General features: G+C 42.4%; 2 protein-coding genes across 2 annotated transcripts; one reads left to right on the forward strand and one right to left on the reverse strand.

The window, feature by feature from the left end:
- The first annotated feature begins 8,436 nt into the window (after window positions 1–8,436).
- tmprss15 (transmembrane serine protease 15) lies at window positions 8,437–64,116 on the forward strand. Its single transcript, XM_069892425.1, has 30 exons — window positions 8,437–8,584; window positions 10,319–10,458; window positions 10,722–10,772; window positions 11,556–11,618; window positions 13,198–13,265; window positions 14,091–14,177; window positions 14,456–14,607; window positions 14,793–14,894; window positions 15,339–15,458; window positions 17,332–17,495; window positions 17,627–17,648; window positions 18,441–18,549; window positions 22,012–22,121; window positions 23,399–23,539; window positions 25,133–25,282; window positions 27,839–27,944; window positions 29,332–29,488; window positions 31,834–31,978; window positions 34,364–34,453; window positions 36,950–37,075; window positions 41,188–41,328; window positions 45,226–45,336; window positions 46,469–46,601; window positions 49,240–49,335; window positions 51,407–51,456; window positions 54,990–55,164; window positions 56,353–56,534; window positions 58,750–58,845; window positions 61,165–61,304; window positions 63,668–64,116. Exons 1-30 carry the CDS (start codon window positions 8,437–8,439, stop codon window positions 63,821–63,823), a joined length of 3,531 nt encoding a protein of 1,176 aa, XP_069748526.1. The 3' UTR covers window positions 63,824–64,116.
- On the reverse strand, window positions 63,034–92,232 carry chodl (chondrolectin). Its single transcript, XM_069889033.1, has 7 exons — window positions 91,716–92,232; window positions 86,434–86,752; window positions 82,402–82,559; window positions 80,775–80,822; window positions 76,219–76,311; window positions 75,113–75,224; window positions 63,034–71,410 (listed from the first exon to the last, which is right to left on the reverse strand). The coding sequence occupies exons 1-7, from the start codon at window positions 91,807–91,809 to the stop codon at window positions 71,326–71,328; spliced, it is 909 nt and encodes a 302-aa protein (XP_069745134.1). The 5' UTR covers window positions 91,810–92,232; the 3' UTR covers window positions 63,034–71,325.
- Between the last annotated feature and the right edge of the window lie 51,947 nt (window positions 92,233–144,179).

A 144,179-nucleotide genomic window follows, 5' to 3' on the forward strand; every position in this document is an offset into this window, starting at 1 on the left:
TTCTTAAGAACCTTATTTGCTCCATGTTGCCTATACCTGCTCTACATCTCTCTCTTCTTCTGAGCCAGATCCACAATATCCCTCGAAAACCAAGGTTCCTTATGCCTGCTAACCTTGCCTTTAATCCTGATTGGAACATATAAACTACTCTCAAAATTTCCTCCACTTGCACATCTTTGCTCAAAAACAACATCCCAATCCATGCATTCCAGATCTCTTCTCATTTCCTCAAAATTAGCCTTTCTCCAATTTAGAATCTCAAACCAAGGCCCAGACCTATCCTTCTCCATTATTAACTTGAAACTAAAGGCATTATGATCACTGGACACAAAATGTTCCCCTATATGTACTCCTGTCATCTGTCCTGTCCCCTTGAATAAGGTAGCCCTTTCTTACTTCAACTCTGACTATTTCTCACCTCTTACCTTTTCTCACCTTAGCCTGTTGAAACAAAGGTCTTACCGTTCTGACTCAGCCCGCTCTTTTCCTTACAAATCAATCATTAATCACAAGATGGCAGGAGAGACTCCAGTGAGGATTCCTGGCATGTTATTCAAGAGTGAACATTGGATTTTCATCCATCTTCTCCTCATCCTGATGCTAATTCCAGATGTTATCCAGCTGAGGGTCCTTCCCCAGAATTCCTCACTAAATAAAGCAGGAGTTGGCCATCTGGGCTGCCTCAGAGTACATCTTCCTAAAGCCAATACGCTAATGTCATCGTAAAAAAAGGATATCTGCAACTTTACTTCCTTGAAAGTTTGTGGAGAAATATTTTTGGAAACCTTGGCAAACTTCTACAGATATGTTGCAGAAGGTGTGCTACATCATGGCTTGGTGTGACGACATCAATTCCCCTGAGGGCAAAACATTGCAAAAGGTAGCGGACACAGCCCAGAACATTACAAATAAAACTTTCTCTGCCATTAAGAACATCTACATGGAATACTGCAGTTGGAGAGCAGCAGCAGTCATCAAGGATCCACAACAAACAACATGCTCTAGTCTCGCTGCCGCCATCAGGAAAGAGGTATTTATTTTATTAACTGTATTGTATTAGGCCAGCAGGGATGAGAAGTACAAAGAATGAGTGAACAATGTAACTCGTTCTCTGTACCTCACTCACTCACTTCATACAGCATTTAGGTACATCTTGTATAATTGTGTAGTTTCACAAGTTATTTGTACAGGTTTCTTACAACTAATTGTTCCTGTTTTTCATTGACATCTGTCCTTGTTATTCCTCGAGTCATCCAACTTAATCAACATTAGAAAATCTTGCTCAACTTTGATCATTCTATATTTGTCTATTTGAGCCATATCTTGTTTCAGATATATCAAACCACCTTGTACTTATGAAACGTTGCTCAAGTCTATTGTTTAATTGTGAATTTTTATCGGCAAGGTTAGCAAATCTTTATAAGTCTACAAATAGAGCAGAGGCACCTTCTCTTAATGTTTGACCTTCTTGTTTGGCATTCTTTTACATTCCTTCACACTTTTACATAGGTGCCACAGACTCGCACCACCAGGTTCACCCGTCCACCATCAGTCTCCTCAACTGAAAACTCAATCAGGGATTCATTAAGGACTTTGCACATTATTTATTACTGAATATTTACTTTTTCTGTATTTGCACAGTCAGTTTGTTTACATTTCTTTCTTTGTTTATATTTCTCTTTTTTTATTCATATTTTTTTTGAGTATAGTTTGCACTACAGATAAGTAGAAATTCTGCCCGGCCCGCAGGAGAAAGTATTTCAGGGTTGTATGTGATGTCATGTCTCTGACAATAAATCTGACCTTGAACTTAAGCTTGATCCTCCATTCAATAAGATCATGACTGATCTGGCCCTGGATTTAGCTCTATCTACCTGCCTGTTCACTATAACCCTAAATTCACCTGTTCTTTAAGTCAACCTATTCATGTTTTAAATACAATTAATTCGGCAACTTTTACTGCTTCACTAGGCAGAGAATTCCACAGATTCACTACTCTCTGGGAGAACCATCTTAGTCTTAAATCTCCTCCCCTGAATCTTGGATTGGCAGATCATAATGGGCTGAAAGGCCTGTACTGTCCAGCAATGTTTGGTGTTCTATGAATCTTAAGTCTGTGCCCCCTCATTCTAGTCTCAGCTGCGAATGGAAACAACCTCTCTGCTTCTTTCATATAGATTCTAATTTTTAAATTAAAAATTTTAAATTTAAGTTTACATTTTTATATTTAAAAAATTAATTTTAGACATACAGCACGGTAATGGGCCCTTTGGGCCCACGAGCATATGCCGCTCAATTACACCCAATTGATCTACAGCCCCCAGTATATTTTGGAGGATGGGAGGAAACCGGAGCCCCCAGTGAAACTCACACAGACACGGGGAGAACATACAAGCTCCTTACAGACAGTGCAGGATTCGAGCCACAGTCCCGATCGCTGGCGCTGTAACAGCGTTGCGCTTACCACTGTGCTGTGTCAACCCTTTTACATTGTTTTATGTCTCTATAACATCCCCACTCAACCTTCTGAACTCCAATGAGTATATAGTAAGTGAAAGAGGAGAGTCTGCAGTCACTGTGATTGAAGTATAAACACAATGCTGGAGAATCTCAGCAGGTCAAACAGTGTACTTTATGTAACAAAGGTACATAACAAATGTTTCAGACTTGAGCCTTTTGTCAAGGTGTGCCCTTCATCAACCCTTCTTCAACCTTGATTCTATAGGGGATGTGAGATACAAACCAAAGGACATGGTTAGGGGTGAAAGGGGAAAAGTTTAGAGGGAACATGAGGGGGAGAGTGATGGGAGTGTGGAACAAGCTGCCAGCTAAACTGGTGAATGTGGGCTCAAGTTTAACAATTTTAGGCATTTGGACAGGTAGATGAATGGGAGAGGTATAAAGGGCTAGGATTGGGTGTAGATCAGTGGGACTAGGAGAAAAAAATTGTTTGGCACAGACTAGAAGGCCAAAGGGGCCTGTTTCTGTGCTGTAATATTCTATGGTTGTACATAAAGTACACTGTGTGACCTGCTGAGTTTTTTCAGCATTGTGTTCCATTGAATATAGTCTCAGGCTATTCAGTTGCTCATCAGATAATCCCTTCATTTCAGAATCAATCTGGTGAACATCCTATGCACCACCTCCAAAGCCAGTATATCCTTTCTGAAGTAAGTGATTACAATACACAACAGTGCTGGAGGAACTCAGCAGGTCATCCATAGAAAGTAAAGGGTAACCAATGTTTCAGATTTGGGGCCTTTGTCAAGGTATGAGCTATGAGAAACCTCATTCAAGACCTCAGGTAAGTGTGATCTTTCTGAAGCAAGATAAAAGTCCGAAAGCAGGGTTTTGATCAGAATTGTTGACTGTCCATGGTCTGATTTGCTGACTTGCTCCAGGAATTTTATTTCAGGCTCTAGAGTCCAGCATCTACTGCCCCTTATGTCTCCAAAGTGAGAGCTTAAAATCCAATAATGCCTTTCAATTATTCCGGGTCAGGTGGAGAGGATATGCGTTGAACTTTAGTTCTGGTGCCGAACTTCAAGCCACAGTTCAGAATCAATCAGCTTTATTGCCATGAACATGAATCATGAAATTTGTAATTTTATGGCAGCAGTATGTTGTAAAACAAGGTGCAAAATGATTATAAATTACAATTCCATACATACAAGATTTGAAAATTACACACCAGTTGTGTGACAGCATATTGGGAGGCAGAACTCTCTGCTATGGTCAACACATTTAAAGCAGAACATTCCAATCATGAACATTTAGACAATGACAGATGGAGAACCTTGAATTGAGAGCTATGGAAAGTCTCAAATCTCAAGACAAGTTTATTGTCATATAATTGCACAAGTACCACCCGATGAAACAGCGTTTTCCAGTCCTCGGTGCAAAACACACAGATGCACAACCAGACATAACACACATGCAGACAACAGTACATATGCAGGACAAATGTTCAGATGTATAAATAAATATTGTTTTGTGATTTTGAGGGTCTCGAATGGTTAATGTGAGCAGTTCCTTTGATTGTTCAGCATTCTCACTACCCATGGGAAGAAGATATTCCTTGGCCTGATGGTGCTGGCTGTCATATTCCTGTATCTCTTCCCTGACAGGAGAAGCTGAAAGATGCTGTGTGTGTGGTGGAAGGGGTCCTCAATGATTTTGTGCATCGTTTTCGGACAATGATCCCAGTAGATCACGTTGGTAGGGGGGGGGGGGGGAGGTGGTGGGGGGGAGAGTTCATCTGCAGGCAAGCACCTTTGTTGAACTTTCCTTCCCCCACCCCAAATCCCTTTGCTTCTTGATTGACAACGGGACAGCAGGGCAACAACATAAAGGAGAAAATACAATTACATAATGCAATATATTACCACAGTGAATTAGGGCTGCACCACAAAACCTGACGCCTGTGTGTACCAAGAGGCAGACTATGCAACACTTTTTTAATTGGCCATTGCTCAATGACGAACAGACACAAGTTTGGCATCTTGCATGGTCCAACCATTGAACTTTGCATCTTGCCTTGGACGAAGAGAAAGGCTTTGACAAATCAGCACAAGTGGGTTAGTTCTGGCCGCCCCATTACAGAAAGAATATTGAGCTTCTGGAAAGTGTCCAGCAGAGATTTGCCAGGATCTGAGAGGATATTAGCATAGCCTCACGCCATTACAGCGCCAGCAACCCAGATTCAAATCCTCTGCTGTCTGTAATGAGTTGTTATATTCTCCCCGTGATCTCCATGGGTTTCCTCTAAGCCCTCTAGTTTCTTCCTATGTTCCAAAGGCATATAGGGTCAGTAGATTAACTGATCACATGGGTGTAATTGGGCAGAACAGGCTTGTGTGCCAGGCAGGCCTGTTACCATGGCGAATCCCCAAATTAATTATTTTTAAGAAGGTGAGGCTGGGCAAACTTGTCTTTGTATTGGAGGATGAGGGAAGACCTGAGAGAAGTATATAACATTCTGAAAATCATAAATAGGGTGGACAGTCCAAATCTTTTTATTTTCCCCCAGGGTAAAAATGCCACATACTAGTCAACATGTCAGAGGGAGAAAGTTTAAAGTATATCTAAGGGGTAAGTTATTTTCACTCAGAGAATGGTAAGTGCCTGGAACAACCTGACATGAGTAATGTTGGAAGCAGATACAATATGTATAAGAAGTTTTAGCAGAGACCCATGATGTGCAGGGAATGGAGGGATATGGATCACGTGAATGCAGAAGAGATGTAGTTTAATTTGGGAATCATGTTCAGTGTGGGCTGAAGGCCCTGTTCCTGTGCTGTCCTGTCTCATGGTCTAAGTAATTTGTGGATAAAGAGGATTGCTGGAGACAGGTGATTGCAGAGCTGTTCAACGTGCCTTAGCGGATGGTGTTCATTCATCCACTTCAGACGACTGCAGACTCGAATCCAATTTAAATGAGAACAAAATTCAGTATGACATACTGAGACAGCAGTGAGGGAGCTCACTTTGGGGAGGATGCTGAAGTCTGATTACTTATCCTTCCAGTGAATTTGAGGATTTCACTGCAACGGTGTTCGTCCTGGTTTCCAGTGCCTGCCATAGGGTCTTGGAAACATGCAGGAGGGCAAAGATCAGTGCTACCTGATGAACCGTGAGTTTTGTGTCTGACGATGAAGCAACATGAAGGAGGCTCGTCAGCGGCTCTATTTCCTGTGGAGTTTGAGGAGATTGGTATTTCATCACAGACTGTCGAAAATTTCTACAGGTGTACCATGGAGAGTCTTCTGACTGGTTGCGTCACTGTCTGGTATTGAGGTGTCAAATCACCAGCAAGTTGGTAATTCGGCCAGTGACATCATGGGCACCAGTCTTCGTTCCATCGAGGACATCTACAAGAGGCAGTGTCTTAAGAAAGCAGCCTCTATACTCAAGGACCTTCACCAACCAGGCCATGCCCTCTTCACACTGCTACCATCAGAAAAAAGCTACAGGAGCCTAAAGACGAGTACCCAGCGGCACGAGGACAGCTTGTTCCCCTCCACCATCACATTTCTCAATGGTAAATGAACCACAGACACTAGTTCACCTTCTCCTATTTTCTTGCACTATTTATTTATTTTTTTAAAATTAATTTATAGCAACATTTGTACTGTAATGCTTCTGTAAAACAGCAAATTTTGTGACACACGTTCATGATAATCAATTCTGCTTCTGATTCTGAGGTCTTGATCTTCAAAACATTGCATTTTCACAATCAATAGACAATAGACAATAGGAGCTGGAGTAGGCCCTTCGGCCCGTCGAGCCAGCACTGCCATTTTACAGATCATGGCTGATCACTACCATCAGTACCCCTTTCCAGCCTTATCCCCATAACCCTTAACTCCTTTGCCCACTAGAGTCTTATCTAACTCTCTTTTGAACATAATCAGCGAATCTGCCTCTACCACCCTCTGTGGCAGAGTATTCCACAGATTCACACTTCTCTGGGTAAAAAAATGTTTTCTCATCTCCGTCCTAAAGGGCCTACCCTGTATTCTTAAACTATGCCCTCTAGTCCTCGTCTCCCCCATCATTGGGAACAAGTAATCCGACTTCACCCTGTCTATCCCCCTGATGATTTTGTATACCTCAATCATGTCCCCCCTCATCCTTCTAAACTTAATCGGATACAAGTCCAGTTTTTCTAGCCTTTCAGCATATGTCAACCCTGCCATCCCTGGAACTAACCTTGTAAATCTGCGCTGCACACCCTCTATAGGCGAAATGTTGGTGCATTGAAGCTGCTTGGCAAATTTCATTATTGATCATGTTGAGCGATGTGGTGTCAAGGAAGAAGTGGTGAAGGCTTGTTCCAATAGGGTCCTCCATTGACAAAATGCTTGGCGTATGGGGCCTTGTCATCATGGATGCCTTTGTCAATGGAAACCTCACTAGGGTATTGAGAAAGGAGCTGCATTAATGCTGGGAGTGAAACACGAAACTCTGCAGACGCTCTTGATGTAGTCAAAGCACAGAGATGTTGGAGGAACTCAACCAGTCTCGCAGCATCCATAGGAGGTAAAGATATTATTACTGACGTTTTGGGCCTGAACCCTTCCTGAAGGTCTGAGTAAAAGTAAAACACAGAAATAGCGGAGGAGCTCAGCTGATCTCACCAAAACACAGAGATGCTGTACCCCTTGAACTTCAGTCTTTACCCCTTCCCCCCCCCACCCCCCAGCCATTAACAAAGATGCCTGTCTCTTTTTTTTTTACTTATATCTTGAGGAATGCCTTGAGATGTTGAATTTAAGAGCAGGGAGGTTATGCTGCAACTGTACAAGGTACTGGTGGGGCCGCATCTAGAGTGCTACATACAGTTCTGGCTTCCTCACTTGAGGAAGGATGCACTGGCTTTGGAGGTGGTGCAGAGGAGGTTCACCAGAGATGAGGGAGTTAGCCTATGAGGAAAAATTGAGTCGTCTGGGAATGTACTCATTGGAATTTAGATGAATGAGAGTGGATCTTATAGAAATGTATAACATTATGAAAAGCATAGATTAGATAGAGGTTAATAAGTTATTTCCATTGGTGGGGGAGACTAGGACTAGGGGACGTAGCCTCAAGATTCGGGATAGTAAGTTTAGGATTGAGATAAGGAGGAACTGATTTTACCAGAGGGTGGTGAGTCCATGGAATTCACTGCCCATTGAAGCAGAGGAGGCTTCCTCAGTAAATATATTTAAGACAAGGTTGGATAGGTTTTTACATGGTAGGGGAATTAAGGGATATGGGGAAAAGGCAGGTAGGTGGAGATGAGTCTATCATCAGATCAACCATGATCTCATTGAATGGTGGAGCAGGATGGCCAACTTCTGCTTCTATTTCCAATGTTGTTATGTTCTTATGAAAGACTTATGCCCAAAACGTAATATATCTTTATTCCAATGGACGCCACGAGACTGGCTGAGTTCCTCCAGCATTTCTGTGTTTTTGATTGCAGTAATGCCAGCAAACACTTGACCATTCTCCAGTGTCACAATGAGTAGCTGATCATTAATGTTTACAATTTTCTCTCTGTGCACAGTTCAACAGATAAGCACCTCATGAGGAATGCTGTGATTCTTTCGTTCTTCTTAAATTTTATTTACAGCACAGCTGAAGCCGAATCCGGCCATTAAAACCCGCATCGCCCAATTACACCCAATTATCCTACGACCCTGTTCATTTTGGAGGGCGGGAGGAAACTGGAGCACCAGGGAAATCCCATGCAGGACACAGGAATAAGGTACAGGCTCCGTACAGACAGTGCCGAAGTCTGACCAATTGCAAATGAACTTGGTTAAAAGAGCTTTGATCAGTATGGGCATGGCAGGTCACACACCCAATAAAAGTAACCACTTTCGATCTCTAGTAGCTATATTTAGGAAGCCTCTGCCTTTTCAGTGCTGAAGTGCCTGCAACCCTCACAAGATGTGCAGCAACTTGAAGGGCTCCAGAGGCAGGAGGGAGTTCAGTACCCTCGAGCTCCTGCTCATTTGCGTCTTCCTCCTTCAGTTGGCAGTGTGTGTTGGTCTAATTGTCATTGTCTGGCTCGCCATCCATCAGCCCCAAGGCCAAGGTGAGTCCTCTGTTAATCTGTGGGGTTTGGACAATGCGGAGACAAGATTTAATGCCGTGGCTCGCGTGATCTGGGTGTGCACCAATGCTCCATTGCCTCAGTCTTCTTGTCATGTTTCTTGACTGAGAGGAAGGGACCATCAGGTAGCACTAAGTACCAATCCACACCAGCCTGACCTCCTTGGTCAGAGAAAGTGGCCCTCGTTCCTCACTCTATTCCTATCTCTCGGCCCACAATGCAAAATAGGCTGCGGACTTGAAGGCGTCCGCATAGACAGGAATGTAACTAATGTTATGAATATTCAATGCTGTGATATTTGCAATGCCTGCAATGTGAGCATGCAACTTGTTGAAAGATTCATCCCACTCTCTTCTCTCTCTTCCCATCAGGAAGATTTTGCACCATTCAGATTTAAGGACATTCTTCCTTTTATCAGACTCTTGAATGAGCTTCACACTTACATTGGCTTTGCTTTTCTCAAGTTGAGTTCTCTGTGCATCTTTGTAATATGATTGGGTTGACAAAGCTGGATTGCTTGCAAAACAAACTTTCTCACTATACCAAGGTGACAATCAACTTGAAATTAAATACATTTGAGAAGTGTCTCAGCACCTTTGATAATATATATGTGTAAATAATATCTCAGCATTTACACATATATATTATCAACGTGCTAAGGCAACTATCAGCCAACCTGAATATGGTTGGGGACTTCAGGAGGACCAGAGATGACCATACTCCACAGCACATTAATGGCTCGGTAGTGGAGAGAGTAGAAGGAATCAAGTTCCTCGGAGTCCACTTAAGAAGTGACTTATCCTGGATACACAACAGGAAAGCACAAGCACAAGAATGACTGTATTTCCTGAGAAGACCAGCTACCATCCTATCAGCTTTCTATGGGAGCTCTAACAAGAGCTTTTTGGCCAGCCATCACTTTTTGGAACAGTTGCTGTAGAACATCAGATCGGTCAATCCACAGGACCATAAAAGAGGCAGGGAGAATAGCTGGCATATCACTCCCTTCCTCCCTTGCCCCCCACCCCTCCCCATCGGAGTGAAATACCAGGATCATTGTTTAAAGAGGGAGGACCCCTGAGGCCTTATTTCCAGCTACTTCTATCGGGAAAGAGATGCAGGGGTATCAAAGTCAGAACCACCAGGCTGAGAAATAGCTTCTTCCCACAGGCAGTGAGAATGCTGAATGGCTGTTGGAACAAGCCCTCAAACCCTCTGAGGCTCTACAATTTATATAACAATATTTATTTATTTTATTTATGAATATATGTATCGTTTGACTGTATGTGTGTGATATTAGTATGTATGTTTGCACATTTTTGCACTGAGGACAGAACGCCATTTTGTCAGTTTGTACTTGTACAATCATATGATAATAAGCTTGACCTTGATTGCATGTGAGGCTGTATTGTAGTTACCTGGAATATTAGCATATCAGGCTTGTCTCCAGTCTAACAAATCCTCGGACCACCAATGGTCTGTGGGTCACAGGTTGAGAAATACTGATCTATGATTTATTTTTTTTTGTTTATATTCACAACACCGTTTCCAGTTCACCCCATGGAAAATTGGATATCTTGAAGAATTAGTCAGAATTGTTCACTGGTTGGACAATCACAATGTACAGACCCTGCTTGCCTCCCCTACCTGAGGGAATGCAAGGACATGCCATTCCACTGATGAAGCTCTGTTTCAACTGTTTCTTTTATTTTGCAGACAGCCACAACACAACCAGCCAGCCCTCCCAAATCTTAAGAGGTTCCTTTAAGATAACTCAAGGAGCCTTGTATACACCTCAGCTACAAAACAAATCATCGCTCCAGTTCAAGGCTCTTGCCTTTGATGTCAGAAATTTGGTAAGTGCGATTCGGCTTTCATTTTTATTATGAAGTTTTGTGGAGGCAGAGGAGAAAATACAATATTTCTTTGATTACATGGGGACCCAGTGCTGCAGCAAATACAGTGATGAGTGTGAGGTGATGAAGTTTGCAAGGTTAAACAAGGGCTGAGTACATGGTTAATGGTTGGATACTTAACAGAGGCCAAAGTTCACCCAAATCCATATCAAGGATGCTGCCAAGTTAAGAAGGCTCATGGTATGCTGGCCCTTATTCGTCAGGTGATTGAGCTCAAGAGTCATGAGGTGATGTTGCAGCTGTTTAAATATCTGGTGAGACCACACTTGGAATATTGTGTTCAGTTCTGGTCGCCTCATTACCGGAAGGACGTGGAAGCCGTGGAGAGGGTGCAGAGGAGATTGACCAGGATGTTGCCAGGAGTGGAAAATATATCTTATGAGGCAAAGTTAGCCCCAATGTTTGGAGTAAAGAAGGATGAGAGGCAACTTTATGAAGATTGTGATTTGAGAGGCATAGATAAGGCAGACAGCCAGCATGTTTTTTTTCCCAGGGCATGAGTGGCAAGCACCAGAGGACATCTGTACAAAGTGAAAGGAGGAAGGTTTAGGGGAGACATCAAGGGTTTTTTTTATAAAGAGATTTGTGTGTGCCTGGAATGCCTTGCCACAGGTGCTGATGGAGGCTGAAACAATAGGTGCATTAAGGGACACTTAGACACACACATGGATGACAGAAAAATAGAGGGTTATTCAAATTGAACTCCATCTGCCACTTTTCCTCCCAACTCTGCCTCCTTTCTATATCATTTTGTAACCTATGACAACTGTCAGCGTCATCTACATCTCCTCTAACCTTCATATTAACCATAATGGAGTCTTACATTGCTCTCTAAATCTACCAATAAGATATCCAATGTTTGATGGATAAGGTTTAGTTTTTTGGGGATAGGTATTTATAGATTGGCACAGCATCATGGACCAAAGGGCATTTACTGTGGTCCAATGTTTTACGTAAATCTATGATGTTGGAAGAGGGAAGTGATTGCATTTATAACTGATCTGTGCAGGGTAATGCACCTTGTGGCTCTCCCCCAGTGTTCCAAAAGGAGTGCTGCAATGAGGAATGACATCATCGAGGAGGCACTCACAGGAAATCAGGTTTGTAGGGATGACTGGTATCAATCACGTTTAATGGTTGTAGCGATTGGACCTGGAATTGATTGCAAACATAACTAATACTGGAAGAACATGCCATAAGTTGAACTTCAGGGCAAAAATCCATGCAGGTATCTGAGGAATTACTCAAATCAGCAAGAACAGTAATCTTTGGACCTTTAGTTCTCAGAGTTCTCCTCTGATGTAATACCTTGTTTCTGGGCCTATATACACACTAATTGATAAAGATTAATCAATTTTATTCGTCATCAACTCCATTGTGGTTGTCTCACATAATCTCGGGAAGGTAGAGGTAATTTGGGTGAACTTTGGTTTGATCCATCAAACATTGGATATCTCAATGGGAGATTTAGAGAGCAATGTAAGACTCCATTATGGTTAATATGGAGGAGATGTAGATGTGCTGAAGGTTGTCATAGGTTACAAAATGATATAGAAAGGATGCAGAGTTGGGAGGGAAAAGTGGCAGATGGAGTTCAATTTGGATAAGTGTGAGGTGATGAATTTTAGAAAGACAAACCAAAAGGTTGTGTACAGGGTTAATGGTCAGTTACTTAAGAGTGTGGATGAACAGAGGGACCTTGTGGTCCAAATCCATACATCTATCAAGGTCGCTGCACAGGTTGATAGGATGGTTAAAAAGACCTATGGGATGTTGGGCTTCAGTAATAGGGGGATCAAGAGGTCATGTTGCAATTCTACAAATCTCTGGTGAGACTGCCTTTGGAGTATTGTGTTCAGTTTTGGTCACCTTATTATAGGAAGGATGTGGAAACAATGAAGAGGGTACAGAGGAGATTTACCAGGATGTTGCCTGGATTGGAAAATAAATCTTATAAGTCAAAGTTAGCAGAGCTGAGACTTTTCCCTTTGGAGTGTAGCAGGATGAGAGGAGACTTAACAGAGGTCTACAAGGTCATGAGTCCCATAGATAGGGTGGACGGCCAGCACTTTTTACTCCAGGGCAGGAATGCAAACACCAGGGAACATTTGTGAACAAAGTGAAGGGAGAGAAGTTTAGGGGTGAGATCAGGGGTAAGTTTTTTTTTACAGAGAGTTGTAGGTGCCTGGAATGCCTTGCCAGGGATGATGGTAGAGGATGAAACCTTAGGGGAATTTAAGAAACTCTTAGACAGGCATGTGGGTAGAAGAAAAGTAGAGCGTTTCAAGGTAGGGAGGGTTTAGTGCATTTTTAAAGAAATATATGGGTCAGCACAATAGTGAGGGGTGAAGGGCCTGTACTGTGTTGTAATGTTCTGTTCTATTATGTCTAGATAGGCATGTGGTTTTTGTAGGTCTGTTAATTAGAATGATAGAATGCTACAGCATAGAAACAGGCCAATCCATTCTCTGCCGATCGATTATTCTGTCTTATTGCCTTGGCGTGCACCTGGACGAAAGCCCTCCATTCGCCTCCCATCCATATACCTATCCAAATCTTTTCTTAGATGTCAAAAACGGAGACAAATGTACAACGCTGATCAGTGCCTTGGCAACATATGCCATGCAGGAACTGAATGCCAGAAAAATGGGTTGACAAGGTGAATGTTTATTTTTGCAGATACACAAAATATATATGCAGGAACAATACCAAGATCTTTATGAAGAGTGTGAAGTGCTGGAGTTCCGGTAAGTTTTTCGCTGAGAATTCAGATCCAAATATACCTTCCAAAAACCAAGGCAAGCTCGAGAAACAACACGCCACCTGCTTCTTATCCCCTCATCACAACCTCCCCCCCTCGACATTGACCTCCGCCACTGGATATCAGCGGCACTGCTCCCATTCTTAGAGACATTGGCTGTTGATGGAAACTGGGCCACAATTCTTCTTCCTCTCTGCTTTATGTCATGATAGATCTACCTGGCATCACCCCGTCTTTTCTCATTTAATTTTCCTTCCTATCACTCTTCCAGAACTTTGTGTTTATATTCACACTAATCACCTGTATTTTTTTAATTTGCTTGAAACCACGTGCAATCCAAACTTTGTAGAACCTCAATGCTGGAGAAACTCTGTTGGTCAAACAATGCACTTTATGCATTGATCTCACCCCTAAACTTCTCTCCCTTCACTTTGTTGACAAATGTTCCCTGGTGTTTCCCTGACCTCTTCTGCATTGCACTTTAAAACTCATGGCTTTAGAAGTCTTCAACCACAATACCTGCAATAGGGAAGTGACCAGGTCTTTTACTAAGCTTTCAATCCCTCCTTTCTCTTTGGAGCCAGGAATGGCTGGTCCAGTCATTTGTGACTGAGAGAATGCCCAATTGACCTACAATCCCCGGTGCATTTTGAACGGAGAGAGGAATCAAGAGCCCCCCGGGGAAAACCCACGCAGACATGGGGAGCACATACAAACTTCTTACAGACAGTGCTGGATTTCAAACCCCAGTCATTGGCGCTATAACAGCATTCCACGAACCACTAGGCTAACTGTGCCACCCTGGGTTCAGTCAAGAGTCTGATAATGACAGGAATGAAGCTGTCTTGAATCTGTTGGTGTGTGGTCTCACACTCATGAATTCTCTTCCTGATAAGAGGTGGGTGGAAGGAGTAAGGCTGGGGTGGGATGAGTCATTTAATATGTTAAGTAGTTAGGTTCATGAAGGAAGGCTCGGGCCTGAAACATTGACTGCTTTTTACTTCCTGTGGATGCTGTGTGGCCTGCTGTGTTTCTCTGGCACTTTTGTGTACTGCTCATTTAACATGTTGGCCTGCTTTTCTGAGGCAGTGGGAAGTACAGATGGAGTTGGTATTTTTGGCCTACAGCTCTCCAGCGAACCCTTGTAAATGGACAGATGCCTGGGCTGTTTTTCAGGAATGGCAGCGTTGTTGCATATTTCGAGCTCCTTTTCTCCACTGGTGTGTCAAGTGCCACTGTAAGGACTAAGATGGTGATGGCCATAGAAGGAAACGAGGGGTCATTTTTGGGAAACTTTAGAATTGACCCGAACAGTATTCAGGTCACAGGTAAGGAGGTGGGTTGAAGAATAAAGCACGGCGAGTGCCGGGTTGGAGAGCGGTTCAGATGTTCCTCATCCTCACCTTCCCGATGTGCGTTCCACAAACTCACGGGAGCAGACAACACTTCAGCTATCGGTCAGTCCCAGAGACGAGGGTTACTGTTTTGTCTAAGTGTCTCTGTGTTCTTCCAGGGTTGCGGGAAGGACGATGGGCAAGAAATGCACACTTTCCCAGTCGGCGAGCTTTTGCCGAAATTCACCCATCAAAAACTCCAATATCCATTTGTGCTGACAGTGAGTGTGGCAACAAACTGTCAAGGAGAGCCAAGGATTAGGAGGAGATGCACATTCCCAGGGTCCAGGCAAACCTTGAATGAACCTAGATATCGAACTGGGTGGCTCAGCTAGCATAGCGGTTAGCGCCATGCTATTACAGTGCCAGCAAAAGGGGTTCAAATCCAGCATTGTCTGTAAGGAGTTATGTTCTCCTCATCTCTGCTTGGATTTCCCGGGTGCTCTGGTTTCCTCGTAGCCTTCAAAATGTATGGGAGTTGTAGGTTAATCGGATGTAATTGGGCGGCACAGGCTCATTGATGTCTAAATTTTAAAAAAATTATATTTAAAACTTGCCAATGACCAAGAGAGGAATGAGAGCAAGGGTTGGGGAAAGGAGAGGAAAGGCTTATTTTCAAACTGAAACTGAGCTCTTCTTCCTGATCTATTTCCTTTGTGTTGAAGATCAATGTTTCCCTGGAAGTCAGATGTGCGGAGATGGGAAAACCTGCGTGGATCGGGCTCTGTTCTGCAATGGAGAAGCAGATTGCCCTGATACCCTGGATGAAAGCGAGCAATATTGTGGTACATTTCTCAGCTCTTTTCTGTGTGTGGGTGGGTTAATATTCTATTTTATGGTCCCTTCACTGCAATGATGAACACACGGGACATCAGTATAAAGTTCAAGTTTATTTATAATCCATTTGTACCAGTAAAACCTGACAAAACAGCGTTCTCTGGTCCACAGTGCAGAACACACAGACAGGCAACCATTACACAGAACCTATAGTTGTAGAGTAAAATGCATATTATTAATAAATAGTAGAGTCACAGGGCATTGTTTTAGCAGTTCAACAGTTGTTCGGCTGTCTCATTGCCCATGGGAAGAAGGTGTTCCTCAGCCTGGTGGTTCTGGCTCTATGATATTCCTGTAACTCTTTCCCAATGGGAGCAGCTGGAAGATGCTGTGTACAGGATGGAAGGGGTCCTCTCTGATTTTGTGAGCCCTCTTTAATCAATGGGGAGAGGGAGACCCCAGTGATTCTCTCTACCGCTTTTAAGAACCTATGGATTGACCTCCGATCTCCAATTTGGCCTAATCAGTCACCTTAGTGCCCATAGATCTGCTACAGAAATAAAGCATGATGCTGAGTGAAGCAGTAGAGAAAGGGCTCAAGGGCGAATGGGCTTTAGTTGTATTTAATGTACCGTTCAGAGATGTACACACAAGCAGAGAGGATAAAGCAGTTGGGAAAGACGGAACAAGAGTGACATTGTCATCAAGCGAAAAAGCGTGTAAACGGGCATCTCAGCAACAATCATCATGTTAACCCAAGTGCCTATCTCTGTAAGTCCTACTTGTTTACTTTTGGCCCATATCCCTCTAAACCTTTCCCATTCGGCCTAAAGGTTATTTAATTATTGTAATTGTACCTGCCACTACTGCTTCCTCTGGCAGCTTGTTCCACAAATCCACCACCATCTGGATGAATAAATTGTCCTCAGATCCCTTTAAAATTTCCGCCCTCTCTCTTTATTTTCTAATTCTATATTACATGCTGTGGTGATATGTAATTACACCACTAGGTCACCAGGGGTCATCCCGGTGACCTTGTCAATAAAGCAGTCCAGAGCTGCAGTCTAGCCTTCCAGGTTCATCTTGCAGAGAGACAAGACCTCTTAGTGTACATATTAGTTTATTAAAGCTGTCTTATACTCACACTGCTGTTGTTATTGTCAGTACACATACCCAGGGAAAAAAACTCTGAACCACAAAAAAATCTGCACACCACATGCTCATTCCCTCCACCATCACTCCTAAACATTCTCTGACCCCTCACGACGCTTCCTGCTAACCCCCCCATCTATTCCTTTGAGCTCTCTCTTTCTTCCCACCCCCCCCCCAGCCCTGAGACGCTCTCATCGCCTCCGTGCCCTTCCCCCCACTCTCCTCTGACCTCCTGTGCTTGCCACCTCCACCTCTGGCCTTCCCAGCCCTCAACCCCTCATCAGCTTCCCCAACCCCCTACTTCCTTCCAATCCCCCCCCCCCACCCCACTAGTCTCAGTGATAATACAGAAAGACAGCATAAAACAGTACCCACCACCTAGATAACCAGCGAGCATGGAAATCACGGGAATGCACAACCACAGCTCCCCACCCTTTCACGGCACACTCCTTACAATAGTCTCTCCAGCATCATCCATGACCCACCACCTGGAGCCGAGTTAGGGCTCATTCCTCATGAAAAGAGGAAGAGCTGCTCCACATGTCAGACTTTAGACAGCAACCGGCACATCCATGCCCAAAATAAGTACAGGGATTAGAGATGGGGTGGGGGGGGGGCAGCAATAAGATGATGTGTTCTATTAAAGAAGCAAATAGCAAAGTATGGCTCACCTGTGGGCTGGCTAAGCTTTGATTGGCAGGTGAGGTGACTTCTGACTTGCCTGGTCAGAATACCCTCCAGGAGCAAGCACATGGATTATCCTTTGTTTGGACCTGTTGGATGATCCTCCAGTTAAACACGTAATTAGTCACCTCAGTGCCCATAGACCCACTGAAGAAATAAGAGTTCCTCAATCCCCAGAGGATGATGAAGAGCAATTGCCAATGGATCAGGTGGGTGAAGAGGGAGCAAAGATGTGACTCTTTCAACATCACCCCATTAATCCAGAATCAGATCCGAAGTGACCCCTGGCATTTTCTTTAGCAGTCTTGCTGATACCTTCCCTCTACTGGGCCTCCTAAAGGGTGTCGCTGGTTATCTAGGTGGTGGGTATTGTTTTATGCTGTCTTTCTGTATTATCACTGAGACTGGGGGGGTGGGGGGGGGGTTTGGAAGGAAGTACGGGGTTGGGAAAGCCGATGAGGGGTTGAGGGCTGGGAAGGCCAGAGGTGGAGGTGGCAGGCCCAGGAGGTCAGAGGAGAGTGGGGGGGAAGGGCACGGAGGCGAAGAGGAATGGAGTTACAGGGAATGGTTAAACAGTTTAGGACTTTGCTTCCTGGATTGAAGAATGAGGGGACAATGAGAGGAGCTATGTAAAATTATGTAGGGTATAGACAGATTAATGCAAGCAGGCCATTTTTACTGAGGTTGGATGAGTCAAGAAAATTTAAGGGGAATGTTAGGGGGCACTTCACGCAGAGAGAGGTGGGAGTGTGGGAATGAGCTGCCAGCTGAAGTGGTGAATGCGTGTTCAATTTTGACATTTAAGAAGAATTTAGACAGGTGCATGGGAGGGGTAAGGAGGGATGTGGTCCAAGTGCAGATCAACGGGACTAGCTAGAATAATAGCTCAGCACAGACTAGATGGGCCAAAGGTCCTGTTTCTGTGCTGTAGTGTTCTCTGGTTCCGTGGATCTAAATATTAGATGAAGGACATTCCTAATTTGTGTGTCCCATGAAAACACAGTCTAGCATTCCCCTTCCTGGAAGCTGGCACTCCACTCTCTAATTACAAAGCTCACTGTGATCCTCCAGCTCTGACTGTCCCAACCCGTGAACACTTTTGTCAAAGGCTTGCTGGTGGGAGGTCACTGAATGTTGCTGTCTTGTTCCCATAGCCACACGCTGTGACGGGAAGTTTCTGTTGACAGGCCCCTCTGGTTCATTCCATTCGCTTAATTTTCCCAAGCCATACGATCAGAACACTCACTGCACGTGGATCATTCGGTAAGTTTATCTGACGGTTAGTAAATACAAGTTGCAAAGATGCAGTCCAGTGTACAACTTCTATAAGACTGTAAGACATAGAAGCAGAAATAAGCGATTCAGCTCTTCAAGTCTGCCATGGCCTGATCCATTTTCTCACCCAACCCCACTGCCTAACCATCTCCATATAACCTATGATGTCCTGGCTCATCAATCTCTGCATTGAACGCACCCAATGACTTGACCTGTGCAGCCGCTTGTGGCAACAAATTCCATAGATACACGGCTAAAGCAATTCCTCCACATCTTTGTTGTCAGCAGATGCCCTTCAATCCTGAAGTTGTACTCTCTTGTCCTCGACTCTTCCATCATAGGAAACAACCTTTTTATATCTTCTCTGTGTAACCCTTTCAACATTTGAAATGTTTCAATGAGATTCCCCTCATTCTCCTAAATTCCAATGAGTATAGTGCAAGAGCTCTCAAACATTCTTCATATGATAACCCTTTCATTCCCAGAATCATTCTTGTGAACCTCCTCGGAACACTCTCCAACTTCTGCACATCTTTTCTAAAATGAGGAGCTCAAAATTGCTCACAATACTCCAAGTAAGGTCTCACCAGTGCCTTATCAGAACTAAACCCGTTCTCGGCGAGATGTTTAGAATTAATGGGAGCCTCAGGTGATAAGGTGCACTCCAGATGACTGTGAATCCTGGGTAGATATCCTCTAAGGATACTCACATTCGTTGGGTGCAGTGGCTGATATGTAATTACACCACTAGGTCACCAGGGGTCATCCCGGTGACCTTGTCTATAAAGCAGTCCAGAGCTACAGTCTAACCTTCCAGGTTTGTCTTGCAGAGAGTCAAGACCTCTTCGTGTACATATTAGTTTATTAAAGCTGTCTTATACTCACACCGCTGGTGTGGTTATTGTCAGTACACTCTCATTGTTTGAGCTGTGTGAATCCATGTTCCTAACATATCCAGAATCATCGGACGGGACATCAGCCGCTGTTCAAAATCTTCCAGGTTTCTGAATCATTTTAAAATGGCGGATCCTTTAAGCAAATATGATGTTTCAAAATCATGCAAAATTGCATAAAACAGACGGTGCAGGGTGTTAAATGAATTTAGATAAATAAAGACCATAAAAGGCCATAATATCACTAGTATGTTTTTTTTTTCAAACATTCGAGACATCTCAAAGAGTGCAAATGCAGTAATCTCACATTGCAGCTCAAACTTCGCATTAGGATGAACTTCTTCCACTGTCGTCTGTTTAATTAAGAGGTTTCTGTCTAAGCAGTCTCTCTTTAATTGAATAAACAATGTTGTTCCATCCCACCAATTAACATTTTAACCATATAATCAATGGGCATTTTTTCCACCTGTTGCACATAATGCCTTTGTACTCGTCACTATTCTCCTCGTGCTTATCGCTATGTAACCCCATTTCAGCCATTTCCCATCACTCAAGGAATGCACAACAGGGGAATCATTTTCAATGTGCAGCACTTCTTCAGTGTCATCTGTCTCTCATGTGTTTACATTTTCTCCTGCAACACTTTTGACATAGGCAATGAGGTTAGTGATCATCCTCCTCTCATTACTGACCCAAAAACCTTCAAAGTCTTCACTTGTAGGGTCATTTTCATCGAACACTGTTGACAGCAAATGTCTATGCCAAGCATGTTTTAATGTTACATTTCTCCATGATTTAATAAGTGAATAATCAACAGAAGCTTCTTTCACCCTAGATTTTAAGATATTTTATACTTTCAAGCTTCTTAAATTTTTGCAGCCAACCATGTCACCCTCAAGGTTCAGTCCTTTGTGGAATTTTTGAGCTTGTTTCATTACAAGCAGACCAGTCAGTAGCACGTGTTCAGCTCCTTGTTGTCACACCCACTCGATAAGCACTCAGTCTCACCGTAAAACTTCAATGAATGTTCTTTCTGTTTCCTCAAATCATATATGGTGTATGATCCCACTCCATAATTTTCCGTGAAGTGACACACAGAATCGATAATGAAAGACGCTTCCTTTTCTGCATCACACTTCTACCCATAGGGGACTCTGCAGCTCTTTGCCATCACAGAAGCTTCCGACTGGTAGTGTCAACAGGGAGGGCGGTGGGGGGGGGGGGGGGTAATGACCCACAGCGAGGATCGCTGATAATGTAACGATCGCACTAATCAATGGTGGCGCTCGACAGGGAGTTGCTCTTGTAATGTGATAATGGCACTAATTAGTGATGGTGCCTGCCATGAAGGGCCACTTATTAGGTGATGATACTGCAAATTATCAGCGTGGAACACTGTGGGATATACGGGAGGTGAGTGAGGGTCACATTAGGCCATGTTTGATGAGCAGGGCTGGTTTTCAGAATTCTGGATAAAAGGTTAGGCACCTTTATAACCTGCTGACATATAAAAATAATCCCATTTTCCACATCAACTGGAATAAAGAGGGCAATGGCACGAGGGAACAATGTCTTAGTAGCAATGAAGCAATCAAGTGAAGGACCTCCGCAGGTTGGGCAGAACCAGTGAAGGGGAGGGGGAAGAGTTGCTGACATTTCAGGTTGAAACCCTTCATCGAGACTGATAATTGAGAGGGAAGGTAGCCGGTATGAGGAGGAGAGTGTGGGTGAGATGATACTAAGGCCAATAGGGAACAGGGAAGGGGTGAAGGATGATAGACAGATGGAACGGATGGTGGAGCTTGAGGGGTGGAGTTGGGAGGCAGAGCCAGTTCAATCTTGATGGAGGGTTTCAACTCAAAATTCCGACCATTCCTTTTTCCCCACACAGATGCTTCTTTTCCAGCTGCTTTCTACTTGCTCCAGATGCCAGTCTTGGCAGTCTCTTGTGTTTCCAATGTCTCAACAGTCCTTGAATAACCTGCTACTGTCATCTGAACCCCAATAGGAAAGTATAAATGTATGAAAACAATAGGTTGTCATCACCTCTTGAACATTTATCAGCTCTCAAATGTTTCTCTAGTGATATGAAAGAAGTAGTAAGATTGGACAGGATCTCAGCTGACAAGTAACTATTAGTGTTGAATTGGGAAGTGTGGTTATCGTACAATGCTATTACAGCGCCGGCAACCCAGGTTTGAACTCTGCGCTGTATGTAAAGAGCACACACGTTCTACCCTTATCTGCACGAGTTTCCTCTGGGTGCTCTAGTTTTCTCCCACCTCTAAAACGTAAGGGGATTGCAGGTTCATTGGTGTTTTTGGGTGGGGATGGGCTTGTGGGCCGAGAAGGGCCTGTTACAGTGCTGTATGTCTATATTTAAATTTAAAAGAGTTCTTTGGTCCCATTAGAATATATCCAGGCACTCCTCCAAAACTCTTGACAGATGAGGGGACAGGACAGAAATCAGAGGATTGGTAATTTAAGGTTGAGTTTGGAAATCTGTACAGTGTATAAAGTCTTACATCTGCATGTGTATGTGTGTGCCTGTGATTAGAGTCGAACCAGGTCTTTGCATAAAGGTGAATTTCACTGACTTCCAAACAGCAGAAGACATTGATGTCCTTAAACTCTACCAAGGAATGGGCTCCAGGAAAGAACTAATTGGTAAGAAACCAAAAAATTTTGGGGCTGTGTATTTATTGTAATATTTAGGTGAGACCTGAGAGGAAATCAAAGGGTGGTCCACACCTTGAATGAGCTGCCAGAAGAAGCCATAGTAGTGGATGCAATAAAAGCATTAAAAAGGCATTTGGACATATTTATGGTAAAAGGGGCTTGAAGGGATGCACACCAAGTGCAGGCAAATAGGATTAGCCCAGAACACCACATTGATCAGCATAGACTAGTTGGGCCAACAGGCCTGTTCCATGCTGCATGTCTCCAATTCCTCTTATGAGGTGAATTTAAAAAAAAAGTACTGGAATGTTTCTTCTATCAAATATCCAGGAATGAACATAAATCCTGTTATAATTGGTGATGTAGACTAATCGCCATTTGGAGCACACCCATATGGATTTAGTTTCTATGTAAAGCATTCCATCAGGGTGCATCACAGTGTGGGATGGGACCTTCTCCACTTAAGACTGCAAGAAACTGCAGAGGGTTGTGAACATGCTTCACATCACCACCCAACCTCAGATATCTTACAATCTTTGGAAAACAAAATCTTTCACTGTTAGATTTTAAATTGACATTTGACACAGTAGGTTGCTTGCAGAGAGAATTTGTTTTGGGAGTAGTCCAGTTAGTCAACCCACACACAATAGAGCGATTAAAACCACTGTACAGTTACAGAGAGTGATCAGTTAGAACAGAGCAAAAGCTTCTTCTTGCAGGCAGTGAGATTAGTGAATGGTATCCTGTAACTGAGTAAGTACAGTAATTACAAATGTCTGGATGTATATGTATATATATATGTATATATATATATATATATATATATATGATTTTTATATGCTATGTATGTGCATGAATCATGGTTGATCAGCACCATGGTTTGGAGAAAACGTGGGTGGCACAGTTAACGTAGCGGTTAGTTCAACTCTGTTACAGCACCAGCCATCTGGGTTCGAATCCTGTGCTGTGTGTAAGTAGTTTGTACATTCTCCCTATGTCTGCGTGGGTTTCCTCTGGGTGCTCTAGTTTTCTCCCACCTTTCAAAAATGTATGGGGTTGAAGGCTAATTGGGTGTAATTGGGCAGTACATGCTTGTGGGTTGAAAGGGTCTGTTTCCAAGCAGTATATTGAAATTTAAATAAGATTTAAATAATTTAAATGTAAATGCTGTTTCATCTCGTAGTGCATGTATAGTCAAATGATAATAAACTTGAACTAGTCACCAGGTAAAATTACTCAATGTTAACTCAATGTGCTTCACTTAGCCTCTCTGTCAGGGTCCAATCCAGGGTCGGTGAGGATCTTTTCCAACCAGGCTATGGCGGAGTTCCACTCGGATAATTTCCCATCCTCTGCTCATGGTTTCAACGCAATATTCACTGTGTTTAACCTCAGTGCAACCAGCAGTAAGTGCCACGATCATTGAGGGGGTCTTTCGGCAGGAGGCACTCTATGTATGTGGCCAGGATGTCTGGACCATGGCAGCTCACTGGCACTGTTGCTAGGCCAGTAATCCAGTCACAAGATAATGATCTGTTGGAGAAAGTTTGAATCCCAGGATGGCAATCTGGCCATCTTATTGAGTGATCCTGGAGTTTTAAAATAAATACTGCCAGTAATGTCACCAATTATATAAAGACTTGCTGTAAAAATCCTTTTGATTGAGCAGTTATCAGTCGAAGGAAATGGTGTCATCAAGCTCTCACAGAAACCCACCATCTATCACTGGACTGATATATTTGTGACCCCAGGTTCATATAGATCAGCAACATTATTACAGGTTCGAATCTAGTGCAGTCTGCAAGGAGTTTGTATGTTCTCCTGGGGTGCTCTGGTTTCCTCCCACCCTCCAGAAACATAGGGGATTGGTATGCTAATTGGATGTAATTGGGTGGCGTGGGTTTCAATGCCCAGAATCAGCTTTTACCGTGTTGTAAATAAATGATAAAATATAACACCATGAGTGGATTAACAATCCAGAGACATGAATTCAAGTCCTGCAGCAGATGTGAAATTCATGTTGATTAAAACAATAACATCAAGTCAAAATAATGTTGACCATGAATATTGTTGTAATCACCCATCTGGATCATTAAGGGGTCAATGTGGTTTGCAAAATGGTCAACTGCAGCCTGCTTATGGGGCAACGTATGATAATATTCATTGTACAAAGTACATATGCACCAAAATTCTTACATCCTGAAGCCAAACAGGTACTTTGTGAGGGAAAAAAACTGCAATATTATACATTAAATTACCATCTGGAAAGACATAATAAATACAAATAAGTTGGCAGAGATTAATAGGGATTTGAAGAGTCCGGATATCAAAAGTTCTGGAGAGAGGGCAGGGGAGAGGGGCTGATGGGAGAATGGATCATGGAATGGTTATGATGGAATGGTGGATTGGACTTGATTGGCCGAATGGCCTACTTCTGCTCCTCACAGAAACAGGTTCAAGCGCCTGCCAACCATCAGCAAGAAATCTGTTCTTGAACCTAGAGGTACAGGACTTTAGGCTTGTCTACCTTCTGCCCGAAGGTAGCAGCAGGACAAGGTTCTGACCTAGGTGATGGGGGTCCTTCCTGAGGCAGCGCCTCACCTGCTTCCCACTCACCAAATGGTGGCAAGCACTGAACCTCTTGCACCCAAAGTTGATTCTCTTGAACTGTTTGAGTCTTTTCTCCAAATGTCATTGCCTGCAGAGTGGCATTTCGTGACAGGGCTATGCGAGCCTTTAGTCTGTCCATGGGTCATAACAAATACTGTCAATCATATGACAACGTCTCCAATAGTAAATTAATCTGGGCTTACCTGATGAAGGAGATCATGGTATGAGGAGCTATGATGCTGAGGTGAAAGGTCACCCATGTTTTTAGAGATTGGCAGAGAAGGAGTGAGAGACAGAGTGGCCAACACTATGCCGATATCATACATACTTACATCCATGTCCAACAAGTTGTTTTGTATTTGAAACTGTCTTGTGATCTTTGTCTGTAGATCAAGAGAAAATAGACTGCAATTTTCAAGATGGATTTTGCTATTGGAGACAAGATCCAATGAATCTGGGTGACTGGGACAGAATCAATGGCCCCTCCTATCCCCCATTAACTGGGCCAAATGATGATCACACATGTGGGAATCAATCAGGTATGATCAGTCAACTTTGAATCATAGAGTTACCCAGCAAGGAAACAGGCCCACTTGCCCACGCTGAGCAAATAAATCTCACCCATGCTCAGCCTACCTGCCTGTGTTTGGCCCATAAACTTGTTCAAACAATCACAATGTATTCACAGCACAGACACAGCATTGAATCTATGCTTAGACCCTTTCCTTTCATTCCTTTCTCCCTCATGGGTTTACCCAGTCTCCTTCAACAGTTCACCTCAAATGTTCTTCGTGGAATTGAGCTCCACATTCACATTGGGTAAAGAAGTTCCAATAAAGCTGAGCATTATTTTTATTTATTCCAGAATGGTGATCCCACCGATCCCGTTGTCTTGCTTTTGCCTCCCCGCAAATGGAGACATCCTTTTGATATTTTCCTCAACATTCATACCGTTAGAGTTCTGCACTTCACCCTTCAGCCTTGGGTCCATTGCATTTGCAGGGGCTAGGCAAAACATGGACAGGAAGAAGAAGGCAGTCAAGAGGTAGCAGCTGTTGTTAGAGGTCACCTACACTGAAACATATTCACTGCAGAATGAGTGAGGTACCATTGAATTCAGGCATCATCCCAGCCTACTGTTGGTCCCAATCAGCTGTTAAGAGATTAAACCAGTCTACATTTTTTTCTCCATGCTCTATAAACTACAGTCCCTTGGTCTGAATTGTACCATTTTCCCTTTGTTACTTGACATACCTGTGTGACCTCTTCCCACATTTACAGATTATTTATTTACATATGGGCTGTATGTTCTGCTCATGACCATGTGATCATTCCACCCACGTTTCAAATATGTCCAGGGCTAGTAGATTAATTGCTCAAATGGGTGTCATTTGGTAATGCAGGCTTGTGGGCCAGAAGGTCTTGTTACCGTGCTGTATCTCTAAATCAATTTTACAGTGCACTTAAGGTATTCCAAGATTTTCTAATGTCTACATCCTCCACATGTTCATTTGATTCATTTTTTTTGTGCATTTCTGCAATCTGCTTTCCACGTGACTCCACAGGCCAATATCTGGGACTTTGATTCCTTCCTATTTGGTGCACCAAGATTCACTGCTTTAAGTCCCAACACCAGATCAGAAGTGACAACAGATTCATTCTCATCAGAAGCCCCCAGTGAAGCAAGAAAAGCTGAAGGGACTCAACAGATCAGGCAGTGTTCAGGGCGAGAAATGATTAGTCAATGTTCTGGGTTGATTCTTGATAGAGGGTCCCAACCCAAAATGTTGACTGGCCATTTCTTTCCACAGGTGCTCATCAAGACACAGAGATGCTGGAGGAGTTCAGCCGGTCTCACAGTGCCCATAGGATGAAAAGATAAATTATTGGTGTTTCTGGCCTGAGCCCTTCCCTTGAGTCGGTAACATACAGATACCCTAGGGAAAATCCTGTGAACATTCACTTTGTCCATGCCCTTCATTATTTTATAACCTCCTTGAGTTCACCCCTCAGCTTCCTACACTCCAGGGAATAAAGATCTAGTCAATTTAACCTCTCCCTATAGCTCAACCCCTCCAGCTGCAGCAACATCTCAATGAATCTCTTCTGCACCCTTCTAACCATTTGAAGTCTTTCTATAGCTGGGTGGAAAAACTAAGAACTTTGCAATGCACAAATATGCAGGGGAAACTGGGAAGGTTATGTGGCATCCATTGGGTTTTGGGCCTGAGCTCTTTGGCAGGTTGTGAATTTTGCAAGCTTTTATGAAATCTCACTTTATTCATCTCCAATTTTCTTCTCCTCCTCTCCAGTCTCCTCCTGGTCAGCTGCTCGTCAAAGCCATAGAACATTACAGCACAGAAAAACAGGTCGTTCAACCCTTCCGACCAATAAAACTAGCTAGTCCCTCCACTGACCTATTCTCATTCTATAAATCTCCAGACCACTCCTATCCATGTATTTATCTAGTTTATTTTTAAAATTCAAGATTGAATATCAGATGGCAGCTCATTCCACACTCCTAATATTCTCTGAGTGAAAAACTTTCCCCTAATGTTTCCCTTATACCTCTCCCCTTTTAGCCTGAAGTTATGACCTCTTGTATTTATCTCCCCCAATCCTACTCACATCTACTCTGACCATACCTCTCATAAACTGATAAACTTCCTTAAAAAAAAGTCTCCCCTCATTCTTCTTCGTTCCAAGGAGTACAGTCCTAACCTGTTTAAGTTTTCCGGTAACTCAACTACTGAAGACCTGACAACATCTTAGTAAATCTCCTCTGCACTCTTTCAATCTTATTGATATCTTTCCTGCTGCTGGATGACCAGAACCGCACACAATATTCTAAGTGTGGGCTTACCAGTGACTTGAATAACTTCAACATAACATCTCAACTTCTGTACTCAATACTTTGATTTATAAAGGCGAAGATGCCAAAAGCTTTCTTTATCCATCCACTTGCTTGCTTCCTCCCTCCTTTGCATGAGGTCTATTTCTTCATTCATTATCCCTCCATTAGAAGGAGCCTCTCCAGCAAATTGCAAATCTTTGGCACTAATAACAGAACCTTGATAACTGCTCATTAATTCCAGGGTATTATATTGTGACGCCCACTCGACAGTTCCAAGAGATAATTAAAGTCCGTCTCCTCAGCCCTGAGTTGTCTGCTGCTCCCGAGCCTTCGTGTATCAGTTTCTGGTGGGTATTTGCACAATGCACAATTATTAAGTAATGAGGTGAGCATCTAAACCCTTTTATCATCGGGTATTGGAACAAAAGTTGAAAATTCCAGGAAGCAATGGGGAAATGAAGCACAATTTGTATATTATAAGAAGATTGGGATCTGAAGGAGTGCATGTGCGCGTGTGTACGTGTGCGCATGTGTACATGTGCGCGTGTGTACGTGTGCGCGTGTGCGCGTGTGTACGTGTGCGCGTGTGTACGTGTGCGCGTGTGTACGTGTGCGCGTGTGTACGTGTGCGCGTGTGTACGTGTGCGCGTGTGTACGTGTGCGTACGTACGTGCGTGCACATATGCGCTGATGTACTCTTGAGTAAAGATGCATGTTTTCATTTGACCTTCCTTCTATCATAAGGTCAGAATGGGGATGTTCATTGATGATTGAACAACATTTAATCCCACGCTGAAGGATCTTTGGTGCGTTGCTGCTGTGCATCCTGTGGATGGTACAAATTGCTGCTACTGTGGGTGGTCAAGACAGTGAGTGGGTGTGGATGGGGCATCTATTAAGTGAACTGCTGTGTTCTGGAAGGTGTCGAGCTTCCTGAGCATTGTTGAAGCTGCTCTCATCCAGCTACGTGGATATTGTTCCATTGGACTCCAACTTTAGCCTTGTGGATGGTGGACAGGCTTTGGGGAGTGAGGTGGTTCGTTATTCACTACAGGATTTTAAAATTTTTTAAACTTTTTATTTAGAGCTCGGTAGAAGCTGATTCCAGACATTTAAACCTCTGCTGCCCAATTAAACACAAATTAACCTACAACTCCCATACTTTTTGGAGGGTGGGAGGAAACCAGAGCACCCAGGAAAATCCCATGCAGACATGGGGTGATCCTAAAAACTCCTTACAGACAGCACCAGATGCAAGCCTGGGTCACTGACGCTGTAATAGCATTGCGCTATTAGAATTTTTAGCTGCTGACCTGGTCTTGTAACCGTATTGTGTACATGACTATTCCAGTTTAGGTTTTGGTCAATAGGAAGCTCCAGTATATCATGTCATACAACATGGAAACAGACCCCTCCACCCAACTGCCCATGCTGACCCAAAATGTCCCACCCACATCAGTTGGACCTGCCTGCATTTGGCCCGTATTCTTCTTAACCCATCCTACCCATGTATCCGTCCAAATGTTTCTTAAATGTTGCAATAGTACCTATCTCAACCACCTTCTCTGGCGGCGTCTCCCAAACAATATTGATTACAAAAATCTATCATAGCCGAACAGATTCACCTCCTTCAGTGCTTACTGAATTTATGATATATTCTCTAACTCTCTGATCAGTTGGGTGGTCGTTCCTGTGTGCTCAAAACGCGCTCCTCTCATCTTCTCATCACCTCAGGTACCACATGTACGGAGTCACCGTTTCCCGCTTACGGGTTTACATCTACATTGCCAGCAACCAGAGCCTGTGGAGGATTGCATTTGAGAAGGAAGGAGATTATGGGAATCAGTGGAACTACGGTCAGCTGACGATAAATGAAACAGGAGCAGTCGGGGTCAGTCTCTGGCAGGGATGTAATGTCATGGTCTTTGCCATATTTCCCTTGGCACCAGTTTCATTCACAAGAGATGGCTTATTCGTTAATGGAGGTCCCATTTCACTCTCCATTCATAAAAAAAATCACATTACTCTCAATGGGCAGTCAGAACACTGCATAACACCAGTGCTTTGGGGAAGCCCTCCAATTTATCTTATTCTACTTACCATTTCCTTCAGTCCATCCGGTTATTTTATTTCCATTTGCTTTAAAATGTTTACATTTTTAATTTATTTACAACATGGTAAGAAACTGATTCTGCCCGTTGAAACCTGTGCCGTCCAATTACACATAATTAACTGACCAATGCTGTACGATTGAAGGGTAGGAGGAAATTGAAGGACGTGTAGAAAACCCACGCAGACATGGGGAGAATGTACAAACTCCTTACAGGCTGAGCCAGATTTGGACCCAGATACCTAACACTGTAATGCGTCGTGCTAACCGCACTGCTCCCTGTAAAAGGTCAGTAAGAAGTTTCAGAAGAAAATCCTAAAGCTTTATGCCTTGGAGTGATAAAAATTGGCAAACGGCAGACTGTGTGGAATGAACTTCAGTCCAGTGGTGTGGCCAATAGACCTGCTGCTTCATGTCTCCAGTACCATAATTTTGAATGTGACCACAGAGTTTGTACATTCTCCCTGCCATTACATGGGTTTCCCCTGAAGCTCTGGTATCTCTCCTCATTCAAAAAATTTGCAGGCTACATGAAACATCCAATCTATCTGCTATGCTAACCCTGCTTTCTTCTCATCAAATCTGTTTCTTCAAATTTCTTCAAATTCCTCTTTGAAAGTTCTTGCTAAATCTTTTATCAGACAGCACCTTCTAGATCATTGCCAAAAAAAAATCTCCTCATCTACTTTCTGGTTCTTTGTCTGATTATCCTGTGGCTTCCTTCACTCCTTCATCTCCTTGTCCATCACCTCGGGGGATATTTCTGACATTGCTCTAACTGTCTGCCCCAAGTTCAAATGTCCTTTCCCTTTACCCATATAACCTTTGCACAATTCTTCGACATCCTTTCCTCACTTGACCTCTTTAATGCCAGTTCAATGATAAACCATGGACAGTTTTAGAAACATTCAAGGTTGGAATGGCCACAGTTTTATCTTAAGTGAACAAAAGGAAGCTGGATTTTAATTGTGCCTTCACAGCCTTGGGTCACCCAAATCCTTTTACCCTCAATGAAATACATTTGCTCAGAATCAGAATTAATTGTCATGAATATATCACAAAATTCATAATGCTGTGACAACATTTCAGTTACAAAGATTGCTATAAATTACATTAAAAACAAAGAACTATGCTATGAATTTGGACAGGTACATGGATGGAGTGATATGGAGGGTTATGGACTGGGTGCAGGTCAATGGGAATAGGCAGAAAATAGTTTGGCACAGATTAGAAGGGCAAAAGGGCCTGTTTCTGTGCTGTATTGTTCTATGGTTCTATGTCAATGTTATAACACTGGAAGCTGGCTAACCAATTATGCATAGCAAGAAAAATGTGATAAAACTTAGAACATTAGGGCACAGTTGGCTTAGCAGTTAGTGCAACGCCTTCTCAGCACCAGCAATTGGAACAGGACTTGGGTTCGAGTCCCGAGCTGTCTTTAAGGAATTTGTAAGTTCTCCCCGTGTCTGCGTGGGTTTTTTTCTGGGGGTTTTGGTTTCCTCCCACCATTCAAAAACATTCTGGGGATGTAGGTTAATGGGGTGTTAACTGGGCGGCACAGTCTCGTGAGCCGAATGGCCTGTTACCCTGCTGTATGTCTAAATTAAATAAATAAATAGATAAATAGATTGCAATTACAGCACAGTACAGGCCCTTTGGCCCAGGATATTGTGCCGACCTATGTAAACTACTCCACAACAATCTAATCCTTCCCCACCTCACATCATTACCATCTATTTTTCTTACATTCTCTGTTCCGAACACACGCCACCAAGTAATTAAATCTCTGCTGCAGCATGTGGTGCAGACCTCTCCATCCCCTGCATATTTATGTGTCTATCTCGAAACATCCTAAATGCTACGATTGCCACTATCTCTGGCATTCTATTCCAGACACCCACCACTCTCTGTGTTTTTTAAAAACAAACTTGTTGTATGCATTCTGTCCCCCACATATGTTTCTCTCGTAATTTTATAAATTTGTACCATATCACCACACGACTAGATCTGTGCTGTGGGGCTGTTGACCAAAAGATTAATATTCTTTAGAGCTCGCTGTGAAGAGAAAAATTCAGCCATCTTTATTTTGGTTTTGTAATGAGCCTCTCTGCTTGTTCATTACTCAGGTTGTCTTTGAAGCAATGAAGAATATTCAGAGGTTCTCCGATATCGCGCTAGATGATATTTCTCTAGTAAACGGCATCTGCAATGACACTGGATATCCAGAGCCCACAACTAAACCGAAGCCTTCACCACCCCCAACAGGGCCCAGTGAGTAAGAAAATTTTATCTCTGGAATGACCTCAATGAGACCCCCCCCCCCCCCCCCCCCCCGCAGGCAGCATTACTGTGTCAGTGCAACATCTGAGCCACTGAGCTCAGGAAACTCTTCAGTCCGACAGAACAGGCCAACTTGTCCCATCCCGCGCTCGTCATGGTTGAGAGGCGGCATGTCTCGATTGGTTAAAGGTGGTCCACAATTGGTCTCAAAAGGTCTCAGAGGAAAAGACCAGGATTCTCAGCTCTGAATTGAATGTACCATAAGATCTGGGTCACCCATCGATAGGTGCAATTCATACTTCATATTTAAATGTATTAAATCTAATTATTTATTAAATATGGTATATTATAACAATATTTTGGGAAGTCACAATGGTGCAGTGTTACATTGCCAGAGATCCTGGTTTGAGTCTGACCTCAGACCTTGCTTGTGCAGAATTTCTCTGTTCTCCCTGTGGACAGAAGTGCAGGAAAAATTCAGCAGGTTATGCAGCACCCATAGGGAGCAGAAGGCAGTCGATGTTTCAGGCCTGAACCCTTTGTAGTGAATGTGAAAATGCAGGTGGACGTCTGAATAAAAATGTGTGGGGGGAGGGGTGATGGGGAAGAGGGTAAGGGAGAGCACAGGATAACAGGTAAGAGCTAATATGCAGATAAGGTGGGAGGGTAGAAGAGAAAGAAATGAGGTGAGGGGGAGACACCATTGCATAATACGTTATCTGCTCTTTCTACAGCACTTTTGTGTATTGGCCCCTCTCCCCCCATTATTTACCTCTACCTGCTAGCCTATGCTTTCCCTCCTCCCCTTCCTCCCTCCTTTTCCACTCATCCTCCCCATCTTCCCTCACTTCCTCCCTCCCCTTCACCCCTTTCCTTCTTCCCCTCCTCCTTCCCCCTCTTCTCCCTCTTCCCCCTCTCCTCCCTCTTCCTTCTTCGCTCCCCTCCTGTCCCTTCCTCCCTCCTTTTCCACTCATCCTCCCCATCTTCCCACACTTCCTCCCTCCCTCTCCCCTCTTCCTCCCTCCCCTTCACCCCTTTCCTTCTTTCCCTCCTCCTTCCCCCCCTCCTCCCTCTTCCTCCCCTCCCCCTCTTCCTTCCTCCCTCCTTTCCCTCCCCCAACCTTTTTCTAGATCTTGACGAAGGACCCAGGCCCAAAATGTTGATTGCATTTTACCCCATGGGTGCGACGTGACCTGCTGAGATTCTCCAGCATTTTTATGCACTGCACTTCAACCCCAGCAGATTTTCTCAGTTAATCTCTCATTGACACATGGGTTTTCCTTGGCTGCCTCAGTTTCCTCCCTCATCCCAAAATACATGCAGGATTGTTGGTGAATTGGCCACTGTAAATCGAGCTGGAGTGTGCTTGAGAGTGGCAGAATCTGGGATCTGGGGGATGTTGGAGACGTGGAGAGAGGAAAAGAAACTGGAATTAATGTAAGAACAGTGCATTTGGGTGGTTGACAACCAACACTGACTCAGTTTCCTTGCTATACCTCTGCAACTCTATGATTCTATAAATGCTTAAATGTTCATGTGGAAAGCATTTCTCACAGGGCCCGGCTGTTGGTATGTGGAATCATTTGTCCTTAATAATCATCGAAAGGTTATGTGAAGTGTAGATAGGGTGTACAGCCATGGTGACAATGGCCAATTCCAGATGACATCAGTTTAAGGTGAGTGGAGGAAAGTTTCAGGGAGATATCAGAGGTTTTTTTTGACATTGGGTGGTGGGTGCCTGCAATGCATTGCCAGGGATGGTGGTGGAGGTTAGTGCAATTGGGACATTTAAAAAAAAAACTCTTAGATAAGCATATGGAGAAAACAAATTTGGAGGGGTTAAAAATATGGATAGGTTAGATTGATGTGGGGCTTTTAATAAAGCCAGCACAGAACTATTCTATATTCTATAAAGCATGCAAAATGAAGGTGCCCAGCAGAATGGCAGAACATTTTGAGGGAATGGTAAGGGTTCCTTATTAATTTTCAGGAACTGGGCATCACTGACATGGCCAATATTTATTACCAATCCTCGGGTGTTGTAATTTAAATTTAAAAATAATTAGACATGCGGCACGTTAATAGGCCCTTTTGACCACGAGACCATGCTGCCCATTTTAAACCCAATTAACCTACACCACCAGAATATTTTGAACAGTGGGAGGAAAACAGACCCCCCCCCCCCCCCCAGTGAAAACCCATGCAGACACTGGGAGAACATACAAACTCCTTACAGACTGCGCAGGATTCGAACCCTGGTCCCAATCGCTGGTGCTGTAAAGGTGTTGCGCTAACTGTTACGCCAACCATGCAGCCCTTCTCGCTGTTACACAGAGGATTGTACTACCTTTCATTACCAAATTCTTCTTTGTACAGCTGACTGTGGAGGTCCCTATGAACTGAGAAAACCAAACACCACCTTTGGTTCTGTTAATTACCCCAGCAACTACGTGAACAATGCTTTTTGTAAGTAAGAAGCTCTTTCCTTGTCTGTCAGTATTGAGGGTGGAGTATGTGGTCAACAGCAGGTTGCTTCACAGTGTAGAGGAACAGAGGGATCTTGGGGTTCAAATCCATTGATTCCTCAAGGTTGCCACACAAGTTGATAAGGTGTTTAAGAAAGCATATGGTGTGCTATCCTTCACTGGTAGAGGGATTGAGTTCAAGAGTCATGCAGTAATGTTGCAGCTCTATAAAACTTTGATTAGACCACTCTTGGAATATTGCATTCAGTTCTGGTCACCTCATTACAGGAAAGATGTGAAAGTTATGGAGAGAAGGTTTACCAGGATGTTACCTGGATTGGAGAACGTGTCTTATGAGGTAAAGTTAGAAAATCTATGGTTTTTCTCTTTGGAGCAATGAAGGATGAGAGGACACTTAATATAGGTACAAAAAGTGGACAGCCAATACTTTTTTTTCCCTAGGACAATAGCAAATACCAGATGACATCAATGTATTGAGTATAGGAGTTGGGACGTTATGGTGAAGCTGCATAATATAAAATATGGAGTGCAGAAATGTGTGCAGTTCTGGTCGTCAAACCATAGGAAGGATATCAATAAGATTGAATGATTTATTAGGATGTAGCCAGGTCTTCAGGAGTTGAGTTACAGGGATAGATTAAACAGGTTAGGAATTTATTCCTTGGAGCATAGAAGAATGAGGAGAGATTTGAAAGAGGTTTACATAATTATGAGGGGTATAGACAGAGTAAATGTTATCTCCACTTAGATTAAGAGAGATAAATCTGAGAGGACGTGGCTTTAGGATAAAAGGGGAAAGGTTTAGAGGAACATTAGGGGGAACTTCTTCACTCAGAGGTTGGTGGGAGTGTGGAACGAGCTGCCATTTGGTGTGGTAAATCCATGCTCACTCTTACGTTTTAAGAATAAATTGGATAGATACATGGATGTGAGAGGTCTGGATGGTTATAGAATGGGTGCAGGCCAGTGGGACTAACAAAATTATCTTTCGGCACAGACTAGAAGGGCTTAATGGCCTGTTTTCTGTACTGTAGTGTTCTATGTTCTTTGACACCTGTTTAAGGTGAGTGAAGGAAAATTTAGGGGAGATGTCAGAGGTTTTTCACACAGGTAGTGGTGAGCACCTGGGATGCATTGGAGGTGGTAGTGGAGGCTGGTACAATAGGGACATTTGAAAGACTCTGAGATATGGATGTAAGAAAAATAGAGGGTTAAGGGTATGAGGTAGGGAAAGATTATTTTGTTGTCAAGTAGGTTTCCATAGGTCAGCACAACATCATGGCCTGAAGGGCCTGCACTGTGTTTTATGATATTTATTCTCTGTTACAAGGGAACTAGTGATGTGATTCATTAGTGTGACCTATTCATTCTGCTGTCCTTTTCTCCCTTTGATTGGCCCTTTTGTTGTCAATCCGTCATCAATCCCATTTACTTGTGGGCACAAAGCAGGGAAATAAAAAGTGCAGGAATATATCAGAGAGTTCCTTGCAAATTTCCAAACCCTCTTCCCCAACTACAGTGCCGCTGACCTTTCTCGCCCCTTGACTACATCCTCATAAAGAGTTCCCTCTGCTAAAGTCCTTCCATACACAGCCTGACGGGCCAGGTCTCAGCAGAAAACTTGCTACTTCATTCCCGGAGCAAGATCCACAGAAGAATGAACAGGGATTGTTGGGAATAGTCAGCATTAAAAAGGAAGCAGCTCTGAAGGGTGAAACAAGGTTAATGTTTCAGGCGGTTGACCATTCATTATTTGGAAAATCCCTTCTAACATGCAGAAAAGGTCTACAATACATCCCTTCCTCCCTATCCATGGGGAGTCACCTTTATACATCCCTCTCTCTAACATACAATGACACACTGCAATAATTCCCCTTTTTCCAATGTACACTGAGATATTGAAACACATCTCCTCTCTCTAATCTATGGGGGAACACTACAATAATTCCTCTTTACAATGGACAATGAGATATTGAAATATATCCCCTCTCTCTCTAATCTGGAGAGGGTCCACAACACATAAATTACTTTTTAAAAAAATATATTATTTTAGACATACAATATGGTGACAGACCCTTCTGCCCCATGAGCCTGTGTCACCCAAATACATCAATTAACCTACAGACCTCGTATGCTTTTGGAGACTCCTTACAGACAATGCCTGATTCAAACCTAGGTCACTGATGTTGTAATAGTGTTGCGCTAACTGTGCCACTAAGTTTCTCCAAGTTATAATGAGGCTCAACAATACATCCTCTCTCCCTAAAATAGAGTAAAGATCCCACAGTGCATCCCTTCTCACCAATAAATAGAGGATGGCACTGCCTTTCCCCTACCCTTTTCAGAGATGTTCCAAGATGAATAATGTTTGCTTTGCACTCTTTCCTGTGTTTGATTTGGGCCTGGAGTATACTTCACTGAAATCTCTGGAAATTCAAATGGAGATGTCCTTCAAGTGCATTCATTTCCATTTCAGGTACCTGGTATTTAATCGCAGACAAAGGGGAAAATATTCAGCTCCACTTTGAAGATTTTAACCTAGAAAATATTCACGATGTAGTGGAGGTTCGGGAAGGACGAGAGAAAGATTCCCTCCTAATGGGTGAGTGAAAGCTAACCATTGCTTACTTGATCTTTTTGAAGTAATAAACCTAAACTGTTTCAAGCATCTGAGAGTTAGAGAACATAGAACAGGCCTTTTGGCCCAACTTGTCCATGCCAACAGAGTCGCCATTCTATGCTAGTCCGATTTACCTCCATATCCTTCCAAACCAGTGGTTATCAAACTTTTTCTTTCCACTCACATACCACCTTAAGTATTCCCTGTGTTATAGGTACTCAGTGATTAGTAAAGGATTACTTAAGGTAGTATGTGAGTGGGAAAAAAAGTTGAGAACTACTGCTCTAGATCCAATTGTTACTGAAATATTTTGCTTGACAAAAATTGTCATTGGCCCATTTCCTTTGGAGTTATGAAACCGTGCACATAAACAAGTCAATAAGGTACCATTAAAATAGTGGTTTTCAAACTTTTTCATTCCACATACATATCACTTTAAGTAATCCCTTACTAATCACAGAGCACCCATGGCATAGGGATTACTAAAGGTGGTACATGAGTGAAAAGAAAAAAGATTGAAAACCACTGTTCTAAACCTTCCTATCCATTTATAGTAAAATCTGCATTATCCAGAATTCAAGTAACCGGCAACCTCAGGCAAATGGAGGGAAAAAAATCATGGAAAATAAATAGGTAAAAAAATCCAGAATTTTAAAATTGGCGTTCCCCTAGCAGTTAGTTCACCAATCATCTAACATGCTATCTCAAGCAACAGGAAAATTCACTTATCCAGCAACTACCAATCCCCATAGATGCTGGATACCGGGGGTTTTACTATATTTGTTCAAATGTATCTTGAACATTCTAGCCGTAGCTGTTTCTTACAGCTTCCTCTGGCAGCTTGTTCTAAATGCAGACCACCCTCCAAGTAAAAATGTTACCCCTCTGGCCTCTCTCAAATCTAGCCACAGAAACGACAAGCTGGTGATGAGCCTGTCTTCACTGTCTTTGCCCCACACATTGTGTCTCAGTGATAATGCAGAGGCAAAAGCCTTAAGTTCCATATGTTTGAGCATGAATTCCAGCACAATTCCCAAAGAGGGAGTGAGGCATGATCTTTCTAATGAGATGTATAGCATATATCATCTCACTGAAGAATTCTAGAGCCTTTGGAAGATCACAGTAGTTCTCCCAATGATGGAAGAGTGAAGAACGAAAACACGAAGTTGTTCAGCTCTTAATTAACTGTAAGGACAACTGAATGGGCAATATAATCCAGGTTCGCTTATTATAATCGGATTATACAAATACAACCCAACAAAATAGCGTTGTCCGGACCTTGGTGCAAAAATATGTACAACTTGACTGCATGTGTGTTATGTCTGTATGTGTAAATATGTATATCAAGATAAATATTGTTAAATCGTCGGGTCATGGAGGGTTTGTATAAGCAGTTTATTTAGTCATTCAGCATTCTCACTGTCCATTCAACCTGATGGCTCTGCCTCTAATACCCCTGAATCTCCTTCCTGATAGGAGCAGATGCTGTGTGCAGGGTGGAAGGGGTCCTCTGTAATTTTGTGAGCCCTCTTCAGACAACAATCCCAGTAGATCACATCGATGGTAGGGAGGGAGACCCCAGTGATCCTCTCTGCCACTCTTATGGTCCTGTGGATTGACCTCCAATCCATTACTCTGCAGTAATTGTACCACACGGTGATGCAGCCGGCCAGTTCCCTCTTGATAGAGCTCCTGTGGAAAGTTGACATGATGGTGTCCTTACCCACCTCAGCTTTGTCTGAAAGTGCAGACACTGTTGCGCCTTCTTGACAAATGAGGAGATGTTGTGCATCTAGGTTAGGTCACTACTTCAGTAGACTCTGAGGAACTTGGTGCTCTCCACTCTCTCCACCTCCTGGGTCTTTTGTATTTCACCTCTAAACTCAGCTTTTGTCATCATCCAGGCAAGTAGATAGCATTCCAACACTCTTGGGCATTGGGGATGATGGAAAAGCTCTGTGGTTCCTTGGGCAGCATGGTTAATGTAGCAGTTAGTGAAACGCTGTTACAGCACCAGCGATCAGGACCATGGTTCAAATCCCACACTATTGGTAAGGAGTTTGTACATTCTTCCATGTCTGTGTGAGTTTTCCCCGGGCAGGGAATGGACAGAGGATTGTAGATTAATTGGGTGTAATTGGGCGGCATGGACTCATGGGCCAAAATGGCATGGTACCGTTCTGTGAGTCTAAAAAGAAGACAAGGTGCTTGTGGCAGAAAACATACCCTCTAACCTGGTTGTGTCGCCTTTATTTCTATGTGACTGCTTCCACTTGAATTTCTGCTCAATAGTGATGCCCAGAATATTAATGGTGGGAGTTACAGCAACAGAAATAACGTACAGAATGATTCAGCTTATCCGAAAATCAGTTAACCAAAAATCTCAGTTCTCTAAAAACGTTTTTGGTTGTGACATGCTTGAAAAAAAAAAGGTCTTTTCTTAAATTTATCCATTTGTCTTATTTTGTAAGCAGATCTCACGTTTTTTGGTAAGATTTAAACATTATTTCATGCTTGAAAAAGCTTCTATTGTGTTTTTTCTTGTTGTTTAACCACTGATACAAGTATCCCTGCTGATTCAACTGAGCTGCTTAAAGCAATTTCTCAGTTATCCAAAAAATCTAGTTAACCCAAAAACGTCCAGTCCCAAGCATTTTGGATAATCGGAAACATAATGTGGTATGTCAAGGGTAAGTAATGTCAGAGATGGTCATTGGCCAATGCTTTTGTTGCGCAACACAATCTGCTGGAGGAGCTCAGCAGGTCAAGCAGTATCAGTGGGAGGAAAAGTATGGCTGATATACGACTGGGAAAGGTTCGCAGAGAAGCAGTGTATGGAGGACAGGGTGGGAGGATTGCAACAGAGGCCCAGACAGGATTGGCTAACCAGGCAGAGATGAAACAGTACAGACAGGGGCATGGGCTGGCAGGTGCCAGACAAATGGAGGCCAGAAAATCAAAGGGTTTAGGTGGAGGGGAGATGAGTCACACAGTGGAGAGTGAGCGATTAGCATTCAAAGGCTGCCGGTGCTGGAATCTTATGAGTAGAGACTGAGAAGGCTGGGATAAAGATTGACCAGATGGAACCAAAATGTGGGGAGGGATAGGTGAAGATGGGAGAAGAATTCAGTCGGGAGATGCAGGTTGGGGGGGGGGCAGTGCGATGGAATGAAAGCTGGGGTGGAATGATAATATGCTTGTTGGGTGTGGGTGGTTGGGCAAATTTGTTTCCCATGGGTATGGAAGTACACAATTTTTGGATTGAAGGGCACCTATTTAAAATAGAGATGAAGAGGATTTTTTTTTTGGTCAGAGAGTGATTAACCTTTGGAAATTGCTACCACGAGCAGCTGTGGAGGCCAACTTGTTGGATGTACAGTATTTAAGGCAGAGATTGATAGGAATCTGAATAGTTGGGGTATCAAGGGTTATGGGGAGAAGACTGGGAAGTGGGGCTGAGTGGGAGAATGGATCAGCTCATTATGAAATGGCAGAGGGGACTCAATGGGCTCCTATTTCTGCTCCTATATCTTATGGTCTTATGGAAGGGGGACAAATAAAAAGGCGGGGGGATGTTTGCCATGTATAAGTCTGAATTTTGTCCAGGTCCTACTCCATGCAAGTAGGGACATATGTAGCTGTTAAATGGTTTAGAACATCACGAGCTCAAAAAAGGAAACTCAGTGGAACTTGTGAATGCCAATGCAAACTCTTCTCCCCATCACCCATCATAATCAGAAATGTTAGCTCGTTTCTCTTTCTCTATAGACGACTCTGAGATGCCAATTACATCTAGTATTTGCTGTTCTTATTCTAGATTTCTATCAGTTGTCCTATTTTTTTTACATGTCCTGTATCAATGTAGGTTTTCCCTCTGGGGTCTGGATTGACTCCAGCTCCACAACCTTTTGCAGGATGCTTATTCTGGCCAGCAGATGTCTTTGCAGCCTGGGATTTCGAAGTCACCACCTCAGTTGGCCATGTGTGTCTCATGTGATAATCCCCCAGTGAAGCTACAGTGCACAAATGGCCACAGTGATGTTAGAGGGCCACGTTGCTACATTCTAAAATTTATTTTTTGTCCTCTGTTCCAGATATATTCACAGGCAGTGGGCCAGTTAGAGATCTCTTTTCCACTAGGAATGAAATGACAGTGTTTTTCATCTCCAATGATGCAAACACCAAGAGCGGATTCCTGGCTAATTTCACCACAGGGTATCATTTGGGACAGCCAGGTAACTAGCTTCTGTGGCTCTGGGATCAATGGCCCCATTTCTCACCCAATGATTATGGGGACTTGTAAAATATACACTTGGAACATTATGCACAGAGACGGGCTGAGTCAAGAGTGAATGTGTTGCTAATTGATTGGATTGATTCCAGGAATGATGGGCTTGCTGTGTAAGGAGAGATGACATAGACAGGTCAAGAGGGGAAGCATGGCACAGTGTGGGGTTGGGGGGGGAGAACGCTGCGGGGGGAATGAGATATTGGCCAGGCATATGCTGACTGTGCCAAATGGTTCAGTGCTCAGAATCATGTTTATTGTCATGAACGTGTGTCTTGAAATTTATTGTTTTGCAGCAGGAGTGTGGTCCATTACAGGTGGAAAAAATGCTATAAATTGCATTGATGTAAATACACTATTTAATAATAAATAAATTAGTGCAAAAGAAGAATTTAAAAAGTGAGGTAATGTCTGTGGTTCATTGTCCAATCAGAAATCTGAAGGTAGAGGGGAAGAAACTGTTTTTCTAATGTTGGGTGTTCGTCTTCAGGCTCCTGTACCACCTTGATGATAGCAGTGATAAGAGGACATGGTGAGGATCCTTGATAGAGGTTGTTTTCTTGAGATACCGCCTCCTGTAGATGTCCTTATGGAGTGGACTGGTGCCTGTGAAGCCAAGTTCAAAACCCTCTGTAGTCTCTTCCTGTTGTGTGCATTGGCACCTCCGTACCAGATAGTGATGCAACCAATCAGAATGCTCTCCTCGGTCCACCTGTAGAAATTTGCAAGAGACTTTGATGACATACCAAATCTCCTCAAACTCCTAATGAAGTGTAGCCGCTGGCGAGCCTTCTTCGTGACTGAATCGTCATGAAGGGGCAAGGATAGATCTTCAAAGATGTTGACACCCACAAATTTGAATTTCTTTACTCTTTCCACTGCTGACTCCTCCATGAGGATTACCCTCCTCCTCCTTCCCCCAATTCCTGAAGGAATCCCATGCCTGTTAATCCACAGCTGGTGACTGAACTGCCAGGGGTGCCAATTTGACTTGCAGTTTGTCTATATCATTTTTAACCTTTCCTCCTATACAAGCTCCTACAGCTACCTTGGTCAGTTCATTCCAAATACAGACAACACTCTCAGTGAAAGTTGCCTCTCAGATCCCTTCCAAAGCCCATTCATTTCTTTCCCCGATAACTAAGTGATTCCACAGTATTGGAATCAAATTGCATTGGATTTATTGAATATGAATTTATTGTCATATGTACTGATGTACAGTAAAAAGCTTTGTTTTCTGTGCTTTCCAGGCAAGTCAACTCATAGAGCAGGTTGTGCAATAATAAATGATCAATTCAATACACTAAACAATAGACATACAGGTTGTAGGTTAATTGATGTATTTGTGCACCATGTGCTCATGACCTGGAAGGACCTTTTACTATGCCATGTGTCTAAATTTAAAAAGGAGTCAAAGCTTCAAAGGTTCCTTTTATTGTCAAAATACATTAAAAATGTCACATACATGATATACTTTAACCTTTGTAAGGCAAACAAAGAGTCACAGTGAGTCTGGCAACCCTAACAAAAAGAAAAAGAGAAAGAAAAGAGAGCCCCTTAGCATGGATCTCGCAGTGGCCATTCATTTTAATTCTCCATTTCATTCCCTTACCAACATGTCTGTCCATGGAATCATGCACTGCCAACCTGAGACCACCCGTAAATTGGAGGAACAACATCTCTCATCTTCTGACTGGGCACCCTCCAACCAGATGGCATTAATATCGACTTCTCTGGCTTTTGTTAAACCCCCCACCTCCTTCTTCCCCCCATCTTCTCTGCATTCCCTGTCTCCTTTTGCACAGAGATGATAAATTCTACCTGTATCACTTTAAGTATTTCCTATGCCATCGGTGCTCTGTGATTAGTAAGGGATTGCTTAAGGTGGGATGTGAGTGGGAAATGAAGGTTGAGAATCACTGCTTTAGACCCAATTGTTATTGAAGTATTTTGCTTGAGAAAAATTGTCATTGGCCCATTTCCTTGGAGTTATGAAACTGTGCACATAACGAGTCAATTAGGTACAATTAAAACAGTGGTTTTCAAACTTTCTCTTTCCATCCACATCCCACCTTAAGCAATCCCTTACTAGTCACAAAGCACCTATGGCATAGGGAATACTTAAAGTGGGATGTGAGTGGAAAGAAAAAAGTTTGGGAACCACCTACCCAGTCCCGTATCATATCCAATTAACATCTTTTGTTGGTCTGAATTCCTCCCTGCTGCTGTAAAGAATGATCGAGTTCCTTCAGCACTTTGGTGTGTTTACTCCTTTCAGAGACACTGAGTGTCCGTGGATTCGTTTCCAGCACTCCTGCAGCCTTGTTAGCTGTACAGATCCGTGTTCAAACCTGATCAAAAATAAGGAGTAGAAAAACATAGTGCGGGGAATAGAAAACAAAAGTATAGTTATAAACTGTCAATTCATCGTTATTTTCCTGTGAGAGGTCCATTTAAGAGTCTAATAACAGCAGTAAGAAAACTTTCCTTGAATCTAGTTTAGTTGAATTTTAATGTATTTGTTTATTGTCATGTGTACTGACATACAGTGAAAAACTTGCTTTCTAGGCCTGTCAACCTGTATATATATGTATGTATATATATATATATATATATATATATATATATATGTATGTATGTATAGAGCAAAAATAAAACCATGGTGTTCCAATAAAATGGCAGCACAGTTAGTACCACACTGTTACAGCGCCAAATTCCTGTGTTTGAATCCGGCACTTTCTGTAAGGAGTTTCTACATTCTCCCTGTTTTCTCCGTGGGTTTCCTCCTACCCTTCAAAATGTACAAGGGCTGTCAGTTAATTGGAGTATTTGGGCAGTACGGGCCCATGGGCCAGAGGTGCCTGTTACCGTGCTGAATGTCTAAATTTAAATTTAAAACAAAAGTGTAGTGTTTAGTTCCAGTGTTGGTGTCATTCAATTAAGATCATTTTAAAAATAAATGCAGTCAATGGCTTGGCTGGGAGTTGAACAATCTCCATTTCCGGCTGGGGACTCCACAATACTGAACTCAACTGTTTGACCACAATATGGGGAAAAAGTGTGTGGTGGAAATGCAACTCTCTAATCTGTTACTCAACCACCTACAGCAGACACTGAGCTGAGTTACTGGAGCCTGACAGGCCCTTCAAACCTGTGCATTTTAATGGCCATAGCACAGTACATAAATAGGCCCTGGGGCTCAGTTTGTCCATGCTGAACTATTGACACTTATTGGCCTGATGCAGATAGAGATAGCAGAGGGTGTGTGTGTGTGTGTGTGAGTAAAAAGAAAGGGAGAGCAAGAGAGAGGGAGAGAACTAGAAGAAGCAGATGGAAGATTAGTTTGGACTTAAATTAAGTCAGGTTGGTACCTTACCAGACCCTGATTTTATACTGAGTACAAAAACTCTAGATAGGGCCCTTCACTTCCCCATTAATCTTTTATTCAGCCTTCTAGCACACAAAAAACCCAGTACATTTCACATCAGAGTACTGAGAGATATGGGATTAGTGCAGGAAAATCTGTGCTGGGATGAGATACCATCCATGATCTTAAAGAGTGATAGGCCTGTGCGTGGAGCTCATCCTGTTATGATAAGGCAAGCTGATTACAAGCACATAATCTAGCCATCACCCCTCCCTCCCCACCCCTCCATCCCACTCTTCCTCAGCTTGGTTTCTAATATTTATGGAACTAGCAAATTCAGGGTGGTTTGACTCACCTGTCCATGTGGAGGGATTGCGTTTGTGTTTTCCAAACATCTGTTGGACCTGCCAGCTCAAACAACATGGACCAAGATCATGGTGTTTCCCCATCTGACATTTCTGACCTTTGTCTCTGCAGCTCCTTGTCCTCCCAATCAATACCTGTGTGGGGATGGACAATGCCTCACTATGGACAAGCTGTGTGATGGTCACCAAAACTGCAGAGATGGCACTGATGAGGAGCACTGTGGTAAGGGAGTCTAAGTTGCTTCTCACACAAATGCTCGGCATCCTTGATGACTCCTCAAATAATGAATCAATCCACATCCAAACACAGCAAGGTCTGGATGAGGGCTGATTGGTGGGAAGTGCATTCAAGGCACCCAATTACCAGGCAATGAGGATATCCAACAAGAAAATTCCAACTCTCACCTCCTGATGTAGCCATGTAAAAACACAATGCTGGAGAAGCTCAGTAGGTCAAACAGTGTCCTTCTTAAAGCAAAGATCATGATAACTAATGTTTCAGGCTTGAGTCCTTCAACAAGTTATAAAGTTACATAAGGTGGACTGTTTGACCAGCTGAGTTTCTGCAGCATTGTGTTTTTACTTCAACCATGGTTGTCTACAGACTTTCATGTTTTATTGGATTTTCCATGTGGCTATAGGAGCAGGTCAGAGGTGAGGAATCTTGCAGTGAATATCTCCCCATGCCAGGCGTGTGAGGGAACACTCTCCACTTGCCTGAACAACACTGAAGGAGCTTGACACCATCGAGGACACAGTAGCCATTTAATTGTCACCCCATCCCCACCTCTTCCCTTTTCCACACCAACACACTAGCAGCAATTTGTACATCCACAGGATGCGCTACAACACATATAGACAGAATGGTTACCATAGTGGTTAGTGCAATGCTGTCACAGTGCCAGCAACTCAGGTTCAAATCCGGTACTGTCTGTAAAGAGTATGTATGTTCTCCCCATGACTTCATGGGCTTCACCCTAATCTGCAGTTTCCTCCAACCCTTCAAAATATATGCCAGCACCTGAATTAAAAGACTATACATATCCAATTATCACCTTTTGTCTGTTGGTCTGTGCTTCTCCCTCTGCCCATTCTTTCCTCCTCCCCAGTCTTTTAATTCAGGCACCTGCTTACATTTTACTCATACCTTGAAGAAGGGCTCAGGCCCGAAATGTTGCTTGTATATCTTTATCTCCTCTGGACGCTGTGTGATCTGCTGAGTTGCTCCAGGATTTCTGTGTTTTTACAGAGGGAATGTTTATTCTGAACATCTGGAGGGTTTCGAAACAGGGTATTGTCCTGCATCACTGATAATTCTTTTGACAAGTCCAATTTTTTATTGTTAACTATTGCAGTACGTTTGTTCAACGGATCTCTGAGGAATGATGGAGTGATGCAGTTCAAGGTGAAAAATGAGTGGTGCTCAGTGTGCAGAGATAATTGGCCAGAAGGATCGTCAGACTCCATATGTCAGCTCTTAGGTTACAGGTAAGGCTCCTGGTTTTCAGTTTTAGTATCTTCCCTTGTGATAGAAATGGCTTTCTTGCAATCTCACTCAGGTTGGAGCAGCACAGTTAGCGGAACGCTAATGCAGCACCCGCAACCCAGGTTTGAATGCGGCGCTGTCTGTAAAGTGTTTGTACGATCTCCCCATGACCGTGCAGGTTTCCTCCGGATGCTCCGATTTCTTCCCAAATTCCAAACAAGTAGGGGGGGGAGGGGAGGTTAGTAGATTAATTGGTCACATGGGTGTATTCGAGTGGCATGGGCTCATGGGCCGGAAGGGCCCGTTATCATACGATATCTCTAAATTAAATTATCAATTAAATTAAAATAAATTAAATATTATGTTCAAATACACGTGAAAAGAGGTACAGTGAAAAGCAAGATTACACATTCTTAAATGCAGCAGAATAAAACACCAGAGAGTAGAGATCAGTTCGAGCAAAATAAGGGCAACATTATGTTACAGTCTCTTTAAAGTAGCAAAGTGTCACAAGCTCATTTGCAAGAAGTTCAAACAAAATTTGAAACTAAGAGGAGCAAATCTTTGGCCAAGGAGGTCAATTTTTGGAAATATGTTAATGGACGTCATAAGATGAAGAGGTACAGATAGGGAACTCAAAGAGACCAGTGTCAAAACAGCTTCATGCACACATCAGGTAGCTTAACTGCACCAGAAACTCGGGTTCAATCTTGGTCTCATCCAGAAGCTTGAATTTAGATCCAGTTGAGGAATTTAAACCCAAGCAATTAAATCAATCTGCTTTCATGTTTATTTAACAGTGACCATTAACAATTTATCTGGTACACTAATATTCTTCATGGAGGGTGGTAGGGGAGATGGTATTAAGAGTACCAAAAGGCTGCAGAGAAATTTGGATAGATATGAATGTTCAAGCAGGTGGCAGATGAAATATAATGTTGGAAAGTTTATGATCGTGCACTTTGGTAGAAGAAATAGATGGGCAGACTATTATTTAGATGGGGAGAAAATTCAAACTTCCAAGGTGCAAAGGGACATGGGAGTCCTTGTGCAGGATTCCCTGAAGGCTCACCACCAGGTTGAGTTGGTGTTGAAGAAGGCAAATGCAGAGTTGGCATTCATCTCTAGAGAGATTGCATACAAGAGCAGGGATTTAATGTTGAGACTCTAATAAAGCACTAGTAAGACCTCATTTGAAGTACTATTTACAGTTTTGGATGCCGTATTTGAGAAAAGATGTGCTGGCATTGGAGAGGATTCAAAGAAGATGTACCAGAATGAAAGGGTTAGTATACGAGGAATGATTTTCGGCTCTTGGACTGTACTCATTGGTGTACAGAAGTACAGAAGGATGGGGAGAGGATCTTATAGAGGTTTTTTGAATGCTGGAAGGACTGAACAGAGTAGCTGTGGCAAGGATGTTTCCCAGGGTAGGGAATTCAAGGACAAGAGGGCATAATTTCAGGATAAATGGGCATCAATTTAAAATAGAGATGTTGTAAATATTCTTTAGTGAGACGATCATGAATCTGTGGAATGTGTTGCCACAGGTGGCTGTGGAAGCGAGGTCATTGGGTGTATTTAAGGAAGAGATTGACAGGTATTTGATTAGTCAGGACATTAAAGCTTACGGGGAGAAAGCCAATGAGTAGGACTGAATGGGTGGATGGATCAGCTCATGATTTGAAAGGCGAGGCAGACCCAATAGGCTAAATAGCCTGTCTTATGTTCTGATGGTCCATGGCAGTGGTTCTCAATATTTTTTTTCCACTCACATACTTCCTTAATTAATCCCTTAAAAACCACAGGGCACCTATGGCACAGGATGCCATAAGTGCTCTATGGTTAGTAAGAGATTACTTAAGTTGGTATGTGAGTGAAAACAAAAAGGTTGAGAACCACTGGTCGACAAAGTCAAAATAAACAATTCAGATATTGTTGGCGTTATAAGGAGGGATTGAATAGGATGAGACTGTCTACCATGGAGTGAAGGAGCTGAGGTTGAGCTTATAGAGGTTTCTCAAATCTCATAGAGGGTGAATATTTACAGTCTTCTTCCCAGAATAGGGGAATGTAAAACTAGGGCAGAATTTTAAGGTGAAAGGAGAAAGATTTAAAGGGGATCGGAGAGGCACCTTTTCCCCCATAGATGGAGGTGGGCATCTGGAATGAGCGGCCAGGGGAAGTGCTAGAGTTGGGTACAATTACAACACATAAGACATTCAGACAGATAGAATTAGAATCAGAATCAGGATTCATTGTCATGACATTTGGTGTTTGCAACAGCATCATTTCACATATAACATTCATATTATATAAACCATTCATATTATATAACATTCATATTATATAAACCATCTTACGACATTTCAAGAGTGTAAGAGAAGATGGATCATGAAGGTTTGAAGAGATATTAGCCAAATGAAGGCAAAGGGGACTTGCTTGGTCAGCATGGAGAAGTTGGACTGATGGGTCTGTTTCCATGCTACATAACTGTACAACTGTGACTTGAATAGGGAAATCTATGAGAAATATCTTGGGGGGGGGGAGAGGTTGTTCTTAAAATGATGGGCTGAATGGCGTCTTTCTCTGTTAGGAGTAATAGGAAGTGATAACAAAGCTTCTTTTTCATCCTGGCAGGAACAGCAATGAAACATCATTCATTTCTGCTCTGGGCAATGAGTCCTTTGTAAAAGTGGTTAAGAATGCAAGTGGAGCTTTGGAGCTTACGCCAAGGTTTGTAAAACATTTTTAATCTGTCAAAGAGATGTAGCAATCTCATTTGTTGCCCCTCCATAATTGTCCCTGAGAAAGTGGCGGTGATCTATTGTACGCAGATGGGCAAATTTGTTGCCATGATACTGACTCAGATGAATTGGGGCAGCTCAGTTGGCGTAATGGTTAGCGCAACACCGCTACAGTGCCAGCAATTGGGATCGGGGTTTGAATCCCATGCTGTCTGTAAGGAGCTTGTACGCTCTCCCCGTGTCTCTGTGGGTTTTCCCTGGGAGCTCCGCTTTCCTCCCACCATTTGAAACGTATCAGGACTTGTAGATTAATTGAGCGTAATTGGGTGGCACAGGTTCGTGGGCCAAAAAGGCCTGTTACTGTGGTGCAAATCTAAATGTAAAAATTTAAATTTAAACATTTAAAAGAATGAACAGCTGACATGTGTCTAGGTGACATGGTTAGCGTAGCAGTTAGCACAACGCTATTACAGCACCAGCCACCCGGGTTCTAATCCTGTGTGGTCTGTATTGAGTTCGTACATTCACACTGTGATGTGTGGATTTGCCCCAGGTGTCCTGGTTTCATCCCACCTTCCAAAAATGTAGGCTAATTAGGGTCATTGGGGCAACCATGTGTTTCATGGGCTTCTACTGTGCTGTATCGTGAAAAAAAAGTACTTCGTTTTAATTGATTGATACGATGTCAGCATCGCAGGTAAGGTTAGCATTTACTGTCTCTCCATGATTGGCCCTGATTACAGTGGGGGTTAAGAATTAACTATGTTGCTGTGAATTTGGTCCCACTTTCATGTTTCCAAGCTAAAGGAAACAGAGTTGCTTGGGCCCTTCGTTAGCACAAACAGGCAGGTGCATGAATACAAAGGAGGGGGGAGTCGGAGAGAACTGAGGAGCAGAGGGACCTTGAAGTACAAGTCCATCGTTCCTTAAAGATGGCAACACAGGTTAAATGGCAGATGGGATATTGGCCTTCATTAATTAGGACATTGAATAGAGAGGATAGGGGAATTGAGAAACCAAAGGACATCGGTTTAAGGTGAGGAGAAGGAAATTAAACAGAAACCTTTCACTAAAGAAAGTGATGGGTATAATGCAGAGGTTTGCAAACTGCCCCCTAAACTCACATTCCACCTTAAGTATCCCCTATGCCATCGGTGCTCTGAGATTAGTAAGGGATTGCTTAAGGTAGTATGTGAATAGAAAGATAAAGTTTAAAAACCACTGTTTTAATTGTACCTAATTGACTTGTTATGTGCACAGTTTCATAACTCCGAAGGAAATGGGCCAACGACAATTTTTATCAAGCAAAATATTTCAGTCACAATTGGGTCTAGAGGAGTGGTTCTTAACCTTTCTTTTCCATTCACATACCATCTTAAGGAATCCCTTACTACTCTCAGAGCACCTATGGTGCAGGAATTGTTTAAGGTGGAATGTGAGTTTGGGGGGAGGGGGGGGCAGTTTGAAAACCACTGGGGTAATGGAACAAGCTGCCAGAGGGGGAAATTGAGGCATGTGCTATTGCAATGTTTAAGAATCATTTTAGTATATGTGGTGGTGAAGCTAGCACATGTTTAAGAATTATTTGGATGGTTTCATGGATAGGATGGGTTTGGAGCAGCTATTCTTAGCCTTATTTTCATCCATGCCCACCTCAGACTCTGTTTGAAGTTTCTGGGCCTTTTTCCCCAGGAAGCAGTCAAGTTTTGATTTCTTCCGTACTTCTCTCCTACTGACTACATCAAAAAACCAAAAAAATTATGATTTCAGTCTGTGGCCCCCCCTTAAATGTGCTGTGGCCCCCAGGGGACCCGTAGAGAATGGTCAGTTTAGAGGGTTAGGGGCTAAATGCAGGCAGATGGGACTAGCCAAGTTGGGCTGCAGAGCCTGTTTCTACACTTTATGACTCTCTTAGCACAATCCACTCGTTTCATGGTCACTGATATTAATTAATGCTTTTTTGCATTCCAAGTTGATTAATTAATGGAATTTAAATTTCCCTTAACTTGCAAGGATTAAAGTGGTGATGAATTAAGTGATTAAGTCGCTTTATCTTGCAGTAAAGAGTGTCCCAGGGATGCAGTTGTTTATCAGAAGTGCAACAAGAAACGTAAGTTAAACTACTGCACTCAGAGCTTCAAGTTCAATCAAGTGCATTGATAGCAGATGGTCCAAGGCTGCAGAGAAATATTGATGTTGTTGATGAGATGGCCTGTAAAAATTCACGAGGAACATTAATCCAAATATTTGTGAGGTGATGCATTTTCAAGTTATTATCATCTGAAGGTACATATAAAACCTGACAAAAATGCTTCTTCAAACCATGGTGCACACACAAAAATACACGATACACTATACATCAAGATCACATAAATAATCAAAGTGTATGGGTAAAGGTTCTGTTATTGTCATGTAATACTACATTTTTTAGAACGTTACATACGTGAAATTCTTTAATTGGATTAGATGGACAACACCAATACTTAAATCAGGCTGCTTTCCATCAATGGAAGCTCATCTTTCAACACCACCATCCCCTCAGCATACAGGAGAACTAGTTGAATGGTGTCACAACAGCAAACTTGCAATCAAAGGCAGTAAATTTAAGGAGTTGATTGTGGACTTCAGGAAGGGGAAGCCAAGAGGACTTAAACCAGTCCTTATCAAGATGTCAGCAGTGAAGAAGGAAAGAAATTTCAAATTCCTGGATTTCAACATCTCTGAAGATCTATCCATGGACCTCCATGTCGATGCAATTATGAAGAAGGCACGGCAGTGGCTATGTTTCATCAGGAGTTTGATGAGATTTGGTATATCAGCAAAGATTTTCACAAATTTTTACCCGAGAGCAATCTGACTGGTTGCATCACTGTCTGGTATGGAGGTGTCAATGCACAGGACACAAAGAGGCTACACATAATTGTAAACTTGGCCAGCATCATCATGGCATTAATCTTCACTCCATTAGGGACATCTTTAAGAAGTGGTGTCTCCAGAAATCAAGAACCCTCACCACCCTTTTCTCACTGCTAACACCAGGAAGGAGGTACAGGACACTCAACATTACAAAAACAGCTTTTTTCCCCCTCTGTTATCAGATTTCTGAATGGACAATGAACCTGTAAACACTACCTCACTTTTTCTCTTTTTTTGCACGAGTTATTTTTAAAAAATCTTTTATTTATGTAACTCATTTTATAGTAATTTTTGCACCTTGTTCTGCATCACACTGCTGGCACAAAACAACAAATATCATTATACATGTCCATGACAATAAACCCGATTCTGATTCTGAATTAAAATTCTCGGGAGGATAGAGTAGACGATCCCTGAGTAACAAATAGATTCTCTTTAGTCGGAAATATTTTTAAAAATTGCTTGACGTGGTAAACATACCTTCACAATATTGTACTGAATAGGATCAAAAGACACACAAGACTGATAAGAAAGAACAACTACCAGAAATAGAGAAAGTGAGGAATTAACATGACGGACTTCTTTATGATGGGAACTCATTTGAATGTCAGAATACTCTTAAGTCAAGCATTTTTAAAAATATATTTAAAAGTTTTTTCCATACATGTAACTAATAAACCATTATACAATGAAATAATTGTTCAAATTAACAAAAATTCCACATGATGATTATAAACCCACCCCTTCCTTCCCTCTCCCAACTCCCCCTCCCCTCTCCCTCACAAAGCATACCATCTATGTATATAAAGAATTATATATAGTATAGAAAAGAAGAAAAGACAAAGAAAGAATATAATATTACGGATTGCCTGGAGCCTCGCCACCCAACACATAGGAACTCCACAGATTTTATATAACCAATTTAATTTTAAGGAAGAAGGTTAAAACAGGTCTTAAAAGGCTGGAATAACATTTCTACATATTTAAACCTCGCATATACTGGCTCCAGATTTGCAAAAGAAAAATGGGATATTTCTCAAATTACACTTAATTTTCTCTAATGGAATACAACTTTTGATTTATGCATTCCATCTTCCCATATCGAAATATGCACCTAATTTCCAAGTCACTGCAATATATTTCCTTGCTACTGCCATTTTAACAAACTTTGTTTGGTATATTGACAATTTTAGTTTAGGTCTGTTCCTTCTATGTTTCCCAATAAAAATAAATCTGGATTTAATGGAAGTACTATACCTGTAACTTGTTCTAAAAAAGTTTTGTAAATCCACCCAAAAAGATTTCACCTTAGAACTTGACCAAGTTGAATGCAAAAAAAAAACCCATCTCTTCAGCACATCTCAGACATTGAACTTAATTATCAAACATTCTTAACCTAATTTATCATTTATCCTTATAATTTTAAAATCTATAAAATTATGGGAGGCAAAAGTACAGAATCTTTCTCCCAGGGTAAAAAAAATCACACAATAAAGGACTCGAAGTGAGGTGGGGGGTGGGGGGGAAGAATTTAAAATAGATATGTGGAGTTGAGAGTGTAGGTGCTTGTTATGGGCTACCAGCTTTAGTAGTGGAAGCAGATACGATAGTTTTAGAGGTTTGTTTATAAAGAAGTGAATTTGCAGGGTGTAGACAGATATATGTCATTGGCAAGCAGGATAGTTTTAGTTTAATTTTGCATCATGTTCAGATGTTGTGGGCTGAAGGGCCTGCTCTTTGTTCTCTGTTTTAACAGGTGGGTCGAAAATAAACAGATGGCAGAAAGAAAGAGAGAAATTTAATTTCTGTTGTACCCTTCACAACTTCAGGAGATTCCAAAGTGCTTTTCTATTTTATGAAGTTGGAGGAAGTTTATGCAGCATCAACTTTGAAAAGAGAAACAGATAACTATGTGAAAGGGAATCACGGAGTGGCACAGGGTGGGTTGGGAGGGGGGGGGAGGATTTGACCACTGGAGATGAATGCAAGTGACTGAATTGTCTGCTTCTGGTTGTTTTGCTTCATCTTTATGATCCAATGAAATGAGAGGATGAACTTCTGATGAGAGATTGAGTAGCCTGGAGAATGCTCATTGTAGTTTAAAAGGATGAGGGATGATCTTATAGAACCATATATAATTGGGAAGGGTATGGATAAAATAGAAGGAAGGAGGTTGTTTCCACTGACAGCTGAGATTAAAACTAGGGGACATAGCTTTAAGATTAGCAGAGTCGATTTAATAAAGAAACGAGGAGGAACTGTTTCCCCCCCAAGAATGGTGAATTCTCTGCCGGAGGAAGCAGGAGAGGCTACTTCATAAAAGTACAGTAAAAACCCCCTGGTTTCTGGTACCTATGGGGTTGTTAGATGCTGAATTTGTCAATTTTCCTGGTTGTTTGAGATTGTGTGATTTAGGGTTGGCAAACTAATGGCAAGGCGTGCCAATTTTAAACTTGCGTGATTTTTTTTAACCTATACATTTTCTGGGTTTTTTTGCCAGTTGTTTGAAGCTGCTGGTTGAGTTCTGATAACAGGGATTTTATTGTATTTGACACAGAGATTTTTGGCTAACAGGGGAATTAATGGTCACAGGAACAGGTGGGTAAGTGGAGCTGGATCCATGGCCAGACCACCCCTGATATTTCATGGAGAAACAGGCTCAATGGGCCAGATGGCTCTTGGTCCTATTTTTGGTGTCCTCCTCAATCTCTGATTTCTCCTTTTCAGCATGTGGGAGGGTCCTGCTCCCACCGAAAGCCTCTGGGAAAATTGTTGGTGGCAACGATGCAAGAGAAGGCACTTGGCCATGGATGGTGTCCCTTCACTTCGATGGTCGCCACCATTGTGGAGCCACGCTGGTCAGCAGGCAGTGGCTTGTTTCTGCAGCCCACTGCATGTATGGGTAATGTGTCCCTTTCTTGATCAGTGTGGATTGCTTTTATTAACTGGCCAGCTCCATAAGGAATTTCATCAAATACCTGTTGTACATGATCAATGAGAGCAGAACACAGAGAAACCATATGTAGGAGCTCAAGGAAGAAAGAACAAGAAGGTCATTCCTTTCCCCTTATTCAGCCAGGTTTTTAGGGGAAACTGGAGGAGGTGCTGCCTCTCAGCTCAAGGGATCTGGGTTCAATCCTAAGCTCTGGTGCTCTTTGTGTGGAATTTGCATGCTCTCCCTTTGTGTTTTCCCCAGATGCTCCGATTTCCTCCCATACCCCACAACACCGGTTGACAGATCAACTGGCAGCTATAAATTGCTCCAGGTGTTGATGGGTAGTAGAATTGACAAGAATGCGGGGACCATAGGTATTGATGGGGAATATGATGGTTCTGTGATCGACGTAGTGTCAGTGCTCCAAATAGACCCTTTCTATGCTGAGGAAGTATGGAATATGGATTTACTTTATGGGTTACAACACCAGATGTCAGAACTGAACCCACATCACGGGAAGTGTGAATCAGCAATTCTACTTCTGTTTCATTGTGCACTTCCTTAATCTAGTTGGTAATCATTTACAATGTGGGTCACACCCTTTTAATCAGATTGAGATGTGGAGCCAGTAGACAGACTTGTGGAACAAAAAGTGGTATAGAGGTGCAAGTTTGTTTATATCAGTATGCCTCACATCTCCAGTTACCCATTCCAATCCTGACCCCAACCGCCCCCCCCTCCCGCCAGTGCTCCTTCTGTGGAGTTTGCACATTCTCTCATACAGATTCTTCTCTGGTTGGGAAGTGGTCACATTAAATTGTCCCTAACATAGATAGGTACTTGTAGACTTGGAGAGTTTATAGCCATGTGAGAGGGAATAGGTTCCAATGATATAAGTGATGCAATGGGATTGATCTCAGGGAGAGCATAGACTGATGAGCTGAATGGTCTCAGGACTATGTGAAGCATCATGGAATTCATTTATATAATATGCGTATGTAGGTATAGACAGATAGATAATATTGATGGGTTAGTAATAGTTGAGGCCACTTGAACAAGTCTGGGGCAGTGAAGATGAGAGAGAAGGATTTGCAAAAGAGGAGTGAAGACCATAGTTACAATAGTGTTGATTTAAGATGTCTCATTGTTTTCCAGGAGGAACCTTAAACCATCACGCTGGAAGGCAGTGCTGGGTCTACATACACAACTGAACCTCACCTACCCCCAGACTCGGATCCAACCTATTGATCACATCCTAATAAACCCTCACTACAACAGGCGAACCAAAGACAGTGACATCGTCTTGTTGCGCTTGGAATCGGTGATAAACTACACAGGTGAATGACTGCATTCTGAGCTCCCCATCTCTGAAGAAGCTGGCTGGCAGAAATAAAGGGATAATGTGTCTGTGGTTAAAGAGATTGAAGCAGGAGTTGGCCATTCAGCCCATCAAGCTGGCTCTGCCATCATTAAGGATGCAAATTTCTTTATTCCCTTAGCACCGAAAGATACAGTTACAGGTGCTATTTATTGTCATGTGATAAAATGGGCAACACGGATAGTTCAATGTTATTACAGCACCAGGTTTGAATCTGGCCCTGTCATAAGGAGTTTGTTTGGATGGGTTATCCCCAGGTGCTCCGGTTTCCTCCCACCTTCCAAACGTACGGGGTTATAGGTTAAATTTTTCCATTCAGGTTAGGTGAGATATAAGCCAGAGGACATGGGTTAAGAGTGAAAGGGGAAACGTGAGGGGGAACTTCTTCACACAGAGAGTGGTGTGAGTGTGGAACGAGCTGCCAGCTGAGGTGGCGAATGTGGGCTCACTTTTAACATTTAAGAAGAATTTGGACAAGTAGATGGTTTGGAGAGGTATGGAGGGCTATGGACAGGGTGCAGGTCAGTGGGACGAGGAAAAAAAAATTCTCAGACCAGAAGGGCCGAAAGGTCCTGTTTCTATGCTGTGCTGTTCAGTGGTTCTTTGGGTGTAATTGGGTGGCACGAGTTTAAATGCCTGGAGTAACTCTACTATCCTCCGAATAAAATTAAAGTAAAAAAAACCAGAAATATAATATTGCACACAATTGTTTTTAGTCCACCACAAGGAAAAGATTCACCATAAGCATTGCCCAGCGCCCATGATAGTCAGAGATAAAGAAGGAAAAGAGAGTCCCCCCAGAGTAATTGAGGCTCAATGGATTTGCCTCCAGTGCTTCTGCAGCCTATGCAGTCTCAAAACACTCCAGTTCAGACCATTGGCAACCTGAGCCCAGACCCAAACCTCCGATATGATGAGGAAGCCTTCAGCAACCTTTGGGAGCCCTTCTTGCCCTCAGCATCCTCTTGAATCCTGGTTCGGATACCTGGTTCTCATAATCAAGTCTCCAGCAGCCTGCCGCTTATGTTGGTTCCTTGCCTGCAGGTCACCAACAGTACGCCACCTGTGTATGTCCTTCACTCGCAGAGCCCCTTGCTGGGCTGCCTCACTGGGGTTGTCTCCTCTGATTGTCCTTCTCAACATGTGGTATTCTCCCCGTTACTGGTGCCCTGCACCATCCGCTGCTCCCCAGAGTTTGCAACCCGTCATGGATGCTGCCAAACACAGGCACTGCCATCTTGGGCTCAGACCACGGGATTTTAAAGTAAAGTACCACTGGCTCCGTTAACAGGCCGTTTTAACCCTGTACGGAGCCATGACAGTCAGACTGGGCAGTAGGACCAGGCAGGGTAATGCTGCGTCTCCATTCCCCACTCTCTCTGGGTCCACACCAGTGGCAGAACTGCCATTATAGCAGCTCTGACAGGACTGCCAACTTTTTTTTGATCAACTTACCTTAATCCTCATCTGTATTTATAGATGATGGAGAGCCTTTGGGAATTAGGAGGTGAGTGATTTGCCACAGGATTTATAGCCTCTGACCTGCTGATATAGCCAGATTGTATGTATGACCACTCTGGTTCAGTTTCTGATCAAGTTCAATTGCCAGGATGTTGAAAGCAGGGATTCAATAATGGTAATGCCATTAAATAAGATCCTCTTCTTGGACATTGTCATTATCTGGTGTTATGTCTCTGGAGTTACTTGGTAGGCTTCTGAAATAACTTAGAGACACAAGATTCAAATAACAAAAGAGACTTTACTTACTGATGCCTTCCACCATCTCAGAAAACTGTTCAGGCATTCACATATACATTCGCCCCACGGTGGTACACTACAGTGAGAAGAGTGTATTCTTATGCGGATACAAAATAGTTCACATTATTCTGACTCTATTACACCTGGTATCTTTGTGGACGATTAATTGTATGAGAGGAGTTTACAAATGCTCATTATCAAACCAAAAACAGCTGGAAGCACTCAGCGGATCAGATGGCATCCAGGGAGAGAGAAAAGTTAACATTTCTCAACACTCAGGGCCACCTCCCCCCAACAGCTGTGGAATCTAGCTTCTTGCCAGGACTGGGTCAATAAAGGGCTAAAAGCCCATTACCTCTGCTCTAGCAGTTGAAACACCAGGGGCTGTGAATGCTCACGAGTCTTCTTTTTTCCAGAGTACATCCAACCCGCCTGCCTCCCAGACCCGAGGCAACAGTTCGCACCGGGAATTAACTGCTCCATCGCTGGATGGGGAGCGGTGTCACAAGGTGGTAAGTCGGAGAATTGAGTGAGGTCTGTGCGGGAGAGGACTGCTCTGTATAGATCAGATAGAGAGGCCTGTGATGGTGAGATGTGGCTGAGAATCCCAAGTCGTAGAGATTAGGGAGAGAGGCCTGCGACATAGAAACCATAATACTTGAGGGTAATTGGGTGGTATGAGTTTCATACCCAGAATTGTCTTCTACTGTGTGGGAAATAAATAAATAATAGAATGGCCCATTAACCTACAAGCTGCTCATAAGACCCCATCAAGCCTGCTCTACCATTCAAATCATGGCTGATATATTGTTCCTCTCAACTCTATTCTCCTACTTTCTCCCCATAACCTTTGATTACCTTATGAATCAAGAATCCATCAACCTCTGGTTTAAATCCAGTTCTTTAACATGGCAATGCTATTACAGTGCTAGCAACCTGGGTTTGAATCTACAGTTGTCTGCGAGAAGCTTGTGACCACATAGATTTCTACCAGGTGCTACACTTTCCTCCCACATTTCTAAGATGCATGGGTTGATTAATTGGTCACATGGGATTTGAATTTTGGTGGAAATTTTGGCCTTCCCCCATGCTGTTTCTCATAATTAAAGATATTTTTAAAAATATTTATACCCCATGACTTGTGGTAACAAACTCTAAATTCATCAGCCACTGTCTGAAGGCATTTCTCTATATCTCTGTTCTATAGACCAGACAGAGAGGACAAGGTGGGGAAGGATTCTCCCTCAAACTCCAATTCCTTAAGGGGTTTAGCCATCATCTCCACATTAGGTTTACTATAATAAATAGACCAAGAGAAATCAATTCTTCATTAATTATTTATTCCTGCCCCCATCGTCCTCATTGTCAAAGACATTGTTGCCAGCAACTCCCGAGGGGAAAAGGGCTGGAAAACATTAGGTTTGCAATTAATTTTGAACACTTTAACTCTGGCAGAAGGTACAGAGGCCTGAAGACCAGCATTTTCTAGGTTCATGAACTATTTCTTTCCAACAGCTTTTGAACCTCCCCTTGTAACACCGCCATGGACTTGCTCCAACACGACAAAAGGACTGTGCGCTATTGCAAAGTCACTCTTTTTTTGCGCTATTACTGTGAATATTTATTATCTATCTGTGCTTTTTATTCATTCATTGTCTCTTTTTAAATCAGGTATCCTATTGCAGTGTCTTATGAGACTACAACACAGTAGAGGCCCTTCAGCCCACGATGTTGCACTGACCTTTATAATCCTACTCCACAACAAATGAACCCTTCCTGACCTCACACCCATATCCCTCCATTTTCCTTTCATCAATGAGCCTAGCAAAGAGTCTTTAAAAATCCCTTATTGTACCAGCCTCCATCACCAGCCCCAACAACACATTACAAACACCCACTAAAAAAAATACCTCTGACATCTCCCTAAAATATTCCTTCACTTCCCTTAAAACAAATGTTGTTTTGCATGCAATTGCTATTGTTGGATCAGGGGGAGAAAAGGTGCTGGGTGTCCTCCCTGTTTACTTTTTACAAACAGACATTAGAATACAAATATCACTTTCAGATATTATTGTAAAGCGACCAGATCATGACACAAAACAGCTGGTGTTGTATTGCCTGTTGTCCTATGCAGAACATTATTTGTGTTGTGGTTACCTCTTTAATCCCATGAATTTCTCACCCCGTCATTCAAATTGCTGACAGGGCAAGAAAACAATAAAAAATTAAATCAGTACATAGAACACAAAACATAGAATGCAACAGCACAGGACAGGCCCTTCAGCCCTTGATGTTGTGCCGACCTATGTATTCCTACCAAAAATAACACTAACCCCCCCCCACCCCCCCACCTCATAACCTTCTATTTTTATTTCATCCATGAGCCTGTCTCGGAGTGTCTCAAAGGCCCTAATGTTTCAACTTCCACAACCACCCCTGCAAAGGGATTCAGGCACCCACACTCTCTGCGTTTATCAGAAAGAAAACTACCTCTGATGTCTCCCCTAAACTTTCCTCCCTTCACTTTGTAATTGGGAGATCCTCCTTCGACAAGGAACTGATGAGAAAATGAAATTCATAAATCATTGCAGAAACAATATCCTGACTAGCCTCTAGAAAGAAATAGAGCAGTTGCTAAAGGCAGCAGGAGATTTGGGGTTATAAATTGGGGTTAGGCATTTGGGTTAGATCAGATGGCTGGAAGTAATTGGAGAATCATGTGCTCTGTTCTAAGCCATAATACATTTCCTGATTCTGGGTGTGCTTGAATTATTTACTTGTCCCCAGTCCTACTCTTCTTATTTAATCATTCTTGACCTCTTTCCATTCAGGTCCACCCCCACTTGTCCTCCAGGAGGTGAAGGTTCCTCTCATAGCCAATCAAAAGTGTCAGGAACAGTTGCCACAATATAAGATTACCCAAAATATGATGTGCGCTGGTGATGAGGAAGGAGGTCGAGACACCTGCCAGGTAAACTTGCTCACACCAGCTCTTGAACCCTTATTACAAATGCAAGAGATTACATGCGAAAATGTAGTGGTTCATGCAACGCTATTACAGCACCAGCGACCTGGGTTTGAATCTGGTGCTGTCTACAAGGAATTCATTCCTTATCCCCGTGAATTGCGAGGGTTTTCATCTAGTGCTCTGGTTTCCTTTTGCCCCCCCAAAATTGAAAGAGGATTGTAGATTCATTGGTATATTTGGGTAGCAAGGGCTGCTGGGCTAGAATGTCTAAATTATAAAAAATTAACTCGAGGAAACTGTGGCAGGAGTAGACAGGGTACGGACTGCGAATGGAGGGCCACAAACCATGTGCAGGCAGGAGGGATTAATTAGTGTCATTGAAGGGTCTGTTCCTGTACTTTTCCACATCTTTATCTTTCAGCCCCTTAAACCTGCCCCCCCCCCCATATGATTATGGACTGATTGATGATCTCCTCTTCTGTGCCCATCCCTCACATCACTGCTTCAGATAATGTACCTAAAGCACTTCTGTTATCATATCCTCCAATGGTTAATGTTGAGTTTTTAAATTTAAAAATCTGCTTTTCGCTTAACATGCATTTTTCAAATCCTACCTCTGTAACTCTTCCAACTTTACACAATTGCAATTATTTACTAATCTTTGCACAGTGACCACAGTCTTGGCAACCTCGGTTAAGGATTCATGGACAAATGGTGTTATTGGAACAAATGCTGTGCTGCCTTATCACACGAGCATAGTCCCGTCTGCGGTAACAAGGTCACGCATAATATTGAGAAAGATGTAAAGCACATGAACAAGCATGTGAATAGCATGGATCATAATGGTAGAATTAGATGCTACCAATAACAGCTATTTACAGACTCAAATGTGCAATTCATGGAAGATCAGCAGTTCTGGTTGGGAAGGAAATCTATATGTTGAAGGACATTCATCAGGATGTTACCTTGACTGGAGGGCTTGTGTTACAGAGAGAGATTAGATCTTTGTTCCCTGCACAAGAGATGGAAGGTTGTCCTTGCAGAGATTTATAAAATCAGGAGGAGCATGGATAAAGTGAATGCTCATATAGCTATTTCCCAGGATAGGTCATTATAGAACTCGAGGACATCATGGAAAAGATTTAAGAGGGACCCGAGAGAGTGTTTTATTTTTACTCATGGAATACTTTGTATCTGGCATGTGCTGTCAGAGGAAGCTAGAGATGCAGGAACAATTAAGGTGTCCAAAAGATATTTGAACAAATGAATGGATAGGAAAGACTGAGGAAAGCATGGACCCAATGCAGAAAACGGGGAAAACACAAAAACTGCAGATGCTGAAATCTTGAGCAAACAGGCTGAAGGGACTCAGTGGGTCAGGCAGCATCCATGGAGAGCAATGGTTAGATAATGTTTCAGGCCTGGACTTTGAGACTGACATTTTGGGGTAGTATCCTTTATCGAGACCCAAGTTGTTGACTATTTCTGACCCGCTGAGTTCTCTCTAGCTTCTCATTGTGTGCAGGCCAATGGAACGAGCCCAGAATACCATCTGGGTCAGCATAGATAAGTTGGGCCGAAAGGCTATATACCAATGCTGTCAAAGGGGATGTGTGGATGGGCCAAAAAAAAGTTGGTAGGGCCATAATGGGCTGAAGGCCCTGTTTCTGTGATGTCTGACACTGTGACTTCACTGACTGTAGAAATGCACAGAGGGACATGAAAGACACCATAGAAATGCAAGTGTTTCCTTTTATTGGGGCAACATCCCACCATTTACAAAACATGTCAACCTTTACTGTTTTATCTGTAAAATAATTACAACTTGCCAATATAGAATGTAGAACATTATCGCACAGCTCAGGCCCTCCAATCCATGATAGTGTGCCAACCTATGTAAACCTACTCCACAACAATCTGATTTTTCTCCACCTCGCACACATAACCCTCTATTTTTCTTACCTCTATATTCTGAAAAATCTTTTGAATGTCCTGATTGTACCAGTCAAATATAACAATAGTGACTTGACAAAACTAACTTGCTTAATGCAAAGTATTTGAGGCTCAGGCCGAGAGATTTGCCAAGGCTTTATGTTATCACAATGAAAACACAGAAATGCTGCAGGAACACAGCAGGTCTCACAACATCCATAGGAGGTAAAAATATATAAATGAAATTTCGAGCCTGAGCTCTTCATCAAAAGTATGAAGAAAAGCTCAAGCCTGAAACATCAGTTATATCTTTACATCCTATGGATACTGCTTGTCCAACTGAGTTCCTCAGCATTTCTGTGTTTTCACTATGGTCACAGCATCAACAAACTATCCAGTTTCACTTTATATAACCGCAAGTCTTCTTAATTTAGGGAGATTCTGGAGGACCCCTTGTCTGTAAGCAAGATGATCAGTGGTTTCTGGCTGGAGTGACATCATTTGGCCATGGATGTGGTCTGCCAAAAAGTCCAGGAGTCTACGTTCGCATCACAGAATTCCTTGATTGGATTCATGAGATCCTAGTTTAAGCCATTCGTTGAACACTGGTGCAGATTTCAGATCCCATTAAATTTTCATGCAGACAGTGGCCACAGAGTGGTTTCCTTCTGTGCTCTTTCAAGCCAACACTTGAAGCCTGCTGAAACAGCATCAAAGAGAATTTTACATGAATATGTCAAACAACTCATTACCAGTGAAGGTGGACTTCTCTGTTGGATGTGGTAATTATTTCACAGAACTTTTTCTTTCTAGAAATCGTGTTAAAACAGCTTGATACAAGATTGATAAATTATATAGTATACTTAATTAAACTTTTGTGTTCTTGCAATTTGCTCCAAAGGAACTTGTATAAAGGGAGTAAAAAAATAAGCTGTTGGGAAGAACACAGTGAGGTCAAGTGGCATCTGTGGGGGCATAAGGATGGTTGAGATTTTTGGTCAGCACCCCACATCGTGACTGAGTGCAGGGGAAAGAGAGTCAGTATAAAGGGATGAGAGAGGTTGGAAGGTGATAGGTGGAACCAGAAGGGAGGTGGGGGGGGGGGGGGATGACAAGCAGATAGATCCAGGTGAGGAAGAGGAAGACAGAAGCTGGTAGATGATGGGTGGATCCATAAGAGAAGAAAAACAATTGGCAGGAGGGAGGGAGGGAGGGGTTCACGGTAGGAGAGTGGTTTCCTGTTGATGTGGTACATGACATTATGCCGATATTTTGAGCTCCTCCAAACACCCTGTTTCAGATCAGAGATGCAGGGATTATCCTTGCTCTGATCACCAAGGAGATCATTTCCAACAAGCACCGCTTCCTCTGGAATTTGACCTCTCCTTCATCTCAATGTTGTTCCTTGGTAGCAAGCATGAGCCAACCTTGCACGTGGGCACTGATAATAACCAGGTCACCTGCCCTCTGCCTCTGGACAATGAGGCTGCAAATTCATTCTCTGGACTCCAAATGGTATTTGGGAGGTCCACGCCCTTACACAAGGATACAACCCCTTTCCAAGGCCTCTTCTAAGTATGAGCAAGACCGTCCACATCTTAATTCACCCACGTCTCTGACCACCTCCATTTGTAGAAATGGTGAACCACTAGGCAGCTTAACTCTGTCTGGGTCTAAAACTCTTCTCTACACATCACTCAATACTCCTCTTCCTTCTTCACCTTTACCACTGTATTAATCCCACATCCTAACCCTAATTCACGCATGAATTTATTAAACTATTCCCCTCAAATATAAACCCTTTCACGCTCTTGCCTTATCTCTGCAACTCTCTCCAGCTGTACAATGCTCACCTACCCCTAATCCATTTGGCTGTCTCCCACAGAATATTGTTGAGGGCAGTTCGTTACAGTTAGTGTCATGTTTAGCAAAACACTATGGCAGCACCAGCGACCCACGTTCAAATCTGATGCTGTTTGTAAGGAGTTTGTCCATTCTCCCTGTGTCTGTGGGTTTCCTCCTGGTGCTCAGTTTCCTCCCTTGATCCAAAGATGTAGGAGATTAGTAATTATTTGGTCACATGGGTGTGCTTGGACAGCATGGACATGGGCCAGAAGGGCCTGTTACCATGCTATATCTCTAAATTAAATTAAAATATATTCAGAAGGGAGTTGGCTAAATGGAACAAGAGGTATGGAGAGAAAGCAGGAATTTGGTAGTGAAGTTGTATGATTGGCCATGATTGTATTGAATGGTGGAGCAGGGCTTGAAGGGTTGAATGGTCTTCTCCTGCTCCTATTATTTTATGTTTGTGTCATTCTCCTCTTCTTCCATTCCATTGCGGTAAAACTCCTGGAGGTTACCATTGACCAGAAACTGGGCTGGAGTAGCCACATTACAATGTGGCTTCAGGAACAGTTCAATGGCTAAGAATCCTACAGTGGGTACCTCACCTCACTCACCAAAGCCTGTCCACGATCTACAAGGCTCATGTGAGGAGTGTGATGGAACACTCTCCAGGACAAGTGCATCTTCAACAACATTCAACAGTAACCAGGACATAACAGTCTGTTTGACAGACATCCCTTTGAGAAGGCACTCAATCATTCGCAGCAGTAGCAATTTTTATCATCTACAGAGGCTATTCTCAACAGGGGCCCTAAAGCCCCAAGAGCCACTGCACATTTAAGTAAAGCCTTGTTTTCTTTTCACCTTTCATAACATCAATACTTTGTGTCCTTTTCTATGAAGTTGGTAGATGAGAAGTATGGAAGAAACCAAAACTTGACTGCTTCACTGAAAAGGGAGCCTATAGACTTTGAACAGAAGCCTGAAGGGACCATAGCCAAAAATAAAATTGAGAATGGCTGGTCCACAGAGTTCTCTGCAGCAAATCACAGACTCCCTAGACAGCACCCATAACCTTAACTGGCTAAAAGAGCAACAAAGGTATGGGGAACACAACCACCTGGAACTTGCAAATATATTGCCATTCCTTCAGCATCACTAGGTTAAAATCCTGGAGTTCTCTCCATTACACCATTGTGGGTATACCCAAACCTCAAGTAGGCAGCTCCACACGAGGGATGGACAATTAAATTCTGGGTCAGCCTATGAATTAAATGAAAAGCTCATGGCTAATCCTCAGCACAACTTTCCTGCAATATCATCATATCTCTTGATTCCCTTATCAAACAGATAAAAATTGATTTAAAAAAAAAATCCATTGACTGAGAAGCAGACCTAAACATGGGAATCACAGGAATCCATTTAGTCCCTCAATGCGTTCCATCATTCAATGAGATCACAGCTGACCAGAGTCTCAAATCATTAACCAATTTTAGTTCCAAATCTCTGATCGCTCCATCAAACATAATTCAATATACATTGTGGAAAGTTTCAATCAGCACAGCATCCCACTAAATTTTGGAGATGCAGATCTAGATCGCCATTCACACTTGTGAGAGAAAATATTTCCCTTTTTCATCTTGAATGGTCTGGCTGCTATTTTTAAATTATGTTTTGTCCTGCATGAAAGGAAACATATACTTTATTGAAACCTGCAAAGATTTTCAAAGACCTGATTAGGCCACTCCTTGGTCTGATAAATAAAGGGGAATACAAGTAATTATCCTTTTTCCAACATCTGCAGTCTTATTAATTTCACACTATGGCCCCGGCATCATTCTGCTGATCTTGCATTGCACCCTCTTCAATAACTGAAGGCAAACTTCCTCTGCTCTGTAAGATAAAGACCAAAATTCTGTTAACATATGTTTGCTTTTAATGACTCTTGACCACAGTTCTGCATTTCGCCATCAGATTTCAAAATAGACTATGAACCTCTTACCTATTTATTTCTCTTTTTTTGCACTACATATTTTTTTAAAAATCTTGTAACCCTCTATTTTCCTTTCATCCATGTGCCTGTCTAAAAGTCTTTTAAATGTCCTTTTTTGCCAGTCTCCGCCACTACCTCTGGCAACACATTCCAGGCACCCTCTGCTCTCTGTGTAAAACAACATGCCCCTGACATCCCCACTGAATTTTACTCCACTCATTTTGTACAGATGTCCTCTAGTGTTTACTATTTGCATCCTGCTGTCCACTCTATGTCTACCTCTCATTATTTTTAGGCCTCTATTAAGTTGCCTTTCATCCTCCTTTGTTCCAAAGTGAAAATCCCTAGCTCTGCTAACCTGGCCTCATACATTCTCCAGTCCAGACCACATCCTGGTAAATCTGTACAACTTCTCCATAACTTTCACAATGACATGATGACAAAAGAACACAATATTACAAATGTGGTCTCTCCAGAGTTTTATAGAATTGCAACATTACCTCATGATCCTTGAACTCAATGCCCTGACTAATGAAAGTCAGCATACTATAAACCTTCTTAACCACCCTATCAACCTGCAGTATCCTTGAGAGATCTATGGATCTGGACCCCAAGGTCTCTCTGTTCTTCCTCACTGTTAAGAATCCTGCCATTAATCATGTACTCTGCCTTCACATCTGACCTTCCAAACTGCATCGCTTTACACTTAGCAACCATATCACCCACTCGAGTTTGCTCCAGTATTCATTTAAATCACTTCTGACATCGAATCATACAGCACGTAAACTGATCGTCTGGTTTAATTCATCCAAACTGACTACCCAAGCTGATTCCATTTGCCTGCATTTGGCCCGTATCCCTCTAAAGCTTTCCTCTCCGTGTACCTGCCTAAATGTTTTTTTTAAGCTTCATAACTGTACCAGCCTCCACTACTTCTGGCAGCTTATTCCATATACCCACCACTCTCTGCATGAGAAATTTGCCCCTCAGTTCATTTTAAATCCCCCCCTCTCACCTTAAATCTATGGCTTCTAGTTTTAGATTCCACCACTCTAGAAATAAACAGCTATGATTCATTATATTCCTCATCTTTTTACAAACCTCAAAAAGGTCACTCCTCAGCTTCTGATACATGTTTTTATGTAATCTCATAAGACACAGAAGCAGAATTAGGGCATTTGGTTCAGCCCACCCTTCTATCATGGCTGAATTATTGTCCCTTTCAATGTCATTCTCTTCCCTTCTCCTCAAGACTAGAAACAAGAGGGGGCAGAAAGAGGCTATTCTGCGCATCGAGTCTGCCCCGCCATTCAATCACGAGTTGATCCATTTCCCCATTCAGCCCAACAGCCCAGCATTCTCCCCATAGCCTTCAATGCCCTGGCTAATCAAGAACCTTCTATCAATGTGTCGCAGGTTTAAATATTTTCAATAACTCCCTAGACTCAGCTGACTGAGACAGAAAGCACCAAAGATTAACGATCCTCTGAGAAGAACTTTCTTCTCATCTCTGTTCTAAATGGCTCAGAACTTATGGTACGACTTTGACTCTTAGATCAAGCTTCTCTAGAAAAATCCCTTCAATATTTCCATTGACAATTGCTCTAGAGGGCGATTATATTTCAATGCAATCAACTCTCCTAGAGTCCAGTGAGCAGTGGCCCAAGAAAGACAAGATTTGCTTCTCAATGTGCCCACACAAAGGTTCTGGAACCTCTGGAAGTCTATAAAGATATTTTTAGCTTAATTAATAAATTTGATGATTTAAACAGTATTAAATAGTGATAAACTTGTTCAATCAACACCAGGTTTCAAAAATCTAATACTTTGAAATGTTGAAAGATGCATCAATTCAGGGGAGCATCATTAAAGCAAGCGAAGATATCAAGACAGGTCAAATGTTGATCTTAAGCACCACCTCAGATGGCTTTATGCAGGAAATCCCAGGCCTTAACTGGAGATCAGACTGAACTCTGTGTGGTTGTAGGGACTGCAGAGCACTGGAGGTGAATCTACAGACATTCAATGTCTCTGAGGAACTCTCTTTTGCTTCTCATTCTCTGACTGTAAGAGGCGCTTCAGGCAATTTTTGCTGATGGTGAATCTACCTGCCTTACAGCAGACAAAAACAAATTCTGTGTAATAATGCACTGTCTTTATTACATGACAATAAAGGAATCTTAAATCTTGGTAACTGATGGCACTGTTGTTAATGGTGAAGCAATGGAAACCATGGATAAAGGGGATGCCAGAATTACATGGGTGGTGATGACAGAATGAGTGGGAGGGAGTGAGAGCAAGGTCATGAAGAGAATAAACATGATCAATGGAAGCTAGTACAAGTTGCAAACCTCAGTGTGATGGGTGAAAAGGGCCAGACAGGAGTTCAGAATAGGCAGATGCAGTCGTGCCCACAAGTGGGAGGACATCCAGCAAGCAAAGTGCCAAATGAGACAAAAGGCAGCAAAGAAGAGGGAGGCATCTGATAAGCTAAGGCAGCAGAAGTGAGTAATTATCCAAGCCGGAAGATGATTCACCTCAACAGTTGACCCTACTGCCTTGGGAGTAAACAAAATCTGCAAGGCCAAACACACACCAGCTTAGTCATGTTCAATCTTGAGAGATCGTAACAAGATTACTTAGCTCATTTGGCTGATTAACCACCACAACATTCCCCATGAGTGGAGCAGAATTGCCTGTGTCTGGAACCAGACCATTGAGTGAGCCCTGGCTGACTTGGTTAAAAGCCTCTGAAGAGTCTCAAGCTCTGAACCAGAGCCCAAGTACCCATTGCCTCCCCTACCAGTCTCTCCATTTTCCTACCTTCTGTTTAATACCCCATCGCCTCTCAGCCCCTTGACAGCCAGTTGAGGTATTGCATTCTTCAGTGCCGAGAGAGATTACACAAACGAGCAACAGGACCCTATTAGAGGCTGCCAAAGTTACCTGGTGACTCTGCCACAACCACAGTTTTGCTATCAGTTGAGTTACAAGGAGCACAAACTTTGAGTTCCGGCAGCATAGAGATGTTTTCTGAAACTGATTGAGATAAAAATCATGCAAGTTTTCATTTCGCACATGAATTCCGAGCAATTACCTAGCAACCATCTCTTAAAATCCGCTCAGGACTCTGCTTCACACAACAGCAATCACAGGAGCACGAAAGAGGAAATTAAACATTGTAAAAGTACTGAGAGGATGATTGTGATTTTCATCTTAGTCAGAGAACTGATGGAGTGGATGGAGAGAGATTATCTCTGCTGTTTTAATGGTCTGGAACTAGGAATCTAAAATTCAAGCCAGGCCTTTCAGAACTGTTTCAGAAACACTTGTACACACAGCAGATGCAAGAGGTTTGAAAGTTTCCTCCTCAGATCATACTACACCTCAGATATTTCATTAATCAAAATACAGTAATACTGCTGGAATCTATTGCCTAAGGGGTATGGTAGATTCCAGATTAGTGTATATTCCGGTTGTTTGAGATTGAATGTTGCGTGATTGGAAAACTAACGGCAAGGAACATCAAGTTTAAACTTATGTATTTTTTATCTATTTATTTTACTCAATTTTTTTGCTGGTTACTTGAATTCCAGATAACAGGGATTTTATTGTATTATGGAATATTTGGAATAAACAAATATATAAAGCAAGGTCACAGATCATCCACAATCTCATTGAATGCAGGAAAGGTTGAATTGCCTCCTCTACCCATATCTCATGAGGACATTTATACTTGTAGAGGGGGCACTCAGATTTATTCTAATACCTTTTTATAGGTTACAGCTATTTCTTGTGCCGTGTTGAGATAATGGTACTTACTCTTTCTGAAGCCAAGCAATGCTATGCATTTGGGACACTTAAAAAAAAAATCCAATCCTCTCCCATTCCAACAAATGCTCTTCAAGTACATGTCTCAAACCCCTGAAGAGTCTGGGCTTTGCTGAAGTTGTCAGTCCTGAACCTGGACATGTTCCTAGTTCCCCTTTGCCTATGCAACACTGAGTTGATGGTGCTCTCTGCCCCTCAGTGACTGTATTTCTTCCCTTGTCTCCTAAATCTATTTCAAAATTCCAAAATAAAAATCAATGAGAAGAAAGGGAGATGGTTTCTTTAGGACAGCTGGTTGATCGTTCCTTGCTCCTCATTACAAGCTTGGCCTGGCATTCCACAGGAGCTCGTCAGGTTGGCTGCATGGCACGATGATCACTCCTCGCCTCCAGCCAATGGCCGAGTCCAGCCAGCGTGATCCTAAACATCCGCCTGGTTCTCATTCTTAGGAGGTGGGGATATCCAGAGAGTTGACTCGTTGGGGCTGGTCTTCAATCGGTCTTTGCTGAAGACAGTGAAAAGCAGCAAAGATTTTCATTAGTTAGTTAACAGATGTTGATCATACAGGCCTGCAGAGTAAAACACTGTAATTGTAGAAAAACCACAAATGCTGGAGGAACTCAGCCGTGTCCATAGGAGGACAAGATATATAATCTAAGTTTTGGACATGAGCTCTTCCTCAAGGATGGAGCTCGGGTCAGAAATGTCAGTTATATCTCTTTACTTCTTATGAATATTGTGAGACCTGCTGAGCTCCTCCAGCATTTCTGTGCTTTTATTACAGGCCTGCAGAAACAGACCTGTACAAACCACCATGTCCCTCCCACTGCCAACCTTTTACACATTTACACTAATCCCAATTATCCCTATTAGGATCATGTATTTCTATGCCTTAAATCCCTATATCAAACAGAATGATTGTAGCTGACCTCTCTGGCAACACATTCATGCACCAACCATTGTCTGTGTAAAACAAAAAAATAATTGCCCCTTAGATCCCCTTCAAAATATTTTCCTCTCAACTTAAATACATGCCCACTTGCTTTAGACACCCTTACTAAAAGCAACACATGTTGACGATCAATGCCTCTCATAAACTTATAGAAAACATATCAATACAGCACTCGAACAGAACATTCAACCCATAAAATCTGTGTTAACCATGATGCCAATTGCAAGTGCCTCCAAGTGGACCTTATCCCTTCACTCCCTGTCTGTCTAAATGCCTCTCAAACATTGCTGTCTTAGCTATTTTCATCACCTTCCATGGCAGCACACTCTCTCACCTACCATTCTTGGTGTAAAAATAGGACTCAGATTTTTTTGAACTTTCCCCTCTCATCTTGAATCAATGTTTGACATTTGCAGTCTGAATCTCTAAATGTCCACCCTATCTACACCTCTCATAATTTATATGCTTAACCCTTGAAGAACCAGAAAAAATAAATTCCAATCCAGATAAACCACTTTTGCACCCTCTCCAACGCCTCTATCCACATCCTTTCTGAGGCGCGATGACCAGAACTTCACACAATAATCAAAATGTGGCCTCAAAGTTTTATGCAAGCTGCAACATTTTTCCCAAAAAATTCATTAAAATTCTTGAATAATAGCCTGTTAGCTGATTTGCCTTCTTTATAACCCTATCTACCTGAGTGGACACCTTCAGGAAGCTACCCTCTGTACATCAGTGCTCCAAAGGGTTGTGTCATTGCTTGTATAATTGACCTACTGAAGAGCATTACCTCACACTTGTCCCAATTAAACTCCATTTGACATTTCTTTACCCATATCTTAAACTGGTCCATAGCAGTTAGCACAATGCTCTTAAGGTGCCAGTGACACGAGTTCAAATCAGGCACTGTCTGTTAGGTGTTTGTAAGTTCTCCACATGTCTGTGTGTGTTTCATCTGGGTCCTCCGGTCTCCGGTTTCCTCCATAGATGAACAGGGTTGGTAGGTTATTGGGTCATTATGGGTGTAAATGGGCAGCATGGACTGGAAGGACCTGTTACCATGCTGTATCTCTAAATTTAAAATGAGATTAAAATAAATTAAATATATATTCCTCTATCCTTGAAGAACCACAATTATCCTTCTCTACAATTCCACCAATTTTTCCATATCTACACAAAAGAGGTCCCAGCACTGATTCTTGAATACACCAGTGGTCACAACCACCAATTCCCTGCTGCTTGCTTTCTGTAGCCAATACAATTTTCAATCCAATCAACCAGGTTTCTATGGAGCCCATGTGCCTTAATCTTATGGATCAGCATACCTTGAGAGTCAAAAGCCTTAGCGAGGTTCATGTGCACAGCATCCATTGCCCTTCTGTCATCACTTGAAGTAATCAATCAAGTTTGTAAGATCTTCCACACATTACCTATCCCTAACAAAGCCATGCTTTCCCACCAGGGCATATCAAGTGACTGCTCAGCCTCTTTCACTCTAGTGAACAGAAATTAAATTTAAATTTAGGCATACAGCAAGGCAACAGACCCGTCTGGCCCCCTGGCACCTACCCCCACTATACCTATTAACCTTCGACCCTCGTATTTTTCTGAAAGATGGCAGGAAAGCGGAGCACTCGGAGGAAACCCATGCAGACAGAGGAAGAAAATACGAATAGTGTTATACTAACCATGCACTCCCCCAGGATAGCTCCAGAAGAATCAATCAAATTTATAGTTTCCTGCTTTTCATTTCTCTCCCTTCTTGAAAAAAAGTGTCATATTTGTGGTTTTCCAATCTGCTGGTGCCCTCCAAGTACAAGGTCTGTTTCATGAAACTTAAATCAATGGACTGATATCTACATTGCCACTTCCTTTGAAACCCCATTGGATAGGCCTTAGATCCAGGTGGATATTTAACTCTACCCTATTAGTTCTTCCATGACCTTGAACCTTTTGATCACTCTTACTACAATTTCCTGTATTCCATTTGAAACAAATCCATCTTTTATCTTTGGGGTATTTGCATTACTTTGTACCATGAAGACAGATGGAAAGAAAAGATTTCCTGCTATTTGCATCCACTTTGTGATTTTCCACTCAGCTGATCTCTCAGTATTCACGGTGACACGGTCTTTGAGCTTGCAAACGGATCCTTTGAATCACGAGTATTGTGGTCAAAACTAACCATTGTATTTTGTTAAAGGAATGAAAATGAGCTCTGTGTTAACCTAAACCCTTAGGTTGCCATCCTGAGCTCTTCCCATTTACCTGTGTTTGGCCCATACCTGTAATCGTGAAGTAAAACATGAAAATCTGTAGACACCGTGATTGAAGTAAAAACACAATGCTGGAGAAACTCAGCAGATCGAACAGTGTCCTTTATGTGGCAAAGGTAAAAATACATAACTGACGTTTCGGCTTCATCAAGGTATGGAAAAATGTCAGCAGGTGTCCAAGCAAAAGTGTAGGGAGGGGGAAGGTATTGTCGCAAAGGCGGGGGGTAATAAGTGGAGAAGGGATGGAGGGGACAGCAGCAAGCAAGGGAAGGAGGGATGGCTAAGTGAATAGAGAGGGAAGGGGGAGTGAGAGGTCAGCAGAAATCAGAAAAAAAAAATAAAAAAAAAAAAAAAATCGGTGTTAATGTCATCTGGCTGGACAGTGCCCAGATGGAAAATCAGGTGTTGTTCCTCCAATTTGTGGGTGGTCTTGGTGGGACAGTACACAAGGCCATAGGACTGTGACACAGAACTGAAATAGTTGGTTACTGGGAGGTCTCTATCACTGGTGCAGATGTGAAGATGCTCAGCGAAGCGATCTCCCAATCTGCACCCAGTCTCTCTATGGTCCCTAGTTTCACTCTCCCCTACCCTGGTGGGTGGGGGGGAGTAAAGATTTTGATCATTCACCTTCTCATGATTTACAAACCTATATGAAGGTTAGCCTCCTATGCTCCAATGAGAAAATTCCCATCCTATCCAGCCTCTCCTTAGAACTCAAACCTTTCAATAACAAAAGACATTTTCTGCACCCTTTCCATCTTAATAACTCAATGACCTTTTTGAAAATGTCAACTATTATTGTGGCAACCACTTTCTTCAAAATTGTTGGTTGCAGGCCTTCTGTTCCTGGAGTGAGAGGAGAGCAGGTCAGCAGAAATCAGGAGGAAAAAAAAAATAATTAAAAAAAAAAAAAAAAAAAAAATCGGTGTTAATGCTAACCCATAATCGGTTAGGTTTCTTGAATTCAACACACCTCATATAATTCCGGCTCAGCATCTGGACACAGCAGGTTGCCATGGCAACAACCAGGAGCAACAGCAGAGGGATTGTGGGAATTATGACATACACCACATTTGGCATTATCCCTGGAAAACAAAAAAAAATCTATCAAGAACTTCCTTTGGTTCGTGCAGTGGAATCATACATTCATATAGCAGTGCAGCATATGGCAACAAGCCCTTTGGCTAACCAAGTTGTCCATCTAAGCTTGTCCCATTTGCCGGTAGTTGCTCATGTACCTCTAAATATTTCCTATCGACATACCTTCAATACCCTCAAAGCCACACACTTATTTGACTTGTAAATATAATTGCTGTTCCTTCACCATTGCTGGATTGAAATCCCAGAACCCCCTCCCTAACACCATCGTGGGACTACACACACCTCAAGGACTGCAGCAGTCCAAGAAGGCAGCAGCCCACCTTGTTCTCAAGGATAATTAGGGACTGAAATGCTGGCTCAATCTGTGAAGCCCACATTCAAACAAGAGTGGTCTCCACAAAGCTGTTGCCAAAAATTTACCTCTCAGCATCATTAAGGAGGAGACAGTCAAATCCCTGTTATCTAGAATTCAAGCAACCGCCAGCCTCAAGCAGCCAACAAAAAAAAAAAAGAAAATAAATTGGTAAAAAATATAGAGTTTAAATTTGGTGCACCTCACCGTTAGTTCTGCATTCATGCAACACGCTGTCTCAAGCAACTGGAGAATTCACTTTTCCCGCATCTACTAATCCCCGTAGGTGCTGGATATCAAGGATTTTATTGTATTTGGTTATTACAACATAGTCTCTTGTTATATGGCTGTTGGTTGCCTTATTTTAACATAACATCATGATTCTTTTGATTATCATGTAATAAATTAGATGTAATATTACTCAAAATTGCCTTTAGTCTGCCATAAGGCAGAAAAGATTCACCAACAGCAGAAATTACCCTGCACCCCTGACGTTGCCAACCGGGCGTAGGGAAACAGCATTGGCTGGGAGGCATTTTGATGTGATGCAAAAGGCACCAATGTATTGCAAGTCCCACATACAGCTAAATCCGAGAGCAATAGAAAGTAGAGGCAACCAAAATTACCTGTTGACTCTGTCACAACCACAGGTTCGATATCACCCGAGTTATCGGGAGCAGGAACTTTGACTTCTGGCCGCGTGGAGATGTTTTCTGAAACTGATCAAGATAAGAATCGTGCAAGTTTTCATTTCACACACGAGTTCCAGGCAATTACTTAGCAGCCATCTCTTAAAATCAGCTCAGGTCTCCGCTTTATACAGCAGCAATCACGAGAGCACTGAAGAGGAAATTAAATGTTGTAAAGGTTCCGAAACATGGGAAAACGGCTGCTTTGCAGAATTCAATCAGATAAGGAAAAATTTAAAGATGAGGCATGTCCAAGCCCTAAATAGTGGTGTAAGATCATGTGATTAATCAACCTGGAATGTATTCAGACTTGGCAACACCAGTTAGGGGCATGAGGCTCTCTCTATCTGAGATGTGTGGGTAATAATGTAGGTTCCTGTGTGGGACTCAAAGAGCTCTGTAATATTGAAGATGCCGCCTTTGTGATAAAATCTTGAACTTTGCCTACTTCCACTGACACAGGCAAGTATCCTGCATCATGGGAGCAGTGGTGGTGATGTAATTAAAATCACAAGATTGATAATCCACTATTTGGACATACAACACGGTAACAGGCCCTTCCGACCCAAAGCCCGCGCCACCCAAATAATCCAATTAACCGACAACTCTTGCACGTTTTGAAGGATGGGAAGAAACTGGAGCATCTGGAGGAAAAACATGCAGACACGGAGAGACTATACAAACTCCTTACAGAGAGCGGGGGGTTCGAACCCATTTTGCTGGCACTGTAATAAGCAAAATATAATCTGCTAAAAGGAGCTCAGTGGTTCAAGCAACTTCAGTGGGAGAAAAAGAATGATAATAACATAGGAAAAATCATGCTATCATAGGAAAAAGAACATGGATGATTTTGAATAGCAGAGCAGATCCAAATGGCTGATAGCCAATGCACACACACTCTCATTGTGCTTTCTTTCTGTTAATCCTGGACTTCCTTTCAAACTTAAAAGGCTTTTGGCAAGTGCAGTTCAGAGTCAACCATATTACTCTTGGATCGCAGGTCACATGATCAAAGAAAAGTGGCAGATTTTTGTTCCGTCATAAGACATTAATGAGATGGATGGATATTTGGGACAATTAGTCATGACACTCACTCCTTATTAACATTTTCAAATTTAATTCCAATTTTCAAAATGCTGCAATCAGATTTGATCTGAATTGTCAGTCATGTACATTAGTTATTACACCATGATAATATGGTCCTTGCTTGTTACAACAGGATGCAGAGATGGGCAGAAAAGAGGCAGATGGAATTCAACCTGAATAAGTGCAAAGTAAGGCAATATGATAGATCAAACATGAAGGCAGAGTACATGGTTAATGGTAGGGTATGTAACAGTATGGAAGAACAGAGGGACCTTAGGGTCCAAATCCATAGATCTTTCAAGGTGGCAATGCAGGTTTTTAGAACAGTTAAGAAGGTCTATGCAATGCTGGGCTTCATTAATTGATGGATTGAATTCACGAGTCATGAGATAATGTTGGAGCTCTATAAATCTCTGGTTAGACTACACTTAGAATATTGTGTTCAGTCTGGTCACCTCATTTCAGAAAAGATGTGGAAGCCATGGAGATGGTGCAGAGGAGATTTACCAGGATGTTGCCTGCATTGGAAAATAGGTCTTATGAGGCAAGGTTAGCAGAGCTCAGCCTTTTCTCCTTGGAGCGAAGAAAGGTGAGAGGAAACAATGGAGCCCTACAGGATTATGAGAAGCATAGATAAGGAAGACTGCACCTTTTTGCCAGGGCAGAGTAGCAAACATCAGAGGACATCTGTAAAAAGTAAAGGGATAGAAGTTTTGGAGGAGACATTTGGGTTTTTTTTTTAAATAGAGAGTTGTGGGTGCCTGAAGTGCTTTGCCAAGGATGGTGGTGGTGGCTGAAACATTAGGGGTATTTAAAAGACATGGATGAAAGACAAAAATAGTGTTTATGAGATAGGGAGGGTTTAGTTTCGCTTTGGTAATATATATGGGCTGGCACAATAATGTTCTATATTGTCAGATCATCTGCCTCCATCTTCACTGGGTGCAATTCAGCCACCCAGCTTGAGTCAGCTGGGACTCAAATACACATCAACATTCAAGGGTTTTAAAGACTCTTGTCACTGGAGGGCTGGCAGTGATTGCCTTTGCAATATTTCCCACTGTTAAGGGTCACTGACCCTCCAGAGGCTGATGGGTCAGCCAATGGGAAAACTAAAAGGGTTAGGTCATGCCCAATCCACAGTTCAATACCAGGGCCAAGAGTGCATCTGCGTCTAATATTCGGCACTGTAATCCCGGGACTGATCCAGGACCACCACAGGGTGTACAGCAATCATGAAGTCACAGAAAGTTACTGCAGGGAAACTGGCCCTTCTGCCACTGTCTCTGCTGAAGCTCGAACACTCATTAACAACCACATCCACATCAATCCCCTCCCACCCCCGTCTCTGCCCCTCACCTACACACATGGGGGAAATCTGCAATGGCCAACAAACCTACCATTCAGCATGACTTTGTGAATGTGGATATAGGTTAATTGGGGAACTTGGGCAGCACGGGTTCATGGCCAGAAGGGCCTGTATGTACGTATGTCTAAATTAAAATTGGAGCTCCCAGGATGGGTGGGGGAACTAATGCGGTTGCAAGGATAATGTCCAAACTCCGCACACATTGGATCTAAGGTCAGGACTGAACTTGCGTGTCTGGCGGTGTGGGCCAGTGACTCTATTAGCTGATTCACTTTTGCTTTTCCATCAAGCACTACATTGATTCCAGATAAGAATGAGGATTGCCTGTCACACTGTATGTTGCAATGACGGTAAATCAAATATTAATTATTTAAATTATAAAAAGCAGGGTCATCAAGTTTGCAGAACACGTCAGTAACTGGCGACATCAGCAGCAAATTATGAGTTGCATTGCAGAGAAAAAGTGGAAAATCTTGTGATAATAACAGCGCAAGTCTCAACATGGACAAGATGAAGGAAATGATTGTGGACCTCTACCTCCTCGCATGCAGCATCTTCTAGCTACCCCCATCAGGGAAGAGATAGAGTAGTATCAGAGCCGGAACCACCAGGCTGAGAAACAGCTTCTTCCCACAGGCCGTGAGAATGCCGAATGAACGAATGAACTGCTCATTCAAACCCTCCAAGACTCTACTATTTATTCAACAATATTTATTTATTTTTATATCTGTATATACATACTGAACCTTTATCATTTCTCATGTGTGTTATGCCTGTATGTATGTTTGCATGTTTTTGCTCCAAGGACCAGAAAACGCCATTTTGTTGGAGTGTATTTGACACAAGAGAAACTTGTCCGTGAACTACTCTTTGCAGACGATGCCGCTTTAGTTGCCCATTCAGAGCCAGCTCTTCAGCGCTTGACATCCTGCTTTGCGGAAACTGCCAAAATGTTTGGCCTGGAAGTCAGCCTGAAGAAAACTGAGGTCCTCCATCAGCCAGCTCCCCACCATGATTACCAGCCCCCCCACATCTCCATCGGGCACACAAAACTCAAAACGGTCAACCAGTTTACCTATCTCGGCTGCACCATTTCATCAGATGCAAGGATCGACAATGAGATAGACAACAGACTCGCCAAGGCAAATAGCGCCTTTGGAAGACTACACAAAAGAGTCTGGAAAAACAACCAACTGAAAAACCTCACAAAGGTAAGCGTATACAGAGCCGTTGTCATACCCACACTCCTGTTCGGCTCCGAATCATGGGTCCTCTACCGGCACCACCTACGGCTCCTAGAACGCTTCCACCAGCGTTGTCTCCGCTCCATCCTCAACATCCATTGGAGCGCTTACATCCCTAACGTCGAAGTACTCGAGATGGCAGAGGTCGACAGCATCGAGTCCACGCTGCTGAAGATCCAGCTGCGCTGGATGGGTCACGTCTCCAGAATGGAGGACCATCGCCTTCCCAAGATTGTGTTATATGGCGAGCTCTCCACTGGCCACCGTGACAGAGGTGCACCAAAGAAAAGGTACAAGGACTGCCTAAAGAAATCTCTTGGTGCCTGCCACATTGACCACCGCCAGTGGGCTGATACCGCCTCAAACCGTGCATCTTGGCGCCTCACAGTTTGGCGGGCAGCAACCTCCTTTGAAGAAGACCGCAGAGCCCACCTCACTGACAAAAGGCAAAGGAGGAAAAACCCAACACCCAACCCCAACCAACCAATTTTCCCCTGCAACCGCTGCAATCGTGTCTGCCTGTCCCGCATCGGACTTGTCAGCCACAAACGAGCCTGCAGCTGACGTGGACTTTTTACCCCCTCCATAAATCTTCGTCCGCGAAGCCAAGCCAAAGAAAGATTTGTATAATCAGATTTTTAAAATGATTTACTTTTTAAAATTTAGTCGTCCAGTATGGCAACAGGACCTTTTGGCCCACGAGCCTGTGCCACCCAATTATACCTCATTGACCTACACCCTTGATACGTTTTGAAAGATAATAAATTTGCATTTGAAATAGTTAGTTTCCTTACCAGAGCCCAATTCTGAGTGGTCCACTAATTCATTTGTCAAGGTATTTCCTGTAATCAGAAAAAGGTTAAGAATATTGTGCACACATACAGCTTTTTTGATGCAACAAAATAATCTAAGGCAGATTACACAAAAATCATCAAACAAAATTGGACCAGCATTCTACTAATTTCTGAATAGTCTGACAACAAATCATAGTTTTCTTAATCGTAGCAACCTCATACGGTCACCTTTTGTCCCAGTTCTCCATGTCAACCAAGATGGCATTAGCGACTGGTGCTTGTATTTGGTCCATATCCTTCTAAGCCCTTCCTATCCAATATATCTGCCAAAACTGCTTTTGAACATTATAATTGTACTCACTTTTATAGTTTCCTCTGGCAGATCATTCCAGACACAGAACACTCTCTGAGTGTAAAGATCGTCTCTCAGATTGCTCTTAAATCTCTCCCCTTTCACTTTTAAAGATGCCCTCTAGATTTAGAAGTGTTTCTCCAGAGGAAAAGACTGTAGCATTCACTTTGTCCATGCCCCTCATATTTTATATACCTCCATAAGTTCACCTCTCAGCCTTCTACACCCTGGGGAATAAAGATTTATTTTATCTCAGTACTAAAGCTCCTTCATCCCAGCAACATCCCAGTGCATCTCCTCAGTGCCCCTTCCAACTTATCATGTGCTTTCTGTAGCTTGGATGATCAGGACAACATGCAATACTCTCAGTGCAGTCCCACCAAAAAACATTGTTCAGATGAATCTTTAAGTTATCTCTATGCCATAGGTGCTCTGTGATTAGTAAGGGATTACTTCAGGTGGTATGTGAATGGAAAGAAAAAGTTTGAAAACCACTGTTTTAATCGTACCTAAGTGACTCCAAATGAAATTGGCCAATGACAATTTTTCTCAAGCAAAATATTTCAGTAATAGTTGGGTCTAGACCAGTGATTCTCATTCCTTCCCCCCATCCCCCCCCACTCACATACCACCTTAAGCAATCCCTTACTAATCACAGAGCACCTCTGGCACAGGGATTACTTAAGGTGGTACATGAGTAGAAAGGAAAAGTTTTTTTTCATGATTTAAATTTTATTGTGTTTTTAAAAAAAGTTTCCCCATACCCTTATGTCAGAGTTAAAGTTAGGTAAATCATAAACTTATCCAAAAAAATTGAAACAAAAGTATCAATTTAGACCTCTAATAAGAGAAAAAAACTGCCATCATTAATATGCTTCACCACAACATCCACCACTATCTCCCCCCCCTGTCAAGGAAACAGATATTTGCCCCATTTTTGTGTATAGATGTCCAATTTATCACACTGTAAGACATGCATTCAAACACTGCCACTAGCCATTCCTGAGGCCCACTCCTGAAATGATGGTCCCCCCAAATTCTTCCACCCTTCAAATATAATTTGTCTTGCTACTAAAGTTTGAAAACCACTGATCTAGAGGAACTCAGCAGGTTGAGCAGCATCAGGGGGAGAAAAAGAATGGTTGATGTTCCGGGTCAGAACCCTTCATCAAGATTATAAAACTCAAGCCCTCTAGTCCCAACAACACCATGATGAAACTCCTCTGCTCCCCTTCCAACTTTCTTTAACTGGGCAACTGGAACATCACACAGTACCTGCTGTGTACTTGCAGATGAAGTTGTGTTTCATGTTGCATCTGTCGTCATTCCACTGGTAGAGATATGGTCCCCCCAGACCGGGCTGAGCGCTCAACTGGTGGTACATCACCACGCATGCCTCACTGCCACAGGATGGCTCATCAGCATACCAATTCCTAGCACAGCATAGAGGAAAACAGATAGAAATCAATCAAAAGCTGATCCACATAACCCCCAAGGGATTTGTTTCCATGGCACCCAGCTGTGTGGTATGGAGGCACTAGTATCAGAATCCCTAGCTTGTTCAGGTAAGCATCAATACACACACGTCTGAGAGGTCACAAACGGTTTCTTCAACAATGCTCATTTCAATGGCACATGGGCACAGCAAGATAGCACTGTTAACTCACAGCCCTTACATTCGATTCTGACCTTTGACGCCATCTGTGCACAGACTGAGGCCAAACAATTAACTCACCTGTTTGATAAGCCAGACTGGCATGGATCATGCTCCATGTGGAGTTTGTATGTTCTCCCTACATCCATGTGGATTTCCCCCAGGTGTTCCAGTTTCCATCCACGTCACAGACCTATGTGTTGGTATGTTACCTGGTTTAAACTAGTGCAGGTGCAAGGCAGATTCTGTGAGGAATTGATAGATGTGGAAGATAGAATGGGTCACAGGGAAATTAAGGATAGAATATGACGGATACATTTGTTTTCAGTCAACACAGACTCAATGGACTGAATGGCCTCTTTCTACATCCTAAAGAAAATAGCCATGTGAAATATTAATCCATTTCTATTTGGGAGCTCAGTGCTCAAATTGTCTTCCGTAACACTATCAGTGTGACGAAGACTACACTAGGTATGTACCAAAGCTCTTTGGGATATTGAAAATTGTGATAGGCATGTTACCTCATCTAATTTTTGAGATGTAGGCATTGGTGATGAGGCCATTACTTCCTGCCCTCTTGTGGTGTTGAACAGCATTCTTGAACCACTGTGGTCCATTTGGCCAAGGTGCTCCCACTGTGCTATAGAGGAGGGTGTTCCAGTAATTAGACAAATGTAATGCAAGGACAGCAGTACATTTCCAGATCTGGAGGGTATGTGACTTTGGAGGGTCGGGAAGAGTTATTCATCAGCACCTGCTGCTCATGTATTTCTTGCTGGCAGAAATGCGAGGTGCTAACTCCACAAGATGGTCCTTAAATTTACATCTGAAAAATACCCCAGTGACATCTCATAGTCATTGAGTTTTATAGCACAGTGGCATGCCCTTCAGCCCAACTACTCCATACCAACCAAATTGACAAACTAAACTAGCGCATATCCTTCAAAATCTTTTCTATCCATGTACCTATGCAAATTTCATTTAAATATTTTAACTGTACTCGCATCTCCCACTTCTTCTGGCAACTTGTTCCACACACTCTCCACCCTCTGTGTGAAAAAGTTGCCCCTCAGGTCCCATCTAAATCTTTTCCCTCCTAGCTTAGTCCTAGGTCCTCTAGTTTTAGATTCCCTCTAAAAAGATGTCTTAGCCTCCCATGCTCCCAACCTCCAGTTGCTTCTTATAACCAAAGCCCTCCAGTCCCAATAACATCCTGAATATCTTCATTCATTAAATGAGATCCCATCTGACATCACCAAAGTGTCATCAAGACAAACAGCAAGCAGCAGGCCCTGTGGCCCAACATGTCCATCCTGACCACATTCACATTCTGGGCTAATCCTATTTGCCTGCATTGGTTCCATATCCTTTTAAGACATCTGCTGCCCATATATCTGTCCAAATGTCTTCAGAACATCTCAATTGTACTCAATTCCAAGATTTCTCTGTCAGCTTCTTCCAGATACAGACTATCATTTGAATTTCCCTTCAGATCCCTATTAAACCCCCCCCCATCTTAAATCATTTCACATTAAATAAATGATGCCTTCAAAATGTTTTATTGCATTTTTCATATCATGCATTTGATTGCAGAAGAATCAATGATCAGAGGCCAAGCACTGAAAAATCAACCAAAGAGTTAGGGGAGAATTTTTTTTTTCCCCCAGCAGGGATTTGTAGTCTGCAGCACGGTACCAGAATGGGTATCAGAAGTAGAATCAACAGGATCATTCAAAAGTCCGAAACAGTAAAAATCCCTGGTATATGGCACCTATGGGGATTGGTAGATGCCGAATAAGCAAGTTTTCCAGTTGCTTGAGACTGCCTATTGTGGGAATGGAGAATTAACGGTGAGGTGTGCCAAATCTAAACTTCCATACTTTTTACCCATTTATTTTCCCTTTTCTTTTTGCCAGTTGCTTGAGGTTACTAGTTGTTTGAATTCCGGATAACAGGGATTTACTCTACATGCAAAAGATAAATATTGCTGGGCTCAATATTGATATGATAACTAATGAAGAGACACCACAGGCACAATGGATATGTTATACCAACTTAGAAAGAGTCCATTTGCCCCAGTGACTCTCTGCTAGCTCTCAAGTCAGCAATTCCATCATCCCTCTTCCCCGTTCCCAATTTCCCTGCTGCCTTACAACTTAGTCCCTCTCACCCATGCCCATCAACTTGGCTTTGCCATTAAACTATATTAAGGATCAATCAAAACAACCAAATAATGCATCATCAGGTCTCTGGGAGGTGGGAGGAAACTGGAGCACCTGGAGTCATGGGGTCACTGAGTTATGGAGTTTAACAACCCAAGGATAATGTACAATCTCTATCAGATGGCGGGGGGGACAGGATTGATTTGTGGTCCTGGACCTGTGAGGGAATAGCAGCAACAGGTGCACCATTTATACTGAACAATACATTGAAATCATCTTTTTCAGCTTTTGAGTAATTCAGGAGAGCCCCCTTGTGGGCTGAAGGAGCCAAATATGATTGTCGTTACAAGAATAGTAAATCCTAAAGCCTATCTGTGAATGAGGCAGTACTTTTAGCAAGAGGGAGATGTTGACTTTATCAAATGTCTGCAGGTGTACTGGAAATTGTATATGAATTGGTTGCATCACAGTCTGGTTTGGAAGGTGCTCAGAACACAGAAAGTGGCAAACCATTGTGGACACTGACCTCCCAGCCACTGAAGATATCTACATGAAGATGCTGCCTTATAAAGGCAGCCAAGATCATAAAATCACAACTGCTTCTCACTACTACCTTTGAGCAGAAGGTAGAGGGCACTAGTAATGGTGAGAAGACCCCCTGTTGAGAAAGTGAAGCAGAGGAGATGGCAATAAGGATGGTGACTACAGCAGGAGACCAGCGAGGGACTCGGCAGCGGAAGGACATACACAGGCTGCAGGCTACTGGCGACGAGGTAAAGCACTTGCACCAGGCTGCAGGCTGCTGGAGACGGGCTCATGAGAACCAGGTATTAGAACCAGGATTCAAGAGGGTGCTGAGGACAAGGAGGGATCCTGAAGGCCCTTGGGCGCTTAAGGATTCCCCATCGTGTCAGAGGATTGGATCTGAGCTCAGGTTGCCGATGGTTTGAACTGAACAGGAGATTGTATGGCTGTAGAGGCTGCGGGAGCACTGGAGGCAAATCCACAGAGACCCAGTGATTCTGGGCACTGGGTAATGCTAATGGCTAATCATTGTCTGCCTCATGGCAGACCAAAAGCAATTTGGTGCAATATTAATTTGTTTATTACATGATAATAAATAGTATATGTATCTGATTAGCACCTCTAGGTTCAAGTTTAGCTTTTATCCAACAGCTAACAAACTCTTGGGACTTCCCATAATCCCTTCTTCAGAGCACTACTCATGGTCCTTCTGCACCACTGTAATATCACATTAATTTTTGCACTAATTGCAGATGTGAATATTTATTCATCATTTTGTATTTATCTTTTGTTTCTCTTATGTGGTGATTTAATATCTATTGTTTGTTAATGCATTTTACATACCTGTGTAGCTGCAGCAAGTTAGAATTTCAGGACATCAGTACATTGTACTTATGTATATGACAGTAAAGTCACATCAATATCATCATCAAATATATAACCTTTCTTCAGAATCTCTGCCTTTACCTGAACTTTGCTGGACTTCCATCTGTCCACTCATAGAGGTCAGGACAATGGCTGATGGCATTGTGAGTTTGCCCTTCCCTGTTGCGCCTCAGGCCAATCCAGAAATCTCCATCGGAGAGACCAGAGCCCGACTTGGTCAAGCCCTGCAAGAGGGTCTCGATTAGTTTCTGCTCAGAGGCCGTCCTGATACTGAGGAGGGATCCCTTATCCATCTGGCAAGCCTGACTCGCCTCCTCGAAGCCGATGCGTCTGCTCAGGTCCTGGAAGTAGGCAATCTTGTAGCACGAATGCTCTGAGCCTCCATAGCAGATAGTCTGACCTGCAGGACAATTAATTTGAACATTCTGAGACTCCAAACCAATAAAGATAGCAATCCTGTGATGTTCATGTAAAAGCATTAGAACCACCATGTTGAAAAGTGTCTTCATGAACTTTGGTAGAAGAAATAGATGGTCAGACTATTATTTAGATGGAGAGAAAATTCAAAATTCCAAGGTGCAAGCAGACTTGGGAGTCCTCATATGGGATACCATAAAGGTTAACCTCTAGGTTGAGTTGGTAGTGAAAAAGGTGAATGTAATGTTGGGATTGATTTCTCGAGGAATAGGATACAAGAGCATGGATGTAATGTTGAAACTATAAAGCACTGGTGAGATCTCACTTGGTGTACTGTGTACAATTTTAGGTGCCTTATATGAGAAAGGACGTGTTGGAGTTGGGGAGGCTTCAGAGAAGATTTACTGGAATTATACCAGGAATTAAAGGTTTAGCATATGATGAACAATTGTCGTCTCGGACTGTACTCGGAGTACAGAAGGATGTTGAGGGGCCTCAGAGACATTTTGAATGCTGAAAGGCCTGGACAAAGCAGATGTAGCAAAGTTGTTTCCCATGGTGGGTGAGTCCAGGGACAAGAGGGCACAACTTTAGAATAAAAGAGCATCAATTTAAAACAGATGCAGAAACATTTCTTCAGTCAGAGAGTTGGTGGAACTTGTTGCCACAGGCGGCTGTGGAAGTGAGGTCATTAGATCTATTTAAGGCAGAGATTGGCAGGTATTTGATTAGTCAGGGCATCAAGAGTTATGCGGAGAAAGCTGGGGAGTGGAGCTGAGTGGAAAGATGTCTCAGCCATGTTGAGAATGGAGGAGCAGACTCAATGGAGGAGAAGTGGCCTGCACTTGTTTCTATCATGTATGTTCCCATGTAATCCAAGAATCTATCCATCCTTACTTTGAATATACAGTGTCTGATATTCTAGAGTTAGGCCCCCCATCCCCAAGGAAGAGCAGGCCAAAGATTCACAGCATGTTTTTTCAACAACCCTCACCACCTCATTTCTGTACAGACAACATAAAAGTTATAGACCTTAACAGTGACACAAAGACAAGTGTAAGATGCAAATTATATTGTAAGGCAAAGATACACACATTGTTATACACATCCAAAAAGCAAAAGGGATATGCTCACAGTGGAACAGTAACTCAGAGCTTCAGTAACAAGTTTCCTTACATCTTACCCTGAGATTCTTATGTGCAGGAAAATACTGAGAAAACTCAGCAGGTCATGCAGCATCCATTGGAAGAAAAAAGGCAGTCGATGTTTCGGGCCTAAGCTTTTATTATATGGATGCTGTGTTATCTGCTGAGTTTCTCCAGCTCCCTTGTGTACTGCACAAGACCTTAGCATCTGCAGATTTTCATGTTTAACTGTGATATCCCGCTATGTTATAGGCACTCCAACTGCTACATCACCTTTTTGACATCTACCCGAGGCCTGCTTCTGCACTGCATCCCTCTCGGACTATGGGCACTAGGAGGAAGGAGTTCACCCCATTGATTCAGATCTTGCGATCAACAACAACAATTTACTGTTGATTTATTTAACACATCCAAGGTTCTTCACAGAAAGGTCATCCTTTGCATTGGGCACCATCAGAAAAGATGATGTCAATGGAGGTAATTAACATTTTGGAAAAGGCAAGGGAGCATCAGCAAGTACCTGGGAAGATTGGGGAAGGGAACTCCAGGCCTTACAACTGAAACACTCTTCGGTGATACTTGCTCTAACTCTTCAGCATCCCATTACTAGTAAATATGTCATGGCATCTTTCTCGATGAATTATTTTATGTACCACAGCCAACTTCATTACTGACCCACCTAACATAAAGCCAGCCAGCAAAGCATCGTAGAGTCAGGAAAGCTGTGATATAAATGTCGAATTTTTAGTGCCTTGAGCAGTGACAAGAATGTTTAAAAACTCACTAGCAGAAAGTGGCATGGCTAGAAATGAACTTCTGCCAAATTATAATCCTATAAAGTCAATATTATCTTATTTCCAAATCTTGATGAACCTGGGAACATATTCTTTATCTTCTCAGTATTTGTAATGGGCTAGAGTATAGATCAGCTATTCTCCTCAGGGCCCATACAACACCACCACCCCCTCTCTCTACCCCTCTACCCCCCCCCCCCCCACCAGGGGCCACAGCACACATTTAAGAGAGCACAAAATGAAATAATACATTTTTTTAAAAAAATAGAGGATTGAAGTATGGAAGAGACCAACTAAACTTGACTGCTTCACGGGGAAGGGGCCCCCCATAAACTTTGAGCAGAGACCTAAGGGGGCCAAAGACAAAATAAGGTTGAGAATGGCTGGTGTCGACTATATCCCACTGCTAACACCCCTCGCATCTTGATTCGGACATACCCTGCTCCCCATCAATGTAGACTGTTTGAGAATAGAGATGGTTGGTAAGATCTTGGCCAAGCAGCCTGCTACTCACCAATATTGATTAACGAGGAAGCAGAAAAATTGGAGCGACAGCAGATCACTCGGCCATTCAATATTATCACAGCAGATACTCCAATTAAATTGCATGATACAGCTCCCTTCCAATCCCCCTCAATGTGTCTGGAAATCTATTTCCTTCTTTCTTAAATATAATCAGTGATCTGACCTCACATCTCTGTGATAGAGAATTCCTTTGGTTCACATGAAGAGATTTCTCTTCCTCTCAGGCCATGGAGTGAGTGAATAGTTTAAAACAACACAACAGTGTGCACTGTCCTGAAAAGGCTAGGACTTGCAGCACTCCCCTCTTTGAAAAAAAGAGAGAGAGTGAGAGTGAGACAGAGAGAAGGGAACGGTACATACTGTATACAGAGAGAAAAAGTGATAGATATACAGAGAATAAAGAAAAAGAAAGAGGGAGAGAGATATTTAGCAAGAGTGAGAAAGACAGAGAAAGCATGTGAGAGGGAACAAGGCAAAGATGCAGATAGAAGTATGAGACTCATAAATACAATGATAGGGAAATGGAAAGGCACAGAGAGAGAGAGACAGCTAAAATGTGACAGGAAAATACAGATATTTATATCTGATGAAAGACAGATATATCTATATACATGCACATACCCAAAAAGTGGCAGATACTCGCAGAGTAAAATGGTAATATAGAGACACACCCAGTGATACAGAAACAAATATATGTGCAGTGAGGTATTTATATATACATGCAGAAACAGAAATATCCACACACTCCTGTATTTGTAAACATGCATATCCAGACAGTAACAGATATGTGCTCAGAAATAGTAAGCTGGAGACATAAATTAAAGAAAAGAAGGTGACAGAGAATTGTGGGACTAATACATACATATAGATTATAGATATATATACACACACACATAAGGGAGAGGGGGGGGAGGGGGAGAGGGGGAGGGGGGAGGGGGGGAGGGGGGGAGAAGAGAAAGAGAGAGAGAAAGGGAGAGATGCACACACATACACAGTGAAAAAAGTACAAGCACGCAAAATCTGCCTGAAAATGTTTAATCACATTAACTCATGAGTTTTCATGCCTCAGCAATAACTTTGGATGATTAGTCGGAGAACTCACATTCATCCACTCCCTTTCATCACCTAACCATTCTACAGTCAATTTCAAAAGGCAGCCACTATTGAAATCTACAAAAGATTGCAGCAATGCATACAGAGTCAAGGTTTATCAGTCAAAGTATGGCTGGGTGGGCTGTTCTTGGTGAGGTTCACTAGGCAATAAATAACTCTCAAAACATAAAGGGAGGCTCCCTCTTCTTCAAACCACACTATGGTATAGGTACCTCTGCCAAAAGAACATCCCATTCGATATCTAGTACCAATCACCATACAAAGCTCCCTCCACACTGCATTGGTGTCAGGCAGGATTAAATGTAAAAGGCTTCAAGAGTGAGGCTGGGGATTGCCCAGTAAACCAGAGGCAAAAATTTAAGGATGTGACCATCACCATAACAAGTCCCACAGTCAAAGTCTCTCTGTGTCAGGAAGGGTAAGATCACAACAGCATCAGAATGGGAGAGACTTTGGAGAATTACACCCAAGAATTTTGGATGTCTGGAGAATGGCAAAGATGGAATGATCTTTGTTCGAGCTGGTTGAAGATGGATAATGAAACAGGCCCTTCAGCCCAGTGAGTCTGTGCTAACCATCCATTAATCCCATTTTATACACCCCCATATAATCTCATCAATTTCCCCCAGATTTCTATGTTGGGGGTAATTTATAATGGCCATTAAACCATGCATCTTTGGGATGTGGGAAGTTATCTGGTGAGATACCAGTGCGTTCGCAGGAAGAATGTGCCCCAGCTCCAAACTGGGTTTGGGGAAGTGATCACAAATCCTAGATGCCAAACAGACCTGAGTAAAAGGCTAGCATGTCTTTAGGAACAAAGGTTTAAAAATCACTTGGGGTTGGATTAGAAGGGGGTTGAAAGCCATTTCACCCAGAACTTGGTGGTGGGGGGGGTGTCTAGAACTTACTGTATGGACCAGTGGGGGCAGAAACGCTGTGATATAAATGTCAAATTGGGTGGGTGAGTCGGATGCATTGATAAGGCAGCTAGGAGACACTTGACTACAGGTCACTCGGCCATGGGAAAGGAATTCAAACAATAGGTGGACAATACGTTGGACCGAATAGACACCTTAATAGCACATTTCTAACATCATGATAAGTAGGGGAATGAAGGTGGCGATCTCTCCCTCTCCCCTTCACACACACACACCCCCCCCCCCCCACACACACACACACACACACACACACACACACACACACACACACACACACACACACACACACACACACACACACACACACACACACACACACACACACACACACACACACACACACACACACACACACACACACACACACACACACACACACACTGCCCTGTGCCGTCCGTGACAAAGGCACATACAAGGGCTGTACTCACCGCTCAAGACCCGAGTGCTGGAGCTGCAGAGAATTCCGCTCAAAATCTCATTCAGCACCAACATCGCGCTGGCCAGCGCCTGGGAAGGGAGCATGGAGCCGCGAAAGGGGATGCAATGCAAATTTAAAGGAGCGATGCAAACTGGAGAATTCAGCCAATTTAAAGCAGAACAAAGCAACTCGTGGAATTCTCCAGTCTATCAATGCACTTGGAGTGTCGGAATCCTGCAAGAATAGACAATTCAAACAGAGAATTTCGCGAAGGAAGCGCAAGGCAAATCAAAAGTACCCGCTAAAGGTTGGACACTAATGCAAAGCTCAAAGAGACTTAAAACAAAAGCCAAAAGCTAGCGGCGCCTGCAAAAGTCAGTCGAAGTGGGGCGAGCTCTCCTCGTGGAACACTGGATGTCCGGGTGAACGGTCCGCGCAGAACAGGGCTCAGTCATGGGCTGGGCTCAGTCAGAGGCAGTTCCTCTCGCCTGCCCCCTTCTCTGTCTTCGCTCAGCTCAGCTCTCGCCTCCTCCCCATCTGTGGACAGACTGGTCTTATCCGGGCCGCCTGTTTATATAATCATCCCGGATCCTCCTCTCGACCCGTCTCAACGACAGCCCCCCCTGCATCCATCCTCCAATGCCCGAAAGTAATCCGGTCCATTTTGTAAATAGTGCACACTGGAGTCATGGTGTCCTTTTGCTGAGTATTCTGGTGGGGGGGGGGTGAATGAGATACCACTTTAAACAGAGGAATCTCATCCCCCCTTTCCTGAATTCCCTGCCACTTATTCCCACCCACATTCCCACCCATTTATTTTTGATTCCCTTATGGGTGAGACCAGATCTAATGGTTTTACAGGAGGAGATTTAAATTTTAAAATTTTCCAAATTAAAAATACAGTATGGTAACAGGCCCTTTTGGCCCACAAGCCCCTGATGCCCAAGTACTCCCAGTTGACCTACAATCCACGGTACGTTTTTAAAGGGTGGGAAGAAACCGGAGCCCCGCGGGGGAAACCCACGCAGACACCGGGAGAGCGGACCAACTCCTTATGGACAGTGCCGGACTCGAACCCTGGTTGCTGGTTCTGTAACAACGTTACACTAACCACTGTACAAAGGACCAAGATGAGAGGGAACTACTTTTTCCCAAGGAAGGGTGAATTTTTCGAATTCCTGACACACGAAGCAGTAGAGGCTTAAATATAAGACATTTATTCATTGGTCATGGAATGAGGTGCAAGTTGGACGAAGCTGAGGCCAAGGCATCCATGATCTTTTTGATGGCAGAAATGGCCAGATGGCCAACTTCTGCTCTTGTTTCTAATGTACTTAAGTTCTTGTGCAGTTACCAGTTAGCCTTTAGGTAGCAGAAGGAAGTGGGGAGAAACCCAATGTAAATTGAGGAACAACACCTTATTTTCCATCTGGGCACTCTCCAGCCAGATGGCATTAACATTAGGCCTTTTCAAACTGTAAAATGGGGTTAACCGGGCAATTTGCACAGTTAGCACCCCAGCTACCCAGCAGTTTGAAAGGGTCCAACTGGGTCAACGCCATTAGAACCCCACCAGGTCCCTGACTTACCTCAGAGGTAGTCAGGCAACCCAGTTAAAATTACCTAGGTCTCATCCATGGCCAATTTGAAAATAAAATAGCCGACTTGCTTATTCCAGTGACGTCAGCATCTGAACATCCTGCAGTACTTCTGGTGAATGCATCATTGTGGGGGCAGGATCCCCCCCCCCCCTTAAATAGCCAAGTTGATGATTTAATGGGTAGATCCCCCTGCGATTTGAAAGGTGCTTCCAGCACTTTTGCCTCAGTAATCGTACCCAGGTCCCAGAAGGGCTACCCAGGTGCTACAATTTGAAAGGGGCTATTGACTTCATTGCTTTCTGCTAAATTTGCTTGCATTTTATTTCCCCTTCCTCTTTCCAGTTTTTCCAGTCCCCCCCATCCTCTTCTACTCAACCAGCCATCCCTCTTCTCCCTGATCACTGCTGTCCCCTCCCTCCCTTCTTCACCTATCATCTCCTGCCTTTGCCACCCCGCTCCCCCCCCCCCACCTTTATTTCGGATGCCTGCTGACATTTTTCCATACCTTGATGAAGGGCTCAAGCCCAAAACAGCAGTTATGTATTTTGCTTTGGTGCATAATACTAGCTAAGTTTCTCCAGCATTGTGTTTTTAATTCTACCACTGTTTCTACAGATTTTCATGATTTACTAATGTAAATTGAGGACACACAAGTGATGAATGGTTCAAATGTGAAATGTCTACCATTCTTTATCTCCCACAGCTGCTGCTTCTAGCCGTGATATCCTCCAATATATGATGAAGAGGTGACTCGATAGATGTAAATAAAATCATGAAGGGCTTAGATTGGGTGGACAACCAATGGGTGACAATAGCAAATACTTGAGGATATCAGTTTAAGAGGAGTGGTAAAAAAGTTTAGGGAAGATGTCAGAGATATAGAAAAGATTATAGATAAGGTGGAGAGGGTGCAGAGACGATTTACAAGGATGTTGTCTGGCTTACAGCATCTAGAGTACGGAGAAAGATTAAGGAGACTAGGACTTTATTCATTGGAATGTAGACGGCTCAGAGGGGACTTGATAGAGGTATTTAAAATTATGAAGGGAATAGATAGACTAGATGTAGATAGACTCTCTCCCATGAGGACAGAGAAGGTTGGAACAAGAGGGCATAAGTTAAGGGTAAGGGGGCAAAACTTTAGGAGAAATGCTAGAGGATGCTTTTTTCACACAGAGAGTGGTGGCAGAATAGAATGATCTTCCAGAAGAGATAGTTGCAGCAGGGTCCCTTCTGTCATTTACGAGAAAGTTGGATGTGTACATGGATGTGAAGGGGTTAGAGGGTTATGGGTAGAGAGTTGGGGGGAAGCTAGTAGAGTTGTTCAAGTGAACTGGTGCAGACTCGAAAGGCCAACATGGCCTTTTTCCGTGCCGTAAACGGTTATAGGGTTATATAAGGATTATACTCAGAGAGTGGTGGGTGCCTGGAATGCATTGCCTGGGGTAGTGGTGGAGGCTGGTATATTTCAAAAGACTCTTAGATAGGTACAGGGATGAAAGAAAAATAAAGGGTTAAAGGTGTGAGGAAGGGAAAAATTAGATTGTTGTGGCGCAAGTTTATATAGGTTGGCACAACATTGTGGGCTGAAGAGCCTGCATTGTGTTGTAATGTTATGTTTTCTTTGCTTTTTTGTGTGTTTTGGAAACTCCGATGGAGAATTACAAATTTGACTCAGACGGCACCTGAGGTCAGGATTAAATCTGGTTCTCCTGAGCTATGGGACAGCAGTGAGGAATCTGGTTTACTTTCTTGGAGAGGAGTATGAACATACTTTATGTAATTGCTTGAAACTGAGATGTTTTGAGGAAGCCTGCTGCCTGTTCCATGATCTCTGTGATGGTTGTAGGCAACCTGGATTCTCAGGTCTCTGATGAAGGGTGTGTGAGCTGAAATGTAAACTTTATTTCTCTTTCCACAGAGGCTGCCTGGTCTGTCTGATCAACGTTATCTGTCTTTTTTTATGCGTGTAGAGCAATGTAATAACCTGATTCTACAGCCAAATATGAGTAATGTCCTTCATCTTTCTGTTCAGTTGTTCAACTATTTGACTGATTGAAAAGAAGGCAGAGTGATGGAGTGAACCACACCCCCCACTTCTTCCCTGTATTTCCTTGCCCTCAACTCCTCTCTCTCTCTCACTCTCTCTCTCTCTCTCTTTCTTCCTTTTTTCTCCATCTTCTTTCACAGAACCAGAATCAATTCTCACCTTTCCTCTTATCATATCCAATTAACACCTTTTGCCTGTTGGTCTGAGCAGGGGGTGTGGGCAGTGGGAAGGGGAAAACCCACAGGTCCCAAAGGTGTCATATGCCAAAAACTCACTATTCCAAAACGACTCTGCAATTTGAGACAATCAAACATTTACATTTTCTATGAATGCTGAGGAGATTTGGCATGTCGTCGAAAACTCTATCAAACTTCTACAGGTGCACTGTGGAAAGTATGCTGACTGGTTGCATCACAGCTTGGTCTGAGAATTCGAGTGCCCAGGGATGGAGAAGACAGCAGAAGGTAGGAAACATGACCGGGTCCATCACAGGCTCTGGCCTCCCATCCATTGAGTGCATCAATGCGAGGCATTTACTTAAGAAGGCAGCCAACATTAGAAAGAACTCCCATGACACTAGGCACAACCTCTTCTCAATGCCACCTTTGGACAGAAAGTCCAGAAGTCTGAAGCCATCACCTCTAGGTTCAAGAACAGTTCCTTTTGGGCTCTTGAACCTCCCCTTGTTGCACTAATCATGGATTGTTCCACACTACAAGAAGGCTGTCTGCACTATTGTAACACCACTTTTTTACTTGTACATTGGTACTGTAAATGTTTTATCATCCATGTTTTGTATTTATTATCTATTTTCAATTGAGAGAGTTGATATTTCACATCAAAGACTTTGCTTGTGGTGAAATATTTTTCTCTCTCTACGGAGGCTGCTTTTGATCTGCTGGATACTTTCAGCATTTTCAGGTTTTATTTTAGAATTCAACCATCCAAAGGTTTATTTTTTTTATATTTAATTTTAATTTCTGGTTCAACAATATTCATTAGTCTTTCAAAATATTAAAAAAATCTCTTGTGGAATATCAATTTACAATTTTTAAACAACCTGAATATTTAAGTGATTCTTTTGGAGACCAAATTTCTTTCACTATTTAAATCTTATCTTTTTTAGTCTCTGTGAAGTATTCAGAGTATTTTTGGTATTTGACAGCTGGCTAAGCTGGAACCTGGGCGGAGACATTTTTGAGCTGTCTTGAAGGATTCCTCCCAGTGGGTTCTGTGAGGTCCTATGGGGAAAGTTCCATGCTGACATGTCTGAATTTGTTTTGGAGGTTGGAAGTAGGCTCTGACTACAAATTTCAAGATTTGTGATTGTCAAGAGACTCCAAACCTAATGTAGTAGCAGAATCAAAATCCGATTGACGAGAGGTACTCAGCAGGTCGAGCAGTATCTGTGGGGGGGGGGGGGGGGGGGGGGGAGGGGGAAGAAATGATCAAAATTCCAGATCATAACCCTCCATTAATGGTAAATCCAAGATGCCAACAATTGCATTTCCTCCATATATGCTGCCTGACCTATCTGCAATCTCCTGTGTCTCAACCAGCCATTCTCAACCTATTTTATTTTGTGGGGGGGGGGGGGGGCAGCGTGCAATTTAAATAAATAAATAACTGGTGCAAAAGAATAGAAAAAAAGTGAGATTTTTGTCTGTGGTTCATTGTCCATTCAAAAATCTGATGGTGGAGGGGAAGAAACTGTTTTTGTAATGTTGGGTGTTCACCTTCAAGCTCCTGTACCTCCTTCCTGATGGTAGCAGTGAGAAGGATGCATGGTTCTTGATGGCCAGAACCCTTCCTCAGGAAGGCATGAATTTGTAAAGAGAGGGTCGCACGGAAGGGGCAGGCAGTGGAGCTGTTGCCTCATAGCTCCAGTGACGGATTTTCACCAGACTGAGAAAATTATGCTGTCTAGACATGCCTCTGTGTTTAAACACATGAGAGATGATCACATTGAAATATACAACATTCTTATAGAACCTGACAGGATCGGTGCAGGAAAACACAATAATACTCTAGATACGTTATTCTAAACTAAGAGGCTAGAGGGATTCAGACAGCAGTGGACAGTCAATGTTTTGGGTCAGGACCCTTTCTCAATAGTGTTTTCCCAAGTCCAGATGTCTGGAACCAAGGTCCACTGTTTCAATGCAAAGGGTCAGCCATTCAGACAGGAAAGACTTAAAAATCTCTTCACCCAGCCTGTGGTCCTCTTCTTTCCCCTTCCTCCTTCCTCCTTTCCCTGCCCACCCTAGCACTTTACTCAGGCACCTGCCTGTGTTTTTTTCTTATACCTGCTAGAGGACCCACCCCCGAACCATTCACTTCCCATGGATGCTACGTGAGCTGCTGAGTTTCTCCAGCAGATTTGAGTATTGCAGTGAACTGTGTGTGATGAATAGGTGCTGCCATCATGAAAAACGGTCAGGCTTCTGACCGGCAATTCATCAACAGAGCCAGCCTGAGTGGTGCGCGCCATGCACCCCCCCCCCAACCCCCCCGTTGCTCCTGGTCCTTGTGAGGACCTGCAGATTGTCTCATGTGTTCCATTAGATGCGCTGATGTGGAACAAATGATGGATTTCAACTCAACAGATGGCAGAAGTAGAAAGCAATAAATCACAAAATGATCCGTGTTCAAGGTCCTCGTTTTAAAACACTCACCCAATCTGCCCATTGTTTCAAAAACCATCTCTCTCTGACTGCTTCTCTCTCGCTCGCTCTCACACACGCGCACACACACATTTTCAGTATCTTTCTGTCTCTCTCACTTTGCATCATCCCTCATGTTTCCTTTTTCTGTCTTACTCTCTCTCCATTATTCTGTCTCTGTATCTCATTCTCTCTCTCTCTTTCTTTGCCTTTGTTTCCTGCTGTATTATCTTGCTCTCTTTGCTTTTGCTTTTCTCTCTCTCTCTCTCTCTCCCTCTCACTCTGCATCTGTCTCTGCCTCATGTTTTCCCTGTTTCTGTCTCATTCTCTCTCCATTTACCTCTCATGTAATCTCTCGCTGCTTTTCTTTCTGTTTTGCTATCTATCTTTCTGTCTCTCTCCCTCTCTCACTCTGTCATCCCTTTTGTGTTTGTCTGTTTGTCTATCTCTTCCTGTCTTTTTCTCTGTTTCTCTATTTTTGCTTGTACTATTTCCCTTTATCTCTATTTATCCATGTCCATCTATCTCTCTCTCTGCCTACCTATATCTTTCTATCTTCATCTCATCTGCTTGTTTGTCGGTCTTTCCCATCATGTCATCTCTTTTTCTGTCTCTCTCCCTCATTCTGTGTCAGTTCTTTCCCTCACTATTTGCATGTCTTTCTCCATCCATTTTGCAGCAGTGCTCAGTAATTACTGACCGACACAGTCTAAAACTCATCTTACCGCCATTCAACACTCTCTACCTCTAATTTATCTGCTTTGCTCATGAACTGCAATGGGCTTTCTTTACTATTTCTCTTCAATCGTTCTCTGTAAGATGTGCTCACATTAATTAAAAACAGAATAAAAGCTCATTGGTGTAGTAAAGGAGATCAGAAGATTCCAGCTGAGGAAATAACCATCTGATGATGGGGCATTGATCAGGGGCATAAAGTGAAAAGGTGGAAGGAAACCGTGGATCAAGACACTACACTTCAAGTTTATTGCCACATGTACTGAGGTAGTGAGCAGTCCAGTCCATCAACCAATATCTTGTACAGCAGTGAAAAACACAATACGCAATGCAGGGTTAACCAGAAAGTCTGCAGATGCTGTGATTGTAGTGCGAGGCTCAAAAGTGCTGGAGAAACTCAGCAGGTCATGCATTATCTATCAGAAGTAAAGGATAGCCAATGCTTCAGGCCTGAGTTATTCATCAAGGTATCAGCAAAAAGCAGGCAGCTGCCAGGGGGGAAGCTGGGCGGAAAGGAGGAGGGAGGCAGGGGCAGGGAAAGAAGTACTGGCTAATAGATAAGAGATCATTGTGGGTATAGGGTGGCAGGGCAAAAGAGAAAAATGCTGAAACATCATGGGGGAGTGGGTAGCTCTCAGAATGGAAAGGGAAGGGGGTGGGAAGCTAGAGGTAAGCAGACAGAGGGATGGGGAAAGAGTGAGATGGGGAAGAAATGGCAACTAGAAAATTGATGTTAATACTGTCAAATAGGAGAGTGTTTATATGGAATAGTAGCTTGAAGATGAACACCCAACGGTACAAAACCAGTTTCTTCCCCTCTGCCATCTCCTTTCTGAATGGGCAAGGAACCACGGACACAACCTCACTTTTTTTTTAAATTTTTTGCACTAATTATTTATTTTTAAATAATGTTTTTACAGAACTGCCATTTATAGCAAGTTTGCACCTGTAATGCACAATACTGCTGCAAACAAAAAACAAATTTCATGACACATGTTCATGCAAATAAGCCTGATTCTGATAGAGGAACAAAACTGATCAGAAACAGGACCTTCAGCCCAAGTCATCCATGCTGCCTAATTTCAGAATCAGAATTTATTATCAGGAATAAGTCATGAAATTCATTACTTTGCATCAACATCACAGTTGTACATCATTTTATACCATCGTACTGCATCACGAGAAGAAAAAAATAAATAAGGCCGTGTTTTTGGTTCATAAAATTATTGATTATTCAGGAATCCGATGGCAGTGGGGAAGAGGCTGTCCTTGTGGTGTTAAGTGCTCATCTTTAGGCTCCTCTAGCATTTTCCCGATGGTAGAAAATTGAAGAGGGCATGGCCTGGGTGATGGGGGTCTTTGAGGATAAGAGGCTGCTTTCTTAAAACACCACCTCATATAGATGTCCTCAATGATGTGAAGTCTGGTGCCTGTGATGCTGCAGGCTGAGTTAACAACAATCTGCAGTTTATTCTTGTCTTGAGGGTTGGTGCCTCCATACCAGGCTGTGAAGCAACAGGTCAGAATACTCTTCATGGTACACCTGTAGAAGTTTACAAGGGTCTCCGATGACATGCTGAATCTTCTCAGATGCTTAGCAAAGTATAGCCGCAGGTGAGCCTTCTTTGTGATTGATTCAACATGATGGCTCCAGGACAGATCCTCGGAGATGTTGATACCCAGACATTTGATGCTCTTGACCCTCTCAACTACTGAGCCCTCAATGAGGACTGGGTCGTGTTCCCCCTAACTTCCCCCTAACTTCCTCCTGATATCCACAATCATCTCCTTCATTGTGCTGACATTGGGTGCAAGGTTGTTCAACGAGCTGATCCATCTCCCTCCTGTACACTTCAACATTGTCATCCGTGATTCTACCAATAATTGTGGTGTCATCCGCAAACTTATAGATGGCTCAGATCCCTCAGAGTCTGTCATTACATGTTATATTTGTACCTGCTTCTATTGCATCCTCCAGCAGTTCACTTCACATACCAATCATCCGCTGTGTGAAACATTTGCCCCTCAGTTTCCCCTCTCACCTTAAATTTATGCCTTCTAGTTTTAGACGTCTCTGTGCTGGGGGGAAAAAAGCCTATAACTATTCACATCATCTGTGGCCTTCATAATTTTATAAAATGCCAGTAGGACACCCTTGGCCTCCTTAGCTCCAGAGAGAAAAGTCCGAGCCCATCCACCAAGAATTGCTTTCTTCCTTCAAGCTACAACATGGAATTTCACCATCTTCAAAGCCTTTGGACTCTCCAAGGACTAAATAATGTTCCATTACTTAGGTAGTAGCTTTAACAGCTTTCATTGGATGGAGATGCAGGTGTGCTACTGAGAGCAACAACCATCAACTAGGTCCGACTGTGCCCATGAACACGACGGTGTGACACTTTGAATGGACTCAGATTCCAGGAAGAAACATTGCTATGACAACTTCTCCATCAATAAAAGGGAAAGTTTGCCCTGCAAAGTGTGTCTGTTTGACGGGTTCTTAACCCTAAAAGTACAATGCCGAAAGTTGAAGCTGTGATCAGATTCTTGAACTAATCGCACACCAGTAAAATAATATCGCTATTGCTCTGTGAACTCTCTCTGAAATTCTAAACAAAAATAAATCTGCAGATGCTGGGGTTGTATCATATACAAAAGTGCTGCAGAAACTCAGATAATGCAGCATCTGTGTAACCTGCTGAATTTCTCCAGCACATTTGTTTATTGTACTGTAATCTGCTCCGTGTTTTTGCTGTCGTGTCATTCATGGGTTGGGTAACTGGACAGCTCGCAAAATGAACTTGCTTACTCCAAATTTGTGACAATAGACTGGAATCAAGAAAATTACATACAAGGATCTCACACACATTGTGTTGTTTATTGAAGGGTTTCTTCAGAACCCACATCGGGAACTTGCTGTTCTTGGTTATTTTTATTTAATTCTAGCAATACAACATATAAACAGGCCTTTCTGGGACACAAGCTCATGCCGCCCAAATCCACCCATGTGAACAATTAACCTACCAACCCTGTATGTTTTCGGAATGTGGGAGGAAACCCACATTTGCAGCAGTGCTCAGTAATTACTGACCGACACAGTCTAAAACTCACCTTACCGCCATTCAACACTCTCTACCTCTAATTTATCTGCTTTGCTCATGAACTGCAATGTAAAATTTCCTTCCAGGCAGCGTCGGCATTGGGACTACGATAGTGTTGAGCTAACCGTGTGGCGTCCCTGCAACTCCTTGTTGCAGCTCAAAGAGCTGACAATGACATGAAACTGACAAGGATATCCACCTTGAAATAACAATTCTAGTTCGCATGCAAACTCCAAGTCTTGAGTTTAATACATGAAATCTGACGCCTTGGACAATGCAGCAGCTCCTCTGTAGTGCTCTGGAGCATCACCCATGGAATTTATCCTCAAGGCTTCAGAGCAGGACAAATCCATCTACATGTCACTTAGTGGTAATGTGGTGCTGTCAGGTGAACCCCCACAGTCCCCCTTTTTATCATTTTGACAACAATGCAATCACCTCTAAATTGCAGTGTGTTCAGTTCAAACCACCTGCTGGTTTTTAAAAAGCTGAGCTATTGATGTTAAACCACATAGCCTCACTCACCATTTTCAAATCAATATCGCAATCAGGCAATTTGACACACCAAATAGGGTCCACATTGCTTTGATTTACATAACATTGGCTAACTGAAAGCTCAAAAACTGAAATTGTATTTTTATGAACAAAAGCAAAATCCTATGATTTAGGAAATTGGGAAAGAAGCCGTGGAAAAGTTTCTGTAGTGTCTGAGTCAGAGCTGGGTGACAGAAAGCAGATAGCTCTGGAAGGTTTCACGTTTGCAGCTATTTCGGATGACCCATTTCACCTCAAATGTAGAATAGAAACATTCTCCACAAAGAAAGCAAAGTTAATGTCCTAGTCAATATTTTATTGATCTGCCTTTTACCCCATTGTTGATAACCATTATATTGACAGTGTGACTGCCTATTCCCTGGACTCATTGTGAATTAAACCATTGCCATCATGAGTATTAAAATTGAGAGTGAAACTGCTCTATTACTTAATATTGATCTCCTGAACCCAAGTGCCAAATGTTGCTTTTAAAAACATTTAGCATGAGTGGGAATGAGTTATTTCCATCTTAGTGCTTGTTGAAATTACTTCTGGGGATGGAGAGGTAGTGGGGATGATGGGGTAGGGGATTGCAGTTTGGGCCTTGTCTACTGGGGTCACGTTCTTGATTTGAAGGTGCAAGAGTAAGATTTTAAACTCCAGAATTGAAATAGCCTATTGATAGCAACCTTCACTGAAGTGTTCTGGTTTTGAGTCAGAATTGCATTATGAAGTCCTTCAGTTGAAAATAGTGGTGAGACAACCACTGGAACATCTGTGACTGCCTGCGCCTGTCTGCATTCCTACCTGCCTACTGCAGGGGCCAACCCACTGTACCTGCAGGGAGGTAACAGTGGGAGGATGGCTCCACCTACTTCCTGCCAATCGCCAGCCCCTATATAAAGGCTCACGTCGGCCCTTGTATAGGCAGTAGAGCACATGGAGCCAGAAGGGATACTGAACCTTGTGTGCAAGTTTTAAGCTAATTAGTTCAGCCTTTGTAGTTTGAGCGTCACAAAAATATAAAAGCACTGTTCAAAGGAGTGAGAATTTTTAAAACCTCTCTATCACAAGAAACTAAACACAGATTGGGCGGTTACCTTTGAAGAACATTTAAAGAATAATTTCCCCGAGGTTCCAATTACCCATCACTTTAACTCTCCACACTACTCCCCCTCTGATCTCTTAGTTCACACTAGGCCCAATCTGAGGGAGCAGCACTTCCTTCATTCTGGCATCAGTCTTCACTCCATCGAGTACATCTTCTAGAGCCATTGTCTTAAGAAAGGAACATCTATTCCCTATGACCCTCGCTAACCAGGCCACGCCCCCTTTCACACTGCTACCATGAGGAAGGAGGTACAGGAGCTTAAAGACAGCACAAAAATACCTCCTTCCCCTCTACCACAGACACTACATAAATCTCTTATTTTCCACAAATTTATTTATTTTTAAAATGTAATTTATAGTAATATTTGCACTGGGACACTACTGCAAAACATCAAAGTGTGTGACATGTTCATGAAAATAAATTCTGACTTGATTCTGCTTGTCACATATCATTGAATATAGAACAGTACAGTATGAGCCCATCAACCCCCCAGTGTGGCATTGCCCTATCTGTGCCTCAGGACTCAAAAGTGATTATTTTAGGCGGCACGTTGGTGTAGCGATTAGTGCAATGCCAGCAATTGGGACCAGGGTTCAAATCCCACGCTTCCTGTAAAGAGTTTGTACATTCTCCCCGTGTCTACGTGGGTTTCACTGGGGGGCTCCCGTTTCCTCCTCCCCCCTTCAAAACATACATGGTGTTGTAGGTCAATTGGGTATAATTAGGTGGCACGGGTTCGTGGGTCGAAAGGGCCTGTTTCCGTGCTGTATGTCTAAATTTAATTTAAAAATGGAATGACTGGTAAAAGATTCGGAGAATGGGAAAGGCCGCCATTCGTCCCTTCGATGGCAGCACCAGCTATTTGCTGAAGCATGTCATTCAAATGCAGATCATGTGCTCCTTCATATTTGCCAAAAAAAAACTCGGTGTTAAAAGTACTCAGCAAGCCATTTCTCCCAAATGCTCAACAAAGTAACAGAGGGCAGGAAGCGCTCGATGGGGAGGATAAATAGGTAATATCAGTGGGAGCTGCAGCACATTTAAGGGGGGCCATGGAATGAAATCATTAAATTTTTTTACGCAGTTGATAGGATTGAAGTACGAAAGAAACCAACTAAACTTGACTGCTTGACAGGGGAGGGGGTCCATAAACTTGGAGCAGTCCTAAGGAGGCTATAGCTAAATTAAAGGTTGAGAATGACTTGTTTAGCGTGGAGTTTTCCAACATAGAAACAGGTCCAACTTGTCCATTACAACCAAAGCTGAAAATCTGAACAGATGGATGGAAATATATACGATGGGAGAGGTGTATGAGGATTATCTGCAAGGAAATAAAATATATATCAAGGAATGAGTATGGAAATAGGCCATTCAGCCCATCACTGTTATACTAGTCAGTGGCTACCCATCTATATTAATCCCACCTTCCACCACTTGCCCTGTAACTTTCTGTGTCCATCCAGGTATTTCTTAATTGCTACTGAAGCCTGAATAATGTGTAAGGATGGCTTATAAATAGCTTTTGTAGAGGATAGCTTTCTGTTGATAGCCTCAAGAATCTTTCATTGGACGGCATGGTTGGTATAGCGGTTAGCCCAATGTCTCTACAGCAGTGGCGATCGGGACTTGGGTTCGAATCCCGCGCTGTGTGCAAGGAGTTTGTATATTCTCCCTGTGTCTGCGTGGATAATTCCCCAGGGGCTCTGGTTTCCTCCCACTGTTCAAAACGTACCAGGGGTGTAGGTTAATTGGGTGTAATTTGGGCAGCAGGGACTCGTGGGCCAAAATGGCCTGTTACCCATGCTGTATGCATAAATTTTAAACTTTATTTAAATTTAAATTTAATTTAAAAAAATTAAATGTTGGATAAAAGTCCTAAACATAATTAGTAAGACAAACATGAGTAAAACGTTCCATCCAGCTCTGATGATAAATAGAAAAATGCTCTGTAGTAATTAGCCTGCAATGCTGTTTAGATGCTATATTTAATATACTTGCTGCTTTCTTGGAAAAGGTCCAGTAGAGATCACAAATATTCCATTAAAACCATTCCCTTTCTGTATTCAAACAGATGCCTGTTCTACCCATGATATGGCTTGCAAGAATCTTATGATGGTCCAGTGCTGAAACCAAATAAGCATATTAATTTTCTCTACCATCATTCCAACTTTCATAAAATGCATTGTAATTGCTCACCTTGATAACTCCAATAGTACCTCCCAAGCTGTGAACTGTACTCCCAGGAAGGAAAAGGGCAGTGGGTGCATGGGGACATAACTGTCTGCAGGGATTCCGTGGCATCCTGACTTGTGTTTAAACCCAGATTTGGGTGTACTGGTTGCATCACTGTCTGGGATGGAGGTGCCAATGCGCAAGACAGGAAAAGGCTGCAGAGAATGAACTCGGCCAGCGCCATCATGGGCACCAGTCTTCACGCCATTAAGGACACGACAAGAATTGATGTCTAAAGAAAGCAGCCTCTATCATTAAGGACCCTCACCACCCAGGCTTCACACTGCTACTGTCAGGAAGGAGATACAGGAGGCTGAAGTCAAAAACCCATGGTACGAAAACAGCTTCTTCCCTTCCACTATCAGATTTCTGAAGAGACTGAAACTGTGGGCACTTCCACACATTCTCTTCTTTTTTAAATGTAATTTATAACAATATTTGTACCTGTAATGCAACTACAAAACAACAAATTTCATGAAAATAAATTTGATTATGATATCCCATAAATTTAAGAACTACTGAAACAACTTTGAATCACTGAGGGATTGAGGCTATACAGTCATGAAGTTGGTAAATGGGATGCATGTGGATGGATGCAATGGGTACATTTTGATTCTGACCTGGGTTGCAATCCAGACGCTCCCACCCAATAACACTGCTACAGCACCTTCATGAGAAGAGCTGGAGTAGATCAAGGAGGTCACAAAGTCTTCCAGCACAGAAACATCCAGCTTATCCATGCCATATGACCATATAACAATTACAGCACAGAAACAGGCCAACTTGGCCCTTCTAGTCTATGCCAAACACTTTCTCCCACCTAACTCCTTTGAACCACACGCAACCCTTAACCCTTCATTTCTTTCCTGTTCATATACATATCCATATTCTAAAATGCCAATATCGAGCCTGCCGCCGCCACTTTGTCTGGAAGCTCATTCCACACACCCTCCACTTTGAGTAAATAAGTCGCTCTCATGTTTCCTCTAAACTTTTGCCCCCTAACTCTCAACTCATCTTCTCTCATTTGTATGTCCCCCTTTCTTAAAGGAAAATGTCCCTCCGTCAACTCTATCTATACCCCTAATAATTTTAAAAATCTCAATCAAATCCCCCCTCAACCTTCTACGCTCCAAAGAATAAAGACCTAACTTATTTAACCTTTCCCTATAAATTAGACCCTGTAACCCTGGCAACATTCTAGTAAATCTTCTCTGCACTCTCTCCAATTTGTTAATATCTTTCCTATACTTTGGTGACCCAAACTGTACACAATACTCCAAATTTGGCCTCACCAATGCCTTGTACAATTTTAACATGACATCCCAGCTCCCATACTCAATGCTCTGATTTACAAAGGCCAACATACCATAAGCTTTCTTCACCACCCTATTCACATGTGACTTCACCTTCAGGGAACTATGTACCATTATTCCTAGATCCCTCTGTTCTACTGCACTCTTCAGTATGTATGTCCTATTTTGATTAACCCTACCAAAATGTAACATCTCACAATCATCCGCATTAAACTCCATCTGCCATCTTTCAGCCCACTCTTCTAACTGGTCTAAATCCCTCTGCAAGCTTTAAAACCCTTCTTCAATACCCATAACTCCACCTCTCTTTGTATCATCCACATACTTACTAATCCAATTTACCACCCCATCATCCAGATCAATATCCTTCCAAATGAGTCATGTGTGTGGCTCATCAGCATACTCTTGAACATCACATGACTGAATTAAGATACATCATTCAAGATTCAAGATTATTTTATTGTCATGTAAGAAAATAGATTTAAGGTATTTTAAACATCCCAATGCTTATGGCAACTCTGCCTGCCTTACAGCAGACAATTGTTGAATTTATATCATGTTCTTACATTTTTTCCTGTCCTGACCTGTCCTGGAGCCCCCATGTTGATGCAATCACAAAGAAGGCCCACCAGAGGCTATACCTTGTGAAGTGCCTGAGGAGATTTGATTCCGAAGACTCTCGAAAACTTCTACAAGTGTACCGTGAAGAGCATAATGCTGGGATAGAGGCAACAAATCTCAGGACAAGGAAAATCTCCAGAGGGTTGTTAACTTGGCCTGTGACATCATAGACACCAGACTCCAGTCCATCGAGGACATCCACATGAGGCGGTCTTAAAAAAAAGCAGCCTCTATCCTCAAAGACCCCCACCACCCAAGGCATGCCCACTTCACTCTGCTACCATCAGGGAAAAGGTACAGGAGCCTCAAGACGAGCACTCAGCGGCTCAAGGACAGCTTCTTCCCTGCTGCCAATCAGATTCCTGAATAATCAATGAGCCACAGATACTGCCTTCCTTTTTGTGCATTATTACTGCTTTTTTAATATGAATGTGTGCACCATGACGCTGCCACAAAACACCAAATTTCGTGACTTGTTCATGACAATAAATTCTGATTCTGATTCTTTTATTGATTATTTTTTTGACAATAAAAGGAACCTTGATCCTTCTGTGTGGAAAAAAGTAGCCTCTGTAGACTTTCATGTTTTACCCTGGCCCTTACGTCCATTTTAAACCTTTCCCCTTTTACCTTAAATCTATGCCCTTCACATTTAGACACCCCTACCCTGGGAAAAAGATGATGACTACCTTATCTATCGCCCTTACAATCTTCTAAATCTCTGTAAGTTCTTCCCTCATCCTTAAACTCCCCAGATTTAAAATTCCAAGTCTATCCAGTCTCTTCTTATAACTCAAGCACCCCCCCCCCACCACCCCTCCCCAGTCCTAGCAACATACTTGTGAATCTTTTCTACACCATTTCCAAGCTGAGCGAAATCTTTCCTGTAGCTGGGTAACCAGAACTGCACACAATGTTCCAAGTGTGGTGTCATCAATGTCTTGGAGCATATTGACCCAACTCCTGCACTGAAAAAAAATTAGTAAGGTTCCTGGGATTTGGCAATTAATTTTTATTTAACTAGTTCAGGCTGATGTTTGGTTTCTGAGTGTCCTTTGCAGGATTGCAATCTGTTTGAAGTTCAATTCAGCCCATGCGTCAGGAACCTTTAATGTAATGATTCGTGCAATACTGCTATGGTGTCAGCAATCGGGACTGGGGTTCGAATCCTGTGCTGTCCGTAGGGGTTTTTACGTTCTCCTCGTGTCTACGTGGGTATTCCCCAGCAACTCCGGTTTCCTCCCACCCTTCAAAACATATCAGGGGTTGTAGGTCAATTGGATGTAATTGGGTGGCATGGGCTTGTGGGCCCAAAGGGCCTGTTACCATATTGTATGTCTAAATATAAATTAAAAATTTTAAACCTTTCCTATCCTCTCCCCTGCATTCTTTTCCTTCACAAATAAGAAGATCCCTTCCATCTTCATGCTGAAATTCCAGGAATAGAAAAGCCACCTCAACGGAGGAAAGTGAAGGAAGTACAGTTAGCGTAGCGATTAGTACATCACTATTACAATGCCAGCGAAACGGTGCTCTCTGTAAGATGTTGTACATTCTCCCTGTGACTGCGCATGTTTCCTCTGGATGCTCCAGTTTCCTTTCAAAATTTTGTAGCTTAGAACATATAACATAAAACAACACAGCACAGTACAGGCCATTTGGTCCTTGATGATGAGTCAACCTATGCATTCCTAAAAATAAAAAAAAAATCAAACCCTCCCTAACTTGTAACCCTCTATTTTTCCTTCACCGCCATCAGGTCACCCTTCCACTCCTGGGGAAATAAACCCGGCACATTACATCTCCCCTTATACTGTCACTAAAGTCCTCCAAAGCAGGCAATGTCCCAAGCACAGTTAACACAACGGTTAGCAAAACGTTATTACAGCACCAGTGACCAGGTTAAAATTCGGCATTGTTTTGTTAGGGATTTGTATGTTCTCCTCGTCTCCTCAAAGGTTTCCTCCAGGTGGTGAGGTTTCAAGTTCAACTCTATTTTATGAGTATAACCTGACAAAACAACATTCTCTGGTCCTCAGTACAAAAATACGCAAACACACAAGACATAACACACATAAAGACAAACAATGCATATGCAGAACATATATACATATAAATAAATAAATAATTTTTGTTAGAGTCTTGGAGGGTTTGTGTGAGCAGTTCATCAGTCATTCAACAATCTCACCGCCTGTGGGAAGAAACTGTTTCTCAGCCTGGTGGCTCTGGCTCTGATCCTCCTGTATCTCTTCCACAATGGGAGTCACTGGAAGATCCTGCATGCGGGGTGATGGGGTCCTCAATGATTTTGCATGCACTCTTCAAACAATGATCCTCCCATGTTCCAAAACCACGTGGGTTGAGTAGTATAGTTAGTTGCAAGTGGTGCTGGCTTGTGGTCCGGGAGGGACTTTTATCACTCTGTATCTCTTAAATCTCCTCAGCATTCTCTCAATCGATTGTGTCCTTCTTTGCGTGGTGACTGGAACTGTGCACCATACTCAGGTGTGACATAATGTCCAGGCAACTCTCTAAAGAAGGTAGGCCAATGAGAAAAGGAATAGGGACTTTTTTCGACGGCAACTTCTTTATTGAAACCCAGGGGTGTGATTTCTCCCAAGAGGTATTGACCCAGTACTTATCCTGTCAGGGAAATTGATCCGCATGAACCATTGACAAGAACAAGATAGATGACACAAGGTTAAGTATCACAGGACTACACTCTGCCATCTCCAACAAACCTGACTATTCCTTAAGGGATGATTAGTTTATCTTAGCTGCATCTTGGATGACCTCACTTGATCATAATGTATTCGATTTTCATTTGATTAAGTGTAATTTATCTCTTTGACTTCCTTCTCACCGTTGCTAGCATTTATGACCTTAAGATGACCTTTAAACCTCACCCCCTGCTCCCTGGAGCAGAAACGAGTTTTGTTTCAGAGATATTATTTACTTTCCTGTTTCAAGACTCCTTTATTGTCAGGTAATAATACACACAATTTGCCAAATTTTGTCAACTATAAAGGCACACTCACTTAGCACCCCCTAACTATAAGAGAAAGAGGAGCGAGAAAAGAGTTCCTTCAGAGACACTGCGTCCATTGATTTGCACCCTCTGCAGCCGCACTGTTCAATCCATTGGTGATACAAGCGGATGCTATCAGGAAGCCTTCAGTGTCTGACACCCTTCAGAAGCCCTTCTTGGTCTCAGCACTCTCTCAAATCCTGGTCCCAATACTTGGTTCCCACACGCTGGTCTCCAGAAACACGTGTGGGTCCTTCAGCTGCTGAGCTCCTCATCAATCGGTTGCCAAAGGTCACCCTCCTTGTAGGATTGTTTCCCAGGTTTTTCATTCTCAGTGGAATTGGTTGGGTGGGGGCGGGGGGAGGGTGGAGGGTACGGGGGGGGCGGGTGGAGGGTGCGGGAGGGTGGGGGTGGTAGGATAGTGTTCTCTTGTTTCAGGTGCCACGTGCCAGTCTGCAAATTCCCCCGTAGCCCACAACCACTCATGGTCAGCTGCCAAGCGTAGGCGCCACCATCTTGGACAGAGTGCTCAGCGGCTTCAGAATTAAAAAAAAACACTGAGAAAAGTTGCAGGCTATCAGCCCATCAATTTTCTTCGGCTCACATGGCAGTCCCTTCTCCCTCTAGTTTCTCTGTAAGTATTCACCCTGTGTTCTCTTTGGTAGTACCACTCGCCTGCAAACCTGGTGCATTTCACAGTGATCCACACAACTTTGGGATGTGGGAGAAAGTTGGAGCATCCAGCAGAAACCCAGGAAAAACTAGCCCGAGGCCAGGAGTGAGCCTGGGTCAATGGAGCTGCATGTCTCTGCATTACCCACTGTGTTGTGGTGCTAGCCCTATGAGAACCTGTCATCCTTGTATTTATTGACCAGATCCCCTGAGCAGAATGCAGGCAGCAGCTGACCCTGAGAACCATCAACCCATTCTTTCCCTGAGAGGTAACATACTGCCCCAATTTTATCTACAACTCAATCTCAATGTGAGGAAAAAAATTAAAAGTTAATTCACATATCTCTCAATCTCTCTCTCCCCCTTGAATTCTCTGGAGCAGCCCACAACTTTGTAAAGGGTCCTTTTGGAGATTTCTAAAATCAAGAGGCTTACTCCTAAATAGGCAGAAGTGCCCAGGAGGGAGACAGAGTGTGTGTGTCAGAACAACAACCTTGCACTCAATGTTAGTCAAACTAAAAAGCTGATTGTGGACTTCAGGATTGGGAAACCAGAAGAACATGAACCAGTCCTCGTAGAGGAATCAGTAGTTTGAGAGGGCAAAGACTTCAAATTCCTGGGTGTCAACATCTCCTTGGGCCTCAATGTCAATGTAATCATGAAGAAGGCTCACCAGCAGCGATACTTCATGAGGAGTTTGAGGAGATTTGATAGGTCACCAAAGACTCTTGCAAATTCCTCTAGTGTACCGTGGAGAACTTTCTGACTGGTTGCATTGCTGTCTAGTAGGGAGATGCCAATGCACAGGATAGGAAGAAATAACAGAGACTTTTGAATTTGTGCCATCATGGACATCAGTCTTAACTCCATCGAGGACATCTACAAGAGGCAATGTCTTAAAAAAGCAGGCTCTATTCTCAAGGACCCTCACCACCCAGGCCATGCCCTCTTCACACTGCTACCATCAGGATGGTGGTACAGGAGCCTGAAGACAAACACCCAGTGTCACCAAAACAGCTTCTTCCCCTCTGAATGGATAATGAGCCCCAAATGTGACCTCACTTACTCTTCTTTTTTCACTAATTCATATATTTTTTCATGTAAATTATAGCAGTAATTACACCTGTAATGCTGCCACAAAACAATGAATTTCGAATCATGTTCATATCAATGAATTTTGATTCTGATCCCAGGATTGGGGAGCATGAAACTAGAGGCTGCAGATTTAAAATGGGAGAGGGAAATTTCAAAAGGGGCACATCACACAGAGGGTAGTGGGTATATGGAATGAGCAGCCAGACAAAGTGGTAAAAGCAGGTACAATTGTAGAGTTTAAAAGACATTTATACAAGTGAAAAAGGAATGATTTAAATGGATTTGGGCAGAAGTTTGCTGACTGGCTGAATCATGGTCTGGTATGGGGATACCAATACCCCTGAGTGGAAAGTCCTGCAAAAGGTAATAGATTCATCTCAGGACATCACTAATCCCTCCCCACTATCAAGAACATCTGTAGGGAATGTTGCCATCGGAAAGCAACAGCAATCATCAAGGTTCCACACCACCCAGCCCAAACTCTGTTCTTGCTGTTGCCACCAGACTCACACCACCAGGTTCACGAACACCATCAGACTCCTCAACAACAAACTCAATCAGGGACTCATTTAAGGACTCTTACTTTTGCACTTTGTTGATTTTTTTTTCTCTCTCTCTCTATTGCACAGTTTGTTTACATCTGTACATTGAATTTTTTTTTTCTTTGCGCTGTCATCAAGTGGAGATTCTGCCTCACCTGGAGGAAAAGAATCTCAGTGTTTTATGTGATGTCATCTATGTACTCTGACAATAAATCTGAAATCTGAAATCTGAATTGAGGCAAATGGGACTAGTTAGATAGGTGCAGACAAGTTAGGCCAAAGTGCCTATTTCCATGCTGTGGGATATTTGAATCAATGACCACAAAATGTGATTGGCATTCATTTTAACAGGCATGGAATGCGGAGCTATCTTGATAAAGGAAATAATTGAGAACACTTTTCCAGACAGATGGTTAAGGCTGAATATATGGCAGGAGTGCTCTTTATAAAATTGATGCTTTAATTTGGACAAAAGCAGAGAGAGCTGTCCTAAGGTGAACACATTTGCCTGGGTAGCTCTCAATGGCAACGCCTCCATTCAAATGGGCTGTTATTGATCTGCTAAATGCATCTTTGGAACCAGTAAACAACCTTCTATTTGACATATAGTTACCAAGCAGTCACAGTTTGTTCGGGGCTGAGTCTTTTTCATGTCTTGTTTTAATCAACTTTGAAATAGGCATTTTTGAATTTGACAGCACAGTCCCAGCAAAATGGTTTCTCTCAAAGTTTAAATCTTGCACGAGTCCCCTTTCCACCTCTGAGTTAGAAGACTGTGATTTTAAACTTCCTCTCTGTAATATATTGTGATGCCTTAGGGATGATGGCATGCACAAAATAAGACTGCAAAGACTACAAGACCTAAGAATTAGGCCATTCAGCCCATGGAATCTGCTCTGCTATGCAAATCATGACTGACGTACTTTTACTCAATCCCATTTTCATTCCTTCTCCACATAACCCTTGATGTAATGAACACAATTTTTTGTTAAAAGCTGCAGACACTGGAATTCTAAAATAAACACAGAAAATACTGGAAGCAATTGCCTGGTCAGGTATACATACATAGGAACATAAGAAATAGGAGCAGGAGCCAGCCACTTGGTCCGTAGTGGCTGCTCCACCATTCAATCAAATAATGGCTGATCTGGCTTTGGACTCAGCTCCATTTAACTGCCTGATTTCCATAACACTCAGTTTTCCTAGTCTTCAAAAATCTATTAATATGTGCCATAAATATATTCAATGAGCCAACCCTTGGGCAGAGAATTCCATAGATTCACTGCTCTCTGGTGAAGCAGAATGAAACAGTCCAATCTCATCCACTAGTCAAAAACCATTCCTGCCTCTATCCCTTTCCTAATTTTGTGTTTCTTTAAGTTCTCCACTCATTTTTTTTTCTGAACTTCAATGAGTATAGTCCCAAGTTACTCAATCTCTCCTTATAAGTTAGCCTCATTTATTTCTGGAATCAACCTGGTGAATCTCCACAACACCATTTCTAAAGCCAGTCTATCTTGTCTCAAGTAAGGAGACCAGAAATTCACTTAGTACTTCAGGTGTAACCTCATAAGTCCCCTATCCAGGCAGCTTCTGTTGAAAGAGAAACAGTTAACCTTTCAGGGTTAAGACCCTTACATTATTTTCTCCCCATTTTCCCATTACCTCCCCCCCCCCATATTTACCACTCACTGCCACACTGGGGACATTACAGTGACCAATTAACCTTCTGACACTGTCATCTTTGGAGGAACCCCGCATGCACGCAGGGAGAAAATGCAAACTCCACTTCGACAGCTCTGAAGGTTAGGATCAATTACTAGTTTCTGAAGCTATGAGGCAGTAACTCCATGAGCTCAGCCACTGTGTCGCTCCAAGATTGGTAATTACATGCTCATTTAAGTTATAGAATATTCATAAAACAGCAGGAGGATGAAAATTGAGAATGCTGCGGGAAGCAAGGCTTAGATTCAGAGGTCCTGTGGATTCCACCTGATTAAATGCAGAAGTGGAATCATGTGCCACACATTCTTAATCAGTTTCATTACCCTTTGTTTAAGTCATAGAGTTCATACAATGTGGAAACAGGCCCTTGGGCCAAACTTATCCAGATCGACCAAAATGCCCCAGTCACACTCAACCCACCTGCCTGTGTTTGGCTCAGATCCCTGTAAACTCATGGTTCTCAATTTTTTTTCCACTCCAATACCACCTTAAATAATCCCTTACTAACCACGGAGCACCTAGAGATTCATAAATGAAGTGCTGTAGAAAGGTTATTTCTCATGGTGAAGGGTTGAAGGGTGTCCACTTCGAACAGTGATGTAGAGGAATTTCTTTAGCCAGAGGGTGATAAATCTGTGAACTTGTTGCCACAGACAGTTGTGGAGGCCTGGTCATTGAGTGTATTTAAGGCAGGGATTGATTAGGCTTACGATAAGAAATCTGGGCAGTGGGACTGAGTGAGAATTGCAATAGCAAGTGTCTAGCACAGAGAGATGAATGAATATTTTTCAGAATAGAATCTCGTGTATCAGCTGTCTATCTCTTGTTGCAACCTGTTGCACTATCTACTACCCGTCCAACCTTTTTGTCAAAGTTACTGCATTTCTTAATCCAAATCGATTATGAAAATCAGAAGGAGTGGGGGGGTGATGGGGGGATCCTACAACAGATCCCTGAAGAACATCACCAGTCACCGTCCTCCAGGCAAAACAGAGATTTTAAAATAAATGGTCCAGAAATTAGTCGCTGGTTCCTGATGTTAAACATTCAGCATACACACATGCTTCACTCAGCTTTGGAAGAGACAGTTGAAATTCTTCACTCAGTTGATTAGGAGTGAGGAAATGAGTGGAATTTATCAGGAATCTAGCTGAACAACAAATGATTCCATTGGGGTAGCTCTGTTAAGGGACTTATCAGGTTGATCCTGGGAAAATATTTAAAACTTTAGAATTTAAATCTGGTGGACCATGGTCTTGGTGTAAGAATGTAGCCTTTTAGATGTGAGCTGTTACTCAAATGGAGCAGCACCCTCCTCAGTCCTGTTTCATTCTAGTTGTCTGTACTTTTAAAGGGGACTTGAATCTCTCCCATTTTGTTCTGGAGGTGAGAGAACATCCACAAGAACTTTTCTAACTTGCCTCTTCCCCATTCTTTTCTTTGGACGCCTGCTGGCATTTTTTTTCCATACCTTGATAAAGGGCTCAAGCCCGAAACGATTGGTTATATGTTTCTACCTTTCCCATATAAAGGACACTGTTTAATCTGCTGAGTTTCTCCAGCATTGTGTTTTGACTTCAACCATGGTGTCTACAGATTTTCTTGTTTTACGACAAGAGAATCAGAATCAGAATCAGGATTTATTGTCATAAGCGTGTCACGAAATGCATCATTTCACAGCACCTTCGCAGTGAAAAGTTACAAAATAAATAAAAATAGTGCAAGAAGAAGTCAAAGTCAGGCAGTGTCCATGGTTCATTGTTCATTCCGACATGACCTGGGTGGTAGGGGTCCTTGAGGATGGAGGCTACTTACTATCTTAAGACACCACCTCAATAGAGTGAAGGCTTGTGTCCATGATGACACAGGCCGGGTTAACAACCTTCTGGATTTCTTTCTTGTTCTGAGCATTGGCTCCTCTATACTGTGACAAGAGAGCATAGGTTTAGGAAGATGGGTGGAAAGTTTAGAGGAGACCTGAGGAGGATCAGATCCTGGATTCTACAACCTGGAAAGATGATCGACAATATTCAAATATTTAGGATGATTAGTTAATTCACAGTCTATGAACCATAGAGTTATTCAACACAAAAACAGGTCCTTCGACCCAACTCAATCAGGTTTTCCACCAAAACTTGTCCTCTTTGCTAGCACTTGGCCTGTATTCCTGTAAACCTTTCCTATCCACATACCTCCCCAATGGACCTTCAAACATTACAATTTTACCCACCTCTAGCACATCATTGGGTAGTCTTTTCTGTAAACCACATGTGAAAAGTCCCTTTTAAATTTTTCCCCTCTCATTTTTTATTTAGAACATGGATTCCAGCCATTTAAATCCATGCTGTCCAATTACACCCAAATTAACCTACAATCCTCTACGTTTTGGAGGATGGGAGAAAACTGAAGGATCTGGACAAAACCTATGCAGATATCAAGAGAGCCTACAATCTCCTTATAGAGAGCACAGGATTCTAATCCATTAGTGCTGCCATAGCGTCGCACTGACCGCCACACAAACTGTGCTGCCAACCTTAAATCAATGCCACTAGTTTTAGACTCCCCTACCCAAGGGAAAAGACCATTTGCCTTATATCTGCACTCCCCCTCCCCCGGGATTTTATCAACCTCTATCAGGTCACCCGTCAGCATTTTTCGCTCTATAGGGAAGAAAAGTCCCAGCCTCTCCTCGTGTCACAAGCCCTCCAGTCCCAGAAACATTCTCATGATCCATCTAAGTGCTCGTACATTTATATGGATGGCTCCATGGCAAGAAGGCGTAGTGGGCTAAAGAGCCAGTTTCGGCGGACTGTGACTCGATGACAAAGAAGTGGAGAAGGGGAGTGGGGCTGAGTGGGGGAATGGACCGGCCCATGATGGAATGGCGAGGCAGACTCAATGGGCCAAATATCTTACTTCTGCTCCTATATATCATGTTCTTATGGTCTAACAAATACTGTTTATTTTCAAGTAATATTTGTTGAAGGACTGATCATCGGAAGAGATAAACAGGGAAAGAAATAACGTTGCTTTTTCCGAAAATAACCAAGTGTTTTTTTGTATTGAACATCATATTTCTGTATATCTACTGCAAGTTACCAGTTTATATTAAAACCCTAAGAGTTTTCAACATCACAGGGTATCTCTGTAGCTTATTCATATTTAAATCAAAACATTTATTCAGACACTTCATTCAGAATGAACTAATGATTTTATCCACTAATACCTGCTGTGATAACCATCTGGAATACATTATAAATTATATAATAGGAAGAAAGATTTGTGTGCAGTTTCAGGAAGTCATCATCAGGAGTTTAAAGATGGATTATAGTGTCTGAATGATTTTTGCTTTATAGTGATGAGAAGTCTCTATTCTGCTCTGCGCAGCAATCAATATGTTCCCCTTTTGCAGAGCTTGTTTCAATTTTCTGCTTTCCTGTATTAAATAGGCAAGGTTCGCCTTGAGTTTTATTGAAACTGACTGCTCTCCTCACCAGATATTCAGAATTGAGAACAGCTAATCAACAGAGATGATCACCCATGAAAGATGTCAAATGACCCAGAGCAACGCAAAAGCAGGCCATTCAACCCATTGAGCCTGTGCTGGTTTCCTCTTGGCTCCAGTACCTGATTCCCACAAGCCAGTCTTCAACAGCCTGCAGCCCATGCAGGTCCTCTGACCATAGGTCACCCACAACCTGTATGGGTCTCTCAGCTGCTGAGCCCCTCACTGGTTCGGGGCCGTGGTCACTGTCCTGTGGGGTCGGTGCAAAAGGAGGAAGGAAAAGCTTAGTATTATGTGTCATGTAGATTTTTTCTGGGATGCACTGTTTTGGATAACAGATCAGGCAGATTTATTGCAGCCTTGGAAAGTAATTGGATATCTGAAAGAGCAGTATTTTCAGGGCTATGGAATAAAGCTGGAGAGGACGTGCTGGATTACACGGATAGAGTTGCCAAAGATTTGATGGGCTGAAGGATCTGTTCTAGCCTTTAACCGCTCGGTGATGTGCAGTTTGTCTTCTGAAGCTCAGTAAATCAGTCTCTAAAATTGGAAAGGACAGTTTGTCCCGTAGCAGCTTCCCCTGTGTATAGATATCAAAGGCACTCAGTGTTTAACTGTCTCGTAAAGGCACAATGAGTTGTGAAGAACATCACATATGGGACAGAAGATTTTAGTGAAAACAATATAGTCCCTGGCAGCAAAGAAGATGCATTCTGAAGTCCAAGATATTGGGCCAAATTTATTCAGGCGATGACAAGAATTCCAACAGTTTTACAGTGATTTGAACAATGTTTCCTTCCCATTTTGATCATTATTTCCAACTGTGAAGCCAGGCTGATGGATACCCACAGATGCACAGCCAGACTTCACTCTCAAAGATTGGGTGAAAAGATGGCATAGCTTCTCTGAGGGATCATTAATTTGTTTCCTTCATACTGATGCACCAAAGGCTTTCTTTGGCAATATACGCACTATTTCCTCTTGGAACAGTGACCCTTCCTGCATGAGCACTTCCTCCAGTCACATTGGCACTGCAGGAGCATCTGAAGTGCCTGCTGAATGCCAACGGCATCAGTTCCATTTGTCTTGTCTCAACAGTGAGAAAAAAATCACAAAATGTAAAGGCCTCTTGGCCTTTTCTATCCCACACTCCCAGAGCAAGTTGAGTATGGAGCAACAAACTCTCTACTGGTGGGTCAAGCAGTATCAGTGGGAGAAAAAGATTATGTTAAATTCTGGAAGTCCTCAGTCTTGCGTGTCTCCAGGATGAGTAATGGGATAGATAACTGAAATAACGCCACCTCCACGCTGCTCCATTAAACATATCTAGGGCAGGGACAGCAAAGGTTTGATGTAGAGTAAAACTCATTCTAGACTGTCTCTCCAAGGACATTCAGGGCACCTTAGGTTTTACACACAGTGCAAATTTCCCTCCGCAAAATCACATCAAATACTCCAAGGACAGTCATAGTGTGAGTTACCTAAGGAGTAAATCTCCCTCTACCTGAGCCTAACACCCATTGCCAGGTTAGTGACAGCAGAAAACAGAATGAAGTTCCTTCCATAATACACCATTGAGCATCCAAAAATAAAATGGAAAGAACCCCAGATGAACACCCTAACCCTGCGCATTCACAGCTTTAAAGCAAATCACAATCAAATACACATTTGTGAAATGCAGTCAGCATTGTTTGCACCATGTAAAAACATTGCAGGTGAATTGTGCACACCAAGATCCCACCAATTACATTGACAAATTGGACAGATTGCTTGTGTGTGCTTGTGGCAGAGAAATAAATGGTTGGAAAGCAGGGGTGAACTCATGAATGGATTTGGAAATCACATTTTTTGACCTTTCATGCATTAGAGAGAGAGAGAGAGAGAGAGAGAGAGAGAGAGAGAGAGAGAGAGAGAGAGAGAGAGAGAGAGCAGATGTCCTATTTGAAAGCCAGAACCTCCAACAGTGAAACATTCCCTCAACTTTGCACCTCGAGAAGGAACTTGAACCAGCAACCTTCTGACACCATTCAGCCCAGTGTGGAGCAGCGGTTAGTTCTGCTCCCTGAGTTCCTGATGTTGTGGGGTATATGACTGTGTGGGTCTTCCCCGCCACAAAGAAATGTTTGCTACTATAAATTGGTCTGAGCACAGGAAACGAGGATAGATCAGGGGTCTGTGTGGCTAGAGGCTGCGGGAGTGGTAGAGGCAAATCTGGGAACACTCAGTGACTGAAAGGATTCTCTTTTGCTCTCTTTCTCTTACTGTAATGGGCGCTGGGCAATACTATTGGCGAATCTTTGTCTGTCTCATGACAGACTACAAGAAATTTTGTGTAATATTGCGTTTTATGTTTTATTACATGGCAATAAAAGAATCTTGAATCTTGAAAAGTTTCAGAGGGCAGCTGATGGCCACATAAGAGTGAATAATTTATGGGGTTTGGGGAAATTATGGTAAAAGGATTTATGAGGATGTTACCAGGACTGGAAAGCTTGAGTGACAAGGAAAGACTGAAGACCTCTTGGACCCTTTTTTCCTGAGAGTGTATGAGGCTGAGGGATATAAAATTATGAGGGGGTAAGATCAGTTGAATGGTCACAGTCTTTTCCTCAATGCAGATAAGACTAAAACTAGAGATGTAAGGTGGAGGGGAAAGAATTTAAAAAGGGCCTGTGGAGTAGATTTTACACATAGAAGCTGGTGGGCAAATAGAACAAGCTATCAGAGGAAATTGTAGAGGCAGGTAAAATTATTTGGACAAGTATTAGGAAAGGATAAGAGGGAGATGGGCCAAGTACAGGCAAGTGCTGAGGTGTGCAACTTGGTCAGCAGTGAAGAATTGGGTTGAATGGCTTGTTTCGGTGTCGTAAAGCTCTATAATTTGTGAAACAAGAAGGTGAGGGATGGGGCTAATTACTAATTAGGATGTTCTGCTGGGAGCTAGCATGGGCTTGATAGGATGAATGGCCTTGTTCTAGGCTGAAGCAAGTGATAAAGTCTTAAACATAGTCATTTCACTGACATCATGGCGGCCAGGTCCAGGATATGGGAGAAAGCAAAAGCTGCAGAAAATCAATTTTAATTAGAATTTATCCTCTAATTGCAGAGAGATTTCAGAATTGGCTTGTCACTAATATTGAAGAGTTGGCTCACATCAAAGAGATGATGAACTCACAGACTATAAACCGTGAGTAACAAGATAAGGACCGATCTTCAGCCTTTTCAGACATCAGCTTCATGTTGCGGGGACTCTAGGGCTGGTTAAATCAAGAATAGTTAATTAGTCAATTTAGGTTTTTTCGTTATTCATGGAACATTTTGAGCTGAAATATGACATGGGGGGGTCAGATTGTGCCACTGAAGATCCAAGGTCCACGTGACCATTAAGCTCTTGGCTTCAACTGAGTCAAGAGAGTCTTGTCTTGCTGTTTTGGCCAAAGGATTGGATTGAACAGAGCACCCATAGAGCACAAAATTCTGCAGATGCTGTGATTTTAAAAACACACTGAAATGTTGGAGGAACTCAACCGGTCTTGCAGTGTCAATAGGAGGTAAAGATACATAACCAACATTTTGGGCCCGAGCCCTTCGTCAAGGTAGGAAGGCGCTTGGATAAATACTGCATAGAGAAAAGGGAAAGACTGGAAAGGGAAGGACTCGCAGTGTCCCATATTCAGGCGCAGGGCCTGCTTTTTAGTCATAAGTTGAAGAAGGGCTCAGGCCTGAAACATCGGTTAATATATCTTTACCTCTTATGGACGCAGCGAGACAAGCTGAGTCCCTCCAAATGGAGCATAAGCAGTAGGAGAGGTTTATGTCTGGCTGGATTCTGGAATCAGTGTCTCCCATTGTCCACATTTACAAGGGATTTGTGCTGAAGCATTTAGGAAAAGAGAATGGTGCTGACTTTCAAATTCCTCACACATCCCTGAGCAGCAGGTTGGGCTGTAGGTCCTGACTGTGCTGTGTTACTCTCGCACAACATCTAAAGAATGACTGCTTGGAAAATGTTGAAGCAAATTTATGTACAGTCACATCGCCAAAGTAAGATGTTGATGAGAATTTCCCAGCTTCTCTTGAAAATAGTTGCACAGGTCCTTACACAACACAACTTTAGCTATGCATAGGTTGGCACAACATTATGGGCTGAAGGGCTTGTACTGTGCTGTAATGTTTCGTGTTTCAACCAAAAGGGGCAACTGAGGTCTCTGTTATGTTCTTCTGTTTCACCGATCATAGACTCTCAGAGCTGTACAGCATGGAAACAGGCCCTTCGGCCAACTTGCCCATGCTGACCAAGTTGCCCAACCAAGTTTGTCCCATTTGCTGGTGCTTGGTCCATTTCACTCCAGCCCTTTCCTGTTCCTGTACTTCTCCAAGTTTCCTTTAATTGTCACCCCATTTCCTCTGGCACAACTCAGTCGGGCTGGGGAATCACAATGCCTCAGATCTAGGTTTGATCTTGACCTCTGGCGCTGTCTGCATGGAGTTTGCATGCTCTCCCCATGATCAAGCACCTTTCCTCTGGGTTCTCCGGTTTCATCTCACATCCGAAAGACCTGCAGGATGGTCAATTCTTTGGCCTCTATTTGGTGTGCGTTGGTGAGATTGCGGGGGAAGTTGGTAGGAGCAAGAAAAGAATAGAAAATGGGATTAATGTTGGATTAACAGAAATGGGATCCTGATGGTCAGGGGTGGGTCTGTTTATTTGTGCTGTTTGTCTACGATTCTATGACCTCATCTGAAATACATTATCTAACAGTGCAACACTCCCTCAGTACTGGATTGGGTAGTTCAACTCAGACCTCTGAGCTACTCCTCAAACACAAAGGAGGCCTTCTAACTTTGCAGTGAAGATGTTGCCCACTGGTGTCACGGCCAGGACTTACTTGATGACTGTATTTCAGAACCAAAATGCACGTGTTAGAGGAAAAGGATTCTCAAAGCTCAGTGGTAGGTGGGACGAGCTGCCTCAGGAAGTGTACAATTGGAAGTGATGTGGAAAGGTGCATGGCCAGAAAAGATTCAGAGGAATATGGCCAAATAATAATGTTTATTGTCATCCACATTGCACAATGTATATATGCACCAAAATTCTTACTTGCTGTAGCCAATCAGGATCGGGTAGTTATAAGGAAAAAAAAATATAATAATAAACTAATTGAATTACATTAGAAGAGATAATAAATACATAGAAGACATATAATAGACACTCACAGAAATCTTAGTACAAAACAAAGTGACTTGATCCAACGGTGTTGGAGCAGTCCATGATTACTGGCTCTGGAACCTGATGACTGTCGAAAAGACCCTGGTTTTGAGCCAAATGCAGATAAAAGGGGAATTATCATGGGGAGACAACTTGCTTGTTATGGATGCTAAACCAAAGGGCCTGCTTCCGCACTGCAATGATCCATTAATCTATGATCTGGTATCTATCTTTTCAGACACCTGATCAATTTGCTCTGTGTGCAATTGCCGGCAACATCTCTCCTTCCTTACTCTCTCATCCATCCCGCTCTCAAAAATGTCTGGTAGATGTAGGATGAGAATCATCCACATGAGGTCATGAGCACTTCTTTATCGGGAGTGTATGGTTTGAGAGGCTGGAAAATATGGCACTGAATAATCATATATAACAATAGAACATTACAGCACAGAAACAGGCCCTTCATTCCATCTCGACTGTGCCAAATTATTATTCTGCCTAGTCCCAATGATCTGCACCAGGACCATAACCCTTCATGCTCTTCACATCCATGTACCCAATCAATTGTTTTTAAAATGTCAAAATCAAGCCCACATTCACCACTTCAGCTGGCATCTCGTTCCAGACACTCACCATTTTCTGCATGAAGACTTTTCCCTTAATGTTCCCCTTTAACATTTCACTGTGCCCTCTAGTTCTTGTATCACTTAAATTCAATGGGGGAAAAAAAGCCTGCTTGCATTTACTTTGTCTGGACCCCTCAGAATTTTGTATACCTATTAAATCTCCCCTCATTCACCAACGCTCTAGGGAATAAAGTCATAACTGATTTAACCTTTCCTTGTAACTCAGTAACAATCGGCAATGTTACTGGTGACACCTCAAGAGCACCATTGGCTAAGGTCCATAAGGATGAGTGGTGGCTTCAGACTCATTTCCCCATCCAATCCCCATATCCCAAAAATCCTTCAGCCTCCAAAGTGTCCAGTATCTGAGGCCCCATGTCTCTCTAAGGAGAACTCCAAAAATCCACACAGTGTCTCTTCTGATCCTAAACCTGACTCTTCAGCTAGAGATAACAACCTTTCAGCAGCGCTCCTGACCATAACTGCAAAATTGTCTGTGTTTTAAAGGGATCATCTTTCATTTCTCTGAACGGCAGTGAGTACTGGCCTGCTCCCACTTAACCTCTCCTCACAAGATATCTCGCTTAACCCAGGAATTAATCCAAAACAAATATATCCTGTCTTATATTGGCTCTCCACAATGATCTCAACAAAACCCTGTATAAATGAAACAAGGTTTCCTCTCGCGTGAAATATCGATTTTGAGTTGGGGAGGGGTGGTGAGAGAGTGGTTGGTGGGGGGGTGGGGGGGAGGTAGAGTTGATCACAGATTTCCTGTGATTAATTAGCCAGCGCATTACTTTGTGACTGCCATGATCTGACAATCTTGGCTGGCCTGCTGCCGGCCATATCTCATTGTTGACAAAGGGCTGAGTCAAAGCTGGTTTGAGCCATTGACTCAGATTACTGCTGAGCTGATGGGAGGAGAAGTAGCTACAAACTCAGAGCTGTATAGGTCCAATGGGAATGAGTGGCTGAGACTGATCACCTGCAACACAAGAGGATCAGGAGGATGTTTCAAAACCTACACATTGCTAAGAATTCCTGAATTTTACCCTTCTTATTTCAGATTTCAAGCAACATTTTTTCCTTCGGGAATTTTTGTATTTGCAGTAGAATCTGAGGATGCATGGCCATGGTGTAGTCAAGTCACGTTTATTGAACAAGTACAACCAAAGAAATAGCGTTGTCTGGTCCTTGGTGCAAAACATACAGACACACAATCAGACATAACACACGTACAGACAAACAATACATATGCAGGACAAGTATTACATAAATAAATATTGTTTAGTGACTATGAGACATTCGGATGGTTAATGTGAGCTGTTCCTTGGTCGTTCAGCATTCTCACTGCCCATGGGAAGAAGTTGTTCCTCAGCCTGTTCCTCCTGTATCTCTTTTCCAATGGGAGCAGCCGAAAGATACTGGGTGTGGGGTGAAAGTGGTCCTCAATGATTTTGCGTGCCATCTTTAGTAAATGATCCCGGTAGATCACATTTCTGGCAGAGAGGGAGACGCCAATGATCCTCTCTGCCACTCTTTTGATCCTGTGGATTGATCTCCAATCCACATCTCAGCAGCAAACGTACCACACTGTGACTCAGCCAGCCAGGGCACTCTCGATAGAGCTCCTGTAGAAGGTTGACATAATGGTGCTAGTAGCTTTGCCCACTTCAGTCTTCTCAGGAAGTGCAGTTGCTGTTGTGCTTTCCTAACAAGTAAGGAGATGTAGTCTGTATGGATTAGAATTGTACAGCATTATAATGGGCCCTTTGGCTCAACTTGTTCATGCTGATCGAGGTGCTGGTCTCATTCCCCTTCAAATCCCTCGTAACCTTTCCGACGCATATACCTGCACAACTGTTTTTTGTTTTAGTTTCTGATGTTTTTGGACTGGGGCTCACTTAGCACAGGTGAATAGCTGGGGGAGAACATCACAGCCCAGGAAGGCTTGGCAGACAGGATGGGTGGATGTTTGGAACAGCAAGGAAAAGAGAACAAAAGAAAGACAAGCAAGAGGGAGGCTGGGAGTGCTTGGCTACTGATCTTTTGAGTCAGTGAATGAGAATTCCAATGAAGGAAAGGAAGCCTCTCCTCCTCTCCTCATCTCCTTCTCCACTTGCACTGAAATTCTTACTTGCTGCAGCTGTACAGGTATTTGTAAAGATAAACTATTGAGGTAAAACTAATGAAATTAAAGAGAAAATAAATTCTTAAGACAGATAGATAGCAATAATCCTCATGCACACGAAAGGTGACTTGCAACCTTTTGTTGTATTGGAGCGGTCCATGATTTGTGTATCAAATGGTAGTTCAAGAGCCTGATAGCTGTTGGAAAGGATCTGTACTTGAACCTCAAGGTGCTGGTGATCAAGCTTCTGCACCATCTGCCAATAGGTAGAAGTGAGAAGATGTTGTGACCAGGATAATTGGACTGCTTTAAAATGATGGCTGTTCTTGAGGCAACACCTCACAAGGAGCCCCTAATGGACCTGGCTACATTTGCAACCTTCTTCAGCCTTCTGCTTTCCTGGGCAGTTGAATTTCCAAAGCTCCTGATGAAAGTGAGCTCACAGTCCCATGGGTGTAAATGCCTCAGACAGGAGGGACTGAATGGGCACCACTCCCCCCCCCCTGCCAATTTGTTGAGCTCTCCTAATATCCTTTCTCTTCTATGCACTCCTGACTATTGTCCATTTGCTGTGCCTACCATTTCACGAGAAGCCTCTATAACTGCACAAAGGGGTGATTTCCCTGCAAGCATCTGGATATTTTATGGCACATTCAGACTCTGCCTTTGTCCTGCTGCTGAGTCAGGGTCCGGGTAGGTGGCGATCAATCCTGCACTAAGCAAGTACTTATGTTTTAATTAACTTAAATCCAGACCCAGGCTGATTAGATTAAACAGAGTAGAGCAGTATTTCAGAATATAAAGACAACTGGACCAGTGCCAGTTCAAGATGAGGACCTGCCTCAGCAGTCCCCTTCGCGCAAGTCTATCTAAATGTCAAATCACTTGAACCCTCAGTGGTCTGATGCATGCTTTATTCTCTGTATTTGAAAACCCAGAATAATAGGAGGGGGGTGGGGGGGGTGGAGTTAGTTATCCGCAACAAATTCAGGAAGAAGGATGGAGAAATGGTGATGAGACGGAGGTGGTGGGGAGCTTACATTCTTTTAGACTTTAAGGATGAGGGATGATGGATATCATCACCTATTTTCATCCTCCTCTCCCTCTTAGTTCATTCCACCTATTGCCCGCAGATTTTCCCACTTGATTCCCTTGTCCATCTGGTTCCATCTTCCCCTCATCCTACCCTAATGCTTCCCTGTATCACCTGTCCTCACTTATCACATTCCAGCACCAGTAGCCTCTATGTCCTGGCTCATTGCTCTCCAATAGCTGAGTCCACCTTCAGCCCACCATCTGCCCACCTGACACTATCTGTGCTTTTTGCCTCCTTGCCTGGTTCTGGCCCACGGATGCTGCTCGATTCGCAGAGTTCCTCCAGTTGTTGTTTTTTGCTCCAGATTCCAGCATCTGTGCCTCTAGTGTGAGTCCACCCAACACCTCCCACACCCTGCCTTTGTCTCCCAGCTCCACCCCCCTTTGTCCCCCACCTGGCACTTTTGCCCATCAGCTCTCCTAGGTCCCCCACTATCACCCATGACCCCCTTCCATCTCGCCCCTCACCACTCCTCCTTATACCTGCTGTTTTTCCCTCCTCATTTTTAAACCTGTTGGGGCTTCACAACCCAAAATGTTGACAGCCATACAGAGAACTGGCAGAGGTGCAGTCCTGTTACCGTGTGTTTCACTCAGACACGTGGCTGCTCTGACCACAGCTCTCCTAGCCATTGTCCACAGGACCTCAGCATTCCCTGCCCTTCACAGAAAGGGTTGGGGGCTTCCTTCAGTTGCCCAACTATATCTCCTCTCTACCTTGCGAAGATGTCCTGCCTTTCTTTGTCCCCTTTCACCTTCCCTCTGTCTTACCCATTTCTTCCTCTCACCACCTCTCTCCTCTTCACTAGTTCCCTCCTACACTTACCTTTTATTCCTTCTCTCTCCCATTTTAAATTAAATGTACTTACAACATGGTAGAAGCCAATTCTGGCCATTGAGCCCAATTAGATCCATTTAACTTACAACCCCATCCATTTCGGAGGGTAAGAGGAAGCTGGAGCAGCCGAGGAAAACACATACAGACAAGAGGAGATCAAAAAAACCTCCTTTCAGTTGGCTGCCACATTGAACATTTAGGACACAGACAGACCTTTGAACAGGGGAATTAAAGGTTAGGGGGAACAGATGCGTAGGTGGAACTGAAACCACGCCTGATCAGATATTGAGTGGTGGAGCAGGCTCAATGGTCCAGGTGATCGCCTCCTGCTCCTATATCTTATGGTGTACCATAGAAACACCCCCTTTGGTATGTTGAGTTTGTATTGACATCATGTTGAATGATGTTTAGTTGTGCTCACATGAGACAGGCATTCATTTTGTAATGTTCTGAGTTTGTAAATAAAATCACCTTGTCTTAATAAAAGGTTTGGTACGTCATTTGGAAACTTTGGCAAACTTCTATAGATGTGTGGTGGAAAGTGTGCTGACCGGTTGCATCATGGCCTAGTATGGGGGCACCAATAGCTCTGAGTGAAAAATCCTGCAAAAGGTAGTGGACACAATCTAGTACATCACCGGCAAAATTCTCCCCAACACCAAGACCATCTACAATGCCATCAGAGAGCATCAGCGATTATCAAGGATCCACACCACCCAGGACATGATCTGTTCTCGCTGCTGCCATCAGGAAGGAGGTATAGGTGCCACATAACTCGTAACAGCGGAATCAAGAACAGTTGTCAGCTCTCCACCATCAGATCCCTAGACAATAGACTCATTCAGAGAGTAATTTATGGACTCGTATTTTACTCATTATTTATTACTGTATATTTATACCTACTGGAGCACTATCAATTAGACCCAACAGACCCAGAAGTCGAGATTAATAGGCTTGAATCACTATAAACACAGTCATATCTTGCATACTGTTGGCCTGATTCCAAGGCAGTACTGAGGGAAGGGATTGGGTGATACCACCTTTACTAGCAATCCTGGAGAGGGAGGATTTACAATATCAGGACAGGCCAACCAGTACAATGACTGCAATAGAGTGTTCCACCCCACCTCTATTTGCCTTTGCACAGTCAGTTTGTTTACAGGTCTTTATTTGAGTACAATTTACAGTTACTAGTAATTAGAAATTCTGCCTGGCCCACAGGAAAAAGGATCTCAGGGATATATGTGATGTCATTTATGTAATCAGACAATAAATCTGAACTTTGAACATTGCAAAATAGTGTGGGAACAAATAGAGCTACAACTAATGAGAAGGAAGTGTAGCAGAAACCATAAAGTTGCAGAAGGATATAGACAGATTAGGAGACTGAGCCAAATTATGGCAAATGAGATTTAACATAGAGGAATGTACATTTTGGCAGTGGAAATAAACAGGCAGAATACTATTTGGATGGGGTGAAAATTCAGATCTCAGATGTGCAAAGGGACCTGGGTGTCCTCGTGCAGGGAAAATTGGTAGTGAAGAAAGTGAATGCTATGTTGGCCTTCATTTCAAGAGGAATAGTGTATAAGAGTAAAGAGGTGTTGATAAGGTTCTAAAGGGCACTGGTGAGACCTCATTTGGAGTACTGTGTGCAGTTTTGGGCCCCCTGTCTTAGAAAGGATGTGAGAGGGTGCAGAGGAGATTTATTAGGATGATTCCTGGAATGCAAGGGCTAACGTATGACGAGCGTTTCGCAGCTCTTGGGTTGTATTCATTGGAGTATAGAAGAATGAAAGGAGATCTCATAGAAGCATTTCGTATTTTGAAAGGTTCAGATAGGATGGATGCGGGTAAGATGTTTCCCTTGGTGGATGAATCGAGGACAAGGTGGTCATAGTCTGAAAATTAGAAGTTATCCATATAAAACAGAGATTAGGAAGAACTTCTTTAGCCAGAGGATCGTGGATCTGTGGAACTCACTGCCGCATACAGAAGTGGAAACCAGATCACTGGGAGTATTGAACAAGAAATAGACAAGTACCTCATTAGTGAGGGCATCAAGGGATATAGGGAAAAGGCCAGAAACTGGAACTAGTGTAGAGTAGCTTAGTGTAGATTTACGGAACAGACTCGATGGGCCTAGTTCTCTGAATAAAGTATGCAGAATTGTAAAACAAAGGCAGATATCATCACGGAGGGCTTTCTGCAGAGAAGGATAACTGGAAGACACAATAGGCTGCAGCTGCTGGAATATGGAATAAATCTGCTGGAGGAGATCAGCAGGTTGAGCAGGTTGAGCAGCCCTTGTAAAGGGATGGGGTAAAGAACTGTCAACATTTCAGGTCAAGACCTTTCATCAAGAAGTTTGCTGCGTTTGCTTTAGGCTATCCAACAAATCAATGAGCAATGAGGCACAGGTAATATGAGAACCATAGAGCACAACAGCACAGTAATAGGCCTTTGGACTCTCTACTCTGTGCTGCACTATTCCCAGTATGCCCAGTCCCACTGACCTGCACCCAGACCACATCCCTCCATGCCCCTCCCACCCATTTACACACCCTAAATTTCTCCACTTTCGCCATTAACCCATGTCCTCTAGTTTTCATTTCACCTAACCTCAGTGGAAAAAAAGATTTCTTGCTTTTACTCTATCAATATCCATCATAATTTTATACACCTTTATCAAATCTCCCTTCATTCATGCACCCTTTCAGCATTATCCAGCAATGAATAGGTTAAATTTAGGCTGAATTTAATTATAGTAAATCTTTGATAATCTGTCATCCAATAATTCAGATAGGCCGATAGTTCAGTTCCATGATGATGCTGGCAAGGCAAAATCTTACAATCTGTGTGAGCAGATCATCTCATATCATGAAATATTGCCTTTCTATTCTGCTTTCCCTGCACTCTACACTTTCTACATCCCTTACTAATTGACATTTCTCATTGTGCATCCATTCTCTGTAACTGATCATGCCCTGTTACTTTATACGAATATTAGAGTTGGCTTACCAGACTGCTTAGAGAAGAACCCTTTCCACTGTAAGATTCATAAAGTTGGGTACAGTTTTAACCTCTAATGTAGGGAAGAATTTGCTTGAGGTGCTGAGAAGGACAAAGATTCGAGACAACCCTGCAGGGAAGCTGACCATAGCTGTGAACCAACAAGGGTTTCAACGACTAAAGGACCCACACAGGCTGCAGACTGTTGGTGACTTGCAGTCAAAGGACCCACGCAGACTGCGAGCTGCTAGCGATTGGATCATGGGAACCAGGTAGCGGATTTGAGAAGGTGCTGAGGGCAAGAAAGTCTCCCAAAGTCCCTCAGGCTCTGAAAGCTTCCTGATCATATCAGAGGTTTGGGTCTGAAGCTTGGGTTGCTGTTAGCTTGAAATAAAATCTGTCCAGTTGTACCAATTTATAAACAAAGAGTGCTGGAGATATTTAGAAGGATCAGTCAAAAAAGTGGAGAAAGAAAAAAAACTTTTCTGATTTTCTTGATCACCCTTTCTCTCCAAAAAAAACTGTTTAATTAGAGCTACTCCCAATTCTTATAAAATGTAATTGAACTGAAACATGAACTCCTTCTCCCTCTAGAGATGCTGCCTGACCTGTTGAGAGATGCCGGCATTTTAGAACCATAGAACATTACAGCCCAGAAACAAGTTCCTTCGGCCCTTCTAATCTGTGCTGCACCATTGTTTTTGCCTAGTTCCACTGAGCTATACCCAGTCCGTAGCCCTCCCTACCTCTCCCATCCATATACCTGCCAAAATCCTTCTTAAATGTTAAAATTGAACCCGCATTTACAACATCAGTTGGAAACTTGTTCCACACTCCACCACACTCTGTGTGAAAAAGATCCCCCTCATGTTCCCCCTAAAATTTTCCCCTTTCTCTCTCAACCCATGTCTTCTGGTTTGTATGTCAACTACACTCAGTGGAAAAAGCATATCTACATTTATTCTGTCTCTCCCCCTCATAATTTTAAATACATCTATCAAATCTTCACTCATTTTTCTACGGTCCAGGGAATAAAATCCTCACCTGTTTAATCCTTCCCTGTAACTCAGTTCCTGAAGACTAGGCAACATCCTCATAAATCTTCTCTGCACTTTTTCCATGTCATTGATATTTTTTCTTGTAATTGGGTGACAAAAACTGCACACAGTATTCCAAATTTTGCCTTATCAATGTCTTATACAACTTTAACATAAAATCCCAACTCAATACTTTGATTGATGAAGGCCAAGATGCCAAAAGTTCTCTTTACAAACCTATCCACCTGTGACTCTACTTTCATGGAATTATGTATCTGTATTCCCAGATCCCTCTGTTTTACCACACTTCTCATTGCCCCACTATTTACCATCTATGTTTTTTCTTGGTTTGTCCTTCCAAAATGCAACACCTCACACTTCTCTGGATTAAACTCCATCTGCCATTTTATAGCCCATTTTTCCATCTGGTCCAGATCCCTCTTCAAGCTTTGAAAACCTTCTTCACTGCCCACAACACCTCCAATTTTAGTGTCATTTGCAAACTTGCTGATCCAATTTACCACGCTATTATCCAGGTCATTGATATAGATGACAAACAGCAATGGTCCCAGCACCAATCTCTGAGGCACATCACTAGTCACAGGCCTTCAGTTTGAGAAGCAATCATCCACTACCACTCTCTGGCTTCTTCTGACCAGCCATTTTCACTACTTCACCATGAATACCTAGCATCTGAACCTTCCTGACTCACCTCCCATGTGGGACCTTGTAAAGGCTTTACTAAAGTCCATGTAGACAACATCCACAGCCTTTCCTTCATCAACTTTTCTGGTAACCTCCTCAAAAATCTCTATAAGATTGGTTAAACACAACCAATCACATACAAAGCCATGTTGCATATCTCTAATTAGTTTTTGGCTATCCATATAATTGTATATCCGATTTCTTAGAACACTTTCTAATAATTTACCTACTACTGACAACAAGCTCACCAGCCTATAATTTTCAGGATTACAGTTGGAGCCTTTTTTTAAACAACAGAATAACGTGAGCTACCTGCCAATCCTCCAGCACCTCACCCATGGCTAAGGTCATTTTAAATCTATCTGCTAGATATTACTACACTAGCCTCCCTCAAAAACTGAGGGTATATCTTGTCAGGCCTGGGGATTTATCCACTCGTATTTGCTTTAAGATAGCTTTAGTTTCTTATTTTACAGCAGATCATATTTAGCAGTCTTTCTGCACCAGCGTTGTTAATATGTTCAATAGATTTGATTCTGATACAGAGATGGGCCAGTTCATTCAGGTGATTCCTACAATTTAGGGTGGGAAGTAGGCAGGGAGGTTTTCACTGAGGTTTGGTGAGACACGAACTAGAGGATATGTGCTAAGGGTGAAAGGTGAGATGTTTGGGGGAATATTAGGGGAGAACCTTTTGACTCAGAGAGTGGTGAGAGTGTGGAATGAGCTGTCAACTGAAGTAGTGAATATAGGCTAGATTTTAATATTTAAGAACACTTTGGATGGGTAGATAGATAGGAGGGGCATGGAGGACTATGGTCTATGTGCTGGTCTCTAGGACTAGGCAAATTAATAGTTTGTCATGGACTAGATGGGCTAAAGGTCCTGTTTCTATGCTGTACTGCAGTGCTCTATGAAATGATTATTATCAATATCACACTTTGATTAAGTAAAGTATCAACATTTAATAGGTGCTTTTAAAGATAAGTATTGCACATTAACTTTGTGCAAAATCATTTTCTCATGCTTTATACAAAATCGAATCCCCAGTGAGATGTATCCTCAGCTTCAAAGGTTTTCTATATGATTGGTAGCATAATTCAAGGGTTGATGCATGTCCTATGGCATGTATTGACATAGATGGATCTAATTTTCCAAAGGATCATTAACTCAAAGACTTTACAGAAACTTCTGTGTACAAGGTAAACAAGAAAGTCTGCAGATGCTGTGATTGAATGCAATACAATAAACATGCGAGAGAAACTCAGTAGATCACACAGCATCCATAGGAAGCAAAGGTTACCAGTGTTTGGGCCTGGGTCCTTCATCATTACCAGAGAACATCTGCAATTAGGATAAAGCCCAAACTAAGCAAACAACTTGCTCAAGAGGACTTGAATTTCATTTACACCTTGGGGCATCTCAAAATGTTTTGCAGTCAAACCTTTCATCCTCAAGCATTCATTGCAGCGACTTCATCCCTAACATCGAAGTACTCGAGATGGCAGAGGCCGACAGCATCGAATCCACGCTGTTGAAGATCCAACTGCGCTGGGTAGGTCACGTCTCCAGAATGGAGGACCATAGCCTCCCCAAGATCGTGTTATATGGTGAGCTCTCCACTGGCCATCGTGTCAGAGGTGCACCAAAGAAAAGGTACAAGGACTGCCTAAAGAAATCTCTTGGTGCCTGCCACATTGACCACCGCCAGTGGGCTGATATCGCCTCAAACCGTGCATCTTGGCACCTCACAGTTCGGCTCAAACCGTGCATCTTGGCGCCTCACAGTTCGGCGGGCAGCAACCTCCTTTGAAGAAGACCGCAGAGCCCACCTCACTGACAAAAGACAAAGGAGGAAAAACCCAACACCCAACCCCAACCAACCAATTTTCCCCTGCAACCGCTGCAACCATGTCTGCCTGTCCCACATCGGACTTGTCAGCCTCAAACGAGCCTGCAGCTGACGTGGACATTTACCCCTCCATAAATCTTCGTCCGCGAAGCCAAGCCAAAGATACAGATAATACAATTAGGAAATATTTTCCACTGTGTTCAATGTACCATTACTTCAATGCATTCTCTAACAATCTGTCAAATATACTCATGTTTCCTCAACCCACTTTTGGAACTATGAGCCATACTTGCCCAGTCCGATCTACATCTCAACTTGTTTGACTCCCCAGTTCTTTCTCAGTTTGGAAGCAATGGGGAAAGGCAATAAATGCCAGCATTGCCAATGACATCTTCATCCCATGAACAATTATGGATGGACGATAAATGCTGGCATTGTCCGCAACATCAACATTTAATGAACCATTAGGGATGGCAATAAGTGCTGGCGTTATCACATCCTGCAAATGAACAAATTAAATAATCACATCAGCCTCATAACTGAACACCATTTGCTAATTACAGAAAAAGAATTTTTTATAAGGCACAGTTGTATATGTTGTCTTTCAGAACTCCTTTGCCATGGATACTGTCAGAAATTAAAGGAGTGGCAGATGTTGTCAATCAATCCCAATTGATGTTTGCCATGGTGAATCAAGAAGGGTGATTATCAATTGCTATCTGCTACTGCCTTTCTAAGTACCTGTACCATGGAGAGATTATGAATGTTTAATTTCAGTTTGTCCAAGGAAACACACTTCAAAGGCAGATTTTCTTTCATTCTCTGCATCTCAAAATGGATCCATTGCATGTCTCGCTGTGGGAGATGAGCGTGGGATTGTGGGACTGTTTCGGATGAGGTCATTGCAAATAATTGTGCAACTATTTTCTGATCCATTAGAATTGAAAAGCATTTTGAAACAATTTTTTGATCCATTGGAATTGTGTGGCATTGTTGGAAAACATTCTGATATACTGGTTTTAGAACATAGAACACTACAGCATTGTACAGGCCATTCAGGCCAGAATGTTGTGCTGACCCATATAAACCTACCAAAAAAAACTAAACCCTCCCCGCTTCTTAACCTTCTATTTTTCTTTCATCCATGTGACTGTCTAAGAGACTCTTAAATATTCCTATTGCTCTTGCCTCCTCCATCATCCCTGGCAAGGCTTTCCAAGTACCCACAATTCTCTGTGTATAAAACTTACCCCTGATATCTCCACTAAACTTTTCTCCTTTCAAGTTGAACAGATGTCCTCTCATGCTTGCAACTTCTGCCCTGGGAAAAAGGCGCTGGCAGTCCACCTTATCTATGCCTCTCACTATCTTGTAACCCTCTATTAAGTCATCTCTCATCCTTATTCACTCCAAAGAGAAAAGCCTTAGCTCTGCTAACCTTCCCTCATAAGACACACTCTCCAATCCAAGCGTCATCCTGGTAAATCTCCTCTGCACCATCTCCATAGTTTCTACATCTTTCTGGGTAATGAGGTAACAAGATTCAGAATTTTATATAGCCTTTGTACACCTTCAATAAATAATTTCATTCATTCATTGCAGAAATATTAGGAGATTTAATGAGAGTAAATGAAAGTAAGTATAAGAGTTGGCCTAGATAAGGTAAATAGTTATTATCTTTATCCCAGTGTCGGGGAGTCTGAAGATGCAGAGCATAGATTTGAAGTGCGAAGGGAAAGATTTAAAAGGAAACTGAGGGGCACCTTGTCACACAGAGTGGTGTGGTGGGTGTATGGAAAGAACTGTCAGACAAAGAAGTAGAGGTTAGTACAATTGCAATGTTTAAAAGACATCTAGAGAGGTATATGGATGGGAGAGATTGAGAGGGGCATGGGCTGAATGCAGGCTAATAGAACTAGTTTCAGGTGACATGGACTAGAAAGGGCAAAGGCCCTCAATGACCCTTGTGTGTACACTCCTTACAGCAGTTAGGAACCGTGAGAGAGAGAGAGAGATACAGGTATACAGAGATGGAGAGATAGAGATAGAGAGAGAAAGAAAGAAAGAAATATTGCCCTTCCTTCATGATCACTGGGTGAAAATCCTCTGATCCTGTAACTTCCTTACTGGATTGTTGCACCTCAAAGACTGAAGTGGTTCTAATGGGAGGCTCGCCACCACTTTTCCAAGGGCTATTAGGGATGGATTCAGCCTAGAAACGACACATTCTTTGAATGAGTAATAAAAAGAGGTGAAATCCGAATACAAAAGTTCATGTTGGGAATTGTACAGTGTTATACTCTTCAGATAGAGCAGGATTTCTTACGCTGCAGGCAGTTCAAAGAAGTTTAATTTGTCAGATCTTGGAAGACTTGATTGTTTATTAAGGATAGAAGAGACTTCCATTGGTGACCTGATGCTGTGAAGAGGTGTGGTCATGAACTCCAACTAATTTGTTTATATTTCCCTACTTTCTACTCACTTTCAATTAACTAAACTAGTTAAAGTTTATTTTTAAGACTGTCAATTACTACTAGAAGATCTCTCTTGCCAAAGAGAATAGCCAAAGCACCAAAATTTAAACCCATGAACAGAAGAGAGGAGGAGGAAGAAACTGAGACTGAAAGGGACATTCCTCTGAATTGGAATGGCTACCAAAATAATTAGAAAGCATTCAATGGATATTAACAAAGCTTTAAAAATGTGGGACAAAAAAATTGAAAAGGAACTTGATACAGTTTTGGACTCACTACCACAAACAGAAAAATGTCTTACTGCATTGGAAGCTGACGGCATCACAATGAATAAAAGGCTGGATAAATTTGAACAATAAAATGAAGATCTGATTGCTGTTAACCAAAAGTTAAAAGTTCAAGTATTGACATCTTAAGTCTGAAGGAGGGTGTTAAAACCACCAATAAAGTTTTTTTTTTACGGAGTTAAAGTGGTTGGAAATTATTCAGTGCTGGAAGAGCACTCCACTCCTTATCTTGAAAGAATGCTTTGGAATATCCTAGAGGCGATATACTACACTTTCATCATTATCAGATAAAGGAACTAATCTTGAGAACTGCTTGTTCAATAAAAAGATCCAACTTTTCAAGGTCTGCATATTAGACTTGTGGAGTGTTACTGCCCAGAAGTAGTCACTCTGCACAAGGTCTACAATGAGGTAATAGCAGAGCTGTACAAAAGTTATTTCAAACCTGTCTTATTCTACCCAATGAGATTGAGGATTACCTAAGGAGATCAGCAGAGGCTTGGAAATTTGTGAAACGAGAGTCTGCCATCGACCATTGACCTCAATGTCAAGATGAGTTGAACTTTTCATACTTGAAACTGGACAATTTCAATTAAAAAAGGGAGGATATTTATTTTATCTCTCTTTCTTTGGTCTTCTGAAGTAACATGTTTGTATAAGAGAAATTACCATACTTGGGAAATATTTTCAATTTATATATTTAATCAATGCTACATTAATAGCAGTAGAAGATATCTTTTGGTATTTTGATTGTTATTATTTCTGCTGGTTTTACTAATCATTGATTTCTCTGAGCACATCCACCCAGAACCTCTTTGTTTGTCTTACTTTTGGGAGATATATTTGCTTATATCTAAAAGTAATGTGAAACCATTTGATGATGAAGTTGTTCTCTAGTGATAGATGGTTGTTCAAATTTTTTTCTTTTGTAAATATTTGTATATTTTATCATTGAAGTGATATTTTACAAATTAACTGTTACTAAATGAGTGGACATGCACAAAGGAAAATTCAGAATATTGTCCAGACACTAGCAGGTTGATATCTGTGTTTTGATATCTTTGGTCTTATTATAGAGAAAAAAATAAAATACACTACATGTTTAATTAGTAGCAACAAGTGTGGAAGCAATGGGGGTTGCATCAGATTTTTTTGAGTCAGTCACATTTTCTTTAAGTGATCTTCAAGAAGGGGAGGGCTGGCATGGAGGGATTTGTTTGGTTTTTCAAGGAACAAGGTTGTTACTAAGAATTTACTTTTTCATCTTTTGCTTTGCAACAATAATTCGCAGCTGCAGCCTCTGTGTCCATTCATTTTGTTCGATACTATAAATGATTTGAATAATGGCATCTATTAAAATTATATTGTGGAATGTGAATGGGTTTAATGGACCCATAAAAAGGAGAAGAGTACTTGCTCATATTAAATATTTAAAGGTAGATATTACTTTCTTTCAAGAAACACATATTAAAAATGCAGATAAAGATTGACTAATGTTTAACTAGGCAGGGAAATGTTACCATTCATCTTCAAAAGCTAAAGTCAGGGATGTCTCCATTTTAATTCAACAAAATGTCCCATTTCTACTCCATAATAGCATCATAGATAAAATGGGGCATTATAACATCCTCAATGGGACAATACATAAAAAACTGATAATTTTAACTCATATTTACACTCCAAATATGGATGAACCAGTATTTTATCAAAAATGTTTTGCCCTGTTACTGGATTTATCTAAATATTCATTAATTTTAGATGGGGATTTTATCTGTTGTCTAAACACATTGTTAGACTGTTCTTCATTTAGCAAAGTTAATCCCTCCACTTCAGTTTTAGCAATATAGTCTTTCTTATCCAATACGGAAGTGTCAGATATATGGAGAATTTTAAATCCCACTAGTAAAGATTATTCTTTTTTCTCGAGAATGCACCATGTTTAAACTAGGATAGACTGTTTTTTTAATTGATTATCAATTGATTAACATGATTAAATCATGCAAATATCAAAGCATAGTTATATCAGACCACACTCCAGTAATTTCAAATTTGGAATTTCTAAATATTCCCAGGACTAGAAAATAGTTGTGATTTAATACCATATTACTTCAGAGCAAAGACTTTTTGACTTTTTTTAGAAAATCAGATTCAATTTTTTTTTCTTGATGTTAATTCACCTCCAGAGATTTCTAATTTGATAATCTGGGACGGAATGAAAACCTACTTATGTGGTCAAAATATTTCATATACAGCTGGTATTAACAAAAAAAACAGGATATAAAGAATGGATTTGATTAATGTATTTGATTAATACAGATTGACCTACAATTTGCCCAAAGCAGAGACCCGGTGTTATTTAAGAAGAGAACTGAATTCAAAAGCAAATGTGATCTACTTTCCACTCATCCAATTGAACAACAGATATTAAGAACTAAGAGTCAATTTTATATCCATGGAGATAAATCTGGCAAATTACTAACCAATCAATTGAAAGCTATTTTGATTAAAAAACAAATTAATATTAAGATTTCTCTCCCTGACCATTCTAAAATAAATGGCATCTTCACAGATTTCTATTTTAAACTTTACTCTTTTGAATTTAACAATGAACATGATCTGATGAATAATTTTTTTAAAAGATAGTTTAGATATACCAATGATATTCCAGGAAAACCAGCAAAGTTTGGAAACTCCAATTTCACAAGAAGAACTGCAAAAACCAATAAGAAAAACTGCAAAAAGCAATATCCTCTCTACAATCAGGCAAATCTTTGGGCTGATTTCTAGTGGAGTTTACAAATTATTTTCTAAACAACTTATTCCTAGTACTGAATGATTAATTTTGAAATTAGAAATTACCTCCTTATTTTAGCGAGGCTGCCATTTCTGTGATTTTTAAATAAAGATCCTGATAAGTTTATGTCCTATAGACTGATTTCTTTACTCAATGCAGACATGAAGATTTTATCAAATATTTTAGCACATAGATTAGAGAATATTTTACCAGGAATAATAAATTTAGACCAAACGTGTTTTATTAAAAATAGATATTTTTATCATAATATTCATAGATTAATGGATATTATATATTCTCCTTCTACTCATTCTAATGAATGTATTCTTTCCTTAGACATAATGTTAGAAGATTAAGATCTCTTTCAATAATTGGAATGATTAGGGTGTGGGGATGCAACAAGTGGGCATGTTTCGTCAGATCTCCGGAGGCCATTGTTCGATTTCAAGTCTGCTTGAATACCAGTTTCAACCTTGCTTGGTGGGTGGGGTTAGATATTTATAATCAACCTTATTTTCTTTTTCCTTTCTTTTTCTTTTTTTAACTATTCACTATATGTTTAGATTGGAATATGAATCCATGTATTATTATTATTTCTGCATGATATGATACCAAATCAAATATATATTATATTTAAAATATATGGTTGTATGGTAAAACTCTATAAAATAATCTTAAAAGAAAGAAGGGAAAGATTAATTTATGCCTCGTACCTGCTAAAGTTTAGAAGGGAAAGAGAGGACAAAGGATCCTAAGACAATTTAGTGGAGTGGATGGAAGAAACATAGAAACATAGAAACATTGAAAATAGGTGTAGGAGAGGCCATTTGGCCTTTCAAGCCTACACCACCATTCATTTTGATCATGGCTGATCATCCACTCAGTACCCTGTTCCAGCTCTTTCTCCATACCCCCTGATCCCCCTAGTCACAACTACTAAATCTAACTCTCTCTTAAATATAGCTATGGAACTGGCCTCAATCACTTCCTGTAGCAGAGATTTCCATAAATTCACCACCCTCTGAGTGAAAAAATTCTTCCTCATCTCAGTCCTAAAGGACTTCCCTTTTATCCTTAAACTGTGACCCCTGGTTCTAGACTTGCTCAACATTGGGAACAATCTTCCTCCATCTAGCTTGTCAAATCCCTTAAGAATTTTGAACATTTCTGTTAAATCTCCTCTTAATCGTCTAAACTCTAGCGAGTACAAGCCCAGTCATTCTAGCCTTTCTTCATATGCAAGTCCCGCCATCCCTGGTATCAATCTGGTCAACCTTTTCTGCACTCTCTCCATGGCAGTGATGTCCTTCCTCAGATAAGGAAAACAAAACTGAACACAATACTCCAGGTGAGGTCTCACCAAGGCCCGATACAACTGCATCAATACCTCTCTGCTCCTGAACTCGAATCCTCTTGATATGAATGCCAACATACCATTTCCCTTTTTTACTGCTTGCTGCACCTGCCTGCCCACTTTTAATGACTGATACACAGCGACACCCAGGTCTCTTTGCATCTCCCCTTTTCCTAATTGGATACCATTAAGATAGTACTCAGCCCTCCCATTCTTTCATCCAAAATGGATAACCACACACTTATCCACATTATATTGCATCTGCCATGCATTTGGCCACTCATCCAACCTGTCCAAGTCACCCTGCACACTCTTAATAGCCTCTACACAGCTTACAATCCCACCCAGCTTCGTGTCATCTGCAAACTTGGAAATGCTGTTTTCTATTTCCTCATCTAAATCGTTAATATATATCGTCGAGTTTTATATGTACAATCAGACAATAATATATCATAAATAACTGGGGTCCTAGCACTGAGCCTTGTGGTGTCCCCACTAGTAACTGACTGCCATTCCGAAAAGGATTAGGAGCTGGTGATCATATTTTGAAATTAAGCTCAAGTTTAAGTTTATTATTATCATCCAATTGAATAAGTACAATGAGATGAAACGGCATTCTTCAGTGCTCAGTGTAAAACATGCAAACACATATATAGACATAGCACACATATTTGCAGGCTGTATGTATGTAGTACATATATAAAATAAATAAATATTGGAGTTTGAGAGGGATTGCATGAGCAGTGGTTCAGCAGTCTCTGTGCCCATGGGAAGAAGCTGTTTCTCAGCCTGGTGTTGCTAGCTCAGTTGCTTCTCTATCTCTTTCCCGACGAGAGTAGCTGGAAGATACTGTGTGCAGGGTGGTTGGGGTCCAATCAGTTTTGCTAGCCCTCTTCAGGCAGCGATCACTGTCGATCACATCGATGGTGGGGAGGGAGAAATCAGTGATCTTCTCTGCTGTTCTTATGGCCCTGTGAATTGACCTCTGATCCAATGCTCTACAGCAATCATATCACATGGTAATGCAGCCGTCCAGGTCAAAGGTTAACACAATTATGATAGATATGAAAGGATCTTTCCTCTCAGATTTGCAGGTCTTTGGAATGTATTCTTTTTCAAAGAGCAGTAGAAGCAGAGTCTTTAAAAAAAATTCTGAAGCAAAGTGGTTAAGGAAGGGTTGAGAGGTTAATGAAGGTGGACAGGGAATATAATAACACCAGGGATCATCAAAATGACCCAGAAGATCACTGGGATCTCCCTATTCTCTATTGACGACATTTATTGCGAGTGTTGCTTAAATAGGGCTTAAAAAAATAATTGAGGACCCTTTCCATCCAGCATATAATATCTTTCACCCACTTCTATCAGGAAAGAGGTACAGGACCATCAAATTCATGACTGGCAGACTAGGAAATAGGTTTTTATCACAGGCTGCGAGACTAATTAATGGTATCCGGTAAATGAGTAAGTCATTGGAGTATAGAAGAATTAAAAGGAATCTCATAGAAACATTTCAAATGCTGAAAGGATTGGACAAAGAAGATGCAAATAAAATGTTTCCCATGGTGGGTGAATCCAGGACAAGAGGGCACAGTCTTAGAATGAGAAGGTACCCATTTAAAACAGAGATGAGGAGAAATTTCTTTTGCCAGAGGGTCGTGGATTTATGGAATTCATTGCCACGTACAGCTGTGGAGGCCCGATCATTAGTGGAGTTTAAGGAGGAGATTGATTGGTATCTAATTAGACAGGCTATCAAGGGATATGGGGAAAATGTCAGAATTTGAAACTAGACGTGTGAACGGTTTAGCTCAGGGTGGAGTTGCGGAGCAGACTCGATGTTCCTTTATCTTGTGATCTTATGATTCCAAATATATATATGTAGAACCATAGAGCCCTACAGCACAGAAACAGGCCTCTCAGCCTTTCTAGAATGTGCCATACTATTTTCTGCCAAGTTCTACTGACCTGCACCTTGACCATATCCCTCCATACCCAACCCATCCATCCACCTATCCAAATTTTAAATTATATCTGCCTGTGATTATTATGTATTATGTATTGTGTGAGCACTGAATTCTGGAGAAACACTGTTTCATCGAGTTTCATATGCCCCTAAATATTTAAACTTGCTTCATTTATTATTTTTTTTAATTTTAATTTTAATTTAGACATACAGAACATTAACAGGCCCTTCTTACCCTTGAGTCCACGCTGCCAAATTTACACCCATTAACCTCCATCCCTGGTACGTTTCGAATGGTGAGAGGAAACCGGAGCCCCTGGAGGAAATCCTACGCAGACTCGGGGAGAATGTACAAACTTTTTACAGCCAGCATGGGATTTGAACCCCAGTCCCAATCACTGGCGCTCTAAAGGCATGGCGCTAACTGCTACTCCAGCTGTACTGCCACCCTTATTTAATGCATGATCAGAAATCGACCACATCAATACATTTCTGAGGGTTCGCGGTGCATTTTTAAATGACACATTTCAGGAAATCGACGCACCTCAACCATTTCTGTG

This window comes from Narcine bancroftii, chromosome 7, assembly GCF_036971445.1.
Source record: "Narcine bancroftii isolate sNarBan1 chromosome 7, sNarBan1.hap1, whole genome shotgun sequence".
Lineage (NCBI taxonomy): Eukaryota > Metazoa > Chordata > Chondrichthyes > Torpediniformes > Narcinidae > Narcine > Narcine bancroftii.

Excerpts from the sequence above, each read along its gene's own strand:
- tmprss15 (XM_069892425.1), top strand. The coding sequence starts at position 8,437 with ATGTGCAGCAACTTGAAGGGCTCCAGAGGCAGGAGGGAGTTCAGTACC. Across the intron at positions 10,459-10,721 it reads CCTTTGATGTCAGAAATTTG|GTGATTGAGCTCAAGAGTCA; the intron begins GTAAGTGCGATT and ends CTTATTCGTCAG. Across the intron at positions 41,329-45,225 it reads GTATCATTTGGGACAGCCAG|CTCCTTGTCCTCCCAATCAA; the intron begins GTAACTAGCTTC and ends TTGTCTCTGCAG.
- chodl (XM_069889033.1), bottom strand. The coding sequence starts at position 91,809 with ATGCTCCCTTCCCAGGCGCTGGCCAGCGCGATGTTGGTGCTGAATGAG. Across the intron at positions 82,560-86,433 it reads GGAAGTCCAGCAAAGTTCAG|GAATTGGTATGCTGATGAGC; the intron begins GTAAAGGCAGAG and ends ATGCTGTGCTAG. Across the intron at positions 71,411-75,112 it reads CTGAGCCGGAATTATATGAG|CAAAGACCGATTGAAGACCA; the intron begins GTGTGTTGAATT and ends CACTGTCTTCAG.